The 144,179-nt window shown below is 34.5% G+C and overlaps 1 pseudogene; it reads left to right on the forward strand.

The window, feature by feature from the left end:
* The first annotated feature begins 16,632 nt into the window (after nt 1–16,632).
* On the forward strand, nt 16,633–101,397 carry LOC103677655 (annotated as a pseudogene).
* The last annotated feature ends 42,782 nt before the right edge of the window (nt 101,398–144,179 follow it).

Raw genomic sequence — 144,179 nt, forward strand, 5'->3', positions numbered from 1 at the left:
TTATTTTTAAGATTCTTAACTACGTATTTTTTTCCTCCTTTTTCTACAAAGGCAAAGAAATGGGCACTATAAAAGGAACAATCATATGCTCTGATCTCTTATAATCATTCAAACAAGCTAATCATTAACATGTGCCTTTTCAAGCTTTGAATCTCCAAACTCAGAAACTTTGAGGGAGAAAAATGAAGTAAGTTCTGCTTTCTGTAAATATTGCCATTTATGGAATATATATTATGGGCTACACTGCTAGGTGTTTCGTCTTATTGTCATTCTATGCCATTTAATTCTTGGCTTGAACTAACAATGTTGGGATTACTAATGATGATAAGAAAATAAAGAAAACAAGTATAAGATAAGGAAAACAAGACAAAAATTATAAGAGGAAACTCAGTTTGAGAGATTAGTAAGTTTGTTAAAGGTAGTTATATATGTGTGTGTGATGGTTAATATTTTTGTCAATTTGACCGAGCCGTGATGCCCAGACATTTGGTGAAATACTATGCTCGACATTTCTGGATGTTTTTGTGAGGATGGTTTGGGGCGATATTAGTATTTAAATCCATGGGCTGTCCATAAAGCAGATTGCCCTCTGTAATTCGGATGGGACTCGTCATTTGAGGGTCTCACTAGAACAAATACTGAGCTCCTCTGAGCAAGTGGGAATTCTACGCACAGATGACCCTAGACCAGGACTGTAACATCAGCTCTTCCCTGGGTTTCCAGTCTTTCAGGCTACCCTGTATATTTTGAAGGTGCTAATAACTGTGTGGGTGAGTTCCTTAAAATAAAGCTCTGTATATACAGACATGCTATTGATTCTGTTTCTCTGGAGAACGCTGAACAATACAGAGTGGATCAAGGGTTATAACCCATAACTATCTGATCCCAAAGCCCCTACTCTTACCAAAATACACATTGTACCTTGCAAAATATAAACCTTAAAGAAAGATTTGGTCAGACTTTAGAGTGTAGCTTATTTTAGCTGATAGTTTAGTCAATTGGGAGAAACCAGACTGAAAGATTAAAGTTCTAAATTAATATAAAGGAGGAATAACAGCATAGTACGGTAGTTAAGAACACAGAATTTTGAGAACAGGAAGCTCAGTGTTCCAATTCCTTCTCTACTGTCTGAGAGAACTTGGGCAGGTTATTTAACCTCCTTATATTGAAGTCTGTAGGAACCCACCCAGGACTCCTTGGATCTAGATCCCTTTAGCTGTTTCGTTCATTCCAGCTTCACCTATGTATTACTTGCTTCAAACTCCTACGGTAGGGACTCTATTCAGAGGACTCCCATTTACATCTAAAGATGTTTTGACTGCAGGTAGTGAGGGTGTGCCTGGAAGTTTATAACTGCCTGGGGTATTGTTAGCCAAGGACTAACTGGTGCAGTAGGGTGAAAATTCAGCTCATTTGCCTTCAGGACAATATATAAGGCCTAATTTATATTCTAGAACTTCCCTCTGGGATAAGGCCACACTTAGCAAGAAATTACACCTTACTTAGTTTCTTTACCTTCCCAACCTGCTTCCTCCATTTCCCTCTGGTTTCTCCTGGGAACACTTTCTAGATAAATCATTTGCTTAATAATCCTCATCCCAGTCTCCTTTGGAGGAAATTGAATAAAGATATCAAGTTTCTCATCTCTACAGCTGGAATGCAGTCTTTAAGTCAAAGGCTGTTGTGAGGATTAAGTGAATTAGTACATACAAAATACTTATAACAATAGCACATATAATGTGATAAATATGTATTGGTATGTAAATTATAGAATAGTGAAACAATATATGTCCAATTAATACAACAAATAACTTGTCAAATGCTTATTATATGGTATATGCATTCTATGCTTTAGAAAACAAGTAACCAATTATCCCGTATTTACTCTCACATATGTTCAATTGATATAGACAACTAAGCCAATATTAATAAATGCAATGTAGTCCATATGATGGCAGTAGTACACACTGAGTGCTAATGGTTTTCTAAAAAGTAATATAATAGAAACATCTTGCACACAGAACTCAGCCCAAGTAATCAAGGAAGAGATTTGTCAGAAAGGCTAAGTAGGGATTACACAATTCTAAAAGTGTGAAGGATGATGGAGAGTAAAATAGAGAAAACAAAATATACAACTTTTGAAAGATTTGCAAGAGTTTTACAAATTATTATTATTTGAGTTGAGTGCAGATGTGTGTCTCTTTATGTGTGTCTGTAAGTGTATGTTGAAGTATGTGGTGGTATAGGTGTGTATGTGTGTGTGTCTATTTGGCTGTGTGTTGTGTGTGAGAGAGAGTGAGAGAGAGGGTATATACATGTGTCTCTGTTGAGGTGTATTTGGGGGAGTAGGATTGGCATCGAGACTGAAGAGATAGGCAGGAGCTGTGTAGCATTCTATGCTATACTCAAGAGTGTGTGCTTCATTTTAAAGGCAATGTCAAGTCAACGACGGATTTTAGTAGGGGAATGGAATGTTAGAAAGACAAGTTTGGCAACTATGTTAAGAATGGAATTGAGGGCACGGATGGTAAATAGGTTTCAACTCACATGCCAACTCTGATCAATTGGCAGTGGCTGCCCAGAGTACTTGTTGAGAAGGATTTTGAGGTCTCATCCAGGCTAGATAGGAAAGAACTCCTAGATTGATTATCAATGTCTTCCATTTATTTCTCATGTCCTAACCCTTTCTTTATTGAATCTGGTCCCTACAGGGCATATCTGTTATAGATATCAGATGTAGATCAACTGATATCATCATAAAAACTACAGATGGAAAACTTTTCTCTGACAGCTTCTAACCTTGAAAATGCAGTAACATTTTTACTTGTCTTAAGAAGTGTATAGGTTATGGGGTGCCTGGTTGGCCCAGTAGTTAAGCGTTTGCCTTCAGCTCAGGTCATGATCTCAGGGTCCTGGGATGGAGCCCCGCATCAGGCTCCCTGCTCAGCAGGAAGCCTGCTTTTCCCTCTCCCACTCCCCCTGCTTGTGTTCCCTCTCTCGCTGCCTCTCTCTCTCTGTCAAATAAATAAATAAAATCTTAAAAAAAAAGAAGTATATAGGTTAGCACAGACATTAGCACATAGGTATATTAAAATTATTAATTTAATGATTTTAACTGATTTGTAAACACTATTTGGAAACAGAGCTCTGATAATCTATATCTGTAGTATTGGAATAAAAAGAAAACCAAACATGTAATAAGAGGAAAGTTTTAAGACTAAAGATTATGAGAGATTATTGTGTTTGTAAATATATAGACTTTGCCAAACTTTTCCCCCTTGTACTTCAGTTAGACTAAATACCCTCCTGTTATGTATTTTACATATTACGCTACTGATTTAGATTTAATTAACTAAATGTTAGAAAAGATTTCAGAGCCAGCTTTAAATAATAAATACTCCCTCATAGTGCAAAGAATAAAGCATTTAGAGCCAGACTAGCCTGCTTTGGAATCCTGACTTTGTCATTACCAATATTAGGGTCTCAGGCAAGTTTTCTGTGGTGTGTCTCCTGTCTAAGCATATAGCACTAACTTAATAAAGTTTTAAAAAGGCTCAAATTCAATAATGCACATGCATAAAAAATGCAGTTGATAGAATAATGTAATAACACCTGACGAGCTTTGAAAGCATAGTTCCTATGCCACATTTTATTAATTGTTAAAAAAAAGCATAAATTAATTTTGAAATCAATCACATGTTAGGAAATGTTTAAAAACAGAAAATCCGTAAAATGCTCATTTATTTTTAGTCCATTATATACTAAAATGTTAGATATTGGGGTCCCTAATTTAAAAATTCACGGTTCACCCAATAATAAGCTAATAGTACAAGCAGATAGATGTGTGCCTCACTCTCCATGAAACAAAGTGCAACTTGAGTAAGATTTCCTAAGAACTCCATAAGAGAAAATCACATGTGAACATTAAATATAAATTTAACTGTAAATTGATTTTTATGAAACTATTCTGAATTGCTATTGTAGCACATGGTTATTAATACATGAATTCCGAGTTGAAACATGGCTTCAAATACTATTGCACTTTCCAAAATGCCCACACAGGATATCAGATATGAGAGTAAATAGATCTTTTCACTTTTTAATGGCTAATGATCACCCTTCCAAATGACACCTTCATTGATAGTACCGTTTTAATCACAAATTGTGTGTGATTCTTTTAAATAGGATAATATTGGGAGTGGAACTAATGATTTCACGTACATTAACGATTTTCATCGTGCTTCTTGTAACTTAAGAGAACACCAAGCTGAAGTGTGGTTGATTTGAAGTATGTTCAGTTTCTTTCTACTCCATCAGGTACCGCATTAGCATGACCCCAGGGTCTCGAGTTTTAAAAACGGGGAAATAGAGCAAAACTTGTCAAGAAAATGGCCCCTATAGCAGCCAAAGACTTGGAAAAATATTGCTGTAAAAACTAGTGTTCTTGGTCCAGCAATAAATATACAGTAATTTTAATAGAAACAAGCAAAATATGAAATGACTCTTTTCACATTGACACTCATGTTGTAAAAAACTCAATTATTCAGAGGGTGTTTCTTTTAATTTTAAAGAATTTCACATTCAATGGATCACCATTTAATACACCATTAGTGCATCATTGTTCAATTATATGAATACCAAACTACTAGAGAAACGATCCATTTTATAAATTCTTACTATATTTAGAATTAAAATCTGTTGTTTTGTGATCTCTTGCAACTTTATGTCACACATTATCATCTTCTTTTCATTTAGTAGAAGCATGGGGAAAGAAAATGTTCTATCCAGTCATGGTTGAGTTTCTTTATGTTTCACTTCAGTTTTCTGGGCATTACTAGTAGCTTTTATTTCACAGTTGTTTCTTGTTTAAGTCTCACACAAGATGACAACAGCATGGGGCAAATCATTTTTGGCTTAATTTAAAATGCTGTTTTCAGGGTATTTTAACAGCAGCAATTCTCATATGAGCAAGTAAAGATCATAAATGTTATCTGTATCTCCCCAGATAAACTACGAATAGAAAAACAAACACACACCAGAATTCATAAAGTGATAAAGGAATTTAGTATGTCTTAGCCATGCCAGTGGAGTTTCAACACGGACAAAATCTATACGTATGAAATTTGACACAATCTTAAAAGGAACAAGGTAAAAACAAGGAAATAAAAATGCTTTCAAATCAGACAAACTCTACAATGGAAATTCAATCTAAATTTATGCTATCCAGGTGAAGTATATGTTAAGTGTCAAAAAAGTTAACAGTTACAAACTCATTGCTCTGTGTGTATGTGTGTGTGTGTGTGTGTGTGTGTGTGTGTGTGTGTGTGTGTTGGGGAAGGAGTAGTCTTAAGAAGAAACAAGAACTAAGAATCTATGAAAATCATTTGGTTAACTTACTGAAAAAGGTACTAAATTTATTTTAACAAAAAAGCATTGATGTAAACTGGGGAGCAGGAATTGTGCCTTGTAGATACTTACATCCTCTACCTCAAGCAAATGACCATCCATCTCTTGGCTAACAGCAGGANNNGAATGAGCAAACGGAATGGTCAGTCCACTCTCATTTACACACAGTCTACCACCAAGATTGTCAATCTTAATTCTAATTTGTTTTAAATATTTGAAAAAGTTACAGTGAGCAAGTATCATTTTTTCTAATGTCATTTAGAATGATAATAAACCTCCCATTTGTCATGTTTTAAGTGCAAATCCTTACTAATTCATTCATTTCATCACTGTTTGTAAATTTTTAGAACTTCTTACATCTGGTATAATCTCTGAGACCTGTCTATATTTGCAGCTATCTGATTTAGAGTGAGTACTTGAAGGTCACAAGCAAAAGCATTTTTATGTCTTCACCATCTCAAATTAACATCAGTAGTGAACTCCTTGCATGTAGAATTATAATGAGTCTGCATGTGGGTTTTTTAAATATAATCTTGATAAATTCTGACCATCAAACTATATAATGAGGCTATCTCCTCCCTAGATCTCTATTCTATTCTTGTATAACTTAAGCCTAAGATTACATCTGCTTTTTTAAAAAGCCATCAAATTACATTGACAATTCATGCTGTTTGTTTTATTTTTATTTTTTTAAGATTTTATTTATTTATTTGTCAGAGAGAGAGAAGACAGAGAGACAGAGCACAAGCAGGGGGAGTGGCAGGCAGAGGGAGAAGCAGACTCCCCGCTGAGCAAGGAGCCCAATAGGGGACTAGAGCCCCAGATCCTGGGATCATGACCTGAGCTGAAGTCAGACACTTAACCAACTGAGCTACCCAGCCGTCCCCATATTGTTTGTTTTAAATAAAAACCCCAACCTTTTTCACATGAAGAAATTAGGTTACATTTTCTTTTCTGTATATATGAAGTTGATGTTTCTGAAACTCATTGTAAAAAAATTGTGTTTAAGTCAAATGCAAATTAAAATTTTGGTTGACCCAAGTAACGGAAGTATTTAAAATTCATTTATTTACCACTACGAGGGACACTATTTTCATACTTTGTGTATTAATTAATTATTCTGCTTAGACTGAATGAATTTGGAAAAGAGACAATACTTTCAGAGATAGTGTCTGAGAATCAAACCCACATAAAAAGTGATGGCGAAAAAACACTTGAAGTATGTCAGCTGCTATTAAATCTTATTAAATTTAATTTTGTTTTTTGTTGATAGAATTTATAAACACTTCTCTTACCCATCACCTGCCCTAATGTGCACTACTTCACTCATATATATTCTATACATTTTCTCCAAACAGAAGTGGGACTGGCTATTGCCTGGGTCAGTTTGGTAATTAAGTGAACAAATATAAGCTTACATAAATTAGATTTGATTTCCACGCGTTTGCCGTCATAATGATACAGTGGATATTTGTAGTCAAAGCCAGTTATTTCTAAAAACTAAATGGAGTATAAATACCCTAGTAAAAGGAAGTTTTAAGAACAGTAGTCTTTCGTGAGGAAATAGAGAAGAAGAAAGAGTGCTAAATTACTCATGCAAAAAAAAAAAATGTAGTCTGAAAAGTTTGGTTGTGATAGGGTGGTATTAAGATTGAAATGCTTAGAATGGAGATTTGTTTTGTTGTGTTTTGATTTTTTTTTTCCTTATGAAAATAGTTCTTAACTTGTATTTGAAATATAAATGTAATTGTTGAAACATATTGTAAAGAGATGATTTTTGAAGAAGGATTTGTATCCTGTCCTTTCCTACTTTTTCCAGGACCAGTAATGCCTCTTAGCTTAAGACAGATCTAATCAGCAATATTATTGTACCTCCTCTGACTTCTCATTTGAACTTAACATTTTTCTCTCTCCAGGATTCACAGATATTAGTTTTTGTTTTTCTGTGTATCTCATGTGGCTTTTCTAGTATTTATCTTCCTATTTTTGTAAAGAGTTCTCAGCTTATTTTGCCAACCCCCTTAAATCTATTAATAAATTGTTTCCATATTAATTCTTTATCTAATAACCATGTTTCCAGAAACAATGCATATTTCGGAAATATATCTTACTCATTAATAAATGCCTTGTTGTGCTTGAATCGATATTAAAATAAAGATACATATGTCTAGGAGACTAAAAGAAGCCTGCTTAGGGCAGCATTCCAAATTCAAATTCTAAGTTCACTTCTTTTACTTATTAAGAGTAAAAACAATAAACTCTTTAAAAGAGAGAATTAAATGATATAACGAAATACAAATGCAAATTACAGCTTTGCTTATACACCATATCTTATCTATACGATTGGCAAACATTCAAAAGTTTGCAAAAATACTTTGTTGCCAAGCTACAGAGAAGCAAGCAAGAACTCATACATTTTTGTTGGGAAAGCAAAATGGTACAACCTTATGGAAGGGAATTTGGCAAATTACATATGCATTTCCACTTTTACACTGAGATCTCATTTCAAGAAATCTATTCTAAAATACTCTGGCAAAAATCCAGAAATACACATACACAAGTATATCTTGTTGCAGTAGTGTTTGCAATTTTAAACAGTGCATTGTGGATACAATTTATTATCCATCAATAGGCTGAAAAAATCATGGTACCATGCAACAGTGGGGTCCCACATGGGGACTTTGTCGCCGTAGAGTAGTAATTTGTATGTCTGTATGCTTTTATGATGTAATATCTGGGATTAATTATTTTAGAATTAAAAAGTAGCATATGTAAAGTATGTATAGAATGTGGGTAAGGTTATCAATTTATTGTCTCTGAGCTCCTATCAACACTTCTTTGTCTAGAGCAATATCCTTTTCCTAAAAATCTCTTCTTTATAGCTAGCAAAAATATTCAGCTTTGTCAAGAGAAAGCACTAGGGTGACATTGTAAGGAGACAGAGATAGGATGCCACTTCCTTTCCCAGTTCTGGTCCTGCTTCCAGTTTTCCTTTTATTGAGCATGGTTGTGAGGTCCGTTGATGCTCATACTGTAAGAACAAACACATATTAAAAATGGAGGCTTAATTCTTCTTGTTAAAAATAAAGGAAGAGACTCCCCCCTTCCTCCCCTTTTTAAAAAGCGTTTTACTTTAGAAAACTTGGACGTTCTTTCTTTGCCTCTTTGAATTATGTGTGAATCTATTCAGTGGGTGAAAGAGTATCCCAGGAACCTGGGAACCTGTCAAGGCCTGGGAGCCATCTGTTGAAATGCAAGATGTCAGACCTATCTCCCAGTTTCCTGGCTCCAAGTTCCAAACCTAACCTTTCTCCTGTCATAAAGATACAAGAAATATTTTTTTTCTTCTAAAAGCATTTAGCAAAACAAGTGGCTACTCCAATTACCAGGTGATTTAGGATGAGCTATATGTAACAAATGGTGCTGTAGAGTCTTCTTAATCAAGGATTAGTTATTGTTTATCTGGAAAAAAATGTATAAAATGTATCACTTGGCTAGGTACAAGGGTAAGATTTCATAGTGGTTCTTGTTTTTGTTTTTTTGCAGTCTGTTTAGGAAATGCCTGTGATGCACATCACATCATGGTTTAATACTCTTTCAATAATAAAACTGGTTTTACTTCTCTTCTTTTGTAGAGAGGTTTTCTCAGGTAGCAGGAGATTCAGTTTTCAGTTATGTGTCCCCAACAATATTAGTGGAGCTCACAGGCTCTCCCAACACGAGGATGCTTTTATGGCAGGTTTTATTTAGTCAAGCTCATGGGACATTTGTCTACCTACCCCTAGGACCCAAAGTAAAGAGCCTCCCTGCTACCACCTCAGGCCACACTCTCCCAGTCAGGGGGCTATTTCTATGAGCAAGTTTCCGGGGTAATTATGGACCGCTGTCTGACTGGTGTTAGATGCAATCCTTTGAATGCACTACTTGTAGAAAGAAAAGCTCAAGTCTTTAACTCTCAGTCTGAATTCAGTCTGAAAACTAAAGAACTTCCATGACAGCCATAAAATGATGTGTTATTTCTTGAATCATCAGACCCAATATTGCTAAAAAGAAACACAAAATTTAATTGTGGGGGCACCTGGCTGGCTCAGTCAGTTATCGGCTCCGGTCATGATCCCAGGATCCTGGGACTGAGTCCCATATTGGGCTCCTTGCTCAGCAGGCTCATGCTCTCTCTCTCTCTGTCTTGCTCTCTCTCTCAAATAAATTAATAAAATCTTTTAAAAAAATTGTGTGCAGCAGAAATACAACATCAGCTGGATTCACAGCCTCAACAAGCTTCTCAGGTGACAAACAGGGTATAGATTAGGGAAACTAAGGGACCCCGAAACTTGGAATGGAGACTTTGGACCCAGATGAAACTGAGGATTTGGGGCCCTGGGTTACACAGCCTTCCTTGCTAGTGGGAGTGTCATGCCCTGGTGTTTCTTCTCAGCAATTTGCCTTTCCATACTGGAAAACCTGTAATACTTTTTTTTTTTTTTTTTCTGGGGCACATGCCTTGCAAGGGCATGTTCATTCTCCTCAAGAATGTCACAGTCATCTTCTATTATAATGAGACTCCTCCTAATGTCCCCCTCCCCAAGATAACTACACAGAAGCACTGTCATGTCCTTAGCGAAACTGCAGGTGTTAATGCCACGATAAATGTATTAAAAAAATCATTGGTAGTAGCATTTAGTAAATTCAATGTATGTCACCTGTTTAGTCTGCACACCAGTCAGAGGGTACTTGAATAATAACTGTATTATTTCCAGCTTAATCTGGTTTTAACTCGAGTTGCAACTGCTGTTTTGATATAATATCTTATTGGGCAAATCCTCACCCCTGGCACTTGGTATCCAGCTATTGGTTTGGCTAATACTGGCTTCCCTGTATCAATATATAAAAATGATGAGAAGCAATTTTCCCTTACCTAGTAGGACCAACAGTGTGGCTTGCCAATTGTGTCAGGGAGATGTCAGTTCTGTTCTGTCATACTATTGTCTGTAACTATTTTTATTTTTTTCCTTTTATTTTTTTTTTCACATTGCACTGCTCATTACTGATTGCATCATTTGGATGGGATCTAATGAATAGGAAGTACTGCAATATGACATATTCCAACTGGAGAACAGATTGACAAACTCAGTCTTATAAATAAAGTTTTATTAGAACAAAGCTATGATCATTTGTTTACATATTGTCTGGTTATTTCTATACTAGAGCCGTAGAGTAGACATCATATCCACCACAGATTTTAAAATATTTATTATATTGTCCTTTACAGAAAAAGTTTTCCAACCCTTGAAATAGAGGGTAAGAGATAAACACAATAAAACCTAAGGGGTTTGCTACCTAAATGAAGTTTCTGGGGGTTCAGTGGTCTGCAGCATGCCAAGACAATCCCTCTAAGGTGAAGAAAAGTTGCTGTACCTTGCAGCATAATGCAGAGTAAGCTTTTTTGGATTGAAGGCAATCTATACCACATTTAATGTGAGCAAAGATGAGGGTAAAAAAAAAAAAAGATATGGGGATGAATCTCTCAGAATAGGCACAGACTTTAAAGATATTTGAATGACCACCAAAGGGCATCCACTGAATCAGGGGATTTTAGTAATCATATAGGCAAATCATATGCTCTGTGGATGTGAGTCATCCTCTTTCCCCATATATCTTAAGTGTTTGTTCAACTGGCTCATAAATAAAGTGGTCATGTTGGCAGAAAGGAGTGTGGTAATGGGTTTAACAACATAGACTTACCTCTTACTGCTACTGTTCAGCTACCGATTTACCAAGAGCAGAGTCCGACACTGAGCCCATAGTATAGAGCCATTACCCAGAGAACTAGCCAGCAACCTAGTGGAGGCCGGTTACATTGGATCTCTTCCATTATTAAGAGGCATAGATTTATCTTCACTAGAATAGACACATATTCTGGATTCAGTTTTGCCTTCTTTGCCTGTAATGGTTCTGCTGGCACCACCATCCATGCACATCCAGAACACTTATCTATCATTATATACTATACAGAACATAGCTTCTGGTTAAGAAATTACTTTTATAGAAAAGGAAGAAAAGCAATGAAGTCACACCCATGAAATTAACTGATCTTAATACAAATCTCATTACTCAGAAACTTCTGGATGAATGTCTTAATTCAGATTCAGTTATGGCACCTATCAGGACACAACACTCTGAATAGATGGGGCTTTGACTCACAAATGAGGATATGCTTCCAATGAAGGACCATAATGTGGTGTGGTCTCCCTTATAGTCTGAATACATGGGTCTGGGAATCAAAGAAAGGAAATACATGTAGGTCTTCCATTATTCCTAATAACTCACCCAGGAAGGTTTTGCTTCCTATACCAATGACTTTTACCTGTCACAGTTTGGAGATCTTACCTCTCACTTGGGCAGTGCTTCCACTAAAGAACATAACAATGGTTCCATTGAATTGGAAGATGAGATCTGTACCTCGTTATTTTGGGGTACTTATGCCATTCAAAAAAACATGTTAAAAAAGGGGTGGATCTACTGGGCAAAATGATTAATTTTGATTACCCAGGAGAAATTGGATTATTGTTGTATGATGAATACAAGAAATAATATGTCTGGAGACCAGGGGATTCTCTTAGGGCACCTCTTAGTACTTCCATTCCCACAGGAAAAATCAACAGGAAGCTATGAAATCCAAAATAAGGCAGAAATTTTGAAAGCCAGACCATTCAAAAATGAAGATTTATGTAACTCTACAAAGTAAGGAACTCAGACCATTTGAAGATTTTACCAAAGTCAAGGTAAATATGGAATGGGTGGTAAAAGAATGAAGTCATAGCTATCAACTAATGCCTCACAATGATGACCTTAGTAGCTTTGCGTATTTTCTCCTTGTTTGTTACGTTTTTATGTATGTGTGTGCACATATAAAATTTTAGTCTTTGTGCTTCTTCCTATTTTTTATTTTTTAAAGATTTTATTTGTTTATTTGAGAACAAGAAAGAGAGAGCATGAGCGGGGTGGGGGGCAGAGGGAGAAGCAGGCTCTCTACTGAACAGGGAGCCTGACGTGGGGCTCGATCCCAAGACTCCAGGATCATGACCTGAGCTGAAGGCAGATGTTTAACTGACTGAGCCACCCAAGTGCCTCCAATTTTTATTTTATATATAATTTTTGTTAACTTCCACAATTAAGTCTTCTCAATTTCTCCTAAATTTCTGTCAAAGTACTACTGAACACCGTGTTCAGAAATTGGTTCAGTAGTACTTTGACAGAAATTGAGTAATTGATGTAGCTGGAGATGAATACAATTACTACTGTGACTTTCTGCATCCATATTTGGGGAAGACAGTAAAACTGTCTATACTTGAAAGAGAAGTAGCTGCATCTTATTAGGTTTCAAGAACAGTATATATGGGAAGTGAGTAGCCAAAAGAGTGAACCATGCCAGTTATTGATTTAGTTTCTATTTGTTTCAAATCCATCATTTTCCCATGCTTTATGATACTGACACTGGACTTATAAACAAATTTTCTTTGTTAGTCTTTGCTATTAGAGTGTTGGAATGCCACTGTAACTCAAAAGCCTTGATAACCAGAGAAGAGTATGGAACCACTTTCCCNACCACTTTCTCTGGCCTCTTCCTCTCTCTACCCCGATCTAATATCTAACATGCTTTAGGATGATTATAGGTAGGCCAAAGACACATTGTCCACAATGAGAACTGAAAACCATATACATTGCTCTGGTACTCTGAGTAACTTTGGGGAGAAGAAGAAATAAAACTTTCATGTCTCTCTTAGATGCAGGCACCAAAGTTACAATCCTGCTTAGTACTATGGGGCAGTAGGGATGCCAAATTCAGTGGATGGGGTTTGGCAAATTTCACAGTGGAGAAGGGACACTAATGTGACCTTGTATGGGAGATCCTTTAGGCCAAATTAATATACTGTTGTTGCTTCTATTTCTGAGGGCATAATAGAAATTAATGAGTTACATGTTTGAACTTCACTCTACCATCATGATAATGAAGAGTTTCATGTAGAGAAATGTTAGCGAGACAAATTCTTTATGGAATTTTTCCCTCAATGGGTCTGTCAGAATTTAGCACGAGTGCCTCTATGTCTGAGTTCCTAGGAGCTCACTCTACAGATGATGTCCTATTGGCTGGCAAGTCAGAAGCCTCAGCTGCCTCAGTCCTGACTGCATTGTTATCAAACCTCTACCAGCAGAGGTTGATGATAATTCTTGACACAATTCAGAGGACTGTACACTAAATAAAGTTCCTTGGGATTATCTGGGCATATTTAAAATGCGCAATTTTTCTGGCAGTCAAAAAAACCCCTGTCATAATCTGATCACTCTTTTCCTTAAATTTTGAAGTGTCTATCAGAAACAAAAGGGATGGTCTTGGATCCTCTATGTCCCCCAAAATGCCTGTCAATACCTCAGGATGTTTTTCTCACTCCCCATCTCTTGGCTGTTTCTCTGTCTTTCCATGGGCTGAGTGAATACTATTTGGTTATTGATTTGGACAAGTCAGGCAGGTTGGAATAACTATCCCTCCAAAAACAAGAACTAGATTCAATCATTCAATTGAACTGGAAACCCCAAGACCTACCAGTCATTTGTGAGCTTATGTTGGAGGTTCTAGCAACTCGTGCCTCTTAGCAGATATAAGTACAACTTTCAAGGCCCCAATAGTTGTAACCAACACTTTCTTTCTATGGACCTCTAGAATTACACTTCTTCTCTGGATTCAACTGTAGGAATTAATTTATTTCCCTCCTAAAATTGTGACATACGCCTTGCAAGTGGTCATGAAGGACTTGAAAATATTTAAAGAACCATTACTAGTAGATCATGTAGCCCTCACAAGACTAGGATGATTTCTCTGAAATGAGCCTAAACATGGTTCCTTGGTGAACTTTTCTCTGAGAAATACTGCTGCTTGGAGTGCAGCCTTAATTAAGTTCTCCGGGAGACATACAGAACAGATTTGATCTCAGCCACTGTTGGTCACATTATTCAGAATGCCCAACAGCAGTTTACACAGGAGGAAATTCAACTGAAGCCAAAATGTTGTAAAAGCAATAGGTGACTGTTATGGGGAGACACTCATGTCTCTTCCATTTCTGCATGTTATTGTGAACAAACACACAAAATGTTTTGTTTTGACTATCTTTTTGGTATGTTTGTATGATGAACAATCTTGGAAAATATAGTGTCTCCTTCAGAACAAATGACGGGTACTCTTTTTCTTTATTATAAAAGATTCATGTTCTTTATGCTCTGGGTTCCTCTTCTGTAATGTAACAAACTGTGGATACAGGTATCTTTCTTGGCTGATCAGTGTTGCCCCTGTGGAACTCAGGATCAAGCAGAATTGAGGCAAATAGGCTAATGTCCATGATTTTTGCTATGCCATCAGTGATAATGTCATTTACCTCTGACCCAGGAGTCTCATCTCCTTAATCAACATCCATAAGATTGTGGTGAGCTAATGTGCTGGTTTGCAAGCAGGGTAAACATTTGGACCCATTACAGTTCTTAATATTCCTATTCCTTTTCTCTATTCTGCTGGGGGTTTTTTTTCTCTTAGATTTTATCATACAATGTATTTTCCTTCTTTATCTTGCTTTCCCCTCCCAAATTTCTTCCTAGAATATGCAATCCATTAAATTAGGGGTTTGTATCTGTTTGATTCACTGATGTAGTCTTGTTCTTAGAAAAGTATCTTGTACATAGTGTGTGATATGTAAATATTTATTGAATGAGTGAATAAACTCTGTAACCACAAATGTAATAATAAATATTCATCTCAATAATGAATAAAAAAATTAAAACTAACTACCAGGACATACTAACCTGATCTACACACAAATAAAGTAAAAAAAAGAAATAGTCTTTTTTGAACAGAAAAATAGAAAAAATATGTAGTATACAATAGAAATCAGAGTACTTTTGAAACAGAATTCGTATAATAAAATCTACTAGATAAAGCAAATGTATATTACAAATAAACTAGAGATTTCCATTCTCATAAAGATACAGTTATATATTTAAATATGTAAATACATAAATAAATGTGACAATAGTAGACATATAAAGGCAAATTAGAAATCTAATTAAAGAAAAAAAGAAAACAGGGAGAATCAAAAAATTACCTACCACAGCAGAATCTTAATGGAAAGACTTGGGATTCTCCAGCAGTGTGTATGATCCCAAGAGGAAATCTACCTAATTTTGAACAGAAGAATTAGCAAGTCTAAATGGGTAAGAAAAATAAGCCACAGTATCCTATTATAGTCTTTTTTGGTAATATAAATAATAATTTGATCTCCTTCGAACTTCCTTCTTAATCGATCAACCAAAATTATTTTTTCCAATTGTTTAGACAAAGGAAAAAGGTGTTATTATCAGCTTTCTAAGAATCTACCCATACCACATTCGGCAATATTTTTCCTAAGAAGGTAAGGATTGATAAACATGAGATCATTTATTAATAAATACCACATTAATTGAATAAATATAAACACATAAAGGTAAAAATCAAGGTAAAAAATAACTAAAGCTTAAGTGTATAAATGATTTTAAATACATACATTTTATTATTATTATTTTTTAGAGATTTTATTTATTTATTTGCGAATGAGAGAGAGAGCACACAGGAGCTGAAGGGAGAGGAAAAGGAAGAGAGAATCTGAAGCTGACTCAGCATTGAGCACAGAGCCCCACTAGGAGCTCAGCCTCATGACTGCAAGACCATGACCTGAACCAAAACCAAGAGGGAATGCTTAACTGAGCCCCCCAACACGACAAAACACATACATCCTTAAAAACCACGAGTAGAAGTCATCTTCTTTAGCATAGTAAAGGAGATCCTAAAAATGTAGAGCTAAGGTCATCCACAGTGATCAAACTTTAGAAACATCTGAATTCAGCTTAGTGGGAACAAAACCTGCTGTACTGCAGTCATTTCACATTACACTGGAAGTTAGCTAACTCTGTAAGTCAAGAAGAGGGAAATGAGAATCATGATTATTGGCAAGAAAGAAATGAAAATATCATTTGCAGAAAATATAACTGCCTTAATAGTGTATCAAAAAGGATTTTAAAATCATTTTGTGGTTAGAGAATAAGCATATGCAAATGATTATCGGGTTTATAAAATTGCAATAACTAATTAAAAAATACAATAGAATCCCTTTCTGAACTACCATCTGTGGTGGAACCACCACCAAGATGCGGATTTTTGTGAAAACCCTTATAGGGAAGACCATCACTCTGGAGGTTGAACCCCCAGATCCAATAGAAAACACACAGGCCAAGATCCAGGATAAGGAAGGAATTCCTCTTGATCAGCAGAGACTGATTTTTGCAAGCAACAAGAAGATGCGTGTACTTTGTCTGACTGCAGTGTTCCAAAGGAGTCCACTCTTCATCCGTGTTGAGACTCTGGTTGTGCTAAGAAAAGGAAGAGTAAGTCTTACACCACGAGAAGAGAAGAGAAGAAAGAAGAGAAGAAAGAAGAGAAGAGAAGAGAAGAGAAGAGAAAGAAGAGAAGAGAAGAGAAGAGAAGAGAAGAGAAGAGAAGAGAAGAGAAGAGAAGAGAAGAAGGTTAAAATAAAAATATTTTAAGTGTATGAGAATAGCACCATCAATCACCTTTGTGGGGAGTGCCCTACAGATGAATGTGGTGCTGGAGTTTTCATGGCTAGCCACTTTGACAGACATTATTGTGGTTAATATCCGACCTATTGCTTCAACAAACCAGGAGAGAAGGAATTGTATAGGGGTTAGTAAAAGACATTCACTAAGAAAAAAAGTAAGCAATAGAATAAATTTTCCATCAACAATAACCCAAGCTTTTTAGAAAATATCAGATTTTAGGAGACATTGATGGAGAAATTACAAATATCACTTTAAAAAGAATCTGATTAAAGGGAGATATTGTCCATGCTAATGGATGACAATATTTAAAATTATGAACAGATCAATATACCCAAACTTTTAAAAACAATGCAATAAAAACTTCAACTCTACTTTTTCACAATACTTAGAGAAAAATGTATCTTGAAATGAGTAAAGGGAATGCAAGCATAAGAGAAACAGGATAATTTTTTTTAATTTTTAAATTTATTTATTTTTTTAAAGTTCCATGATTTATTACTAGCATATAACACCCAGTGCACCATGCAATACGTGCCCTCCTTAATACCCATCACCAGCCTATCTCATTTCCCCCCACTCCCGAAACAGGATAATTTTTAAATTAAAAAGAATGATGTGGAAAGTTTCCACATCTAATAACAAGACATCATAATGCTATGATACTTTGACTTCAAAAATATAATAAGCTACATGTTTGGAAACCCTCCTATGATAAAAAAAAAAAACCTACTAATACTGGCATAAGTCAAATACTGGACAAGACAAATATCCTTTAAAGTGCATATCTAAACAAATTAGAAGAGCCATCTACAGAAACTAAAGCTTTACTGAACCCAGAGAGTTAAGGAACACTGGGGACATGATTTGTATTGTTGAAAGTGATGGGGGAGAAAGTGGAGCCTCTGGCCCCCATCAGGTAAAAAGTGAAGACTTAGAATTCTAGGATGTTTGGAAGGTTACATTTTGAAAGAAAAGATAAACTTGGAGGGAAAAAAGAAATCACAGTTTCAAAGGAAAATTTTGAAACAAACTAGTACATACCACTCTGTATGTGTGTATATATATATATATATATATATACACACACACACACACATATATATACACATATATATGTGTGTGTGTATGTTTGTGTGTGTATTTAATATATAGTGTATAGATTTATTTAATTTATTATATATTTAATTATATACTTAATGTATTATATATTTAGTACACAATATATTAGATATACTGTCTATTTTCCATACACTCCAAGAATTCAGAGTCATAGTACTGCCTTCAGGAAGCTTTTGTTTTTCCACTTGCATTTCTGTTGGGATCCAAGAAAAAACCTGAAGTTGTTGTCAAGGTTGGTAGAACACTAGGTACTTAGCAGAAGGAATACGTATTTTTTTCTCAATAGAATTGTCAATTGAGTCTATCTTATACTGTGACATAAGACTTCATGAGATGCTGAGAAATTATTGTAAGGACAAGAGATAGTAGAATTTGTCAGTTATGGCTGAATGTTTACTATACTGAGGACAATATAAATTTTGTTTTGCAAATAATTAAATGAAAATTACATACACATAAAATATTTGTATTCAGAGTGGTGTTCAGACTAATTTTTAATTCCTCAGTACTAACTAGCCAAGTATGTGTAAGATAAGATGTTCAATTCTTTGTTTTTGTAATTGATCTGTTTTGTTCAGTTTATGAATGGATATTGTCATACTCTGTGAGTACCCAAGCTGAAAAGAACTTCTCCCTTTGGATAGAAACACAGGCATCCTGAGAGGTAATTCTCTTCAGTGTCATGCCTTTACCCATCGTCTCTCTTTGCTAAAATGCTTATGGATGTGCTTACTAAAAACATAAAAAACTCACCATAAAATGCATTATTTAAGGCAGTAGCATTTTAATTTGTAAAATATTATGGAAAATAAAAAATAAAAGCAAATAAAAGTAAAAAATATTATGGAAAATAAAAACAAAGCCCATTTTTCATTTCTCAAAATTTTTCTAATCAAACTAAAGCATCATGTACTCATAATTATTTTTCACTATTTATGTAACTAATTTACTCTCTGAGGCAGAAGGCAAGACACAGGCAACGTCTTCACTATGTTAAGGTCAGGTAATCAATTTCCTATCCCAAAAGACAATACTAATAGTACAGAGGATTATCACTAAATACAAGCAGCTGCTTTTGTAAGACTGGAGCTTTTCTAGGGAATCCTGCAATAATGGAGTGGGTAGGAAACAGAATCCTATGTATGCCTATCTTTGAATTCTGTGAAAACTGCATAGGTGTTTTTTTAACTACAGATGAAACAAGGATTAATTTTGCTTTGATTCAAATAATTGCTATTAAACATCAATGCATTTGAAGTAAAACATGGAATGGTAATGGAGAAAAGAATATTTCCCTTTGTTCTGAATATCATGCAAGATTTTATTCTTAATAAATATAAGTCTAATTCTTACACATTTAAGAATTTCAGTTTACCTCATATAAACCATTTAGTGCAAGTATTAACTCTCATACTTGCTGTCTCTAAATATTATTATCAAAAGCTAACAGCATTTTTACACCATATTTGGTAGAATTGATAACAACCCCCTGTATTATTTTCTTTTCATAAGTTCATACAATTTTGTAACATTCTGTAAAGACTGATTAAATATAAGCAATTCCTAAATTTAATTAATGCTATAGATCAATTTCATTTCGCAAGAAAATACATACACGATTTTATTCTTCTCTAAGGGTTTTATCTAAAAATCTATTGATGCAGTGTTACTCATTAATATTTCAAATCCCCCTTAGTTTTAATTCTAGGCATGATACATGGAGGCAAATTGTATAAGTCTTTGTCTCGAATATAAACAAAGTAATCAGTAATCTTAATATTGAAATTATTTCTTTGCATATTTAGCAAATTAGTTTGACATCTTAGCAACATTCAGCACAACTGAATGAACATTTCTTTTGAAATATTCTCTTTCCTTAATCTCCATCAGATTACATGTTGTTTTTTTTTTTTCTCAGTTTTCTTTCATAGCTATCGCTTTTCAATCTGATGTGTCAATACTGGAATTCCTCAACACTTAAACTCTCTGGTTTTATCATGTCCACTCTATTTCTAGGTGAATTGATTTATTTATGCATTTTTCAAACCATCTGGTATCATCTCTTAATTTATATTTTTCATCTATGAAATTCCAGACCCATATATTCAACTGTATTCTTGGTCATTCCAGTGGTACATGTATTTCTTAGCCACTTTAAAATTAATGTCTTCAGAACTGAATGCCTGATTTACTTCTCACCCTACCACTTTCCCATCCCCACTCTGCACTTGGCCCTCCACTGATTTAGTAAAGTAATTTAGTCTACCTGTGGTCTCCATTTCAATAAGATTCATTTTATCTAACAGGTTGATTCTTTCTAAAAGCTAGGGATTATCTTTGATATAATGTTACATATTCATTTCCTTCCTACTTTGGTCTTTAAAATATCACCAATCTGTAGACATCTAACATCTAAAATACATATCCATACCTTCACTGTTCTCCATGGCACCTGCCATCATTCTAGTATAACCAGCATCATCCTGCATCACTTCAAGGCCCTAACATGTTTCTGTCATTCTACTCTTAGATCCAAGGCCATCTCCAATTCATTCTCCATAAAGCCGAGAGATTTTTCAATAAGCATAATACTCCAACCTGTCTGTGATTCAAACAATTCAATTATTTCCCATGGTAATGAGGCTATTCACAAAGCCTACATGTTTACTCCCTACTTCTGTGCCATTTTCTATTTATGCTTAATTTACCAATCTTGTCTCTCTTGCAGTTGCTTTCCCCTTCATGTGCCAGTTCCACTTACTGTGGACTTTCTTTTTTTTTTTTCTTCCGATTCCTTGAACACAATGAAGTATGCATCACACCAAAGCAAACATTCTTCTCTTTCCATAAACTGCCTTTCCCTGTTCATCATTTGGCTACCTCTTATGAGTGTTTCATTTTCAAATACACCTTATTTGACTCTCAAGTTCTAAGGAGGTATTCCTGTTATACTCACTTAAATTTATCTTCAGTGTTTATTCACATTGATTAATCTATCTAACTACGCATCTATGCCTGCCTATCCATCTATCTATCCATCTTTCTGTCTGTTCATCCATCCATGTAGGTAGCTATGATCTATCTGTAGTCATTAGTTTAGGTTCTTGATTAATTTTAAGCATCATGACAGGGTGTTTGTATTTGTTTTGTTTATCATTGTTTTTCCAGAGTCTTCCAATGCTGTTGAATTGTCAATATATAATAAGTATTTGTTGAACGAGTGAAAAATTGACAAATAAACTAATGGGCAAATTCATTATATATACATATATATAAATCGCCAAATTTTCTAATTTCAGCACATTTACACTTACTAATATTATTCTTAAGTCTTCAAAAATTGATTCAATGCACACATTTATTTTTTAAAACATTTTAAAAGATTTTATTTATTTATTTGAAAGAGAGAGTGAGCTAGAGAGAGAGAGAGATAAAGAGAGAGTGAGAGTGTGCACAAGTGGGGAAAGAAGCAGAGGGAGGGAGAAGCAGACTCCTCACTGAGCAGGGAACCCGATGTGGGGCTTGATCCCAGCCTGAGCGGCAGGCAGACCCTTAACCGACTGAGCCACCAGGAGTCCCCAGTGCAAAAATTTAATATACTCAACATCAAATCCATTTTTGATGTCAAAATATGACCACAAAGAACATTATTCAAGCTCAAAATACAATAAAAATTACACGTAAAAGAATAATATAATCTTAAATCACAAGCTTTTGTTTTACCTTAGATTTGTGAACATCATGGTCTCAGGTATTGCTAGTAAAAATTATAATATCCAGCCAATTTTGCATTGTTCCTTGACAAACTATTATTATCTAGTGGAAATAACTGGGAATGTTTTGAACTGTTTTTGGTGCTGAAATTGTCAGCATTCATCTTCACATAACTATTGGGTGAACAGTTTGGAATATAAGAGAACTAGATAAAATATACACAAATTAACATTTTTGTACAGTCATCTCAATTTTAAAAGTATTTTTAACACTCATCATGCTTTTGTAATTAGCAAAATCTATTGTAGAGCTAAACGATTACACCTACTTTAGTCACCAAAAGTAGTAACCATCCTACATACTTACAGTAAAATGCTTTTATCCTATTAAAGTATTGGTTTATTCAATATCTTAATAAATGTTTACTTATTTAATCATCATTGGTAACAAATAAGTCCTAAGTACCCACTAACCTATTTGAAAGTATTTTCAGTGTTCACTAAGTCAGCAGGAGACTTTGAAGATGTTTTGCCTCTCCGCTTGGAGCAGCCACTTCTGTAAAAGTCGATAGCAGAGAAGCATCAAATATGCCTCACAAAACATCAGGAAGACAAATAGGACAAGTTAAGCATTCTTTATGACATTGATCCCTCAAAAAAAAAGATGAAAAACAAATTGTAACATTCAATAAAAAAGTATGGCTGATTTATTATCATTATGATTTTATCATAATACTCTTCCTAATATAAAACTTTATACAAAATTCAAATTCAATAAAAAACTGATGAAAACCTATTTAGCTTGGTACCGTGGTTCACAAAATTATGTAATATAATCTCTGGCTTCAAGGAGCTTAAAATCAGAAATGAGCCACAGAGTCACACAGGGTTATAGTCAATGTATATTAACTGCTCTCAGATATTTCAACAGACAAGCACAAGGCACAGAGGGGAAAATATATAAATATAGTGCCCTCAGGTCCTAGCAAATTTAGAAGAGCTAGTTTTTTTTGATTCTTAGACGTAGGTAGTTGGCACTTTGCTTATGCTTAGACATACATGTCAAAACCCTTCTATCTTCATTAAACAAGATGTTAGTTGAAGAAAAAAAGAAGAGCTAGTTTTTTGAGCTGAATTTTAATAACAAATGTTGGATACTAGAAATGGTGAATTAGGATATTTTTAGAAATGCAGAATGGTAGAGAAAAGTCTGAAGGTGTAAAAAAGTGAATAGCAAGTGGCTTAATCTAGTTTTAATTTGAGAATCCAGAAACTGTTAGTAGGTAATAAAACCAAAGGACAAATTAAAACTTGGTCTTAAGCTTATATTTTATAATAAAATTTTGGAGTTTTATTTTAGGGGAAATGAGAAGTTATTGAATGCTCTCAAAACGAAATCATTTAATCACTTCTGTGTTTTACAGGAGTAACTTTATCCAAACATGACCATCCTGCAAAAGAAAAGAGGCTCATTCCCACACAATTTATTTTTTTATTTTTTTATTTTTAAAGATTTTATTTATTTATGTGAAAGAGAGACAGCCAGCGAGAGAGGGAACACAAGCAGGGGGAGTGGAAGAGGAAGAAGCAGGCTCCCAGCAGAGGAGCCCGATGTGGGACTCGATCCCGGAACGCCGGGATCACGCCCTGAGCCGAAGGCAGACGCTTAACGACTGAGCCACCCAGGCGCCCCACATTCCCACGCCATTTAAGTGGCCTTACTATGCTCCATCATTCAGAGGCAGATGGCACTGGTGAAATGGCCAAACAATATTAATTTAAGAAACTATGTAACTGAGATGCTGTCCCACATGACAGAGTGTATTTTTTATATATTTTATTTTTTTTAAGTTTTTATTGAAATTCCAGTTAGTTAACATACAGTGTAATATTAGTTTCAGGTGTAGAGTTTAGTGATTCAACACTTACATACAACACCAGGTTCTCATCGCAAGTGCCCTACTTAATACTCATCACCATTTTACCCATCCCCCGCACCCCCTTTTACTCCCTCTCACCGCCCCCTCCCCGCCCAGGCAAGGTAACCATTAGTTTGTTCTCTATACTTAAGAGTCTGTTTCTTAGTTTTTCTCCCTTTTTTTACCACTGGGTTCATTTGCTTTATTTCTTAAATTGCACATATGATTGAAATCATACAGTATTTTTCCCTCTGACTGACTTATTTGCTGAGCATGATACTCTCTAGCTCCATCCATGTCATTGCAAATGGCAAGATTTCATTCATTTTTTTGTGGCTGAGTATTATTCTATTGTATATATGTGTGTGTGTGTGTGTGTGTGTGTGTGTGTGTGTGTGTATATATATATATATATGCCACCTCTTTATGCGTTCATCAATCCGTGGACATTTGGGCTCTTTCTATAATTTGGCTATTGTGATAATGCTGCTATACACATCAGGGTGCATGTGTCCCTTTGAGTATTTTTGTATCTTTTGGGTAAATACCTAGTAGAACAATTGCTGTGAATGGTAGAGTGGTTCTATTTTTAACTTTTTAAGGAACCTCCATACTGTTTTCCAGAGTGGCTGCTCCAGTTTGTATTCCCACCAACAGTATGTTTTTTAAACCAAAGGTCTCTTAATGGTGCTATCTATCCCACAGGCAGAATGTATAGAGACCAAGGAGGAAAAATGGATTGGCTCATTACACTATCAAAACTATCATCTGACTAAAGGAAATATTTTTTTTCTCCCTACAGTCTTGATGGGGATAGGCTCTAGTGCCAGAAGGATGAATTAAGTCACATTTCTGACAAAATAGAAGCTAAGGCTGTCATTGGGCATTTGGTGGTCCTTGTCCACTGAGCCTACAGCATAGGGGAAGGTTGTATACCAACTGTACTTGGAAAAAAATTGCTTCATAATAGGGACAATGACAAAATTTTTTTTTCTAACCAATATAACTCACTGTGGTGCTTTTTAGTTCTTTTCACCCAACAGTCCTAATAGAATGCAACTCAATAAAGATAAAGTCCCCAAGGACTCAGATGATGTGGGAGTGGAGATCTGGTAGGCGGAAGACCCTGTCCAGTTGAAGTTAAAGGGAACATAGAGGAGGGAGATGGTGAAATGATCACAATATTAAGCCTTATGACTAAATATAAAAGAGACGACTATGGCAATATGCTTTATAAAATAATAAATGATTTCATTTTATCAACCCCCTCCCACTACCTCATATGAAGAACCCTGGAAAGCTAATATTTTAGGTTTCTGGAAGGAGTATATTCAAATTAATGTCATCACTTATGATTGTACAGTAGAGGATGAAAGACTATACTGGGAACACAGTATTTCACCTGAGCAAAAAAAAAAAGGGGGGGGGTATCTTTTTACCCACAGGTAAAAAGGGTAAAAAGAATGGAAAGAATGGAAGATATGGGATAGCATTCATTTGCCAATTTGGATTCATTCTCCAACCTGTTATATCTTGCTTGGTGCCCCAGGATGTTGGCCGTTTAGTGTATTTAATTTGGCTCCAACACCTGTTTACTTCCAATTGATTTAAGCCAATAAATAAGAGCAGAAGTCAAGCAGGTGATTAGAGTGTGGGAGGAGTGGGAGATTGTGTTATTATCTTCTCCAATTTCCTGTCTTTGGATTCATCTTATACAAGCAGAGCCCCCTCTCCCCCCACCAAAGGCCATAGTCACTGCCTGAAGACCTTTCCAGCTTTCTCTTCCTAGATTTCATCAGCCACACCTTCTCCTTGCCCTTTTTGACCTCATAATGGTAAGGGTTCTTCCTCCATTCAACATTTCCCCTCACTGCTACTGTCCCTGTGGCTTCCCTATACTTGTCTGTCCCTGTGTGTTCTGCTTCTCCAAGGCACTAATCTTGCTGGATTTTGGTTTGTCTCTTTGTAAAATGATAAAGTCAATTATTGTGATCTCTAAATTGACAAAGTTAGGGTCTTTAGGTATTATTTTTGTCTTGGCAGCAGTTAGTTAGAAGACTGATAATCTGTAAGACCTCAATATATATCAAATGGATTTTTTAAAACTCACACAGTCTATTGCATCCTTCTTTAAAAATTCCAAGTATGACAAACGTATCTGTGAGTTTTATCTTATAATACACTAATCAGTATTGGAAAACACGTATTTAGGTGAATATTTTTGTATTTATTATGCTGTGGAATCAAAGCTGATAGTTTATCATAAGGTGTATGGAGGAACTTTATGTGATTTGTCAGTATTTCTTCTTTTAAAGATTTATTTATTTATTATTTGAGAGACAGAAAATGAGAGAGAGAGAGTGCATGTGCGAGAATGCAGGGCCAGGAGGGGCAAGGGGAGAAGGAGAGACAGAATCTCAAGCAGACTCCCTGTGTAGCATGAGCCCAACAAGATGACACGGGGCTCGATTGCATCACCGTGAGATCATGATCTGAGCTGAGATTAAGAGTTGGATGGTCAACCCACTGAGCCACCCAGGCACCCTGATTTGTCAGTATTTCAAATGTGGAAACCCCTGTTACTGCCTTGCTAAAGATCCTCAAAGAATTATTCAATGAATTTGAGCTTTCATTTTTTGCTTTCAACCTGACGTTATGCTAGTATACCGGAACTTATTTCATGTGTTATTTTATCAAAGACTATTAAAAGGAATCCTCAAAAGAAATAAAAATAAAATAGAAGTAGATGTAATAATTTGTAGGATCAACAAACATTATTTTAAAATAAAGCCCATCCCTTCTGAAACCAATATTACACTATATGTTAACTAACTAGAATTTAAACAAAAACTTGAAACGAAACAAAAAACTAAACTAAAATAAAATAAAGCTATCCAATACCAGATTTTTAAAGTTATAGGTATTATCTATATTTGGGCTCTCTTTATCTCAATTTAATAATTACTTAATTATTGTATTGATTTAATTGAATATATTTATGAAGAGAAACAAAGAGACAAAAAAATGCGGATATATGCCGAAAGAATATTTTAAAGTATAGATTTGTTTTTGACTTTAGTCGAAGCACACCTCTTTTTGTTGAAAAGTTAACCCTCATCATAAATTATCTCTTTTAATTTTAAATTTATTTCAATGTTATCCCTTACAAGTTCAATGTTTAAGTAAAACAATTACTAGTGTGTACTCATTATAGTAATTTGTATATATTTGTAAATATTTTGAATTTATATACATATATTCACTTTTAGCATGCTATCTATAATTTCTCATAAGTGAGTGTTACTACTTATATTTATGTATACATATTCTCACAAGTTTTTTTATCTGTGCCAAATTTCATGGCATTCTTCAGTATCTATGATATATTCAATCATATATTTGTTAAACTAGGAATAAATACATAGTCCAAAAATCTACCTGTTCCCTCTGAGAGGTACATGAGAGAAACAATCTAGTAATGTCCTATTAGTTGGAACAATCACAAGCTTGTAAATTCTTAGTTTTCACTTTTCTCTATTATTTCCCCAATGTGTAGTATATAAAATGTGCTGATCTCACATGAGAAATAGAAAAATCTGGACTGATAAAATAAAGACATCTGGTGAAAATATAAATTATTTTATTATTAAGTAAGGATATAAAATATACATGGAAAAACATTTTATTATTTGATTTGAAAATAACTTTTTGATGGTGTATATTGTGTATTTCTTTATAGTCTCTAAGGCATTTACTTAAAAACAGATTCCAGGAGTGCCATTCTGGCATATGCAACTCAGAAAACTAATTTCCAGAACAACAGTCTAGCAAAATCCCCCTCAGAAATATCTCTGAATAAAAGCAAATTGATGGATGTATAGTTTCCATGCAATTCAAAATCAAATGAATCTGTCACCGAGAATTGGAGGAACTTGGCTGTAGTCGTTTTTTCTGTTTATATTATTCTACATTGATAAGTTCTTTCCTCTTTCCAGAATGTCAGTTTCTTAGCAAATTAAAGAATCAGTTCTCTTGTAACCCTATTATCTACATTCTGTGAAAGTGAGATTAGGTGGCTTTTGATTCTTCAAATTTTTAGGTATTTCACGCAACTTTTACTTTGTGCCAAATGGGCCATATTTTTTAAATTTCTCACTTGTATGCTTGTTGGCTTAACAATGTACCCTTGCAATTTCAACAGTATCTGGCACCTAGTAGACCACCAATACATTTAATGGGTGAATAAATGACATAATTATGTATAAAGCTAGTTGTCAAATCACTTACATTATGAACTGACTTTACAATCGGCCCAAAATCTTAACGTCCCAATCTCAACACTCTGATATTCCAGAAACAAAAAATCTGTTATACACCGGAAGATCAATTCTAACAATTTAGTTTCCCCAATGTAGTTATTTTGAATTCTTTAAAAATTTACGATCTGTTGGTTTTAATCTATTCTCTTCTGGATGAGGGAGATACTTTAAAAAATCAAAATGATTATATCATGCTTTATACATAAAGTATCAATCTGCAACTTACTCTGTGATTCAGCTTAATTTTTAAAAATTTTTTTAAAAATTGTATTTATTTAATTTTCAGAGAGAACACAAGCAGGGGGAGTGGTAGGCAGAGGGAGAAGCAGGCTCCCCACTGAGCAAGGAGCCCCACGTGAGACTTGATCCCAGGACCCTGGGATCGTGACCTGAGCCAAAGGCAGATGCTTAACTGACTGAGCCACCCAGGTGTCCCAAGGGACTCAACTTTATTTTAAAAGAACACTGGCAAGATATTACCAAATCAAGAAAAAATGTCTTAAGTGTGATTGTTATTAATATATTTTTTGCAGTTATGGAATGAAACATTAAGTTATTCATTTCAGCCCCCCCTTTCTTCGTCCCATATGACTCATCCAGGTCTGGATTTAATTTTGAAATCAATAGAAAATATATAGATGGAGTTTTAGAGGCATGAGCAAAAACATTGTAGATGCACAGTACACGTGACCTTTGATCTTTAAGGCTAAAAAGATGAGAAGACAGACAATAGACAACGTGATAATGGCTTTCTATGAGAATTCAACTTCAAAGTGACCTAAATTCATAGGCTTAGAAAGAGAAATCTCCTCAAAACAAAAGACTGCATTATGAACAAAATATGCAAAGTTTTGTAGCGTTTCTTTCTTTAAAAGAATGTTGCACATTTATAGAAAAACAACGAAGACCTAAAATAGATCTCTAACAGAAGTACAAATGAGCAGAATAGCATCTCAGTTGTTAGGCTAACTGCAAAGCGCGACAGCATTACCACTGAGTCCGAAGAGCAGAGTGGCAAAGTCTCCATCTCCTAAGTGCCTTGTGCAGTTGCTTGTTCGGAAAGTATCCCTTACCCTCTCACATTCACAGTACATCTTCACAACCATAGCTCTGCCTCGGGCACTTCGTGGGGTCAGAGGCTACCATCTGGAAGCTGCTTGTGTATAGTAAATGAGTCTTAACAGAACCAATTGTGTTGGTTTCCTCCAGAGAGAAGAACCCCTAACTGCAAAAATTCTTAGCACAGCATTGAATTTTGCAGAAGGAGAGTCTGCCCTACCTATTTGCTGTATACATACTCGCCACCAGCTGTTTTATGCACTCTTGGCTCCCCAGCTGAGACAATTAAGGGAACAGGAGTTGGCATTCTGTATAAATATGAGATAAGACTGGAGCTGTTTCCAGGTTGGCAGAGCATGGGGTAAAAAACAAGGCTTTGCTCCAGAATAAAGACTTTTTAATCTTATAGGCAGTGATCGAGGAATGAAAAAGGCAGATGCTAAGAGGATAATGTGGGAAAATATGGAAGCCTGGCCATCAGCAAAATATTGTAAATTAAATTAAGTACAGAAGAGTAACTGCATCCTATGAAACAGAAGAGAAAGGAGAGAAAATGCTAAATGTTTGGGTAGGGGGAACAGATTGGGATATTTTACTCTGTGTGATGCTTTTCCTGAACATTGCATCTGGCTAAACATTATCCATAGTAGCTACATTTCACTTCTGCTTCTATCATGTATTGGGCTATTGAGTCTGAAGTCCTATAAAGAAAATAGTATGGGGGACGGGATTTTGGAAATGATGAGTGAGGGTAAGTATGTTCTTGAATAAAACTAGTGTTGGAGTTATAGAAAAAATTACTTCCTAATTAAATTAAAGTCGTTTGGTGATATTTTAGTTGCAACGATGTTACCAAGTGAACATTCTTGCTTTTATAATTTGTTATAGAAAATCTATAAATAAATACAACAAATTACTAATTGTTATGTTCATTTGTGTTGAGACTGTTATTTTCCTTACTTTGCTTTAAAATTTCCTATAATCAATACTCTATATTTAAGTGGGAAAAAAAAAACAAAGTAAAAAATAGGATTTTTCTTTCTCATCTCGTATAAAACCAGTTATTGAACCTATTTTAAGTAGGCTTGTAGGTTTGTTTCTTGGGAGAAAAAAGTACATGCATGTGAAGATGATTCCAAAAGGTATATTTCCTGCCCGGACTTCTAGTCCAAATTCTAGATACATATCGATAATTACTCAATACCTCAACAAGACAAACATCTCAAAACTGAAAAAGCCAAAACAGAAATCTGGATTCTGCTGTCACTTAAATCACACGCTTACCAGTCTCTCAATTTTGTAAAAGGCAACATTAGCATCCACTTGTTAGGGAAACACTAGCACCCAATTGTCAAGCCTAAAGTAATTGTATTCCCCTTGATACTTTTCTTTTCCCAACTACACACTCTGAAATTTTTTTCATCAAAAATATCCCATTTATACTATCTGCAAACATATATAGACTCTGCCCCGTCTTTACATATGTTTTACAAAGATGCCAATAAAAGCCACTGTCGACTCCCACTGGGATTACTGTAGTAAGGTAAGAAGGAGGGAAGAAAGGAAAGGAGGGGGGGAGGGAGGGAAGGAGGAAGGAAGATTGAAACTCTTTCCCCTAGTTTAGAAAGCCTTATGAGGTCTGGCCCCAGTCGTGTACGTCATCACTTTTCATCTTACCTACTAAGTTAAACTCACACTGTAGTTGTAGTTTTTTAAATATGATAAACTTTGAGCCACTTAAGAGTCTTTTAAATAGGTGTTCTGATTTCCTGGAATAGTCTTTCTTCTCTTTCTCTGGTTGATTCCTTGACCTTCAAATTTCTTCTTAAATGTCCCTCCCTTGCCCATCCAATCCAAGAAAAAAAAGAAGTCACTATCACATCACTCAAATTTCCTGTACATCACTTAACACTATTTCACATATCACACACACACATGTGCACACACGCGCACGCACCAGTTTGTACCCTCCTGTTAGCATAAGCTCTTTAAGATCAGAGACTTTAATTGCATTGAGTACCACCCAATTCTGCTCATTTAGAACAGTAACTGGCAAATAATGTTTATTCGATAAATATTTATTGGGTAAGCCAATAAGACTGGAGATTAATTATTCTAATACCTTTAAATTTTATATAATTTTGATAACCAAACTAACACCATTATATGTAATTCTAAGTTTAAATTCAAGCCAGGCATATCAGGAATAATTTTTTTAACGAGGAAATTGTAAAAATGTACCCATTTTTAACAACTATTATGCAACTTCTATATTGATGGAATATTTTAGGCCTATTTTATTTCATTCACCTAACATAAGGTAACCAAATTATATGGGTATAAATATAGTACATTAAAACATTTTGATACTTGCTTGAGTATCCATTTTACTAACTTTTTAAAACCTCAGTTTCAAAATTCCAGTTGCTTTAATGTTTTTCCTAACATGGATCAAATGTTTTTATACAATAAATTACACTACTGTATATCTTGCATTTCTCAGAGTTCTGTGCTTTCTCCTAAATAGATTTGCTGGGCTGGAAACAGGCATAAATTAGATGGTAACTTGCAGCTATTGTAAAAGAAATTGAAGATTGGCAACCTCAAGCAGAATAGATAAATTTAAATAGTGGCACAGAAATGCAAACTACGAGGAAATATCAAAATAGCCTAGTGTATCAGAATCAGAAGATGATTAAAATATTTTCTTCTAGAAGGTATTTAGTAAACAATAGATGTTAATTTCCCATGATTAACTGTGTTTATCAGCTACATATAGGTCAACATATTAAATTTTGTTTCTCTACTCTGTATATGACTTAGCTCTTTCTCTCAAGGCAATGTCAATAACTTGTATTTCATGACATAAAGTAAGAATTAACAAATTATTTTTATAAAGTGCTCTCAATCTCCATTGATAAAAAAAATACATTAGTTCTAAAGATTATCAACAACTGAAGAGCAATTAAGTCAAATGTTCCCACTTAAATGAAGCACTTCTGGCAATTAGCACGAAGAAAATGATTTCTTAAGACATAGTGACAGTACAAAAAGACAAATCCCTTAATGCTATGAGAAAGCAAGAGTGTGCATAAGGTAATTTTTTTTAAATGACATTGATGTTTGTAGTCACTTTGACCTATCTCCATAGACCTTCACAGCTATACTTCCTAAAATTGTCATTACCGGTGTTATAAAAGATAAATTTCATTGTGTGAATTGCTCAAAAAGTAAGCTAGATGGTGCTAAAGAACACGTTCTATTTATTATGTGATCATATTTACAACATAATTTTTGGTAAGAATGAGTAAAAAGGGTGAGACCCATTGCATTGACCTGCAATTTGGTATTGCACGGTGAACTCAACACAAAAGTTTACAAAGAAGACAGATTCAAAAATGGGGTGAGATTAAGAGGTAGTCCACATCCATAAGCTTGTATTAAACACACCACAACCCACGATCACAAAATATTAATCGTCACTGTATAACAAGTCTATGCCAAATTCCCACTGCAGAAAGGTTAACTATTCTTCTGATAAATCTGTGGTACATGAATATTATCATTCTTTTGGAATAACTTTTTCTTGCATATAATTTAAAAATAGAGCAGTGGGGTTTACAGTGATAAACTACAACCAGGATATGCCAAATGTTTAGGTATTATCCATAGCTTACCTTGGTATGGCTTTTGACCCCATTTATATTTATGTCTGAAGGAAAACTGATGTTCCATTCAAAGTAACTCATCATTTTCTCAAATTAAAGAGTCCCTTTTGGAGTAAATCAGCTTCTCTGATGCTTGCTAGGTTGAATGAATGCTATCATCTGAGAAGGGTTCCAAAGAGTAGTTGGCTGCTTGGGCTTTGCCTATAGCTTTCTGGGGTTCAGAGTCTTTAAGGCCAGAAGAAAATTTTGTGATAGCACATTTTTTTTTCATTTTAGCCATTTTTATAGGTATATAGCGATATCTCGTCGTGGCTTTAATTTTCATTTCCATCAACAGCTATTGAACCCAAACATAGTTTTACTGAATGTTGTGTTTTAAGAGCAGACACTGACATCGTGCTATATACACTGTGCCTGTGGCAAACGTATCTGTTGACGTGAATAATAAATCTTCCAATCCATGGACAAAGTGTATGATCTTATGCTCATGAGACCATCCATGGGTGTTATACCTATGTCCGAAAATGGCCTTGGTTCAGAAGAAACTGAAAACCTTTATAATGGTTGCTGAAAAACTAACTGCTCATCATCAGCATCAGGAATTATAAGCTTGTGCTGTTTTTCAAGTTAGTAGGAAGTTATTATGTACTTTTTGTAAGGATCTTGGCTGCTGGCATATGCCATATTCTCAAACAGACTAGCAACTGGCTTTGGGAGAAGGGGACAGGAAATTGAGGAAATAAAAGGCTTCCCTAAGACTAGCCTATGTTCTACTGTTGGAAACATGGACTCTATCCTCTTGTGAGTTTTGCGGTGAAGAATATTACAATTTAAATTAAAACTCTGGTTACTTAGGATTATTCTGGCTGAAAAATTGCATAGAATATTTTGGCAACAGGTACACAGCTCCTGCGCAGTACTCGAAAAGGAAGAGATAAGGAATAAATGTGAGGACAAGCAGATTTTTGAGTTGTGTTGAAATTTTCACCTAATGAAACATACTCTTATGTAGTATGGTCATTAAATCCGCCTCCCCACCCACCCACTGTAAACACCACACTGGAGGCTATTTTGTTCCTTATTTTGATTTTGTTTCATTCAATGCAGTTGTAGGAAGTTTTCAGAAATAGAAATTTGTAATTACTTTCTCCAGTCTCTTTCTTGGTCCTCTACATGGAGGAACAGATGAATAAACTGACGGCATCCCCTACTGAGTTTGAAAGGTAACCAAAGCGTTTTGCAGAAGCCAGAATGTGAATGAACCACACACATACACATGTACAAGTGAATTGTGAAGTGCAAGAAATTGAGAGCAGATGGATCAGTTATGCTAGTAAGACCATAACAGAATCATCTTCTCAGAGTCGAGGCTGTTGTTTTTTCATTCAAAACATGCATCACAGACCATCCCAGAAGTTTAAAATCAAATATACAGATTAAGCTGGGTGAAACGGTAATCATGTAAAGCAAAACCGAAGGATTTAGGTTTCACACAGCAGTATGCACCATATGCATGTTAAATATCGGAAGACAAAATTCCATCCAGCTAATTGAAAAATAGATATTGAATAAACTTAACGTTAAGGAACATATAATTATAGTGATGCCCCCAAAGGCTTGATTTACTTAATGAGAAGCTGTTTAGCAAGATGAACTCTTACAATGGAGTGAATATTATTACAGATCATTTCTGTATCATAATTTTCCTTTTATGACTTGCACCTACCAAGACATCTTTAAAAAATAAAATGATGGCAGAATTGAGCTGTATTAATCCTTCTAAAATTTTAAAAACGTTTAAAGTTAATGTATCTTCAGTCCTCATATAAATAGTTTAAATAATATAAGCCCTTCTAAGACACTGAAATATAAAAAAAAAAAAAAAAAGAAGAAGCCTAACCAAGTTCTAAAGTGCCAAACGGATCCAAGTACACTGTTAAGCAATGAAACTTAATTTGGTAATGGCCGTGAGAAATCAGAAAACTATAGACTATATTAGTTACTTGATATTTAGTCTTGGACTGAGTATTGAAAAACAAATGATAGAGCTCCCTATATATTGTTTAAATTGGGTGAGTCTAGTAAGTGTACTTCAGGTAACGGAAGAGTTAATTCAGGATTCTTCTTCCACCTTCAGGGCATTTCCTCACTAGACAATGGAAGAGAATTTGGTAACATTATAAAGCACAGCTTATCTTAATGCATTTAATTCCAACTGCATTCAATAAATACCTTCCTTCTCATGTAGAAGCTTTAAAAATGCTTAGCAAATTGTTAGATTGAAGCATATATGAGGAAGCAGTGTTTTGACTTATTTTTGTTCCCCCCTACCTACACCAGCAATTTATGTTATCTATTGAAGGAACTGCATGTCATTTCACATGAAAAATATTAAATGTTTAATTGACCACCATATTCTAAAAACAACAGTGTATCATTTATATGGCAAACACTTTGTTTGATTTGCACACTTTCCTGAAACAATAATCTTAATTGTATCATTTAAAAAAATTTTTTTAGACTTACATGGTAGGCAGAATTCTAAAATGACAGCAGGATTCCTGCCCCCTGGCGTACATGCCCTGTATAATTCCCTTCTGTTGAGTACAGGCTGGACCTGTGAATATAATGTCATAGCCCTCCTTTGCTTAAATTACATTACATGGCAAAGGCAGATGGATTTTGCAAATGTAATTAAGATCTCTTATCAGTTGACTCTGAGTCAATCAACAGAGAGATTATCTCTGGTTGTGGTTGTAACACAATCAGGTGAGACCTGTAAAAGTGACTCTAGAGGTAAAAGATAGGAAACAGCAGTCACTCATCTTGACCTTGAAAGAACAAGCTGTCATGTTGTGGAGAAGGCCATGTGGCAGGAAATTACAGGTGATATCCAGAAGCCTGAGAGCCTCAGTCCTACAACTTCAAGAAACTTGTAATAACCAGTAAACTTGGGAGAGGACCCTGAGCCTCAGACAAGATTGCAGCCCTGGCTACCACCTTTGACTGAAGATTGGTGAAGACACTGGATAGAGGATCTAGCCAAGTAATGTCCAAGCTTCTGTCCCACAGAATTTAAATTTTGTTTTAAGCCACAAAATTGGTGGTATCTTATTACATAGCAAAGATAACTAATACCACTTTTCATTAAAAACAAAATATTAATAGACTAATATCATTCATATGTCAGGGACTTCGAAACGCCATTCCAGCAATAGATCAGTATTGATGAAAATATAAACACTCTGGGAAATTTTGAGAACTCTGAATGAAATAGAAATTTACAACTATTTTTTTCCTGGAATTTAAACTGTATTTTCATTGATACTCATATGAAATAAGGGTCAGAAATCCAGAACATAAGTAAATATGATTTTTCAGTTTGGTGGTCTGTCTAGCTTTACTCTAAATTTCTTCTGGTGTGTATGAAAATCCCCAAATATAAACCAAAAACTTATCTTCTGAGTATATACGCAAAGCATGAAATAAACAGAAGTAAATTCTACTCTCAGAATGAGGAGAAGGGGAAGCACTCAGCTATTCATGCATTTGTTAATCACCTTTAACTAAATACTTACATATTTGACTGAATAAGAGTAATAAGGAATTTCAAAAACTAGTAGAAAGAAGCTTACAATAGAAAAACAGTGAATGGCTGCTTGGCAAAGAAGTGCTTTACTAATCAGTTGAAGAGTTATTCGTATTTTAGTTTTTACCTTCCATTTCCTATTCTTTCTGCTTACTTAAGAAATTAATGTATTCATTCGCATTGAAGAAATATTACCAGATTTTGTGTGTGTGTGTGTGAGAGAAAGAAAGAGTTGGGGGAGGGGCGCAAGGAGAGGGAGAGAGAAGATCTTAAGCAGGCTCTGTGCCCAGCGCGAACCCTGACTCAGGGCTCGGTTTCACAATCCTGAAATTATGACCTGAGCCGAAATAAAAATCAGACACTTAGCTGACTGAGCCACCCAGGCACCCCTAATATTTATCTTTTAAAAAAAGTTTTTATTTAAATAATCTCTACACCCAATGTGGGGCTCAAACTCACAACCCCAAGACCAAGAGTCACATGCTCTTCCTACTGAGCCAGCCCAAATATTACTAGATATTTTATTTCAGATGATTCGAATATAATGAGGACATTCTAATTTATATTTAAAAAACAAAACAAAATTTTGTATATTGGTGGTTACTATGTATCCTCATATCTGAATTTGAGCTTTGTTAATTATAGGGTCTAGAAGAGAAATCCTAAAAAAAGAGCAAAGAGGGAAAATTTTATGATGGATTGAGAGATAGATAGACAGATAGATCTGTTCTTTTATTGCACTTACTTTCCTGCCAGTAAAAAATGATAAAATCTGAGGGGAACAATTTTAAAAACAAACTGAAAGCAGAGGAGTGTCAGCAAAAGCAGGTAGAAGTTGGAGGAATTTCCACCTTTGAATGAAGAGAAGCATCATGGATGATATCCAAATGTAGCTGGCTTCGCCCAAGCTGGCACTGCAACTAGAGCGTCGGCACAAGAGGGCAGCCTTGTTGGGCTGAAGAGGCAGAGGTCAACACAATTGCATCAGAACACAATGAAGCATACCCTTCCCCATTTTGAACAGGTGAAAAGTTCCTTCTTTTATTAGGTGTCCAAGAACAATTTGGTGAAACAAAGCCATCTCATCCTGGACTAACACTACCAGGCTCATGAAACTTGATGAAACTTCTTCTTTTCTAGTTACCATCCCGCTGGCCTCCTTACACTGTTTGCTTATGGGCCCTTCTTACATTCCAGAGCTCGCTTGCATGCTGACCCCTTCACTTAGTTATTCTTTATTTTCAGATCTCAGCTAGCCATTCATTTCTTTGGGGGAATTTCCCTTGACAACTCCAACAAGGACAGACTGCTTTCATAGTATCAAGTACTTCTTATTGAAAAACTTTTCATAGTGTGTCATTTCAATTCATTGAAGTGATAGTTTTGATGAATGCCTGTGTTCCCTACTGTCCTATAATTCCTATGACATGATCTTGCATTTCGTATAAGTGCTAAATTATAAGGTCTAAATCACTATTTCTTATATGTTTCCATGCCGTTTTAATCCTTTCCAACAAACATGTACTATATCTGCACTTGTAAGAAAAATTAAGAACATTTAAAATCATCATTAGTGATAAAAACATGTATGCATTTTTTCTGGATGATAATAAGGAAGACTCTGAAGTAGGGGATTATAAATTTAGAATAGGGCCCATTTGCTCTGTTATGGAGTTTTCTCTATTAGAGCTTAGCTGCTTTGGGATAACAATGGGAAAGGGCAGACAGGTAATTTTATGGGAAATAAAGTTTCTCCAACAGGTGCACCTAAAGATAGAAAGCCCTAGAGTTTATATTGTTTTCTCTCTCTTAAGGTTTTCTTAAAATAATCAGACTGCAACATGATCTCAATTTTTACACTTTTCCATTTATATAAAACCATACTCATAAACAATATATGCAGTTTTACAATAACTACTCTGTAAAGCAACATACACATAAAATGTTTGCCATCTTTGTCCTATAGGCATCATTAAAGAGACGTGATTTGCCATGCATATGTACTTCTTGGTGCTCAGAGGTGCAAATTTTGAGTCATAGGTTTTCCAAAAATATAATTTGAGAACACTATCCAATGCAAGTTTTATGTAGTTCTACACAATTGGCATTGAAGAATAGAAGAATAGCTCACATAAGCAAAAAGCATGGTTCATCATAAATACTAACTCTCCATAAAACCAGAAGACCTCTTCAACCATCACAATCCCTGTTCATTTACACCGAACCCCCTCCTAATTGCCCTAAGAACCCTCCACAGATGTCGGGGTATGGTTTTCAAACTAGCACTCATTGGAACATTTAAGTGTTTCAGGAGGCTTCCAACGGTCCTGAAATTTTTTCATCAGCTGTAGGGAACTCAAGAGCATCCACTTTATTCATTAACTCCACAAATCAGTGGAGAATCCTTGGGGTCTGCTTCATGGTAAATGTAAGCTTACAACCACCAGAGAAGTGGACATATCACACCGTCAGAAAGAGCACACTCTAATGCCTGGCAGTTTGAATGACCTGTGTGAAATCTCAAATTGCTGTAATGCTAAATCTCGGTGATAGATGTTGTCTGACATGATCTTTATTCTGATTGCTGAATGTTCATAATGAAAGTCTGTATTTTAAACCGAGGCGTTTTTTAGCATCCCTTCGCATAGGTTAGAAAATGTTAAGGAATCCAAAGTTTATGAGCATTCTTCATTTTCTTTAATATGGGCTATAAATTACAGATTTCAGGTATCCCTAACCAAGATCTTCAAAGCAAAACAACAACACGTTCCATTTAGTTTTAGTCTATTGCATGGCCTCCACCTACTTAAAAAAGCAGCAATTCAAAATATTTTCACTTATTGAAAAAATACTTAACCTGATCACCATAACTAGCAGATGCTGAAGATGAGAACATATGGTTCATTCATAGTACCTAAAATTAAACCTTAAAACTCGACTGTTTGTCTCAATTTTTTTCTATGGAGAATCCCTTTCTAGCTCTTATATCTCAACATTACATTGTTATGTTTCATTGTCTACTTAAAGAAAGGATCTTTTCAATGACTTCATCAGTCATACTTTGAACAATCACAGAGAAAAATGATATACTTGAAGTTAATAGGAAACAGTTAGAAATTATCCTTTTTAATCCTGGCTGCTTATTTAACTTTAATGCCATTACATTGAATTAATGAAATAAAAATCAATCATTCGATATTATGGCTGTGTTGCAGAAGATAATAGAAACTTAAGAAAATCAATTTAGCTTTTGTGCCATTTGATATGATACATGTGGTTTGTGATAGCTAAGGAAGTAAAGAAAGGTCTTCGGTAACTACTAAGAGTGATAATTCAAATCCACATTATGCTAAACAAACTGTGTTATAATCTGATCTTTTGTCAGTTGAAAAGAAAAATCCCTTTGTATTGTGTAAATGACTTAATTTCACATACTGCAGATGCCTTTTTAAAAACTATCATTTAATAATCATATTCAGGCATATTGTTTTAATTTGTATTTAAAACAATCAAAGATATTGGCTTTACTGGCAGTTACGGTGCCTAGGGACAGATAAACTAACTGAAGTTTCTGATAATGGCCTGACTTTTAATTTAGTTTATTGAGTGATATTTAAATAGAATCATAGATTAGGAAGTGATTTAAAGAATCCATTTTGCCTATTATCTTTTCTTCAGATAGGAAAATATTTAAGTGTACTTCCAGCATAACTATGATTCTGAATTATAGGCAATAAATAATGTTTAACAAATTACTTTATATGTAATATTGTCCATTTTAAATATGTAAGTAACATAAGTTTTATGGTTACATGTATTTACAAATATTTTATATTTACAGATAATGCTGTTGGTAAAGTGTGTTATTCTCAATTTTCTCCACTTGGAGTATACAGATAATAATTAGTGGTAGAGAATCCCAGGTACTTGCTTTGAGAGATCATGGTGTAGGAATTCAAAAAAGAGGAAGGAAGGATGGAAGGGAGGGAGGAAGAGGAGAGGGAGAGAGAAAATGTTTTTAATTAAAAAATATTTTCTATCAATGTTGCTAAGCAAGAATTTATTGTCATATTTGCTTAACTTAATATTTTTACATTAATTTGTAATACTTACTATAAGCCACTGCTCCTCTCCTAATGATAGGCTTGTATATGTTTTCTATCCATTAACAAATTTATTTTAATTACTTTCTTTATTATTGAAAGAATGCCTTCTAATTTCCTAATCCAAATCTTCATTTGTGAACATTTCCTATTAAATTCTATGTCTCAATCTATAATAAACATCATTTAAAATTAGCAATAACATTTATTTAACACATTTTCTGGTGGTACTATTCTTACTGCTATTGATCTTCAGCTCTATCTGTCATGAATTGACTACTGAAATGTCTAGATGTAACTGAGGCAATGATTCCACAGGAGACCTAAGACATTAATTTTTATGGCACAGTGTACCATCCATATGTATCATTTTTCTCATCAAAAAACACCCATAAAACACCAAATCAGGAAATGAAATATTTATTGAATATATTGTACACAAATTGGTAGGTAAATATCATAGACATAGAGAGTTAAAAAACACAGATAATAAAAGAAAAATACGATGAAATATTTTGGATAATAGTTCTTTATCAGATATATATTATGCAAATATTTTCTTCCAGTGTGGCTTGCTTTTTATTCTCTTAACAGTATTTTTCATGGAGCTCAACATTTTAATTTTAGTGAAGTCAGGCTTATCCATTCTTTCTTTTATGGATCATGCTTTGAGTGTTATATCCAAAAAAATCATCATCAAACTCCAGATCATCTAGATTTTCTCTTATGTTTTCTTAAGGAGTTTTAGGTTTTGAGATTTTGCATTTAATTCTGTGATACATTTTGAGTTAATTTTTATGAAAGATACAAGAACTCTGTATAGATTTACTTTTTTTCCCCTGTGGATATCAGTTGTTCTAGCACCATTTGTTGGAAAGATTATCCTTCCTCCATTGTATTGCCGTTTCTCCTTTGCTAAAGATCAGTTGACTATATTTATGTGGACTCATTTCTTGGCTCTCTGTTGCATTAGGCATTTGTTTATTCTTTTAGCAATACCACATTTTCTTCATTATTGTAGCTTTATAATTAGTCCTGAAGTTGTATTGTATCACTGTTCCACCTTTATTCTTCTTTTCATAGTGTGGCCTATTCTGAGTTTTGCCTTTTCATATAAATGTTACAACCAGTTTGTCAATATTCACAAAATAACGTGCTAGGATTTTGAATGGAGTTGCATTGAATCTATAGGTCGAGTAGGGAAAACTTTCATCTTGACCATGTTGAGCCTTCCTATCCATATCACGAAATATCTCTCCTTTTATTAAGTTCTTTGACTCTCATCAAAGTTTCATAGTTTTCCTCATACAGATCCTGTGATTTTTTTAGCTATATACTTAAGTAGTTCATTTTTTTGGAGTGCCACTGTAAATAACATTGTGTTTTCAATTTCAAATTCCACTTGTTCATTGCTAGTATATAGGAAAGTGATTTGACTTTTGTATATGAATCTTTTATCCTGCAGCTGTACTGTAATCATTTGTTAGTATGAGGAGTTTTTGAATTGATTCACTTGGGTTTTCTATATAGAGAATCATTTTATCTATAAACAAAGACAGTTATATTTCTTCTTTCCATTTTATTTCTTTTTCTTGCCTTATTGCATTAGCCAAGACTTCCAGTATGATGTTGAAAAAAAAATGGTGAGATGCAATGTCTTGCCTTATTCCAGATGTTAGTGGGAAAACTTTGATGTTCTTACCACTAATTATGATATTATCTGTAGATTTTTGTAGGCATTCTTTGTCACGTTAAGGAAGTTCCTCTGGTTTACCAACAATTTTATCATTAATGATTGTTAGATTTTGCCAAATATTTTTTCTGTATCTACTGATATGACATGATTTTTATTTTATTACCTGTTGATGTGATAGATTACATTAATTGATTTTCAAATGTTGAACCAGAATTGCATACCTGGGATAAGTTCAAATTGATGGGGGTGAATAATTATTTTTCTTCAATGTTTGATTCAGTTGCTAATATTTTATTGAGGATATTGGTCTGTAGTTTCCTCTACTTGTGAGATATTTGCCTGGTTTTGATACTTAAGTAATAATGGCCTTATAGGCAGTATTACCTCTGCTTCTATCTTCTGAAAAAAATTGTAGAAAATTGGTATAATTTATTTCTTTAATGTTTGGTAGAATTCAACAGTGAACACATTTAGACCTAGTGCTTTCTGTTTTGAAAAGTTGTTATCGATTCAATTTCTTTAACAGATATAGGTATATTTGGATTGTCTAATTTTTCTTGTGTGATTTTAGGAAGATTGTCTTTTTTGGAATTGGTCCATTTCAGCTGTGTTATCAAATTTGTGGGCATAAAGTTGTTCACTGTATTCTTTTATTATTCTTTTAATGGCCATCCATGAGATCTGTAGTTATATCCCCTCTTTCATCTCTGATATGAGTAATTTGTGTCTTTTTTTTTTTCTTACCTAGTCTGGCTAGAGACATTGATTTTATTGATCTTTTCATTGATTTTATTGATCTTTTCATTGATTTTCTGTATTAATTTCCTTTTTTCATATTTATTGATTTCCAGTCTAATTTTAATTCTTTTCTGAATACATTGAACACAATTTGTTCTTCTACTTACATAGGTGGAGGCTTAGCTTATTGATTTTAAATCCTTCTTTTCTAGTATATGTATTTAATGCTATAAATTTCCCTCTAAGTGCTGCTTTCCCTGAATCCCACAAATTTTGACAAGTTGTGTTTTTATTTTCATTTAGTTCAAAACATTTGTAATTTGTCTTGAGATTTATTCCTTTATGCCTCTGTTATTTAGAGGTGTGTGGTTTAATCTTCAAAAATTTGAGAGTGTTCCAGTTATCTTTGGATTCTCGATTTCTAGTTTAATTGTATCGTGGTCTGAGAGAAGATTGTATTATTTCTATTCCTTTAAACTTATTAAGATGTGTTTTATGGCCAGAATGCGGTGTATCTTGATGAATACTCCTTATGAGCTTGAGATGAATGTGTAATCTGCTGTTGTTGGATGAATAGTTTATGTATGTCATTTCTATCCAGTTGATTGATTAATTAAAACATCAACTGTATTTTTTCCCACTAATGAGCCTAGATTTTAATCAATTAATCTTTTCCAAAAAATATAACAAATATAAATTACATTTCAGAACTGATCATTAATTTCAGCTTTAATTGTATGTTATACAAGTCAGTATTCTATTCTAGAATAACATGTTAACAATCTATTTCTACAGTTTTTCCCCCAAAATTGAAATTGCTCGAAATTCCAAGAGAAACATCTATAATTTCTAATTACAATTTCCCATTTTACTTCTAGTTTTATCAAAGTTGAGGTAGAAATATGGTTTGAGGAGTTGGCAGATATCTCAAATATTTACACATTACATTCTGTCATGTATTATACACTATCAAAAATCACATTTATTAATATCACTATTGATCATATCAGAAAGCATAAATATTGAGAAGCTTGAATACTCCCACTTTATCATTGGCAACAAATACTGTGGTGGTTTTTCATGAAGTGACAGTTTCCCCTATTTCATTTTTAGGAAAATGTTTGCCAAAGACCCACAAGTGAATAATCATAGTTTTTTTGTCAAGTAGTTTTTTGAATAAAAACAGCCGGCCATGGGTTGGGGGGAGGGAGATGTGTTTGGGCTTGCAACTCAAACACTTTCTTAGGTATTTTCCCTGGAGAGAACTACTATAATTTGGTATGCAACAGAAGCATATTTCCTCACAGAATATTTTAAAGTAAAAAGATATTAAAAGTTGGATATTTAAAACAACAAAACAAAGCAAAAAAGTTTGATATTTAAAGAAATTAATAAAAAATATGTATTCAATAGAGATTTTAAAATATTTGTTTCTGCTTCAAAAGAATATTACTAAGTGAATGTATATTATATATGCTATATATATAAAAATATAGACTATACATTGTATACGTACATATATATATATGAAGGTACCCACTACTATTTTTGCATCTCCAACAAAAATATCAACAGAATGAAAAAGGCAAGTAATTCTTTGCATTATTGTTTTAAAAGTTGTGACTTTGTGACCACCTAGTAGAGACTCAGGATCCCACAGTTACAAATTTTGAGATCCATAGTAAGAGTACAGTTTTGTGATTTTTTTTAAAGCTTTACAGAAGTTATTTGTATCTCTTCTGGACAAAAATAATTTATAACATATTTATGTTTTAAACATTAATATAAAGTATGGATTTGTAGTCCTAAGAAATAGTAAATTTTAAGGTTAGCAAGCACATCTCTATGCAAAAGATAATCAGAGACTATTATGAACAACATATGATTACATTTACAAATATAGTTAAACAAATTCCTAAGAAAATATAAATAGTCAAGTTCGAAGTAAAAAATGGAAAACTAGAATGTTGCTATAAACCTTAAAAAATTGAATCAATAATTTAAAATGCATTTTCAAAGATAATGCCGCCACACTGTTTTAATGACATGTTCTTTTAAATATATAGTGAAGAATCAATTCCAATTTTACAAACTCAGAAAGAAAACAATTGGAAAGTATATATAAAAAAGACAAGTAAAAAACAGACTTTAAATGTGAATGTTTAATAAACAGAAAATCATTACTAAAACTTACCTGTCGTCTTCCCAAGATGATTATATCTAAAATGACTTACTGAAGAGTACTTTTGTAGAAAAATCTTTGACACACACTCACCACACACATTCTCACACATATATACCTATCGACCATACAGTAGGAGCATCCAAATGCCAATGCCAGCTTTTCTGTTAGGCGCTTTGCAACACTCTGTGTAGAGAAGATGTGTGACATTGGTCCCCATTCTGGGGAAGACTTATCCTAATTGCTGAGAGTACTGTCAGCAGACATTTTATAGCTATCAGCTCCTCAGGAATTGTCTCCACTGCAGAGGCCACCATGCCCTACATCACATCACATCCTTTTAAGGACTTCCCCTGTCCAATAACTGAGGGGCCATTTTACCTCCTCAAGTTTATGTCAGGTCAGCAGAAATTGTTGCACGTGCCCTGCACTCATTTTCTCTCTGCCCAATCCTGTTTCCTCAAGTCCCTTCCACGGGTGTTGATCTTAATGAATATTTGCACATTTAACTAGACCCAGAAGTGTTTCCCAAGGATCCAGATATCAGCACTTATGCCTGACTAAATGGGCAAAAGACATACATAAATATATACCTCTATAAAAATCACAGTGAGGGGCACCTGGGTGGCTCAGTCAGTTGAGTGTCTGCCTTTGGCTCAGGTCATGATCCCATGGTCCTGGGATCGAGCCCCATGTTGTTAGGCACCCTGCTCAGCTGGGAGCCTGCTTCTTCTCCCTTTGCCTCTCCACCCATGCTTGTGCTCTCTCTCTCGCTCTGCTCTCTCTTTCTTCTCAAATAAATAAATAAATAAAATCTTTTTTAAAAAATCACAGTGAAAATGTGAATAGATTTTTTGCACTTCCCCTCCCCTCAGAATTAAAAAAAAAGCCATCCAAGAAAAAAATATATATTTGAGACAGATATCAAATATGTAGTACTTTCTCTTATGAATAAAGGCTTTGATAGGGGAATGTTCTTGTTAGAAGCTGTGGTACAGAGTTGATGATAGCATGGGAAAGAGACTTCTCAATTTCAAGATACATGATTTATAAGATTCCATCTGGAAAAAGAAAACTCATTTTCTTATAGAAGGAGTAAAAAATTAAGTAGTAAGCATGCTTTCAAAGACCGTCCTATTCATTATATACAAGAAACCCCCAACTAGTACTAGGTAAATGTAAACACTAAAAATAGATTCTAATTTTTTTAAGCTGTTGGGACTATAGGTACAGCTGTCACACACTTTTATTCCACACTATTATTTTCAATGCATGCCTCAATCTTAAAGTAAATATACATTGAACATACTACCTATATTTTACTAATATACATATAACTTATATAATTTACATTTTAGTTTAAAATATATTTTGAAATGTGTAACATTGCCTCTTACAAAAAGAAATACAGGTTTGTAAGAGCGCTTAATTAAAAATTAAACTAGCGGGTACCTTCTAAATTTGATGTCTTAGAATAAATACACTGAGAAAAAATGAGCAGCTCTCAGGAGAGGAAAGCAACTTTTTAGCAAATACACTGAGTTTGTATAGTGTAATATGCTGCCTGTGCTTCTATACTACCTAAATTCCTAAGCCAAAATATTAAACTAGTTTTACACAAAATTGTGGAGGCCAGGTGATTTATGGAAAACTTACAACTTAGGCAAAAATAAGTTCCTATTCCAATATTTGAAATTAGATTTTCTTATTCCAAATATAGTACCTTTAACTTCATCCAGTGATTGAATGAATAAAAAGCTTCTGGGAGTATGGTGAAAAGTTGAGAAAGCTGGGGGTCTTCATCATATATTAACATATATATAATTAAAAATAAAATAAAGATATTGCCCATGAAGACTGGCCTTTTAAATAAAAATATTTCCCTTATTTTTCTTGTACATAAAATCAGTATCTATTGTATTCTCAATAGATATTTTTGCCTATTTACTATAATTAAAAATATCCATTAGGCTATCTAAATTAATTATGTGATCAACTTAAACATGTTCTTAGATATTACAGAAGCCAACAATATGCAAACGTAAGAAATGTCAGTTGCATAAATATTACCCACTTAATCCTTTAGGTTACGGTACCCTTTTTAAATATGTGCACCATTGTTTAGGGTTTGCTCCTTCTGGTTTACTTAACTGATTTTTTATAGGTTGCCACAACTGGCAATAAATCATGAGTCTTTTTTATTCTTTCTGGTGTCAAGAAAATAATGCAGCTATTTATATCAATATAAAATATGCAGATATGTAATTAGAAAGTGATTCTAATTAGTATCTTTCTTGCTAATAACAATAAACGTAGTCAGTTGATGACATAATGTATCCCAACACAATTCTTCTAATAATTACTAATAGTATACAGCTACAATTAATCATTATAAATATGACTTTACAGGTAAATCCCACTTCCCATACGCAAAATGATTTTTGTTATGTATGTCTTTTATAAGACAAAAATATGGAATAAATGCAACATTTAGGGTACAAAAGTAGAAAATTCACTTCTTGGTAATCATTATTTTAATTGGTAAAATACCATTTTTAGTTGTAATATTTACCATCAAGGGAAAAATAAGGGGCAGATGAAATTTAGCATACATAAAATTTCTTTACTTGCCAACAGATGTACTTTAACTCAAACATCTGTTTGCTCTATTTTTTTTTTTTTTTGGTGTCTATTCATGTGTGTGAGTATATAATTTATATTAATTTATAAAATTATCTTAAGAAAACACTAAATGATTTAAAGGAATTGCAGCTTTGGAGAAATTGTGTGATACTCTGAATGAATGCTATACAGTGGGGAAGCAGATCTCAGAAAAATTTTCAAGATGTTTGTACATCTTTGAGATGCTAAGAATGTATTAAATATGTGTACAGTTCATTCATGGGTAGAAAGTATTAGTAGTATTTGTGCAGAGTTATGATTTCAGTTTAATAAGAAATTTTAAAGTTTTTAGTATTTTCTTTTTTTTTTTAAGATTTTATTTATTTATTCTAGAGAGAGAGAGAGTGCCATGAGAATGCTCACGCATTGAAGGAGGGAGGGGGCAGAGAGAGAGGGAGAGGAACAAAAAGACTCCACACAGAGCACGAAGCCCAACTAGGGGCTCAATCCCAGGACACTGAGATCACAACCTGAGTGAAAACCAAGAGCTGAACGCTCAACTGACTGAGCCACTCAGATGCCCCTTTAGTATTGTCTATAAAATCTTCCTGAAGAGGGTGAATCATAATAAATTTATGCTTCATTTGAAGCCTAAGTGATAAGAAGAGTTTTTTTTATCATTATGTTAAAATGGAGACAATTTATTTTTAAAATTTAGCTATTTTTAAAAAGAAAATACTCCTATTATATCCTGTAGTTAATGAACTTTTTCAAAATTTTCTGTAAATTCAACATTAACAAGGCAGCGGTCAATGAAAGAGAATACTTCAAATGATATGTCTTTAAAATTTCATGACTGTGAAGCATCCAAAAATAATTCTCAAACTCACAAAAAACATTATTGCGATTTGACATTATTGGAGATTCCTCATTTATTGTCTGCAACCTGTCTTCTCCATCTACAACAGACATATTCAAAATATGATCTCCTAGATAGTTGCCAGGTATGGGTGACAAATGAGAAAATTTTGATTCATCTGGAACTTATTTCAGGACCAACATTGCCTTGTTCATTATTTTGAAACTTGTAACCATTTGCCCTGGCTTTTTAGTGAATAATTAATTTTCTTCTTAAGTAGTAAGTGCCTTTAACCAGTTCTCCACTCCTTCCCCAGCACACAGGAAAATTACTCTTGCATTTATGTGGAACACGTGATTTAGCTTTGTATTTTCCTCCAACTTAAGGTCTCCTTAAGATACACTTCAAGAGTGGCAATTTGTCTTACAATATTCTTCTTCCCTTGTCTCCCCACCACCACTCCTAACTCACTCACTAACATTCTCAGCCATTCCATTCCATTTCCAGATCTTGGAAGGATTTTGGAAGGAGACAGCTGGCATGACAGTGTGTGGGGGCCATGGCACTGCTAGTGTCCAGCTGGAGAGAAAACTTCACCGGAGTCTCTGGAGTATTTCATTTCCCCAGCCTTCATATTCCTTCAGAGTACTTTGCCTTATATATTTTCTCATTTAACTTCCTTTCTGCTAAATTCCTGTTTACTGAAGGAGATAATTAACTCTGGGTGATGATGATAATTTTGCTTCACTCTCTAGTTATCTGCCCAATGGGATACACACACACACATAAGTTTTTCATGCCTTGTGGAGAAAAGGAAACTTATGAGTAGCTTCTGTCATTAGGATGTTTGGGATTTGTGTATCTGCCCCCCGAATTTCTGCCTAACTTAACCATCTACTTCACTCCAAATTAGAAGTAAAAAAAATTTCAGGATTTCTGTCTGATTCACTTCCTTTTTCTTTCTTGTCATTCTCACAAAACTTTTTGTGAGGTCTGTGGGAGGGGAGAATGGGCTGGATCAAAAGGTCAGAAATTAATCTTTGCCTTTCCTTGCTTACCAGATCAACTTGGGAAAGGAGGCAATAGATGCATTTTCCTTTGTTTGCTGTTTGGATTCCTGTGATCTATTAATATAGATGTAGATGTAGATATATAGATAAAGAGATACAGATATACAGATTTAAAATTTCACTTTTCACCTTTCCTCCCAATTTTTAACAGTGTCAAGTAGGGTTTATTTTATATGGCTTACTTTGCCTACATAAACCATAATTTAGCAATAACTTTGGGTTTACAGAACTTTCATTTAATTGGACTCAAATCTCTTTTTTTTTTTTTTTAAAGATTTTATTTATTTATTTGACAGAGACAGAGACAGCCAGCGAGAGAGGGAACACAAGCAGGGGGAGTGGGAGAGGAAGAAGCAGGCTCATAGAGGAGGAGCCTGACGTGGGGCTCGATCCCAGAATGCCAGGATCACGCCCTGAGCCGAAGGCAGACGCTTAACTGCTGTGCCACCCAGGCGCCCCATGGACTCAAATCTCTTAATTTTGTACTATGTGAATTTACTTTTTATTTACATGTATCAGTACAGTTTATACATGCCTTTAGGCGTATATACCACCCAAACATGTCTGTGAAACAATACTGTTCTTATTGTTACTTTGACAGAGTCCTCACACCACCCCAAAGCAGGGGGGGCAAAGTCATGATAATTTTGAAGTTTTGAGTCAAAACTTGTTTAAATTCAGTCTTCGAACACAGGGACTTGATTAAATTTGGGTAAGAATCATGATAAAATAGTTGAGTATTACAATAAAACAAAGATTTTGACCTGAGTGTTTCAAAAAGTCTTGGGGAATAAACAGTCACTTGATAGGCTATCTTTAAAAATGGAAAACTTTAAAGGGGCACCTGGGTGGCATAGTTGGTTAAGCATCAGACTCTTGGTTTTGGCTCAGGTCATGATCTCAGAGTCCTGAGATCGAGTCCTACATCAGGCTCCATGCTCAGTGCAAGAGTCTGCTTAAGACTTTTTCTCCCTCTGCCCCTCCCTCACTCCCTCAAATAAATAAACAGATCTTTAAAAAAAAGGAAAGCTTTAATGTTTATATACATGGGTTTTTCAGAACAATGAAGTTATCTACAATTTGTATCTCCCTTATCAAGAGTTCCCTGAAGTAGAAGTATAATTTCCTATTGATGAAGATAGTATATAATAATCAATTCATGTTGGAAGAAACTGAGAGCTCAGTGGTTGTAGATAGCTTTGATTATCATAATGCATCGATTTAAAAAATATTATGTTCAATCCTCTCATTTTTAGTAACTGAGTTAATGTATTACCCTAGTATATCTGTTTTAATTTAGTCCTTAATGAAAACAATTGAATCATAAAATAAAATGTACAACTAAAAGGGAATTTAGTAATCTTCTTCCCAGAGCAGAAATCTGCTCCACCAAATTCTTGATATGCAACTGTCCGGTGCTGGCAAAATAAAGCAATCCTGCCAAAAAAGTTCCCTTCACATCGTTACAGAAGAAAGTTGGAAAACAATTTAACATTAAATAAACCTTCTCAGATGTGCATATGCATGTTAAATTAGCATAAAAGTAACTAAAGTCTGGATGGAATTGTACACGAATTTAAACAATAAAATGGAAGAAAGAAAAATTAAAAATTCTCTATCTCCTTGAGAAACAAATAGATGTACCTAGTGATTGTCTCCTGTATACATTATGAGAAGGTTAATATCAGAGTTAGGTATAAGCGGTCCCAAGAGTCAGAGAGCCTGCAATCTTGCATTGTAAAATCAGACCTTTGGATTTCTTATCCAGCCTATTTTGCTTTCAAGGAGACACCCTACAGAGGAATGAGCAGGGATGCAGCTACTGTCTCATCCCTCAAAGAAAATGTTGCCCCTTTACCCCCATATGATCCTTGTTTGGATACTTCCCTTCCTTCATGTATTCAGATTTGACATTCTCTCACTTATTTGCTAAAAGATTCTGTATACATATTTATTCATAATTTTTAATCTTGCATTGTGATTTATTCACTTTTGTCTGCCTCCTTTAACTACACTTTGTGTTCATAAAAGAGGAACTATGTTTTATTCTTGATTTCCTACCCAACCTCTAGGATGCCACATACTAGGTACTTGAAAGAAAACTGAGTTATTTGTTTGATATAATTATAATTTTATCAATATTTCTATTAAAAATCAATGTCTAGAACAGAAAGTGGGGGCCCAGTGTAAAGCATGGACTATACTTTTTGAACTTCACACACTTTGCTAAAATTCCCAAGCCTTTGGAAACATTGATTTTTCTACTGCTCGGAGCATCATGAATGATTACGCTCTCGCAGCTGATCGTGCTTACCCCGATCTTTTTAACTTCTATTTGCTTGCATTAGCATGGACTAATACATTTTTCATTAGAAACTGCATCTAATGCTCATTTCATACTTATTTTTGCTCTATTAATGGTTTTTATGTTTCGAGACCCAAGCAATCTAAGAACTGGGTAATTGTATAAATGGAGGATTATCAGTGTGATGCACAAATCATTTTTGATCCAATGTTATAAATGTTTAATTTCTATGATTTCTGATGTGACCTCTCCACTAACACAGCTTAATTGCTCTTCTCAGGGCAGCAACATATATCAGCTGGAATAGAGGTACTGCCTTCTAAATTAGAAGCTGCCTCCACATAATAAGAACGATTTAGAAGCTGCAAATGTCTTCAAACTGTCTTTAGTTCAAAACTATAGAGACTTTTTACTTAAGCTTTGATTGAAATGAGTATTTATAGCATGGTGTGGACAGCTATTCTGCTGGGTTTTTCTAACAGAAAAAGACGAAAATGTACGGAGACACGGCTCCATTGGAACAACTGAACAGTGTGAGAACAAATGGAGAGAAAATGGGAGATAGAGCCAGGATTTAAAATGTCTTAATGCCGTAGAGAAGATACAGGTTTGGGAAAATTTTCACTTAAAAACTAAGCATAGGGGCATCTGGGTGGCTCAGTCAGTTAAGCAGCTGACTCTTGGTTTTGGCTCAAGTCATGATCTCGCGGGTCATGAGAGCCCCATGTTGGGCTCAGCACTCAGCTCTCAAGGGAGAGTCTGATTGAAGATTCTCTTCCTCTGCCCCTCCCCCCACTTGTGTGTGCTCTCTCTCACTCCCTCTAAAATAAATAAATCTTAAAAAAAAATCAAAAACCTATAATGGCATTCTACTGTCTTCACATGTAAATATTGAAATGTCGCAGTATGAACTATTAATGAAAGCTAATATATTTTCTAGCATTCCCAACTAAAATTTCAATAAATATATAGAAGGAACCTGCAAAAAGTAGAATGTCATTATTGAAAACAACGTTATACACAATACCAAATTAGGGAAGTTCAGACTCTATGTAAATAGATTTAATGCATGAAACAATATATAAGGATTAAAATTTTTATCCTGTTTTTTCTAGGAACTATCCAAAATTATTTCAATGTAAAATATGAAGGCAGGTTAATTTTTATTAAAACATGTTATAAAATGGAGTAGATGTTTAATAGATGTTTTTAGAATGATATTTTAGAGGGAGTGGTTGATCTCTTTGTGTTATTAAAGTTTTAGCAGTACCTTTTACAGAAAGTGTACCATTAATCTATCTGACTGTAATTTTCGATTTTGAAATTTTTATCTTTAGCTGTTTTAAGAATATAAGATTAGAAGTGGCATTTAAGGAAAGATTTGGTGAGTAAAATGTGAAGAGCTAGAAATGCTTATAAGGAGTAGTTTTAGCAAAGTCAAAACGTCCCCCAGATTTGGCTGTTATGAGTTTAGAGTAAATTAAGACAGCCACATTGACATGTATGTAAGTAGCTAGAAAAATGGAATTAGACCTTTAGTGAATTATACGGTGAAAATATCCCAAACAATGAAATCGAGTTCTCCTTATTCAATTTGTTGACTAACCCTGAGTCAAACAAAGTTGACAGGGTGTGAGAACTGGATGTTTCTGTGACTAGGTTAAAATATAATTATGGTAGCCTAGCAATGTCAGTTTATATTAGGGACTCATCTAATCATCTCCAGGTACACGTCTCAACAGAAAAAGATGGATTTCAAAGGAACTTTTGAGGAGATATTAGATTTTATTTTATTTCTTTGCTAATACTACCATCTCTTTTAGTCTCTTGCACTTCTTTGCTAAATAAACCAGGCACCTATACACAAGCATAATTTTCTTCTACCCTTTACAAAGCACCGGCTTACCATGGGTAAAGATTTATGCTTGAAAAAGGATCAAACAACAATGCCCAATGCTGTAGAACTTGACTAAAAGCGTACCGATTGGTTTAGAAAATTCAAAAAAGTAAAATCAAATAAAGATTACATTATCATTCATATGACTTAATGTAATTTCACAGATAAACAAAAGAATTTTTGATTCAGACTTTGTTTCAATACTTGTTATGTCATTTGTTAGTGTCCACTTAGGAGATATGTCTCGAGCCAATTATTAAAACTTTCATCCAGTTTTCACATTTATTAAATAATAATAACTAATGTTATTGGATGGATAGCAATACAGTCATTATGATTTTAATGAAATACCAATACTTGACATTTTAAGTATCATTTAAATATTAATTATTCCCAATAAAATTTTAAAATGAGTTATATAAAGAATGAAACCAAACTGTAACATGAACACATGAAATAAGTTAGATGTTCATACAGTAAACCCTTGTTCTGTTTCTCCAAAAGACATCAAGAGGCATAATGTCATCTGTCATTAAACATTAGTCAGAAATGAGAGAAAAAGAAGCATTTAGATATATTAAAAGCTTTTTATAAAAACTGATGGACAGGTAGGGTCAAAACAAAATGGAAAAACTACTCAAGAAGGACATCCAAGGTGAAAAAAATTTTCATCTCTCAGTGGACTGAGTAGAACACAGAGAAAATTGTAGAAGAATTGGCTTTATAAATAACACAAATAATTGAAATCATAGGATGGATTGAAATTAATGCAAATAGAAGAGACAATAATTTAACTAATAAATTTCAGAGAATACTTTCCCACAAAGGAAACTCCAGACCCGAATGGCTTCATAAGTGAACTCATTCAAGCATTTAAGAAAAAAATGTAATACTCATATTACTTAAAACACTTCAAAGAATAGAAGAAGGAGCATTTCCCCAGCAATTCTATGAGACCTGTATAACCCTCCTCTTGATACCCTCATATAAAAGCATCAATTATGAGAAAACAAAATAATAGGTAAATATTTTTTGACTATAAATACAAAAATCTGAAGAAATGCATATTATTTCAGAAAAGCAAGACTGGATTAATTTTTGAAAAATTAATCTCATCATTTACCACAGATAATGTAAGGTTTTTTGTTTTATTTTGTTTGTTTTGAAATGTTGTCTCAACTCAGTTTTGAAGCCTTGTACTGTGTAGTCATTTCCCTTTCTTATAGCAGCTGATTAAGTTCACACCATTTCCCTTGTCAGGATCTCACAAGTCTGTCATACACCCTCCCAGTAACCTGTGGGGCCAAGGATCAGACATCTAGGGACAGTCCTCTGTTCTGGAACATGCAAATTAGCCAACTAACAGTGAGCCTGCAAAACTTGGCTAACCCACCTCCCCTGCCATATGTAAGCTGTCCCCACAGTTCCAGCATGCTGTTACCCTGTTCCCAGGTACAGCTCCCTGTGTGGTCCTACCTGATGGCCTCCTCTCATTTGGAGCTGTAAATAACAAATAGTGCTGCCTTTTATCCATACAAATGTTAATGTAGTCCTTCATGCTATCTAAAGAGTCTTTAAATTTTATAAAACACCACATTAGCAATATTTGGAATTTTTAAGTGTGGACATATGGCATATTGTTAAAAATTCCCAGATAGTTTATTATTTTATATTTTTATATTTCACACCAAATTAGTATTACTTTTACTTTCAAATTTTGATGGTTTATTGCTAATATGTAGGAATAATACTGGTTTATATATATATTTAACTTTAACTAGCAATATACCCAGTTCATTTATTAACTCGATTCATCTCGTCATAAGTTCATAGTTTCTATTCTATTTTTCTCTGTATATATATATAAATACAATCATGAAATTTGCAAATCATGATAGCTTTACTTCTTTTTCTTCAAGTACCATATTTTTTTTTTCTTTCTTTTCTTATAATACTTCCTAGGATTGTCAGTTCTATGTTTAGTAGAAAGTCTCATAAATACACATCCTTGGTTTGATTCTAAACTTAGGACAGAGACAGTTAATTTAACATTTAAATAATATATTCATTGAAGGTTTATATAGATATCCTGTCTGTGTTTAAGTGCCATATCTGCTATTTACCAATGCTGAAAGTTTTTATCATAAGTGGATGTTGGATTTTTTCCAAAGTCTTCCACGCTGAATGCAATGGTCATGTTTTTATCCCTTTTATTTTGTTATATGGTTAATTTACATGGAAATGTAAAGGAATTAGAATACTAAAATACTGTATTAGTAAAGAAGGAAGAAATAGTTAAAAGAAAAAGGACCAAAAAACATACAGAAAACACCCACTGTCCATAAGAAAATGTGTGAAAAGAATGCTATTCAAATCCTGAAATTCTGGTCATCAGAAAACACCAAAATTGTGAGTCAGTAATTCACAAATTGGTAAAATATAGTTATAGTACTCCATTGGAAAAATGACTCTTATCCAAATATATTAAAAAATTCCCAATAAGAGAAGGCAAGTATCCCAATAGAAATGTCAGCAAAAGGCTTGAATTGATAGATATTGAATTGATAGAAGATATTTACATAGCCATTAGATACATAAGACAAGGTGATCAACTTTTTTTAATTAGGAAAATGAATATTATGGCGAGTGTGAAATATCACTACTGTACTGATTGGCCCCGGTGGGACACAGATGTCGGGAGGAGGGTTGATATAATACTGGGGATAACACCTATAAAAGATCAAGGTTAGAGGAAGCAAGTAAAATACTTAAGGTTGCAATGTAGATCTGTAAAAGAAGAGGGAGGAGGATGGAGGATTGGGAAGGAAGAACCTCAGTCTTCAGGGAAGTCCTGAGAATGTTTTAGCCAGCCCAAAAAGGAGAGCCAGCACAAATGTTGGCCAGAAAGAAATTCTGCACTTTGGAGAAATTGCAAGACCTTACAGCAAGGCTCTACTCACTCAGTGTCTTGACAGTACCAGAACGGCACATGGTCCCAGCTCAAAATCCAAGGCAGATAATATGATTAACTGCTGGTAGCTATTAGCCAACTATATTCTTTATGTCAGGTTTTCTTTTGAAGGATATCTGAGAGATGTAATTCCAAGTCTGCTATAGCCATAAACCCATCACAATGGCTAAAACTAAAATCACTTACAAAGCAATTATTGAACTCTCACATCTTTCTTGGTGGCAGTATAAACTGGCATAACTATTTTGAAAAACTGTTTGACAGGATGTACTAAAACTAATCACATGCCTATCCTTTATCCCGGAATATATATCCCTGGGCATAAAGTCCCAAAATAATTGAGAGCATTTGCCACCAAAGAGATTCGTACAAAATTTTTATAGCAGCTTCATTCACAAAATGCCAGATATGGTAAACAGTCCAAATTTCTATTAGTGATACATAAATTTTGGTATATTCGTTCATATAATGGAATATTGCACAGCAAGAATAAATAAAATACTTAACGTTTTACACAGTAAAGGAATCTTAACAATCAATAGGTTGAGTCAAAACGCCAGGTGCCAAGTGTTACATAATATATAAGATACATAATTCTAGTTAAATGAAATACAGGAACAGGCAAGCAGTCCAGCTTTTAGATCTAGTCCCTCAGTTACCATGCTACTGTGCTATACGTATGTCCTTCCCTCAAATAATACAGGTTCTTCAGCCATGCACCCTTTCTCTATGAACATTTCCTGAACACATCAATCCTATATTTCAGGCGTGTTGAACTCTTGTCCAGAAAAAATTCCCAGCTTCATCATGCCTGCATGCTTTGATGGGTTAAATTATTTTAATTCTGAAAAGCTTGATTTTAAAGTTACTTCATTTGGCAAAATTCATAAACCCTGAGAATAACAATATGCTCCCCCTACATGCCCTCCTGGAAAAGATTGTGAGATTCTGTTCTAAGCACTTTACATATGTTTTCTCAGTCAGTCGTCATACAAACACACAACTATCAGATAGCTTATATTGTCATTGCCATTTTGAATTAGGAAAATTAAAACATAGAAAAATTAATAACTCACAAAACGCATACATTTACTTATTTTTGAAGTAGGCTCCATGCCCTATATGGGGCTTGAACTCACGATCCTGAGATTAAGGGTCACATGCTCTATTGATTGAGCCATCCAGGTGCCTCACATACATTTTTTTAAAATGGTGAATCCTTTGTGTTATTATTTCCTTTAACATTTACCGGTAATTCTCTAATTCTCGCTCACTCACATTCCTCTCTCACTCTCCCTTTACAAACTGTTCCCTAAGATGTTAGGTACTAGAGACTTTTCTAATGTTTCATTATACTGACACTGGCTATCCTTAAGTGCCTCCTATGTATTAAGTCTGTATTAGCTATTTAAATTTCACTGAGTGTATTCAGTGAATAAAAGTCATTTCTTTATCTTAATAGATAGTAATATGTGAAATTGTTTACCTGCCTACAAGAATTCACACTAAATGCATGAATATTTGGTTTTATATGTCTTTGTTACGACCTTACTTGATGTTAATCAATTTAGTTTCTATAGCATTTTCTTTAGTCATAGATTACCAATATATTTCTGTCAGAAAGACTTGGTAAAAGAGGAGAGCACTTATGAAACGATACCCAGGGACCAAAGATACAATGGTTAATGTGAAAGATCATTATAATTACATTCTATTATAGCATTGATTGGAGTGCTTCTGTGAATTAAATGTATCATCATTCATTGGGACTTACCATTATGGAAATAGATGACTCTCTAACATGATGTCTTACTGTACTGATTTTTAAACAAAAGGTCAAATTTACTGGTAGCTAAAATTACATGTATCTAAAGGGAATTATTAAGATTTTATATACACATCCACATATGCATTTAACCAATTATTTGCTTTGCATATCCATTTAAATATGGTCTTCAAAGTATTAGTTAAGACCTAATTAATCATATGTTAACTAACTTATATTTCTAAAACGCTCTACAAAATTCCCTTGATATGGTATTGACGAAATTACTCAGGAACTTTCCTTTAGAGACTTGATGTTATAATTCCAAATCAAAGTAAGCTCAAGGTCATCCTGCTTATAGGTAACTCAACATTTACTTGTATTTTGTTTACAAGTACTAGCATCATTTTCTTTCCAAGCTATTGCTATTTTCCATGAAAGGCTCACCTGCAATCCAAATAGGAAGAGAGAATTCTGATTTTTTATTCTGATGTTTGGTGAAAATTTTTAAGATAAATTTCATTTTGTAATTCTATAAAATTTCAACAATATGAAAATGCTGAAAATAGATGCAAAAATCTCCTATTATTAAATTGACATCTCTGAGTGTGCATGTATATATGTTTAATTAATAAATGACATGTTAAGCACTAGAGAAAACAACAACATCCTTAATTAAATGACTTTGCAGATGGATGCTGATAGCCTAAGCCATTGAAACAAAAAAAGTTACTTCACATCTTCTAAGCATTCCACAAACTGACATGCGTTGCATTTTGTCAAATTTATCCTATATATTTGCAATTTTATCATGCTGTTGTGAATAACAAAGCCTATCTTAGTGAAGAGTGTGAGTTTGACACTTGAATAATCTATGCTTTCCTCTGGTTATTACCTTTAAGTACTATGTCAGCTTGTTGGGGAAATTATTTCTCCCATATATGTTAATTCCAAGTTTATTTGTTTCGATGAATATAGGTTATTTTTTGTTGGGAGAATTGAATGCACTTATTTTTTTAAAAGATTTTATTTATGTATTTATTTATTTGACAGAGAGAGAAAGCACAAGCAGGGGGAGTGGCAGAGGGAGAGGGAGAAGCAGGCTCCCTGCTGGGCAGGGAACCTGGTGCTGGGCTCAGTGCAGGGCTCATCAATCTGGGAACTCCAGAATCATGACCTGGGCTGAAGGCAGATGCTTAACCAACTGAGCCATCCAGGTGCCCCAGATTGAATGCACTTAATTATTGGTACATCTGATTCTAATTTTATGTGGCAAGTGATAATAGGAATGAACTAAGAAAAAAGAATGTTGTACACTGCAATTAATAATATTAATTTTTACCAGTATAAAGAGGAACAACCATGAGAGCTAAGTATAAATTGTAAGATTTCCATTACTATACTTCAGGGACTGATATTTAAGTTAATCTTACTTCCTTTTTGAAAAGTAGCTAATAGGTTCCTGACACCAAATTGTATGTATAGAGTTGGCTCATTTTGTATATATCAGAAAACGAATTAAGATTGTTATGCTGCTGCTTTATTCTTTTCATTACAACAGGTGTATCACCACATTTAATCAAGTCAAATTATCAAATCAACATTACTGCCTTGCAACTTATGCATCAGCTCAATTCAATATAATTGAACTGCATTGATACTCATTAAGAACTTATGTGTAATTATTTATAAAGCATATAAAGATACACAAAAATAACTCATGTTTTGTGTTTATTATTCAAATCCTGTGTTGGTATCATTTTAGTAATGAAAATTAATTAGGTGTCTTTGATGTAAGTATGTACTAGGCTGAGTTATTAAATTTTAGTTAATCACTATGAACACAAGCTCCCAGAAAGTCTTTTGAACAAAGAACGGTATATGAAATGGTCTTATTCTCAATTACAAAATAAAGATATAGGCATCTTATAGCAGGTAAATTTCAAAGAAGAATAAAGACATCTCAAAGAGTCTGTGCTCTCTACCTGGGGCTTACACATTCACAGGCAACATAAGGAAGGGCTGGAAGATCTTGGGTTCTCTTGAATAAGAAAGATATTTCAAAAATAAATTATTGCAGGGTTTCTAATAAAGATTGACAAAGAAATTGACTAATAGCCTTTATTCTCTAACAAAATAGTTTGAACAAGGCAAATGTTTCTACATCTTTGATATCAAAATTCAAGTTCAGCAGCAAAAATTCTCCAGGTAGCATATGTTGAATGTACTAAACTAATAATCTCTCAAGTATCTGAGAAATAGGAGGGAGGCTGCCTTGATTGGTTCTTGATAATGGATCTGCTCAGAACCTAGCATTCACAATCACATTTACTTTTTGTTTATTTGTTATCTTTGGGAGATGCCAAATGGATAATCCTTGATTGAACAAATTGGGGAGTGGGAAACTCAGCTAAAAATAGGGATGGCCAGGAGAACCAGAGATGTGGGGGGACATTTATGAAGAAGAAAAATAATCTAACAATACATTGTTATAGGGTTCATAATAAAGAACAGCAATGAGGCTGGCCAGTGGCTACAGTTAAAAGTTTCTGGAGCCAAAAACTAATGAAATAGAAGGTAATTTTATTAACCTCAAAAAAGTTATTTACCAAAAAGTACCACAATGCCATACAAAATGAAACAATTTTAAAAGTACTGCTCAATGTTTGCAACAAAATAAGGATATTCATTATCACTAGTATATTCAGAAATGTAAAATGTATACTGAGAAATATAATAAACATACTTATCTTGTCACAAAAATAACAAAACAATGTAAGTAGTGTAATGTTTGGAAGTGAAAAGTCAAAAGGTTTGTTATTTGGAGACATTATAATGCTTTAAATGGAAAACTTAAGAGAATTAATTGGCCCGAATAGTAGACCAATAAGAGTTCAGCAACTTGGACCGATAAAGCATCAATACTAAAAGGCCAAAAGTGCTTATACCAAAAATACCCAATAAGAAAATAAAGAGGAAAGAAACACAATGTTTGCAACAGTAACATTAAAATGTATATAAATATTAAAATTGGGCCTTTATAAAATACTTTAAGGCTCCATTGTAGCATACAAAGAATATTTTAATACTAGAAGAGACATATTGTTCTCAGATGACTACATACTATAAATGTGTCAAATTTTCCTAATCCAGTCAATAAAAGGAATTTAATATCAGAATTCCAGCAAAATTTTTGATAAGCTAAACAAGCTGATTCTAAGATTTATATCAAGTTAAAAAGGCCAATAAAAAGTTGATACAATTTTGAAAAAAAAAATAGCAAATGACAAAAGACACCACTTATACATGGAGACATATTAGCCATCATTTAGTATGGCTCAGGGTTAGTTGAATAAATAAAATACAAAGTCAGAGTTATAATTTATAATCAATGTATGGGCTTCATTTGTAATCAATGTCACATTACAAAATCATAAATGTTCATAGAAATTTGAATTTTAATAGCATCAAGGTACTGCTTTACAACAATTAGATTAGCAAAAAATTAGAATGTGGGAAAATTAAGAGTTAGTAAGAGTATATAGAAATTATTTCAGTAGTATGGATAGGTAACATAATTTTTGAGGAGTAATACAACCCCAGTTAGTAAAATCGTGGATCAAAATGCCCAGGAATCCCATTCTCAGGGACTTACTAGAGAGAAACTACCAGAGAGTTTTAAGATGACTCATCACAGGATTGTTTATGAAAGCAAAGAGTTGGATATAGTGTAACTTTTCATCCATAAATGATAAGTACACTATGTATCTGTGTTTAATGGGCATTATGCAGCAGATAGAAGGACTGAGTTAGGTTTATATAGAGTATAATTACCTGATTTCAAAATGAAATATTGAGAGTACAACGTAACACAATTTAACTTTGGTAAGTTAAAAAACACATACAAAACAAACAAACAAACAAACATAATTTTTAAGAATATACCTCCAGGTAGCTACATATATTTTAGTTATATGCATACATGTATATCTTAACTTCTGTGAGTGTATATATATATATATATATACAGATTTTGTATACATAAATAAATACTTTATATATGCATATACATAGATTTTATTAGAATACAATTATTCATATACTCTCTGTGTATAGAGTAAAAAATGAAATTGATTGTAGTCTTTTTTACAGTGACATATATCACTCCAACTCAGGATGGAATAAGCACACTCCCAAATTAAGCATCGCTTCTGCCCTTCAAATATAGTGACTGGTTTAGTATTTATTCATGAACTCCCACATGTAGAAAGAACAAATGTTCCCAAACATTTGCATTCCATTTGAATCAGAAAAATTACGATATTTAAATTTTATTACTTATTCCAGGCTCCTAGTTCAGACCTATTGAATTTGAATCTCTAAATGGGGCCCAGAAACCAGTATAATCTTAATACATCCTTATAATCATTAATACACCTTAATACATTGGTGACTCTGGCAAGTAACCAATCATGGACAACAGGTATTACAAATGCTTTCATTAAAGACTTCAAACTATAACGATAGAGTAATATTCTTTCCCTTATGAAACTATTATGGTAATTTTTCAGTGTTGTTTTCTTAATTTGTATTATAATTTAAAATATCTTGAATTTAAATTATTAGAAAAATTAAACATCAATCTATTAACATGCTTTTAATTTCACTCATATCTAGGATATCTATTATATTCCAATCTGAATTATATAGCCAATTTTTATTATCTAAACATGAAATATCCTTTTTTGAGGAGGCATATGTTTAAGGGAAAGATACATTGGTAATTTTACTAAGTGAAGTTGAAATAGCCTCAGGAGAAAAAAAAAAGATTTCTCTTGAAGCCAGGTACTTTTGCTTTTTGTGTCAAATTTTTAGGAATAAATAATTGCCGATTATTTATCTTCTAGTCTTCACACCAACTTCATGTTTAAAACACACAGATATGCACACACACAAACACACACACAAATATTTTCTGTTTTAAAAAGAAGAAAAGCTCAAGGTTGAGTGATAATTTTGTCCATAAAAAATGTGTACCTGTGTATGAAAAACTAATCAAAAGTGGTTGTTAATGGGGAAAAATATTGGCCAGAAATAGAACATTATACAACAAAGAGAAAGCCCTTATAAAATCTTCCTTGGAAGAAAGCTAGAAAAACTGGAATATAATTTGATCATTCATTCATTCTACTAATATTTACTGAGTATTTATTAGGTTCAACCACCATATGATACTTAAGAACTACAATCTAGAAGAAAAGATAAAGGAATCCTGCCATCTACAACCTTGCAGACCAAGATGGAAGCCTTACTAATAAAAAAACATATAGGGGCGCCTGGGTGGCTCAGTTGGTTAAGCAGCTGACTCTTGATTTCTCTCAGGTCATGTTCTGAGGGTCCTCCAATCGAGCCCCGAGTCAGGCTCTGCAGGCAGTGGGAGTCTGCTGGAGGATTCTCTGTCCCCTCTCCCTCCACCCTTCCCCCCAACTCACACACTCTCTCTCTCTCTTAAATAAGTAAATAAATAAATAAATAAATAAACCTTTAAAAAATATATGATCATGACAATTAATTAATACTTGTAATGAAAACAAGTACTTTCACATTATGCGATGTGTGATTACAGAAATATAAACGCAATGGGAAATATATATTTATTTCTAATATAAACATCCTGGAGATACATATCCAACGTCACTTGACTCTGAGGGTGTGAAGGTTGTGGATAATGTTAGGGAAGGGTTTTAGACAAGGTAATACTTGATACATGTCATGAAAACTAAAGAGAATTTTGTCACAAGATCAGAAATGTGAGCCTATTTCAGATAAGGAAGAGCATATACAGATGAAAAGAGGTGAGAAACATCATGGGAAATGTGAGGAATTACATTAACTCCATTACAGATATAAGCAAATTATTCACGTCCATGAAACATGTCTCATTCTTCTATTTGCGACACTTAGTAGGTGCTGCCGAAACGTATCATTGGTAATAGGAAAATAAGTGAAAGCGTACCCAGGAGGAAGAATATACAGATGCCTGAAGCAGTAGAAGCTATGAAGAAGACTAACAGTTTGCAAAACTAGGAAGCAGTCCTGTAAAAAGAATGGAAAATCAGTCATCACTGCCCCCCACCCTTGAAAGAAATAAAAAGCCAGTAAGCCCCATGGACTGAAAGCGTGGGATGTGGCCCTGAATAAGCTCGAGTTCTAAAACCACAGCCTGTCTTCCCTTGAGTCCTGTATGTGCTGCTCTGCTTTGCAGTCACTCCTTTGTGTTTATGTGCATTTTTAACACTGACGCCTGTTTCTGAGAAAACCTGAGTACACCTGTTTCTTACTGTCATGAACACCTAGGGCATGGTTGGAGAATAAGAGTGAGGCCTTCAAACCAGACAGACAGGAACTCATATCTCACTGCTTGCAAATACTAGGTATTTGGCTTCGGTCATATAATCTTCCAGAGCCTTAATTTTCTGCTCTGTAGAATGGGGATAATAATTGGCATTTCATAAAATTTCATCATCAATGACTATATTTTAAGCTGATGTCTGGCATACAAAAAGCTGGTAATAAATGTTATTCATAAATTAACAGACTTAACAGAACTTATTAAAAGGAAAAGTAAACTGGGGTAGAGAGGATATTTATATTCAGGCCCCAGAGCAAAATCATTAACCCTCTCTTTTTTATTTCACGTATTTGTCATGGTCTTACTTGAGATTTAAATGGCATGCATATCAAATTTGTCCATCACACAAAGCTAGTCACATCAGTTGATGCTGGGTAGTAATTAAGTTTTCAGAGAGATCTTGAAGCAGCCTAACAATGAAAAATTAAAGTCATGTCTTGAGAATTTTTTTTAAAGTAAAGGAAAGTTTTTAGTGCTGAAAAAATTTTAGATGTGACTACTCTTTAAACCAACTGTTTACCAGAAAACTTTCTTACGAAAATAATCATAGGGGCATGATGCTTATTGCATCTTACAATAGTGAAACACTGAAGACAACCTAAAGCTCCATCCACTAGGAGAGTCTTAACTTCATTGTGATGTGTCTCTATTGTGTAATGACAAACAGCTCTTAAAAGGATGAGGGCGACCTCTTTGTAGAAAGGAAGTATGGTGCAATATTTAAGAGCCAGTTCTTTGGAGCCAGATGACCTGGGATAGAATCTCAGCTAGTGACCATGGGCTAGTTATTTAATCTCTCTGTGCTTCTGTTTCCTCATCTATACGATTCTTATCTTATAATAGGCCTTCCTATTAAGGTTGCTGTGACATTTATATGGGTTAATATATAGAAACCTTCAGCACAGTACCTGAAATACACAGTAAGTGATATATGCCTGTCCTCATTTATGAATGGTGTTAGTGTGGAAAATGATCACAATATAGGGAGTGAAAAAAGAAGTGTTGAACAATCTATAGTTTGACTCCTTTTCTGTTTAAAAATAGAAAAAGTGCGGGGCACCTGGGTAGCACAGTCGTTAGGGTCTGCCTTCGGCTCAGGGCGTAATCCCGGCGTTCTGGGATCGAGTCCCACATCGGGCTCCTCCGCTGGGAGCCTGCTTCTCCCTCTCCCACTCCCCCTGCTTGTGTTCCCTCTCTCGCTGGCTGTCTACCTCTGTGAAATATATAAATTAAAAAAAAAAAAATAGAAGAAGTGTGATTGTGCCTGTGTATAGAAATAAGTATAAATATAGAATCAGGTAAGATTAGAGGTGGAGAATTACATGTAAATAAAATACAAGTACAGGTATGAAATTAAAATGAGAGAGTAAGATTAATGACATTAAAGAAGATATTGTAACTTCCATAATAGATATTATTTTTTAACTCTTTCTGCGTCCCAGAGTGCCCTGGAGGGACTATTTACATTGTTTGGTGGGAGGATAAAAGGGAAAAGATTTGGTGAGAAGCAAAAGAAGTAAATACAAGGAAAGAAGAAGCATTTCATAAGTGGTATAGTTTTCATAAGGAAATTAATACAAGCAGGCAGAGATTATCACTTTTTTTTACAGAAAGTATCTTTTATAAAATTTTTGCCAAGAGCAGGGTAGCTGGGAACATGCAATGACATTATTCATAAATATAACTTTACTTTAAAGGAATCTTTACAGGGAATCTAGTTTTTCCTTTTTCTTTCCTTCCTATTAGCAGCAATTTCTAGCATTAAAACAAGCTTGGCAAGACATGAGTTTTCACACAGAACCACTGAAGTTGTCTATTGTACAAGAAAGTGACACACGTTTAGTGTGTTCTGGTTCTTTCCACAAATATGTTCATTTGTGCAGTGGATCCTCAGCCTTCATAGGAAAGGTGACTATGTCAAAATGCTGAAGAAAAACAGCTAAATGATTATTACAGGTCACTTAGGGTATAATTAGCGTGAATGCCATTCACAAATCAGAGACCTCTGGCAGCTACCTGTGCCCGATCAAAATCTATTTCGTCTCCTTGACACTGGAGCAATAAAAAATCTGCTGAAAGTTTGGCCCACAGAGAGGAAACACATTTATCCTTGGTCAATACATATTACTGGACTCAGTGGGGCTTGAGTAATCGCAGCGACACCCTCTGTAATCAGCTATTTGTGTACTTACCCAGACGCCTAGTGTGCAACTGATGGCATGCCTTTTGGCTTTTCTGTGAGAAGAACTATTTATTCTGCTGTGTAAATCAGGTAAGTCAAATATGACATGACATAAGGGCAAATTGTCGCTCATGTTCTCCCTCCACAGGAATTATTGAAAAGGAAAAGGCTTTTTTTTTTTTTTTTTTTTTTGTAAAAAGTAAATGTGATTGCGTTATAACCTCAAAAGCATGGAGTGTATTAAATGATTATGTTGCAATACAAACGAAGCAAGAGGGGGCCAGTGAAAGACGTTCATGTTGTCGAGGGGGTTACACACTAAAACTCACAGATGACAACATTAAATTGGTAAACATTTGTTAAAGCAGTCACAATTTCTAATTGTAATTATGTCATCACCTAGGTGGAATGTGCTGAATTAATAAAAATATAAGTTCTATGGTCAGTCTTCCATTACATGATAAGAAATTAGCAACATAAAGTAGTAAATATAAAAAATTAACAACATAAAGGGGTAAAACATTGGAAACTAAAAAATATAAAAATATTCTACAGCATATTTTATTTAAAAAATTAATTGCAGGTCACTGGTTAAATCATTTAATATTCTGAGACTTTAAGGGCCTTTAATTGATTCATGTGAAGTATTGCCCATACTCAATGTTAAAGTCACTCTTCCATAAAATAGTGCACCAAATGCAGAAATGACTGTATATTGTATTGTCACCTCTTTTTAAAGTCATACTGGGTAGTAGTTTTCATCTATCTTTCCAGTCTTTGCTATAGATGTTTTTCCATGTATAAGTCATCTTTAAAATTTCTAATATACATGCTTAATAAAAATGAAGCCAATTCTTTGGTGTAAATATTTCCACCATATCACTACAGGTAAGGTAAACTTTTCTCTTAATTTTCTATTCCTTTGCTTGAAATATAGGTAAATGCTCGATACCTTATAAGGAATAGCTAATCTTACGGGGGTTAAAACCTCATTAACACAATCAAGAACATTTGCTGATACTTTTTTTCTGAGTAGAAGACAGAATTTAAATCCATAAAAACCTCATTACTAGAATTTCAGAGGGGGCAAATCCATATATTGACCGGGAAACTAGATAATTTTTTATGCTTGTATTTTTCATTCCATTTGTAAGTTTCACATAATCCATGTGGTTTCAGATAGAGCAAAGGAAAATGTCACTTCGAGTGCTGTAATGAAATAGACTCAACGTCGTGCAGAGCTTCCAATTTATTTAGTTATCATATTTTTAAAAAAGATTTTATTTATTTATTTGAGAGAGAGAGATACAGCCAGGGAGAGAGGGAACACAAGCAGGGGGAGTGGGAGAGGAGGAAGCAGGCTCTCAGCGGAGGAGCCTGACGCGGGGCTTTATCCCAAAGCGCTGGGATCATGCCCTGAGCCAAAGGCAGACGCTTAACAACTGCGCCACCCAGGTGCCCCTAGTTATCATACTTTTGTAATTTAAAAAATTTCATTTAATGTTTCTTTTAGCAAACACTTTGAAGTCCTTACTATAAGCCAAAAGATAGGTTTGGTTCTGGGCACATCAAGATGACCAGCAAGGACTCTGTCTTATAGCAATTTGCAGTCTTAGCCCACAGTCCCTAAGCATAAGAAATGGACATTTGACCTACACATTTTCATTCATTCATTCATTCATTCATTCATTCATTCATTCATTCATGTGTTATAACTTCATATAAGTCCATGTGTTAGTCTTTATTAACTTATGTGTAGCTCACTATGTATCAGGTCCTGTGCTAACTAAACATTTGGCAAATATGAAATATTTTAATTTTCCAACTGAATGAAGTAGAAACAATTTTTGCCCTAATTATACGAAAAAAATGAGACTTAGAAAATTTAAATTATTTACGCAGATTATGTAGTTAGTGGGTAGCAAGGAACGCTGTACATCTTTTACTTAACACATTTTATAAAGAGAACAGTACAATAGAATTTGCCAAGTCTAGTCACAAGAAATCTAGATCCTGGTTCCTAGACATGTTCCATAGAGGAAAAAAATGCACGCATGGTCAAATACCTTCTGGAAATAAACATTTTTCCCTCTCCATATACAATTTATGTTAGTATTCATAACGCTATGGGAATATTGCACTGAAAACACCCACTTGACTTTTTTTTCAAATCCTCCATAAACCCATTTTTTTAAAAAAAGATTTTTATTTATTTATTTGACAGAGAGAGAGACAGCCAGCGAGAGAGGGAACACCAGCAGGGGGAGTGGAAGAGGAAGAAGCCGGTTTCCAGCGGAGGAGCCTGATGTGGGGCTTGATCCCAGGACTCTGGGATCATGCCCTGAGCCAAAGGCAGATGCTTAATGACTGAGCCACCCAGGTGCCCCCATAAACCCATTTTTTACATCAAGTACACATTAATATTCCCTGCCACTTGTAATACTCACACACTCACTGATCTATAGGAACAGTTAAGATTGCCAACTCTCCTTATGAAAAACGAAAACAGAAGAATAAAGAAAACCAGCTGGATTCTCCAGCCTAAGTCCAAAAATCAGTAACCCATAAATTCAATGGGCAAACAATAAATATGTATCCTGATCTTTCCAGTCTTGGGAAATTTTAAAAACAAGCAAACAAACTTTGGTCATCACTGTTTGCTGTGGTCCATTTAACTGTGCTCTGTTACATAACCTTGGACTCTCCTCTGATATCAAGGATGTTTCCTTGTGAAGGTGAGCTTTTCATTACTAGAAGTAATAGGGGAAAGTGTGCAGCTGGCTAATTAGCAAGCTAGCACCATCACCAAAAACAAAGTTAAATTACTCGTACCTCTGATAGAGACCAATAGATCTATATCTTTGCATAAACAAGACTGAACCTTTTTGTTAGTTTACTTTTATGATTGTACCCGAGATTAGTAGACCGCGCTCAGTGCTTTCTGTATGGCCATCTGTTACTTTAACATTGCACTACGTGGTAAGCAAGGATCGAGTGTGGGGTGACGCTGAAACAGTCTTCTGAAATAATGGCAAAGAAAGTGAACTTATTATCCCCATTTGAAAAGATAAGATTTAATCATTTATCAAGTCCAAAATGATAATGCCTCACTAAAAAAAATCCATCCTAAGTAACTCACCATCTTTATGCTCAGTCATTCCCAGAGTTTAGTAGGATTGGTGTCATTCTTTACTCCTTGAAGGGCGAGTTTACCAAGTTTATTTCCCATTACTCCTTTTCTGAAAGGACCTAATAGCAGCACTTTTCTTTCTAAATTTTTGTAGATTGCCCTGTGTTTCTCTTTCTCCCTCACTCTCTCTTTCTCTCATAGGCTAAAATGTATGGTTTTTCAATTTCCTGCTCCTGGGCCGTCATTTGCCTTTCTTTAATCTACACTAAAACAAATGGGAGGCAACGCCTAAGAAATTATTCTGCGGTGTCCTAAGCATCCTTGCTTTAAAATTTAAGAGAGGGTTATAATGAGGTTCCTACTGTCATGCAAGATAGGTAAATCTGTAATTTCATGACACATTCAAGAATTATTTTCCATTTCGGTGGACTAAAAGAAGTGTTTCTCATTCCTGGAAACCAAGGGACTATTTGCTGGCTTCTTACAAAATGTGTTATGAGTAAATTTAGCTCAATGAGCTGAAGGAAAAATGTGGAAGTCATGCTGATAGACAAAATGCAATAGAGCCCTTTGTAGTGCATTAGGAAGTCCTCTCCTTTTTACTCATCACCTCTATTTTCTCTCACTGCATTCAGAAAAACCTAAGTAATGAATGTGTTGGAGGCTTTTAGTCAAGAAATCATTTCCGAAAGGTGAAAAGAATTCAAAAGGAAAAGCGGCGGAGTTTTGTATTAGTTCAGGGAGTGGAGGAAGTTGTACTAACCAGTGAATTAACCAGATTCATTAATACTCCCACATGCTTGGGAACTTTATCTAATATCTTGTGAAAGTAGTTTTGCATGTCTGCCTGAGTCTGTCTGGGCTGCTATAATGAACTACCACAGACTCAGTGGTTCATAAACGACAAGAATATATTTTTCCCAAATCGGGAGGCCGAAAGTTCAAGCTCAGTGTGTCAGTTTGGTAGGTTTGTGATGACTGCCCACTTCCAGCCCAGTCCTCACGTGGTGGAAGGGCAAAAGCGGATGTCTGGGGTCTCTTTATAAGGGCACTAATCCCACTCATGAGTGTTCCACCCTCACGACCTAATTACCTGTCAAAGGCACCTCCAAATACTATCACATTGGAGATTAGGTTTCAACCTATGAATTTTGCAGTGTGTGGGGGGTAGGACACAAATAGTCAGTGGATAGCAATGCTTTCCACAGATAAACTCCTCATGGAAAGAAAAACAAATGCATCTAAAAGATGACTTCCTGCACTGATAATTAACATTGCTTTTTATTTATATTAAGGAAAACTTTTTCACATCTAATGTCATTCATGAGATATATCAGTATATCATCAAAATTTCATATTCTAAGTGATAAAAACATCTAGGTAGAGTTTCCTCAAGCTATTAACATGCAATACTTTCAAACAATAGAATATTTTTAGTTTCAAATACATGAAACTGAGAGTTGGGAGTAAAAGGTAAAATAAAGTCATTAAATAGAAGTATTTTAATGTATAGGTAATTCATAAGATGAAAAAGTTCCTATATTTTAGACTTTGTTAATCTCTCTAATAGGTCTGAATGAAAGCAAAGAGTTTCCATGAAATATACAGAATAAAATATAAAAGTATATTTTCTATATTTCAAGGCAGTCTTTCCCCCTCTGGTTGTGATAATTAATATTTATGAAAAGCACCAAAATGTGTTCAACTTTTCTAAATTTTACAGCCTACATCTCTCTTTTGCCGGGTTATCCATAGCAAAGATTTCCTCTATACACTAAGAGAGAATTTGGATAGGAAATTCATTGTGTATCACAAAAAAACCCTATTTGATTTCTCATAGCATTCAATGACAACTTTATTCTATTATTCTATTGCATTCTACAATTGTCTTTTCATTTCCCTTTCCTCTCTGAATTCTGAAAATGGCAAAACAACATTCTATGTATCCACAGAATGGTTCTGGACTTGAAAATGGTGCCTTAAATTTCCAGCATTAAAAAGAATTAAAATGAGGTAAAATCCCCAAGGACTTAAAGCCAACACATATTTTGATCTAAGACTTATTTTTTTCAGCTTCATAGGGAGAAGTGTCTAAGAGATTAATGCTTTACTGGTTTAAAAGGCCATTTTTCTCCACTTCCATTGCCAACAAAGATTGAATAGCAAAAGAATTGTTTGTATTGTCTTTAAGATTGGAAGCTCCTATGGGAAAATATTTCCTTCACACATTATTTTGGGCATGAAGGAAATAATATTTGCACCAATGGCTTAGAAAGGGCTCTGGACTAACATCTTGATTACAGAAGGGAAACGACTTTGATGTTGAAGAGAGTTTAATGTGTTTTTTTCTTTACAAAGTACCTGATGATGTCGTAACCTTCTACTTTATTTCATTAAGTAGTATTCCAAAATGTATAAACCAGAATAGTACCTTATACTAATTCTACTCACATTCCCTGTGTGACCTTGAAAAAATAAATAGATCATTCTGGTGTTTGAGTTTCATTTGTAAAATGACTGGTTTTAACTTAATGATTTCCCCCCATTTCATATACATAATGATTCTAGGGGGCTATGCGCATATGAGTTTATGTAAATAAAAGTTAGGGTAGACGGTGAACTGAAAGACAGATGTGTTAAGATAGAATCAAACTTTTGGGTATTTATGTTCCCCCAGAAGTGCAAATTACGGTAATACATACTGTTTTTTCTCGTGCCAGTTGGGAAGAGGATCAGGAGTTAGAAACCCATGATTCAGGTATTCAAAATATAGACACTTTCATTCCTGCCCACTTTTAGGAAACCCTTCGTGGATAGCTTTGAGGATTGTTGTTAAAGATATTTAAAAAATGGTCAAGGGGGGAGTTTGGTAGGGGGATGGGCAAAACGGATGAAGGGGAGTGACGCTTCCAGTCATGAAATGAATAGGTTATGAAGATATAAGGTACAACATAGGGAATACAGTCAATGATCTTGTAATAGTATTGTACGTGAGAGATGATGGCTACACTTGTGGTAAGGATAGTATAATGTATCGAGATAACAAGTCACTATGTTGTACACCTGAAAGTGTTGTAACATTGTGTGTCAACTATACTTCAATATAAACATAAAAATAATAAAAATTAAAATGGTCAACATGGGATGCCTGGGTGGCTCAGTCAGTGAAGTATTTGCCTTTGGCTTGTCATGATCCTAGGGTCCTGGGATCGAGTCCTGCATCAGGCTCATTGCTCAGAGGGAGCCTGCTTCTTCCTTTACCCACCACTCCCCATGCTTGTGATCTCTCCCTCTCTCTCTGACAAATAAGTAAATAAAATCTTAAAAAAAAAATGGTCAACACTCTAAAGCCTCCAAGGTGAGTCCAATCAAATAAATCTAGGAATTGCTAAACTGTGGGCTTTGCAGTTTGAATTAATTTCAAGGAAAGCATTCCTTATCATCTTTAAGGTCCTTGGAATAGGGTTACTTTATCTCTTTCTTTTCCTTGGCTCTCTTCTTAAAATTGTACATGAACAAATATGGAACACATGGATCTCATTAACCAAATAAAGTTATTTAGCAGAGAACTTGTGGAGGAAAATGTTTACACATTCATATTCTGTAAACCAAATCCAAGTAAGAGAATTAGTTGAGAGTGACTTTAGTATTACTAGGTACATAATTAGTTACTGAAGATATCACTAGGTACATAATCAGTTCCAGAAGGTGTCCCTGTAATCTTAATATGATTTAAAAAAAAATAGGGATATCTTTGGACAGAAATAAAAATAATTCTGTTTCTGTCCAGGTGATCCTGATGCTGTAAGCCATTTAATGATTTTAAAAAGTAAACTGAATACAAAAATGAGGAGTGCATAGGTGGCAGCATTGTAATTTGTACATAAAACAATGACCTAAAAATTATGAGATGGTTTAAGATTTTTGACTTTACCAAGGCAGAGCAAGAATACAAAGACTTCAAGGAGAAAGTTGCATTAATAGTTTTTATGTAGCAGTTATCTTTCTCATGAAGTATTACTCTTTTGTCTCTTTTATTTTGGTTTTTTGTTTTACTGGAAAACAGAGCCAACTTTTCAGGTTGTTTACCTTTTCAATTTCAGGTAAAAACAACAGGAAATGAAGGACAAAAGAATGAAGCAAGGGGAAAAGAATCCCTTCAGGCAAATCTTGAACTCACCTTGTTATGTTATTAATGCATTAACCTCAAAGGAATCAATACTCCTTTGAGGCTAACACATTAGCAAATCTAATCCTTTTTTTTATTTGAAGCTGTTATAGAAATACTAGTTATGTGAACTATGGTTTTGGAATTTTAATTCTCCTGTATTTGCATAGGCAATTTAAAGTTGATAAAATACTTTTAATATGCATGATTTAATTTTTATTTTTATCTGTATAAGCACTGTGAGAGGAAGGCAGCGTAGGCATTATTATCAGATTTTTTATAGAACAGAAGGGTGAAACGGATAGACTGGATATTTCTTGCTCAAGTTAGTGAAGCAAGGAAGTGAACCCAGATTCCATGGATCTGAGCCCATCACCTCTCATGGCTTCCTCTCATAGTGCACTGATCAAAGGCACTTTTTAAACATACCCCCTGCTCAAAGTCCATTTCCCATACATGCATTCAGTTTTTTTCTATGAAAACATTCCATAGAAGAAAAGATGTATTTCATAGCTTGAAAGATAAGAAACAGAAGTTAATTGGATGTCTTGCTAAAAAATGTTTTCTTCCAATACTTCATAATAAGTTTTTAAAATTTTCCACAGTTGTTTCTATGCTATCCCACTTTAGCGGGAAATTCCTCTATCCTCCTAAAATCTACAAATGTCTGTTGCAGTTTAATGACAAAAACAACATGTAAACTTGGGAAAGTAAAGCACTTTCAGTAATTGTACTTGGTTAATTTCAAGCTGCTTTTCCCTTGGCTTCATTAATATATTAATACACAGACTAAACAAGAGATAATTAAAATTCAGAAAGGTAATGTGCGTGTTTTTAATATTAAATAAAATTAAATAGTAATCCACAATACTGTTGCCTTTCTTTAATGATAGCTTAGAAGTAGAAAAAATGAAAGAAGAATTATCTTTTATTCAATCTCATTCCCAGTATGTGAAGCTCGTGAATGTTGGTAAACTGACCTTTGTAATTGTATTTCAATAGGTTAATAAATCTAATTCCCATCTTCTAAATTGAACTACACCTAAAAAAGTATCATATTTAATACCATTAATTGATATCAAGTCTGAAAATGATTTATATTGAACAATATTTGTATAAGAGATTGAATAAAATTATAAAATTTATAAATTTAATGTTAATATTGTGCCTGAAAATGTTCAATTTTTGTAAATTTGATGTAAATTTGTTATTTTACGTTTACAATTTGGATGGAGTATTGTCCTAGTTACAACACATAAATACAGTAATGGTTTCTTGAAGTTATCAAAACTTGGGACAGAGACTGAGTGTGCCAAAAGTATTGAAATAATGCACACTGAAGATTTATGTGACAAAGAACAATCCAAAAGCCACAAGTCCATATGGTACAGACATTCTACACAGAGAGTCTCCGGGTTTGGAAGATGTGAAGCCCTAAGGTGATATATGTCTTATCAAGCAGCCGAACAGCAGTGGTCTCTGAAGTGGTTCTTTCTAGTACGTCTGAAACCCTATACTCTTCTTAAACAGTTTGCCAATGTGCAAGGTAGAAAATGAAACTTTGCATAAAACACATTTATAAAACTTCAGTGGGACTAAGAATTCTGAATGGATAGAAGATAATTTCTCTCTCCGATCATACACATGTATGTGTGTGTGTCCTTCTGTATAAATCTATCAAAATAAAGACTGGCCAATGTCAGCAAAATCAATCCAAATTTAACATTGTCTCAGTGAAAAACATTGCCCTCGACCTGGACTAAACAGAATCTCATTGTTTATTGTAGCATAATTTGTTAATATGAGATACTTAATGAAAAGTCACCTACATTAATATGTATTTACATATTTACTTCATGCTAATATATACACTCATCTACGCATTTTAATTGGTGACTAATATCTGGATAAAATACAATTATAATATATCACTAAATTATTGGGTAAAATTACTGAAAGTAAAAGTTTGGCATATCATTTAGAAATTTGAGCATTTATGTCACTAGGCTTTACAGGCTATTAAATTTTGGTAGAATTAATAGCTAGAATTCTAATAATGTGGCTTTTCATTAATCTTTTTTATTCCTCTGATTTTTATACAAATTAATTTTTAAATAGTATACTTTTACCATCACTGAACTTATCAGTCTCTTCGTGGTAACTGCACACTTGTATAGATGTATATTTGTAAGTTTATAAAATATTGTGACAAAACAGCTCATAAAAGCAAAATACAAATGTTCCTTTCTATTTTTTTTCCCGGCAACGAAAACTTACCAAAGCAAAGAGTTGGAACAAAGAGTAATTGGGTAGGTAGCTAACGCTTAGAAAATTAATACACAAAAACCCCTTATTTATGTTATGGCTTCAAATTCACATTTTGCTTAATAAACAAGCATAACCAAGCATTAGCATGATCAATCAACCAAGAAATAATTATTAAACACCTGCCACATGTCAGACAATATTTTAGAAGTTTCGTTTTGGGAATGAATAAAATAGACAAAAATCTCTGCTATCATAGAGTTTATATTCTAGTAGGAGAAGACAGACAAAACCCAAAATATGCATTTTTGAATGGTGATGAGTACCGGGGAGGAATGAAGTGAAGGGCCTAGGATATTCCAGATGTTTGTTTGCTTGTGGCGGTCTGGGGCTCGTCTGCTGTATTCAAAAATGAGTAGAGGTGTAGGTAGGAGGTGAATAGTTGAAATCACATCACACAGAGCCTCCGGGACATTGTAAGTCCTTGCATTTTACTCAGAGCGACATCAATGTGGTGGAGCAGAGGGGTGCCTTGATCTAACTTAATTTCATAAACAGACCAGGGTAGAGCTGTGGAAACATGGCAGAATTCTGAACACATTTTGATTTTGGATTTGAACTCATTTGATTAAGCATAATGCCAACAATCAATTTTGAACCCGTGTAGCTCCTTGCCAAAGCCATCGTATAGAGTGAAAACATGTAGTAGGAATGTGTTCTCTTAAGCTTGTTTCATTGTAATGTATGCAAGAGACTATTAATTCTGTAAGTTTTGAATTGATTTGTGTAGTATTACATCACAGATATATTTGTGCCCAACTACATTGTCAATAAATTAAACAAACCTATTTCCGTTTAGGACTTCTTACTTTTAAACTTTGCTATTTGCATTTTTCTTGTGTGCTAATCGTTGATTAAAGTTAATAGAACTTGTGAAAATACTGGCACTAGTCCTATTCAACATGAATACACAATATTTCCTACTGGGCTTACACCTATCAAAATGGAGAATGTTCAATGAGTTATTTATACAATATGTGAATACTATATATTTTTCTAAAGATGTTAAAAGGTATCATATCATGAAAAGTGGGAAGAAAATGATTCAGAATACCCTTTCATATCACCAGAGCTCTACACTGAATTGTCCTCAGGTATTCTGAAGTCTGTCCATTGTGCCCAACAGCAAGCCTCATGAGAGTGCTTGTGAGCTTTGATTAGGAGCCAGGATATGGCCGTTTTCATCTAATGCCTCCCTATAGCGGAGAACCTAAAATGAGCGCACACTGTTATCTGCTCTGAAAACAACATCCTATAATAACCAGAGGTCATCTTCCAGACAAGTCTATCAGCAGGAACGTTGGGGTCCAATGAGAATCCAACAGAGAAGCAGTCACGGCATGTAAGTTGCAAGCTGAGCACTTCTTCCATTACGTGTACTACAGTCGAGCTGACCTTGCCTCTGGGTACCAACAAAATCATACTTTACGTCAGCTATTTTATGTTAACCACAGACTCCGCGATTCTCACTGTTTGGTTTTTTAAGTCTTAATGCTTTTTGCAGCATTATTTCCTGGACAAGACATGCTTATACAGTAGTAGGAAGCATTTAAAATATACACAAGAATGGATAGCTGAGATGCAGTTTTCTTTTTACAGTGATAGTTGCCCTTAACTTTCAAGTTTCATGTGAATTTAAGCTTCCTTCTTGCCCTACTACTGTGCAATTGAAAAGAAATGATGAATTCTTCATCAGTTACTTTTTTTTTTGTAGCACAGGTGATGGGTCACTGGAGTAGAAATCAAAATAAATAATTACTTATGTTGGTCTTGTGAATTATGACCCATGTGACCTTGGGAAATCTCTTTGACCTACAATTTCTCATGTTATAGAAAGGGGACAATATCTGTCCTATTTATCTCACAGAGATATGGTAAAATATTTTTCAGTTGTAAAATGTTAACATGTGTAAGGTGTTTTAAGTACAGATATTTTTGGTTTGTTTTTCACCATGTGTGTCATGTGTAAAGCTAATCCTTAACTGAGTGATAAAATGTGACATTTTTAAAACATACAATGTATTTCACTTGTTTCAGATATTACCCAGTGTAACTTTGTTGAACGTCTTCCACAGACACTAGTCTTTGGATTTCTGCCTCAACTTCAACATTAAATATCTGATATTATTACTAGTTACCCTATTACTATGTGTTTTAAAAATTAATTTCTTGAATAAATTCATAAATGTGTAAGAAATTAATCAACCATTCATTTATTTCTTCAGTACTAATATATTTACCTATCCATACAAAACTGTGGAGAAACCCTATTGAATTCATATATTGATAAAGCAATTTTCTAAAAAGATTTTATTTATTTATTTGAGTGAGAGAGAGCGAGAACAAAGCAGGGGGTAGGGGGAGGGAGAAGCAGGCTTCCCACTGAGTAGGGAGCCTAACATGAGGCTTGACCCCAGGACCCTGGGATCATGACCTGAGTTGAAGGCAGAAGATTAACTGACTGGAACACCCAGGCATCCCTTGATAAAGCAATTTAAAAATGCCTAATTCTACATAAAAGTTTGAGGTCTATATATCTATTTTTTTTTTTAGACTAGGATCTAAATCTTGATTCTATTTATTTCCTGCAAACTGCTAGGCAGGTTTTTATTTTATTGGACACGTATCTTACTCTCTGATTTCCTGTCCCAAAAGAGTTTAGATGTTCACTTCTTAAATCTGTACTTTCTCAAATTTACTTGTGACAGTATTAGTCCAAATAACTTATAGTCACTAAAAGAACCACTTAAACCATTTTTAAAAAGTGATAAGTTTTCTGAGATAAATAAATTAAGAAATATAGAATGAGGGTTGTGATTTCCATAGAAAGTTGAGTGATTCCTTAAGATGATAAATGATTTTATTTGGTATCTTTATGGTTAGTTGATATAATGGTGCATGACTACAAAACTATCCACCAATTGATGACTAATCGAAATTTGCTGATCAAGAAACATCACTGTGAATAAATACATCTCAACAAGAAATATGGGGAAAGTGTACCAATACCTATCCTGCAGGATTATGTGAATATGTGTTAAAATAGAGCACAGACAATATTTGTCAGAGATGACATTCTCTGCTTGACACAGAACAAAACCTGCTAAGCACAAAAAGGGGTCAATTTTAGCCCAGGACCCCCTGTCCAGATTGAATGCATAATTTCATTTTAATATACATAAAATGTAATATTTAAGTATAATAGTAAAATTGTTTTATATTTTATAATGCCTTTCAGTATTTCCAAGCTTTCCCAACTCAGATGAGTAAATTCACCTCTAGTTTTAACTAAATATAAGTCATAACCACTAGCAAAGTCCAAAGAAAATATGATTAAATATCTAATTGAGACCAATAGATTTCTGGTAAAATGTGTGCCATTTCCATATTTACATAGGTCTTAATGTGACCATTTAGAAACCCTCAAATTGAGAATTGTGTGAGTATATATATGTGTGTGTGTGTGTATACGTGTGTGTGTACATATATATTTATGTATGTATGTACACATATATATACATACACACATGCATACACACATACATATGACTTTTCTAGAAACAACTGTTTGTTCCTATAATTATAACACATGCCCCATGTTACCTTCAGAGATTGTGTCCCAGCAGTATTGAAAATCAGGAGAACTGGAAGATACCCATACATTAACAGAAAGAAAGGAAGAGAGATTCGAGCAGTAATAAATAATTTGTCTAATCCTATTCAGTTATGAGGACAGCTGGTTCAGAAACTAAGCTGATCTCTGAATTAGTTTTGGTGTGCTTAGATAAATTAGCTTGAAAAGAGCAGAAAGAGCTGCCAAATTGAAATCATTTAAGTCCCTTTATAACGTATTTGATCCTCCTTACTATTTGCTCCTCTCTGCAGTTATTGATACCAATACCTGAAAAGAAATCTTCCCAATTTCATGTCTTTTACCATTGATGATATATATTTTTAGAAATTTATACCACAATATAAACCTATCATAAAAATAATGAGAGTGGCTAGTTATTTGATAAATAAAACTATTTTTTCAAACTTTAAAATTAAAAAAAATTCATCCAGGCTTCTAAAGAATTTGATTCTGTGTATAATTGTTGACCTCTGCTACTAGAATATATAAGTTCCAACAGTCTTTCCCTAGTTATGTTGATAAAAAAAGTTTGGTGGAAGAATAGGCACTTTCTTTTCATCTGATGTAGTTCCAAAAGCTTCTAATATATGATCTGAAACTGCAACTTCCTCTTTAGAAATTGTCTTAATGTTTAATTTACCTATTACATTTATCAGGGAGATTAGATTTTTATGGCTTTTGGAAAGAAACTTTTAAAGAGTGATCAATGAGAACAACCTCAAAATAGTCATACTCCATATTATTTTTTAAGATTTTATTTATCTATTTGACAGAGAGAGAGAGAGAGCAGCAGAGGGAGAGGGAGGAGGAGAAGAGGACTCACTGCCAAGCAGGGATCCCTATGCGAGACTCAATCCCAGGATCCCAGGATCATGACCTGAGCCGAAGGCAGACGCTTCACTGACTGAGCCACCCAGGTGCCGTCCCTATTATTTTCAAAACTAAATGCCATTGTTAATATTCATTGTAAAATGTAATTCTTATATGTAGAAAAATTGTCTCTCAGTGAGTACATTTCTAAGTTCAGGACACAATTCTTTTAGGTTTTCAGAGATTCATTTCTTAATTTTTATGTGTTTAGAAGAGTTAGAAGTTTTGCTTATCTCGATAAGATGATATAATTGATTTGATAATTATTGGGACTATTGTGCTAAACGTGAATGGAAGTCATTATGTAGAAAGTTTTTTTTTTGATAAGTAAAACTAACACCTCTATAACACCATATGGATGATTTTAATTAAATTTAACTAAACATAAACTAACCTGTTTTCCTTAATACACACGTATTTTTCTTCTAAATTATTTTGCAATATTCTAAATTATTTTTGAAATTTGCCCATAAATTTGATTAAAAATATTAAATTTACAAAATAATTTGTAGAAAGGAAATACGCCTCGAGGCAAAGATGTAACTCTAATAGATTTGGAGGGTTGGGGGTTTTTTTTGCGTAATTTTTCCTAAAATACTTATGGCATTGGCTGTCATTTTTCATTCTGAGTTTGTAGTGTGAGAACTCAATACTTATTTTCCCTCATAGATCCTCTCCAGCAATGTGGTTAGTTGTTAGCAATTTAAATAGGTTTTTTGTCATTGCCCCCAAATTTTGCAAGAGTCATCGAAGAATGAATACTTTTCAAATAAAGATGAAAGCTTGGTTAAAAATGACTAAATGTGACCATAATGAAAACTTTCCATACTCTTCAGACACATTTTTTGTCATTTTATTTATTTTTGTTGTTGTAGTTTGATTTAATCCTTATTCCTTACTGATTTATTTCTTGCAAGGTTAGAGTAAAACCTCTTTTAATGTTAAAAAATTATGAGGATTGGTACACATCTCTGGAATTTCAGCTCCTTTTGGCTACTACATGTGGGCAATCTATCTTCGGAGACATTTCTGGGGTTGTCATTATTCATGTTACTCCACAGAAATAATTGCCACAGATTTTTGACTCAAAACACAGGCCCTAGAGAAAATGGTTTCAAATGAGACTAACTCTGACTCTAATTACACATAATTTAATTTTTCTTAATTTCATAAATCTTAAATGTAAAACGAAAGTGATAATTCTTACCTTACATTAAGAATAATGTTTCTAAAGCGCATGACATACAATTGCACATAGTTTTCCTTCACTTTCTTCCTCGGGTAAAACCAAATCTTGTTAATTTATTTTTTTAAGTACATATAGATTTTTTCCTTAATACATAAATTATATTTATTAAATTATAAAATAGGATAAGCACCACATTAGCCCATAAGAAGACCATGCAGTGTTTCTGGTTTGTAAAATTCAGGGGACATTAGCCTGATACCACCAGTAAAGATAAAAGAAATGCATACCTGTAGATGGATAAAGCTGAGTTTACTAGGGGGATGCGTACCTCAAGAATTTTTTTTAGGTTAAAAAAGTGACAATCGCAAACAAACTACAGATATGAAACAATTGATTATAGGCTGTAAAAATTGTGCTAATAAAAGAAGTGGTTAAGCCATTAAAAGTCTAAGGATTCATTAAAATGAGTCAAATGTATTAGATTAAGTGCCTTCACTAGGTAGACATTTTATATTGTTCAGTACTTGCCTCTATGTGGTATTTCTTGTTGATTTAGTAATATTGTGGGGATTCTTATACAGTTGGCTATAAATTGCTTATTGGTGGAGGTAGGGGTGTTAAGTATGAGAGCACAGCCAGCAGTCATAAATCCTGGAGAGAATATAAGGAATGGAGCATTGCTATAACAAGACGACAGGGAGAGCAACTTCCAGAATGGTGATGTGAGAAGTTCTGCAGACACTTTCCCAGCAAAACAAACTTAACTGGTGAAAATTACCAAAAACAAAACACAACAAACAACCATTTAAAGCCTTTGGGAATTGTCCTAAGGGCATAGGGCACGTTAAGAAGTATTCATCAGGAAAATCCACTAAATCTCACTAAGAATAGCAAGAGTCTGTGGCATTTGACCTACGGCCCACTTACTCCTCCTATCAGTTCATTGTAATGGAAGCTGTAATATGGGTGGGAACATTCAAGAGCCACAGGGCTGTCTTTTCCCCTATATACCAGGCAAGAGATAATTAATCTCTACAGCAGCGGAAGGCCACCACCTTTTCCCACTCGCATGGCTCCATGTTTTGGAAGTCTATTGCAAACAAGATAATCAGAACAACCTGAGATTCCTTTCTCCACCCAGCCCCACTCCTAGGGCAGAAACTCCAAACTGAGAATACCTCAGTCCCAGTACCTTCACTAATAGTTCATAGGTTCCACACAAGGAGAGTAAACCTGAGAGGAGTAGAGGCTAATGCCCTGGACCAGCAAAGATATAGGCAAATATCCACACACCCTTCTCCAGAGTAGTAGCACTGAAGTTATGACCGGAGGATGAGGCAGGTTATAAGAACAGAGAGTTCGGAAGTTCTTAATAAATATACCCTTATTTGAAGAAGAATGTGGAGATGTCAAAACCAATAGAGACTTTGGTAGTAGCTAATTAGGAGTAAGCACATCAGTCTATGAGAACAAGAACTTTAGACCATCTAGAAATTTAATAAAGAGAACCAAAGAAAGAGCCAGCTAAGAAAGATTGTTCTATAAGGATTGGTATGTCTTCTACAAGAACTGATTTATTTATTTATTTATTTATTTATTTATTTATTAAAGATTTTATTTATTTATTTGACAGAGAGAGACACAGCCAGCGAGAGAGGGAACACAGGCAGGGGGAGTGGGAGAGGAAGAAGCAGGCTCCCAGCAGAGGAGCCTGATGTGGGGCTTGATCCCTGGTCCCTGGGATCAGGCCCTGAGCCGAAGGCAGACGCTTAACGACTGAGCCACCCAGGCGCTCTGAGAACTGATCCCTTTATTACTCTATAAGGCCCCTCTTATCCCTGATAACTTGTTGCTTTTCAGTCTATCTGAAATTACCTACTCTCTCTTTCTTTTGATTAGTGTTAACATTGTGTATATTTTTCCCTTTATTTTCAATTGATATGTGTCTTTATATTTACAGTGGCTTCTTATTAGCAAACTATAGTTGAATCTTTTTTTTTAATCCACTCTGTAAGATTTCTGTCTTTTATTTGGTGCATGTCAATCATTGATGTTTAAAATGATTATTAATATAATTAGGTTAAAATCTACCATATTTGTTACTCTTTTCCTGTTTTTATTTTTGTCTTCTGTTTTTCTGCCTTTTGTTGTTTTAATTAAGAATTTTATATAATTCCACTTTCTCTCCTTTAGCCTATTAATTATACTTCCATTTTTAAAAACTTTTTTTAGTGGCTATACTGGAGTTTGCAATATACTTTTACAGTGAATACAAATCTACTTTTAAATAACACTATAATGCTCTATGGGTAGTACAAGTACCTTAAAAGAAAGTATTTCTAATTCTTCCCACTTGTCCCTTGAATGATTGCTGTCATTCATTTCACTATGCAAAAACAAACCAAAGCATATATATTCATTTTGAACATTTTGAACATTTGAACTGTTTGATGAGTTAAGAGTAAGAAAAGTAAGTTTTTATTTTATATTCACATATTCATTTTAGATGCTTTTCCTTTATGTGGGTATTAGTTTCTGTTTTCTTTTTTACTATAGAACGGTTTTTTTACTTGTTTTTTTTTTCTTTTTCAAATTTCTTTTTAAATTCTAGTTTGTTAACATATAGTGTAATATTAGTTTCAGGAGTCGAACTTAGTGATTCACCACTAATGTATAACACGCAGTGCTCATCACAACAAGTGCCTTCCTTAATGTCCATCACCCATTTAGGCCATCCTCCACTCACCTCCTCTCCAACAACCCTCGGTTTGCTTTCTGTAGTTAAGAGTCTCTTATGACTTGCTTTGCTCCTTTTTTTCCCCTTATGTTCATCTGTTTTGTTTCTTAAATTCCACGTATGAGTGAAATCATATAGTATTTGTCTTTCTCTGACTTTTGAAACATTTATTACAAGGCAATTCTACTGACAAGAAAGTCTTTCAATTTTTGTTTGTCTGAGAGTATTTCATTTTACTTTACCTTTGAAGGATAATTTCACAGGGTATAGAATTCTAGGTTGGTGGTTTTTTTTCTCACAACACTATAAGATTAGTCCACTCTCATCTTGCTTACATGGTGAGGAGGAATTGAATGTAATTATTGTTATGCCTTCATAGGTAAGGTGTTTTATTCTCTCTGGTTTCTTTCAAGACTTTCCCTTAGTCTTTGATTTTCCATAGTTTGAATATGATATGCTTAGTTGTAGTTTGGGGGGCTTTTTGTTTTGTTTTGTTTTTGCTTTTTTCGTATTTATTGAGTTTGGTGTTCTCCGAGTTTCCAGGATCTGTAGTTTCATGTGTGTCTGACATTAATTTGGGGGAAATTCTCAGTTATTATTGCTTCAAAAACTTCTTTCTTTCTCTCTCCCTCTCCCCCTCCCTCCCTTCCTTTCTTTTCTTTCTTTCTTTCTTTCTTTCTTTCTTTCTTTCTTTCTTTCTTTCCCTTCTTTTTCCTCCTTTTAGTAGTCCCACCATGACTATGTTACTCCTTTCGTAGTTGTCCTACAGTTCTTGGAAATTCTTCAGTCTTCTTTCACTTCGCTTTTCAGGTTTGGAAGTTTCTATCATATACTTACTTTTAGAAATTCTTTTCTCAGTCATTTCCAGTCTACTAATAATACCATCAAAGACATTTTTGTTACAATGTATGCTACAAAGCTACAGTAATAAAGACAGTATGTTATTGGGTATAAGAACAGACAAATAAATCAATGGAACAGAATAGGGGACTCAGATATAGTTCTATATAAATATAGTCAATTGATCTTGACAAAAGATTAAAGGCAATACAATGGAGCAAAAATAGTCCTTCAACATACGGTGCTGGAAAGACCGGACATTCACCTGTTAAAAAAAAAAAAAAGTAGACACAGACATTATATCCTTCATGAATATTAACTTAAAATGGACATAAACCTAAATCTATATAACTCTTGGAAGATAACGTAAGATAAAATCTAACTGACTTTGTGTATGATGATGACTTTTTAGATACAACACAGAAGGCACAATCTGTGAAAGAAAAAATTGACAAGCTGGACTTCATTAAAATTAAAAACATTTGCTCTATGAAAGGCAATGTTAAAAATATTAAAAGACATACCAAAAACTGGGAGAAAATATTTGCAAAGACACATCTGATAAAGGATTGTTATCAAAATATGCAAAGAATTCTTAAACTCAACTATGAGAAAAGAAACAACCCTGGTAATAAATGAATAAAACACCATAATAGAAACTTCACCAAAAACATATACAGAAGGCAAGTAAGCCAATGAAAAGATGTTCAATATCACATTATTAGTATATTGCAAATTAAAATAACAATGAGATATCACGATACACCTACTGGAATGTCCAAAATCCAAAACAGTTAAAGCGCCAAATGCTGGGGAAGATGTGGAGTAACAGAAACTCCCTATTCTTGGGGTGCCTGGGTGGCGCAGTTGTTAAGCGTCTGCCTTCGGCTTAGGGCGTGATCCCAGAGTCCTGGGATCAAGCCCCACATCAGGCTCCTCCGCTAGGAGCTTGCTTCTTCCTCTCCCACTCCCCCTGCTTGTGTTCCCTCTCCCGCTGGCTGTCTCTGTCAAATAAATAAATAAAATCTTAAAAAAAAAAAAAGAAAAGAAAAGAAACTCCCTATTCTTGCTGATGTGAATGCAAAAAATAGTATAGCAGCTTTGGAAAACAGTTTAGTGATTTCTTACAAAACTAAATATACTCTTAACATATGACACAGCAATCATGCTCCTTGGTATTTACGCAAATTGAAACTCATGTCCATATAAAATCTGCATGCTGATATGTACAGAAGCTTTACTCATAATTGCTAAAACTAGGAAGCAACCAAAATGTCCATCAGTAGGTGAATGAATAAATAAAGTGGTACATTCAGGCCATGGAATATCATCCAGTACTGAAAGAAATGAGCTCTAGTCATGAAAAGACATGGAGGGACCTCAAGTGCATATTACTAAATGAAAGAAGCCAACAATCTACATACTGTATGACTCCCAACTATACAACATTCTGGAAAAGGCAAAGCTATAGAGGCGAAACAAGCACCAGTGGTTGCCAGGGGTTGTTTGGTGAAGGAGAAAGGGAGGAATGAGTAGGCAGAGCAAGAAGGATTTTTAAGGAAATAAAACTACCCTGTATGATACTATAATGGAAGGCATATGTCCTTATACATTTATCCAGATCAATAGAATGCACAATAACAAGAGTAAACTCTATTATAAATTTTGGACTTTGGATAATATGATGTGTCAATGTAGGTTCATCTATTTTAACAAATGTGCCACTGTGTGGGGAGATGTCAATAATAGGAGAGCTTGTACATTTGTGGGGACATAGAAACTCTCTACCTTCTGCTCAGTTTTGTTGAGTATACCTAAAACTGTTCTTAAAAATGTTTATTAATTTAAAAAACTTCAACATTACTTCATCTAGTTCAATTGACTAAATCACCCTTAACTTCGAGGGCTCCTGATATACAATAGGAAGCAGATCTGAGATATGCATTTAGCCTTTAAGTGTGTTCTCATTGCATTATACCATTGCTTCTCAAAAGCGGGGGACCCAAGTAGCACCATAAAAGTCATCTGGCAACTTGTTAGAAATGCACATTTTGGACCTTTTCCCAGACATACTGAGTCAGCAACTCTGGGAGTGAGGCCCAGCAATCTGTTTATTAAAGAAGACTTCCAGGACTCTTACGTAGGCTGAAGTTTGAGAACTGATTCACTACACTATGTTATAGAATGAGTTCAACTGTTGCATCTCCTTAAAAGGCTGCCGTACCGCATACCGGTGAGTGCTTCTTCTCTACCCTCCATTTATATAACCACACTGGAAGCGAGCTTGACTCAGCCCCAGGCCCGAGCTGTATGGTGAGTTAATATGACAGTATTAGTCCATTAGAAAGGCACCTTACTGGAGATTGACCAATAAAAGCCCCTTACTTGGAAATTTGGCTTTAGGACTCACTTGAATAAAGAGCTTAAGTTAGCATTCCTGGATGATGTCCATGTTCAAATATAGTCTGGAAGGGATAAGATAGTCTGCCAAGGAGGAAGGAAAATGAAGCAGAAATGCAGAGATATTTCGGTGACCAATTGAGACACATGCTTTCTTGCTTTTCCTACTATGCTGTGTCAGTGGTTCTGGTCTCTTCCTGAGGTAAAGCCAAACTCCCAACTTTGAGTTCTTTGTGGAACTTATGCACTATTTTACTTAATAGTTTTACTTAAGCTAGCTTGATTGGTTTTCTGATTTTAAAAAGTTAACAACCATCACAGTAGGTAGAAGATTGCCTCCTCATTATTTGGAAACATCGATTTCACCTACAATACTTCCTAAGATTTACTTAACAAAAGACAGAATATTTTATTTCTAACTTAGAAATAAAAATCCAAAAACTTAAGAGGAAGAGATTATACATGGCTATGTATGTGTTCCAGCGAAAGGGCATGTTGTAAAAAAGGCTGCATCCTCGTATGTGGTTGACCAAGGAGTATTGACTGCTCTTAGTGCAGTCAGTGTGGCAGCACGTGTACGTGTAAGGGTAAGCCTCTCTGCCTGCAGGAGCGTCCACAGACACACACACACACACACACACACTCTCTCTCTCTCCTATCTTTCTGCTACTGTCTTAAATGCCTGTGTACATTATACATCAGACCTGTAAGTGCTGAAATATCTGCCTTTGTCCCAGATATCTACCTCTCTTTCAATCCAGACACAACAGCAGAGCTATGGAAAACCTATATGACACGTGTGTATATAATACAAACAGCTCACATGCATATTTACTTACATGCATAATTTATAATATATATGTAATTTAGTACGTATAATTTAGTACAATGTGGGAAGGTTTCATGGCTTATTGCAATATATTTTCTCAAGTAATATCTAAAGTCCTGGAAATAAAGACGCCAAACTAAAGTAAAACTAAAGTGTAATACATCAGGGAGTTTCAAGAGCTATTTTGCCGAGTACAAGCAAGCCACGCAGAGCCATTTGTTTATTTGGTCTCTCATCAGATCTTTTTTCAGTAAGGCATTCCCAACAAATCCCAAAAGAAGGAAAGCATTATGATCTGATATTTACTGCTGCTTATTGAAATACACAAAATTCCTTCAACTCTTTTATAGGACAGCTGTTATGAATGCTTGTTGCCCATCAGCATGGAGCAGAATAAATATCTGAATGCTGAACTACAAGCAAAGAGTGATGTTGTAGCTGTATTTTTCTTAATTCATAGCCTAGCTACTTGTTTAAAAAAAAAAAAAAAGAAGAAGAAGCTTTTAAAATTTAAATTTTTTTATTGTGGTAAAAAGCCTGTAACATTTTTTTTATAACATTAAATGTATCATTTTAGATATTTTTAGGTGCAGTTTAGTAGTGTTAAGTCTATTCACGTTTTTGTACAACAGATCTCAAAATATTTTCATCGTAAGAAACTGAAAGTCTACACCCATTAAACACTAACTCCTCCTCTCTCATTCTTCCAACCTGTTGCAACCAGATTTCTACTTTTTGTTTCTATGATTTTTGACTACTTTAGATACTTTATACTAGTGGACTCCTACAGGATTTGTCCTGTAGTGACTAACTTATTTCACTTAGCGTATTACGTCTTAGAGTTCAACCACGCTATAGCATGTGACAGGATTTCCATTTTTTTAAAGGCTGAATGATACATCATTGTACTTATATGTCACATTTTTTTTTTTATCCATTCATATCGTTGGATGTTTAGGTCATTTCTTCCTCTTGGCTATTGTAAATAACGCTGCGAGGAACATGATTCTGCAAATAACTCTTCACAATACTGCTTGCAATTTTTTCGAGTATACACTCAGAAGGATTGCTGGGTCATATGATAATGCTGTTTTTAATATTTTGATGAAACTCCTTACTATTTTCCATAACAGCTGCACCATCTTGCATTCCCACCAACAGTATATAAAAGTTCTAATGCCTTTGCATCCTCACTGACACTTGTTATTTTCTGTTCTTTGGTAGTGGCCATCCTAACGGGTGTACGATAATATCTGAATGTGGTTTTGATTTATATTTCTCTTATTATTAGTGATAATGAGCATCTTTTCATATCATAGTTGACCATTTGTCTATCTTCTTTGAACAATTGTCTATTCCAGTCATTTTCACAATTTTTAATTGGATTATTTGAGATTTTTAATTGTTGCTTTAGGAGTTCCTTATATATTCTGAGTATTAATGCCCTGTCAGATATATTATTTGCAAATATTGTCCCGTATTTTGTAGGTTATCTTTTTCATCTTGGTGATATCTTTTGATGCACGAAGTTTGAAAGTTTGCCGTAGTCCTATTTGTCTATTTTTGGCTTTGTTGTTTGTGCATTTGGTGTCATATTCAAGAAATCATTGCCAAATCCAATGTCTTGCAGATTTTCTGCTATGTTTTCTTCTAAGATTTTTATAATTGAAGCTCTTATATTTAGGTTGCTAATACATTTTGAGTTAATTTTTATATATGGAGTAAGGTGAGGGTCCAGCTTCATTCTTTTGTATGTGGATATCCAGTTCTCCCAACACTATTTTTTGAAAAGACTGCCCATTCCCCATTAGGTAGTACTGGCACCCTTGTTGAAGATAATTTGACCGTGTATGGAAGGATCTACTTCTGAACTCCCTTTTCTGTTCCATGGGTCTATGTTTGCCTTTATGCCAGTGCTACACCTTCATGATCACAGTTTCTTTGTAGGATATTCTGGAATCAGGAAGTGTGAGGCTTCCAACTTTGTTCTTATTGCTGTTATTACTGCCACTATTCATGAAAAGCACCAAATTGGATTTGATTACAAAATTACATGACAAGCCACTAGAAAAAGCCTATGTTGAAGGAAGCAATTGAGAATTCTAATTTTGAAGGACAAATACTACCAATTATAACTACAAAAAAGTCGGTTTATTGTGTACTTGGGCATCAAAATTGGTTTTAAGTTAAATTTGAAATGTACAAAATTTTTCTTTGTTGTCTGTTTCTGTCCCTCCAATTTTTTTAGTAGGTACTTCCTTTCTATTTTTGACATTCTTATTTCCCCATTCTGAACCTTCTTCTGACAATCCCAAGTCCCTCGTCTTAGAATGTTTCCATGAATCCCTTCCTATTTCTTCATCCATACGTAATCAAAACTTGTCACCACTTATTATACTAGATTTCTCATCTCTGCCAGGTGCCCATGGAAATAAATAGACCTGTACAACTATGTATCACCCATTCTCATTAAGAACCCCTTAATAGGGGCGCCTGGGTGGCACAGTGGTTAAGCGTCTGCCTTCCGCTCAGGGCGTGATCCCAGCGTTATGGGATCGAGCCCCACATCAGGCTCCTCCGCTATGAGCCTGCTTCTTCCTCTCCCACTCCCCCTGCTTGTGTTCCCTCTCTCACTGGCTGTCTCTGTCCTGTCGAATAAATAAATAAAATCTTAAAAAAAAAAAAAAAAACCCTTAATAGGGTTCACATATACACTCATTCACACGTACGTATGATTGTACATATATATGTGCATGTGTATAAATGTGTATATCTATCTATCTAGTAGATTAACATTTTTACCTACTAAGTGAATGCTTTATAAAAAAATATTAAACCGTACACTTTCGGTGCCTGGGCTCTGGTAAACAGATGAAAATATGTTTTGGTTTAGTTGGGTTTTTAGTGTCCAAATTATGACCACAAGTTAATTTTCAAATTCTCCACACATTTATTATACATTGCTCACATCATAGTTGAGACCATCTCCATTCAAGGAAATTGGAGGGTCCAGCTTATTAGCAAATATGCTCCATGTTTTCCATGTTGTGAAGTGTGAATTGACTCCAGCCATCCTTACAGCTTTTTGAAAATACTATATCTGAATTTTTTCTAATATTTTGTTTAACCATTCAGTCTAGGGTGGGAACTGTACATCCTTTTTATAGAAAAAGAAAACTGACAAGTTAATTTTGTTGGACAAATAGGGTTAAGTGACTGATCTAGGAATTAAATATAGAGGATAATTCTTGTTCACATTCAGAGTTCCCCACCTTAACACTGGAATTCAGATAAATGCAGTGTCTTTCTTTTTTTTCTTTTTTGTTTTTTTTTTTAAAGATTTTATTTCTTTATTTAAGAGAGAACATGACTGGGGAAGGGAGGCAGAGGAAGAGGGAGAAGCAGACTCCTTGCCGAGCAGGAAATCGGAGGTGGGGCTCCATCTCAGGACTCTGAGATCAGGACTTGAGCCTAAGGCAGACTTTAACTGACTGAGCCACCCAGGCGCCCCAAATGCAGTGTCTCTGAGGCACTAAAGGATAAGCAACCAGAGTGCCAAAACTATGTCAGGGAGAAAATATGGATTATAATCAGTCTTTTTCTCTTAGATTTCTTTACAGCAGTGCTTTGCAGATATTAATATGCCTAGGAATCACCGGGAAACTTATAAAACTGCAGATTCTGATTCACCAGGTTTGGGGTGAAATGTGATTCTGCACTTCTTACCAGCTTTCATGGGAGCTGCGGCCGGACACCAGGCCACATCCTGAGCTTTTCAAGGAGAAATAATCTAAACTCAAGTAAATTTTATAATGTCATTGTAAAGGTATTCAGCAAAAAAAGGGGAAGAAAGCTCAAATCTCTGTTTTAAATAATAAGACAACTGAATATTCATTAATATAGTATGTGGCTTTAAGATGTCAAAAACATATCCTTACTGGACATATGTGTGAAATCTGTTAGGTAAACATATTAACAAAGAAACGTCTTCTATTTTTTGAGTTTAGGTGTCTTTTGCATGATATATCATGATATAGTGTGCTTTACATTATGTTAGAATGTTAACAATGTGAGTTGATCATTTGCCAGAAATATCTCCAAATATTTTCAGTGACTGTGTTATCAAAAGAGATCTTCATTAGGAAAATCAGATTGCCTTATTTCATGAAATTTATTTTGAACTGTTTCAAGCTAATGTGATCACCATAATTTGCATTACATAACCAAACACTTTTTCATTTATTTATATTAAAATTAAGTTAAATTAAATAAAATCTTTGGATTTACAAGGTGGTGATCTGTGTAAAAGTAAGGTATGGCAAATGCTTGAAATAAATTATTTTTTAAAAGTCATTCGTTTCTTTAAAAGATGCACGAGGAAAAAAAATGTAATGTCTTAGATACATGGGAAACTTTACGCCTAGTATTTTTTATACTTCTCTATTATCTACATTTTAAACCACTGACAAGCACAGTACGATGATCTTTTAAATCACTCATTATACATGATATTCTATTATCTTACATCCATTATAACTTGTTAGAAACTTTTAATAATGCACGGCTCCAGAAGGCAATTCCCCATAATAGATACAGATACTTAAATATTACTCCATCCATATTTTATTATTTTATGAAGCATACTGGCAACTGAGCTAGTAATTTTGTCAGATATGAAGGGTTACTAAGCAGTTTCAAAATTATCCAAAATATTAAATATGACACCATAAAGTAGCAAATCAATTTCATTTTCTTTTTTTAAATTTTATTTTCCCAGTAAAGAAAGAGTTACTGAAGCACTCTTATGAAATTGAAAACTCAATACAAAGGTAAGATAATAACTTAGATGTGATAAATATCCAATATATATCATATTATCTCAACTAGGATGCTAAAATTTAAGGATTTTTTTTTTTTATTTGAAACATTCGTTTTTGGCAGAATTTCTTTTTTTATCTTCTCTGATCAGCATAAAGACCATGCCGAATTAGAGCATATACTACCTAAATAAAACTTCGACTATTTAAATTTGTTTTCAGGTGGAGAAGAGAAAGAACTTCGACTTTATGTTAGTCCGCTGATATAAAATCATTCCATTTTGGAAGTATTTGTAGAACCATTTCCCAAAAGGAAGTAATATAAACAGTATAGAGAGGGCACCTGGGTGGCTCAGTTGTTAAATGTCTGCCATCTGCTTAGGTCATAGTCCCAGGGTCTTGGGATCCAGCCCCACATGGGTGGGCAGTCCCTGCTGAGCAGGGAGCTTGCTTCTCCCTCCCCCTGTGCCCCTCCACCCCACTCGTGCTCTCTCTCTCTCTCTCTCTCACATAAGTAAAATCTTTAAAAAGATTAACTGTATAGAGAAAAATATGTTCCAGGGTATGACTAAACACCCTTTGTAAGAAATATTAAAATTCACATTGCTAGTTCTGAATAATGTAAAATTATTTTTAGTATAGCTAAGTGAAGAGTTTACTTGCTACTTATAAAATAGTGATTTTACATTATATATTTAATAAAGAAGGGTTACATGGAGTGCAAAAAGTTGCCTGTAATAATTGGTAATGTTTATGAAACTGACAAAAGAGTAAATAGAGAAATCAATATTACCGAGCTATTGTTAATACCTTTTCCAGAAACACTAACAAAGTGAGTCGACTCCAGATTAAGAATTTCTGTGGTTGTATAGAAGATGCTGCATCTTCCTTGATAACCCATTCTTACATTTAATTTTCTAGTCAATAAATTTACTGTGTATTTTAAATATGCTTTGGTACCTTTTTAGTCCTGGATATAATTCATAAACTAACTCCACCCCCCATAGAGTTACCATTTACATCTTCAGATCAAATAAACACCAAGGCAGTTTCTAACAACCACATACCATACAGCTGCAATTTATGGAAATCAGTATTTTTACATTTCAGGCTCAAACTTGAAATTATTTTTATCAGTTAGAATTTTTGTCTTAATGGCAAGTTAATGGTTTATGCATGCATCTTGAAAAACCTGCCTTCTAAAAAAACATTGTATATACATATATGGACAAAGTACCTTTGTGTTCATTATGGTGGCAGCAGCATTCTCTAATGCTAGAGTCACGAAGGGGATTTCTAAAAGGGTATAATAGGTATTATATGATGTTATTCTAACAAATTATTTTAAAGTATAATTTTGCTAGGGAAGCCATTTTTGTAGCTCTTTTGTAGACTTTCTCCAAATGATTTTAATCCATTTTAAAGTATTGCTACTCCCTCCAGCACACTGTCTTGCCTGAATCTTTCAAACATTTTTTTCTTTTAAATATTAAGTTTTCATAGGTTATGTTATACAGACTTCTGATTACCTTGACCACATGGCATTCCGGATGAAAAAACTGAAGTTTTGTTCAATGGAAACATAAAGAAGTTTCACACAAATCAAAATACATTCTTAACTGAAAGTATAGATAGTAAAATCCATTTTGATACACTGTCTGGTTACAATGATACTTGAGTTATACAAATTGTATATTTAGTGTAAAACAGATGCATGATGTTGATCCAGGGATTGTAATTTAATATGTAACATAACTAAATATGATACCTGGTGAGGCAATTTATCATAAGGTTTTACTCTATGTTTACATGAAATTCAAATTATTGTAATCTAATGTCCATCTCTGGTACAGAATGTAATCATTGATCTTAGGTGGTGATTAGTTTAGTCCAGAGACTTTAATTTGATTCTATACATGCAACTGAATATTTCTGTCATGTTCACTTTTCCGAGAATTAGATTAAAATATTTTAAGAATTTCTCCCGTGAAAAATGAGGTACACAGTTTCACAGAACAATGAAACAGTCAATATAACATTTTTCATATGTTTATATGGCTTTCTTTGTATTTTAACTTAATTAAATAATTAAATTGTCAAGAAAACTATTAGGAGAAAAAGTATGCAATCCATTTAAATATTTACATCTCAAGCCAGTACAAAGTTTGCCTAGTCTTAGAAAGATATATTGTGGAAGACTTGGTTCAATGTAGGTTTTCAGAGCTGTTTCACTTTTTTATTAGAAAAAGAGAACTAATCCAACTTATAAATATTAATAAAGTCATACACTAAAAGTGGAGCTAAAAAAAGTCAGTTGGTGTTTTCTGCAATTCTTTAAAGCACATAGTCTAAATATATGAGAATAGAATTCTTGGCTCTCTTTCCTCTCTTTGCCCTACCCTGAGATTAAATTTGCAGATTTTCCACATCTAAGCATTACTAGAAAAATGTGTGTAATGTTCAATAAAATTGTACTACATTAGTGACTGTGAACAGCATTCAATAAATGGTTTTAATATTAAGCATGTTTAGCAAATATGCATAAAATTATATTAAAACTGAATTATTCACAGAGGACTAGTTTTCTAAATTTGAATAAGATACATTAAGACACCAATTTTGGCACATACCTTCATTTTCCCTTTCCCTTGCCCCACAATTGACTAATTCAGCAGCAAGTAGTGAGACTGTATGCATTGCTTTATGAATTCAGGGAGAGTAAACAATAAAAAAAACCCATTAAGAATATAAATTGGAAAACATAAATATGTATGCACACATCTAACATATATTTGCATATGTTGGACAGATGTATGCAAATATATCATTACATGTATTAGTGGTAGCCTTGTGTAGTGTCATGATATAAATACCCTCTTAATTAGCAATGGGATATTATCTACTGAAAATTGTTAAAAGAGAAACTCAAGCTATTTTTCAATATTATTAAACTTATTTACCCTATAGATTATTGAAATAATAAAAAATCAGTAAGAACTGAAAGTACTTGTTACATATCCAGTATGATGTTAAGCTATGCTTGGAACATATGGTTTCTTATTTATTTACTTTGAATTTATCCACCAAATTTAATAAAAGTGTTTGCAAGAGTATCTGTATGCAAAAAATATGTTTGCATAATCTTCACTGGGTTATGAGTAAATAATATAAATAAAATGCTGTGCTGTAGCATGGACAGATATATGTGGGCTTCAAAGGAATTATTAACTCAGTGTGTTCCAGTTCTCTCTAATCACATTGCACCTCATGCCAAAAGGTTGATTTTTATTTAATTATGCTTAGCTGATAGTCTACCAACCAATATTTAAAACAGTAGTTTAAAAGTTCTTTCAAAGATATACTATATTGAGGAGAATTTTTTATATTACAATTTTCTTATTAAAAGGTTTCCAGTAGAATTTTTTCTTTTTTTCTTTTTTTTTTCATAAATAGTTACATTTCTGAAAAGTGCATTTACTTTTGTCTTAAGGTCATGGTGAACTCAAAACTAAGCATGTTTAGTCTTTTCTATTGACTTCTAGGAAAGAATGTTAAATTTTTATCAAAAGTGTTCTCTGATTTCCTCAAATGATTAAATAATCTAATTTTCTTTTATTTCTTTGTCTTAGAAGTTTTTAAGGTGTCATATTAGGCTTTAAAAATTAGAACAGGTAATATATATCACAACAGGAAGGAAAAAAAGAAATAAAGGTAGTTAGTGCTATTAAAATGAAGTTAAATATGTAGTTATGATGGCAAACAATTCTCCAGAGATGGTATTAGCTTTCTAGAAACCAGTCCTCAAAGTTACACAACTCACTATAGGCACAATTTAAATCCAGATGATTTCTTAGTCATAGTGTTGCCATTCTTGGTCCATAATCAACTAAATATATGTTCTAAAATATTTAAAAAGAAAATAGTCTATACTGCAATCATCATTGTCTTTATTGAAAATACAACAATGGGGGTGCCTGGGTGGCTCAGTCAGTTAAGCGTCTGACTTTAGCTCAGGTCATGATCTCAGGGTCCTGGGATTGAGCCCCACACTGGGCTCCCTGCCCATTCCTCACTCTTTGCCCCTTCCACCGCTCATCCCCCCCCACCAAGAAATAAGTAAAATCTTTTTTTAAAAAAAGAAACTATAGCAACAGAATTCTTAGGACTAATTTTTTAGAGAGTTTCTCAACATGGGTTGATGATACCTAATGAAAGCATGATTCAATCAAAGGACATTTACTATAAGAACAATATGATACACCAACCTGAAGGGCTGGTAAAACCTAGAGGTAAATTTCATGGAAATCAGAAGAACACATGAATTTTTACATCCTTCAGGCAATCCTCCACAGATATTGTTTCTTTGAACTAAGCTTTTGATAAACATTGAATGGTTTTAAGCTTGAAATTATCCCCCCTGGCTAATGCCTGGAGTGCAGCTCTTCTCTACTGTTTGTGGGTTGAAATCTGTTTCATGTGCCTGACCAGATATCCTTATTCTGAAAAGGTAAGCACCTTTTATGAAAGCTGAGGAGGCTAGCAAGGGATTAGGATAAAAGAATGTGTATACTATCGCAACACAATCTCCATTCTGAATTGAGTTAGGGAGTGTCTGATAAATGTAGGACTTTATTTTTATAATATTCAAGATTTATTTACTCATTTGAGAGAGAGAAAGAGAGCATGAGCTGGGGCATGAGGAGAGAGAATCTCCAGCAGACTCCCCCCCTGAGCAAGGAGCCTGATGTGGTGTTTGATCTCATGACCCTGAGACCATGACCTGAGCCAAAATCAGGATCCCATGCTTTTAGCCAACTGAGCCACCCTGTGCCCCTATAGGATTTTATTTTATTTTTTTAATGTTAATCCTTACCCATGGACACACTGATTAAATTATTAAGGTTCCATATTGCTTTACCATATGCAATATGAACTTAATTATTTTTATATAACTTTATTTTAGGCAGTAGTAATAAGAAGTCCCAATTCTCTAGAAAGTCAAATCTCAATAAAATATTAACATAACTAGCTTGGAAGGGAAATATGATAATGGATAAGTAGGTGTAGAAATATCAGTCATGAAAAGGAGATTCAGGAGAGAACTGCAGTGGGAAATGGATGATGTTATGTCTTAGTGGTAAAAAGTATGGTTTTGGGGTCCACACTGCCTATGCTCAAATACAAATTTATGTGATAGTCATGGGAAATTTACTAAATCTTATTAAGCCTCAGTTCCTTCATCCAAATATCAAAATGATAATTAACTTCAGGCTTAGATAAGATAGTATCTGAAAAGTATCTAACATGGTCTCTGAAAGGGATATGTATGAAGTTTTTGAGTTTAGGAGTCAGTTTAGGTACTAAAAATGGGCTTAAAAAAACATACAATTATATGGGGTGCCTGGGTGGCTCAGTTGTTAAACATCTGCCTTCAGCGTGGGGCGTGATCCCGGTGTTCTGGGATGGAGCCCCACATCAGGCTCCTCCGCTGGAAGCCTGCTTCTTCTTCTCCCACTCCCCCTGCTTGTGTTCCCTCTCTTGCTGGCTGTCTCTCTCTGTGTCAAATTAATAAATAAAATCTTTAAACAAAACAAAACAAAACAAAAATCATACAATTATAAAACATCGAAGGTTAACATTCATTCTACATCAAGTTAAAATAATGATCACTAAATAAATCAAATGGATATCCTGGAACAGGTAGGGGTGGACAAATACTAGTGGAAAGGTAGCTCCCTCGGGGCACCTGAGTGACTCAGTTGGTTAAGCATCAGGCTCTTGATTTTGGCTCAGGTTATGATCTCAGGGTAGTGAGATCCAGCCCTGTATCAGTCTCCCCACTCAGTGGGGAGTTGGCTGGAGACTCTCTCTTTCTCTCCCTTTGCCCCTCCCCCTGCTCTCTCTCTCTCTCTCAAATAAATAAATCTTAAAAGAAAAAGAAAGAAAGAAAAAAAGAAGGTTGGCCCCCTAAACAAAAACCTTCCTGATTCTAACATTTTGAAGGCCTTTCAACTCACCTTATAGGAAAAGCCTCTTTAATCACTCTAAATTAGAAGAAGCCCATCGGGTAATCGATATGCTCTAGGCATATACAGGTCTCAGTCATCTTTCTCATTCTGTTAAATGATTACTGAAGAAAGATCATTCACTTACACAACAAAGAAATCAAAGCAAACTTCATCAAATATAAGAATGTGCCACCGAAGATTGATATGTGCATGAAGAAAACTCTGGGATAAAAAATAAACTTAAAAAGTTGAAATAAATAACAAAATGAATCCCAGGGGACAAAAATATAGGATAATTTAGAAAATCAAGAGCAGATTGCTAGCTATCAAATTGACAGGAACTAACAGAATAAGAAAAAGCTCTTGAGATTTAAAAGAAATGTTTAGAAATAACAAAAATTCAGTTGTGTTAAAGATTAAATTTGACAATATTTCACAGAGCACAGAACAAAAACACAGAGTTGGAAAGTATGAGATAAGATGAAAAATATAGAAACTATTCAGGATGTATAACGGCCAATTGATATGAGTGCAGTACATAAATGCAGGAGGAAAATTATTAAGGCAGGAATAAAAAATCCAAAGATGAATTTCCCGCATCTTATGGATAAAAGAATTCACTGAAAATAAAGAAGGATAAATAAAAAGGAGCTAGAATTACTGTTGAAAAATGTGGGTGGGAGTGAGTGATTAACAATACAAAAATGAAAAGACAAATAAGTGATAAACAGGCCTCCAATCTCTAGATAATTGATATAAAAAAAAAAGCCTCGCATTCAAAGTTCTGAGGGAAAATATTTTTATATCTCTACAGGTCAAATCATTCAACTAAATGTAAGGCAAAATAAATACATGTAAACACATGTTAAAACACAAGTTAACATATATATGGATCTTTCTGCATTACAAAATTAAAACACAAGTTTATATTTAACATATGTAACATATATAGTTAACATTATAACATCTATAACATTCCGGCCTGAATCTAGATAGATCATCACCGTACGCACTGGCCCCGGTGGTACAGGGTCTTTACCATGGAAGATCCAACCTTTCTCCAGTCGTTGCGTTCTTCGAAGGCGAACTGGCTCAGGTCCACAAGTCCGCTCGAGCAGCTCTTCCCCACCGATCACTCGTTCACGGGTTCACTTACCGGTTTGCCATAGCGACGTTGGGTGGCCATCCATACCGCCCATGATGTCGTGGGAAGCACTTACACAGCACGCTGCTGGTTAAGCCTCTCTGCCTCCAATTTTAACACCGTCCTTCACCCCTGTAATTCCTCCCACCTTGCTTCTGACGGTTAAACTTTGATGCTTGGGCCTCTGTTATCTCACGATTCTCTGTCTCTTGTTAGCAGCGAGCCTCTGTAGTAGCATTATCCGCCATCCCCGGAATCGTCCGCGTAGAGAGCAGTCACCCCTGCGTGTCCCGGCGGTGCTCCGCCCTCTCGAGTCCATGTCTCATCCCTCCAGTCTGTAGTGAAGGCGTTGACTCGAAGGTCCTCCAGCAGACGCAGACATCTGGTCAGTTTCCCGCTCTACTAACCCGGCAGGCCCGAGTCCCTGAGCATTTCAATCTGTTCTACGTCCGCCTGCCCTGACAATTATGGCATTTCTACTTCCTCTAGCGTGCGGCACTGCTTTCTTCAAGCTTCCAAGAGCTATTTTTACAGTGTGTTAGCATTGACTCCACAGGTGTTTGCCAAGGAATCAATCCTATGTCCTAGGAAACCTCTGTCATACTGGTAAAATTTCACTTAGCACCCTTATGCTTGGCCCAGTTGACTCAGTGGCTTCAGAGCCAGTGCCACCTATTTTCCCAGCTTCCTGCTGTTACGTGTTGAGTAGGTTCTGAACCTCCTCCAGGCCGTGGTTACTTTTCTCTTTCACTAGATGTAGACTTAGATTATGTCATGTGACCTGGCCTGAGTAGCTAGGTGAGTTTACAATAATTATTGGTTTGGTGACCAGGAAGAGAAGCGTCTCTTACCTTGTCTTTTGCACGTCGTGTGCAGAGCAGAAAGCTTGGCGTCATGTGCAAGCTACGGTGGAGTGCAAGTCTTCGGAGAGGGGGCAGGCCCCCTCCAGAGACACCACATGAATTCTGAGGATTCCGTATTTTTATGTTCACAAACCCAATTGCCCACAATACCCAAGCTCAGAGTCTCAGTCTTTCCTAATTAGACCTCAGGGTTGGGTGTAGGGAACTTGCCAAGATAGAGAACTCAAACTTGTTTGGATCTCTATAAATTATATACACCCTGGGCTTGAACATCAGCTTTATTTACATTCCCAAGCTCCAGGAAATGATAATCTCTTTTTGCTACCAAGAAAACCTTCTCAGTTTTACTCTTAGCCTTTAACTGATAATCAATCAACCCTCATCTTTTATGGTCTTTCTTTAGTGGAACCATTTTTTTCCTGGTAAATACCATCAAATCCCATAATTTTTACAATTAGAGTTTTTTGCTCTAAGTCCTTTTCTCATATGAGATTCCTTATACCAACAAGTGTATTCCTTCCCACTAGTATTCCATTCTGTAGATGAAATGAATGTCCATTCCATTCACTGTAGATGAAAATTTCAAGAATTGGATAACTGCCACAAGCCAAGGGTTATCATTTCTCCACTTACTGCCGGGACTTTGTCCTTACTACTAACCAATAGATGATCTAGCTCCAATTCCCATTGTATCATTGCTTCGACAGTCCATTTTGGGTTTGGATTCTCTTTTGATTTTGCTCCTTAGGAAACAAACACAGATACATTCTTCTATAAGTTTTAGGGAGGCATGTTGTCAGGGTCAAGATATATGAGTGAATGAATGCAACAGGATCAGGCAGAGGAAGAAATCGAACAGTGTGACAGAGTTCAAATGAAGGCCTCAGCCAATTCCAAGGCATTTCAGAAAGGCCTTTCAAAGATACTCGGAATGAGACAAGAGGATGGATCTTTATACCTTTCCATCAAATAGGCATTATCTGTGAGCTGCCTTCAGGCAGGGCACATAACTTTGGATGAGGTGACTTTTCAACAGAAGGTAATTACGGGAGAGAGATTCCATTGAGAGCTCTTAGCCAACCCAGCATATGAAGGCTTTCGTCTTACAAGGAGGGTCTGGGTGGCACAACATCACATGGACTAGACTGGTATGTGTATACATATACATTAGGAATGTACATAAATACCTAGCAACATAAAGGCCTTAATGATGCAAGTGTTTACTTCTAGGGAGAAAATCAGAAATTGTGGCAATCAGAGATTACAGATAGGTTTGCCATATCTGTGTAGGCAAATTTTTTCATAGTGAGAATGTATTGGTATACCCATCTATTATTTTAAAAATATCATTTTATTTGCAACTGGTACAGATTTCAAAGGAAATGTTCTCTGAATGAAGTGAGATATGGCTATGACTCAATAAAATAATGAATAAAAACCTAAAAGATCTTACAGATATTGTTAAAATAATCTTCCCCCCAATCAAATAAATCATGCAATAACAAAGAAAAAACAAAACCATAACAACACCAGTTTTTGTAAAAAAAAAAAAAAAAAAGTTGTCATGCAGTAAGGTACAAATGCTTTTTAACAACTGATAATATTTAGAAAAAAATACCTTCCTTTAAGAGATTTCCTCTTTAATTAACACAGGAAATTTTTCATTGGATTTATAGAGAAATATATGTATGATCTTTGCATCTTCATTTTCTTTGCCCTAAATTGTATTCAACTAGCATACCTGTTAGACGTTGGCTTTTAATTAGACATTCACAGTGCTGTAAAGGCAAGTCAGAAGACTTACATGAGGTTAATAAGCAGTGTTATATTATTATAATACTACTTCATTATTGTTGTTGCTATTCATTTTTATAACACCTAGTCCATTGTTAATATTATTATTGCTATTTTATTATAATTTGTTACATTAGTTATATATATATATATATTTTTTTTTTCCATGGGAAAGTAAGCATAATGCTAATAAATTGATTTGATTTCAACTTTTATTGTGTGGAGACAAAATGTATTCTAGAAAATCAGCCGGAGTAAGAAACAGTTTTAAGTATGTTATTTAAATTCAAACCAGGGAGAAATTTAAAATTATTTTTAAAAGACAGTAAAAGTTGAGGGAAATTAGAGCAGCGTGATTGGGTTAAATACTCATCTTACATGGTATGTACGTAACAAAGATTACACAGGTTGATGGATCAAAACATACTTAATCATGTTATTTAAAATGATAAGAAATCACAAGAAGATCCCCTCCCCACCAAAAAAAAAAAAAAAATTTAGCATTGAGTATGGATAATTTGGTTGAAGGTAGAAAAAGTTAGGTGAACGACCCTCGATTCTTAGAGAAAGTCCTTTTATCTGATATTATCTATGCTGTTTATATATTACTTCTAGTAAAACAAAACATTGGCAAAGTGGAGAGTTATCTTACAAATAACTCATTTTATCCCTGTGGTGGGGGTGAAATTCAGCTGCTCTCATCCCGTATCTCTAAGTCTTTTGCAAGCATTGCAACATTTTAGGGCATTCACCGAATAGGGTCATTTCATTCCTGGCTTCATTAAAAATCTCCATGCATCCTTGGTTTCCTGTGCCTTTATGGTTTTAGTTCTTTTTTAAGTTATCTCTCCATGTTTTATGAATATCTGCAACTACTAACTACATTCTGGATCTGGGCAGTATAAACCAAATATTTTAAATTTGTTTACCTGAATTACTCCTTTGATATCACAGTGTGGTTTGCAGCATTGCCACTCTGTCCGTGCAATATGATGGGTAATCCTCTCTCTCTACGTTAAAAATCCTTCAAGCAGGTAGGAAGGTCACAATTTCTTGAATAAATTGGAAAACATACTCATTCCTAATATTCTACATGCAGTAGAAATGCCTATTATTATTTATCATTCCACATTTACATACTATATTAAGAGTATTTTTTAATTGACAATTTTCTTTGAGAAAGGATTTAAGTTTTGCTTATAATTGAAAGCATGCCTTAAAACAGCATTTTATGAATGAAGAGTGTCACTAATTAGTACTTTTCCTTTAAACCACCACAATCATCTCTGAGACTCAATTCTTTGTCGAAGGAAGAAAAGTAATCAAGCTTTCGTACGCCTGTTCTGGAACACTCGGTACTTCTGATTTTTGCAACATTCAAGCCATCCTGGGAGGCAGAGTGAGGGGTGTCACAGAAGAGCATCTGGTAGTAAGGAATTACTGGAAAGAGTATAATGATGTAGTTTCAATAGGTTGCCTGAGATTATATTTGTTCTGAAAATATTTTGATTATAAATTTATGGATTTTTAAGCCTTTTCCTTTCTACGGAAACATACATAGTCTTTGCATCTCTTAGGTGAGTTGTTTCACTAGCATTTTTACACAAAGGCTTGGATTAATGCGCTAATCCACTAAGGTAAATAGCCAATCTAAATCCTCTTCAGGGCACAGACGTCTTATAAAGCCAGTATTGTTTCTTTAATATTGTTTTGCTAATCACATAAATCTGCCTGTCTGAAGAAATGCTGTTGGAACATTTCAGACACTGGTTTCACTACACTTGATTCTCCTCTAATTGTGCTTTAATGATAGTTTTCCATTTTGTGGATAACTGTGTTTAAATATTCAGAGAACAGATTATTAAAATTTTTGCTGAATGACTCATACAGGAACACTAATTAGAACAAGAAAAACAGAGTTGCAATTTTCCAAAATAGTAACTGTGCCAGGTGAACTCAAGAAATGCTTCTGTTAACTAAAACTTTTATATAGAAACTGGCAAATAATACATGTAATAATGATTAATGGTTTCTTCTGGATATTTAAAGTGGATTGCTTACTACAAGTCAGAACTGCTGGTTCTTATTCTAAGTGCTGTCACTCACGATTTTACTGATTGACCTTTAGTTGGTATTCTGACTTATTTTTGCCCTACTTCTTTTCTCAAAGTATAATCTGGGGATTATAATTAAAAATAAACAAATAAATACACTCGGTAAAGTGACAAAGTGAAAAATATTTTCTGGCTAAGAGGTTCTGACTTAAATTTTGTTTGTTTTTCACATGTAATATTAATTAGACCCAACAGCACCAACCCTATAAATACAATGTCACACCATCAAGGTACTTACACGAAACAGGAAATAATCTTCGGTTATTCTTTCTTTAGACATTTCCCTCTTCTAAGAGAATAACTAATTAAATTACATCACGAGTTCTAAAATTCCAAATTAAAGTCTGAATTTTTAATCATATAAGCATAAAGACCTTTGTAAAGGGGAAAATATATTTTTCACAACACCTGGAACAGGAAATAAAGTCACTAATACACTTCTCTGGTTATTTCAAATTAAATATCTTAAAATTAATATCTGAAATAGCTACAGCCTCTTATAAAGGGTTTATTTTCATGTTCTCTTTCCCACCACCAAGTGCCAATATTTTTTTCTGTTACGACATCATGTGTCATAACAGACAACATTTTGGTTCAAATTACTGAATATTCCTAATGTGAGCCCATCAGGTTTCTGTTACCAATTAAGCGGCCCTCTTGCCACCTTGTCTTCTCCATTCGCTCAGTTGCTTTTTTTTTTTTTTTTTTGGTGTCTTTTCCAACGGGCAGTGCCGTCAGGCTCAGTAACTGTGCTCATGACATTTCCAGGCAAACACTTCAAAGATCATTTCTCCCAACACAAACATCTTTAGAGAGATGGGAGGTTTACTTAAGATCACACTGCCCCTTGTTCAATCTTTGCTAATGCTGCAGCATTTGGAAGTCTTCCGGAAAATAAATTGTCTGATGTTTTTCTATAGTATGCAGAAAGTACCGTACCTGAAAGATTGTACTAGTCAACTCAGCACATAAAATTCCTTTTCTGGCACCAAACTAAGCTCCAAGGAAATAAAATGATCTGCCCTCTTTACAGTGCCTTGCACATAGAGGTGCTCATTAACTATTTGGAGCTGGAGAAACTTTTATTCCCTATCCATATCGCAGTAGCAATGCCCCTGCCATTGACTATTTGGTTCATCTAATTTTTCACTAGAACTCTCGGGGCCATTAAAAATACCACCAGCCAAGTTATAATTTATCTGTAGATTTACAATAAATTCAGCATCCTGACTTCATTTGTTAGCAGATGCTGAACTAGACTGGAATGAACGGATTCTGTTGTAGTATCTTGTAGCAATTAAATCTGTGGTAGTTTTTTTGAAGTGTTGAAAGATCTAATTTTTCATTTACATAATTATTTGCTCTAGTTAGAGAGTTGTTCAAAATCCGATATTACACAAATAAATGTAAGGAAACAAAAAAACATTAAGTAAATCAGCAGCTCTGTGGTCGAAGGTTACCTACTACATTTATAGTCGATCCTAAACTTTTATTACATTTGCGCAGAATCGAACAAGAATTTTCAGAGTTTGAACTTACTAACAGCTTAGATTGTCACATATCATTTATTATAAGTGAGGAAAAACAAGGACCGGTGGAAAGAAAGCTGCGTCTGACTCACAGAAATGATTCAGAGATAGAAAAAATCACAGAAACAAAATGCCTTTTTTTATGTCAAAACAGATTGTTCTCTTCTGGCTTCTGGCTTTGTTCTCTTTCCTGTTTGTTAGTTCCCCACTCCCTGCCCCTTTCTTTTTCACTTAGGATTACACTGTAACACTCCAGGTCTGGGGTTTTGCATGTTAATAGGCAGGAACACAACTTACCCAAACCAGTAGCCAGAGGATTTCCTCATCCTCATGAGAGAGTGAAGTATAAAAAACTCACCCTAACCTTTATCAAATGTAGTTCCTTAACATGGATATATCCATTCATTGCCTTAGCGTGGACATACCCACTTAGTGCCTTCCCGTGGGCATAACCGCTTGATGCTGTAGCAGAGACGTACACACTCAACCTCTTAGTAAAGATTCGTAAACTTCATTCCTTAGGGTGGGCATACCACTCAATGCCTTAGTGTGGACCTGACCACTAAATGCTGTGACCTAGACATACACACTCAGTGTCTTTGTACGGATGTGCAAACCCCATTCCTTAGTGTGGTCATACACACTCAGTTCTTTGGCATGGACGTAATCCAATCAGTCCTTCAGCATGGATGTGCAAACTCCGCTCCTACTGCGGGTATACCCACTCGGTGCCTTAGAACACACACACTATTTCAAGGAGAATATGTACACATTTCTAGGAATGTTAGTTGAAAAGTGTCAGAACATCTTCAATCTCACCAAATACCTCCCCTTCTTCTATGAATACCGATGTTGCCTGAAATTTCCAAAATTCATTTATTCAAGGTAATTTTTTCTTCTGGGTTTAAATAAAAATACAGAGCAGTTGTATCACAGTCTTCTTGGTTAAGATTATCATCTTCAATTGGGATTAGTTCACAATTTTTTCAAACTGCCACTTGACTAAAATCAGAGTAATTTAACAAAAAAATCTGTAGAGTTTGGTCTGTAGGACAACAAAATTGTTCAGGTGAGGTTGCCTGGATGGGAAGAAGAAGGGGAAAAAAATGAACAACTTGTAGGAGTTGAATAGGTGGGGGATAGGGGAGAGAAGAGAAAAATACAGCACCAGAAAAACTGTCAACTTTGTTATTTCGCCAAGTCAACCCCAACATATTCCTACACAATTCTAGTCAAAAGCGATTCTTGATATATTCATGTAACTAACTTAGTGGCACCCTTTTTATGTGTTGCCATATGCATCTCTAAATTAATTTTTTAAAATTTTATTAGGGAAAAATTGAAATATATACGAAGTAGAATAGTACAATACGACGACACACATGTGTCTGTCACCTAGCTCCAACAGTTGTCAGTTCTTGGCCCATCTTGTTTCATCTGTACCAAGAACTACCTCTCACACTCATTTCCCCTATCCCAGATTATTTTGAATAAAATAACAGACATCACGTTATTTAATCTAAAATTATTTTAATCTATATCATCAAAATACTAGAAATCATATAAATGTTTATCTTAGCTAGAATACCATTATGACACTTAAAAATAATTACCAGAATTTTTGTTTGCTTTATGTTTTTAGTTTCTTTATTCAGACTTAGAGTCAAATATAAGTCCCTACATTTAGATTAGTCCGTAAGTCTTGTTACTGTCTTTTAATATATACATTATTTCTTCTCCTCTTTATTTTTTTCTTTCTTGCAGTATGTTTCGGGAAAAAAAATGTTTGTCCTGTAGTATCTACTGGAGTCTGGATTTTGCTGATTTTCTCCTTACTGTGTTTTAAACATGTTTTTCTGTCCCTTGCATTTTCTGAAGTTGCTAGTTAAATAAAAAGTAGAAGGTGGCAAACTATAGCCTGTGACCAAATTCAGCCTGCAGCTTATTTTTTGGCAAATAAAGATTTATTGGAGCACAGCCACAACCATTCACTTACGTATTGCCTGCGTTGTGTTCACCTGAAAAGGCAAGAGTTGAGTAGTCGTGGTAGAAACCGCATGGCCCACAAAACCCAAAATTTACTTGCGAGCTCTTTACGGAAAACGTTTGCTATTTCCTAATTTTGAGGATTGAGGGTTTTTGTTGTTGTTGTTGTTTTGTTTGTTTTTGAATACTTTATATTTGGAGCTGTGTACTTCCTAGGAAGTAAATAATGTCCACTTCTCTCCCTTTTTGTGATGTTAAAAAACCCTGATGATCATTACCTGGCTCTAAGTTATCCAGGGCTGGAAACGTTTAAGGATATACAAGCTAATTCTTTTCTTTCTTTTTTAGATTTATCTATTTATTTTAGAGACAGGGAGAGAAAGAGAGCACAAGCAGGAAAGGCAGAAGAGGGAGTGAGAATCTCAAGGAGACTGCACGCCGAGCACAGAGCCCAGTGCAGGGCTGGGTCCTGAGATCAGGACCTGAGCTGAAACCAAGAGTCGAATGCTTAACCAACTGCACCCCCCAGACGCCCCCAAGCTGATTCTTTTAATACTATGACCTAAAACTGTTCCCTTGAGATCTGATTTTTATAAAGAGCCCTGCAAATATTGTACTAAAATAACTCATTGCTTTATTTTATAAGGAGAGGATTCACAAAACTTTTTGAAAAAATGTTTATCAAAGACTATCACATTGAATTGATAGTAAATCCTAGCTTCAGAAATGCAAGTTCTCAATGTTACTTGGCATCTATTTCCTAATATGTGAAATAGAAATATCAGAACCTAGAGGATAGAAGCATGGTGACTATTAAAAATTATATTCATAATTATTCTGTTATGTTAATATTGTTATATTAAAATTATATTTAAATTACATATAATTATATGATACATAATAGACATTCATTAAATGTTAGCTCATTTGTAGTACCATAATCCATGAAAATTCACTTTTTTTCATATTTCAACGTCTCTGAAATTGGACTTCATTGTATAATTGACGGATCTTAGATTTGAGGAAATAAGACAGTAGCAGTGTTACTATGATAACTATTTCTTGTCTAAGTGTATTAACTCTGGGTCATTGATGTTGCTACTGGGAAATCAAATAATTACCATTTGGGATAGAATTTTCTCAAATGACCAAATTCTGTTAAGAATTTCTATTGGTCAGTGAACTTTCTAAAATTTGATGGAAGCTCTGTATTGTGGTATTTCACCTGAAATACAATTTCATGTATCTGGTTCATATTAGCAAAGGAGAATTTTCAGAAATATTTGAAATTCTAATATCATCAGGCATCTAAGAGACAAAAGAAAATTAGAGTTTAAAGAGTGAATTTCTACTTTCCCATTTTATATTTTGATTTTTTATTATTTTACATATTGTAAATTTTTATGAAATGTTATGTGGAGGAAAAACTGGAATTCTCGTACTTCATCTAAATCATAATTAGCATAAAACATTTTATCACCATCTATGCATACTCTAAAATGAACACCAGAAACTCTTGAGTTTTCCTGAGGATTCTCTGTTAGCCTAATTCAATTATATTATTTTTTATTTCCCGCTTCTCTGTAGTCTAATATAAAAAATTATAGCATTTAGCATCTCACACATTTTTATTATAAATGTTATTTACATTTAAAATTTTAAAAAAGAACAAAATTCTTCATAGTGCTGTTAGCGAAACTAAATTCTGTTACCTTATTACAGTTTCTTCCAACTTACTTTTCTTATGTAGAAATAATCTTAATAAATATATCATTCTATCCAGCATTTAACATGTTCCACACCATAATATCTTTCTAGTTTCCATATTATTTTAATTATTAAATGTTAAAGTTAACATTAAAATATTATTCACTTGGACATAAGTCAGCTTATCAGTATTCTATGCTAATACTTTTCCCATGTTTTCTGCTAAAACACCTTGCATTGAAAATAGTTAAGCCCTAAATTTTCTCTTCTTTTGGGCCAACCGTTCTTGTCTTCAACTCCAATACCTGGATCATCATTGTATCTCTTTCCTTTAACAGATTTTTAAAATTTTGTGTGTATTGGATCTTTACACGTCTTGCCAAGTTTTATTCTTGTGTGTAAAGAACAATGGAGGTGAAGTGGATTATGTGTGTGTGTGTATTTGTGTCTAAGTATGTATCTTCCCCACCCTCACTCCTTAGAGAATACTCTTCTGTAACAGTGATTAAAGTTGATCAGTTTGACACAATCAGGAGTGAACTGCTTAGGGATGTGACTGTAATTTGATCCTTTTAGGACATTCTTGAAATTCAAACACTGCAGGTTTAAGATCTCTCTTTGCTGTCTATATACCTCCATCTTATGCCTCCGTGGGCATACAATCCATTTTTCTAATCACCCTGAGACAAAACTGTAAAATACCCCTACTAGTACTAATAACACAAAACATTTATATAAGCTTACTGTTTTCTGAGGACTATGACAAACATTTTACATATATTAACTTATTTAATCCTTACAAAAATTCTGTAAGGTTCTGAGATACTATTGTCCCCATGTTACAGATGAGAAAGGTTAACTAATTATGCTGAAAATCATGTAGATATAAGTAGTAGAGGAAAATATTATATATGTTAAATATTTGTTTGAGGTAATAGCAGGGTGAGTTTTTTACTGTTGTTGTTTTGATTTTTTAAAAAATAAAACAGATTTGGTTTTAAACCCCAAAGCTATGTGGTAACAGGCAGTAACTCTTGGTTATCTATATTCCCTAGGCCTGCAAGTCTGCAAGGAAAACAGGTTTTCAACCTGCAGACTCAGTGAGAAAACTAAATTAAAAGAAAACCAAATTAACCTTAGCTGAATCCTGGTGGATTTGTGCCAGTTCACCTCCCTTCTGAGCACATAGGAAAATCGTACTACTTTACTCCCTAAATTTAATCATGATCATATGATTTACATTGGCCAAGAAAAAGTAAACAAAAATGACGTGTGTCCCTTGCAGTCAAACTATTCATGATCCAGAATAAATTCTCCATTTACTCACTCTTGCCACAGCGTCTTGTATGCATTCCTCTGTCAGGCTCACGAATGAAGACGCAAGAAACAGACATGGCTTCTGATCTGAAATGGATGTATTTAATGAGTAAGAGTAAATCTTTAATCTTTAAGATCGCTGTGGCTTGAAGGTTGTCACCATGGGCGAACTTAACTTATCCTCATTAGTATAGTTGGAATTACTTTTTGTCAATACACATTAAACTTGAATAAACCTTTATGATTTGGCCCAACACTAAAGACCCCAAAGAAATTTCTACTTCTATGTCATTTCTTTTCATTATACTTATTATGAAATATATAGAAATTTCAGACATTTTTTCAAAAATGAGGAAAAACAGAAATAAGACAATTACCATTATACAAAATCCCCCTAAATCTGTTACTATGTTGATGTGTTGGCTTACTTTTTATCCCAGTAATGCAAATATGAAATTTGAATGTGTGTAAACATGAAAATATTTAAAGATCAGCCATTTTTACAAAATTTCTTTAAAAGCATCTTCCTCTGCTTCATCTTCCATTACTATGCACCAGAAACAGCCACGGTCACATAATTGAGGAATTATTTTAGGAGTGGTTTAAGTCCCTAAACAAGATAATGTTGCTAAGCTTATTTTTGTTAAATACATCTATTCTCTACCCTCAGTGAATTAGAATTTAACTTACTTTTGTTGTTCTGTAACTACAATACACACTCACCACTGTGCCCACCATCCCCTCCTTTCATTATCATTCATCATAATTTGGGTGAGGTCAATATTTGTATGTATTTCATGATTACTATTTGCATACTATTCAAATCTAAGTAATCAACTTTAATTTTTTGAGCCTTTGCATATCTATAAATATGCTACATTGACAATTGAGTGATAGTTTGATTGATTATGGATCTAGATTTCACTTTTCTTCAGAATTTTTAAGGCATTTCCCATTTTTTTTAGCTTCTATTGTTTTTCATAAAAACCTGAAGCCATACCAATGACTGAGGCTCAGTAGGTAAACTGTTTTGTTTTGTTTTGTTTTAATCTGAAATAATGTAGGATCTTTTCACTGAATCCCATATTTTAAATTTCAAAATGATGTGCCTTGGCATTGGTCTGATTTTCTTTACTCTTATAGACACTTAATGGATCCTTAAAATATGAAAATGCCTGTTCTTAATATGTGTGAAAACTTCTCAAAAATTGTATTTAATAGTTTTTAAAAATACTATCTTATGTAGTTTCTTCCTTAAACTCCTATTATTGGGATAATTGAATTAATGGAGTATGTCACTTCTCTTCTTAAACTTTTCTATCCTCTTCTCCATGTGTGTCTTCTGTTGTTTTTCTCTTCTTTCTGTGAGATTTTCTCAACTATATCTTTCAACCGTACTATTGAGCTTTTAATTTCTAATTCCAAATCAGTGTCCTTTTATTCATTTATGAATACACAAACCCACACCTTATATATAGTCATCTTATTTGCTTTAGGAAGGCAATATCTTTTCTTATTTCTCAAGAATTTGTCTTTTTCTTTCTATAATTTTATTCTACTACTCCTTTTTTGTAGACTTTACTTTAAGGTTAAGAATTTTTTAAAAAATATTTTTTCTAGAGCTCAAGATATTGTTTACTAATCATGATCTTTACTCAGAATTAGGAATTACCTAGTGATATATTTTAAATATAAACCAAGGATAAAACTTCTGAAGAAAAATCTCTATTCAATGTTGTAAAGACCAAAAAAAAAAAAAAAAAAAAAAGAGGGTGGTGGGGGGAGAAGTATGCTTGAAGGAAACAAAGAAATCAGAAACTTTAAAAAGAAATGCAAAAAGTGACATCATCTTTTGCTCTCTTCAGAGAACAATTTTTAGAAAGAGAGAGTGTGGGAGGTGGAGGCAGAGGGAAGATGGAGAGGGAGAGAGAGAGAATCTTAGGGCTCGAATTCACAACCCTGAGATCATGACCTGAGCGGAAATCAAGAGTCAGACACTTAACGGACTGAGCTGCCCAGGCACTCCTCTATTTTTAATTTTTTGAAGACCCTTCATACTGTTTTCCACAGTGACTGATCAGTTTCCATTCCCACCAACAAAGCACCAGGGTTCCTTTTCTCTATATCCTCGAAAACACTCGTTTCTTGTGTTTTTGATTTTAGGCATTCTGACGGGTGTGAGGTGGTATCTCATCGTAGTTTTGATTGGCATTTCCCTGATGATTAATGATGTTGAGCATCTTTTCATGCGTCTGTTGGCCATCTGGATGCCTTCTTTGGAGAAACGTCTGTTCATGTCTTCTGCCCATTTTTGATTGAATTTTTTGTATTGAGTTTTATAAGTCCTTTATACATTTTAGATACTAACCCTTTATCAGATATGTCATTTGCAAATAACTTCTCCCATTCACCAGGTTGTCTTTTAGTTTTGTTGATTGTTTCCTTTGCTGTACAGAAGCTTCTTGTTTTGATGAAGTCCCAATAGTTTATTTTTGCTTTTGTTTCCCTTGCCTCAGGAGACATATCTAGAAAAATGTTGCTATGGCTGTCAGAGAAATTACTGCTTGTGCTCTCTTCAAAGCTTTTTATGGTTTCAGGTCTCATATTGAGGTCTTTAATCCATTTTGAGCTTATTTTTGTGTATGGTGTAAGAAAGTGGTCCAGCTTCGTTCTTTTGCATGCAGCTGTCCAGCTTCCCAGCACCACTTGTTGAAGAGACTGTTGTTTTTCTTTCCCCATTTCATATTCTTGCCTCCTGTGTTGAAGATTAATGGAACTTAAAATTGAGGGTTTATTTCTGGCTCTCTATTCTGTTCTATTGATTTATGTGCCTATTATTGGCATTTTGGAAGAATTTTAAGGTATAAGCTCAGTCATTTCTTAGCTTTCCTCACTGCTAGCCAAAGATGCATTTCAGATAGGTTTTCTAAGTGGTTTTACAGCAGATTCCTTTGATTTCCAACATTAATAGTTTACTGATGATGTGTCATTTAACATTTTCCTTCTTCGTGTGTGTTTACTATAAAAACAGAAAAACAAGGGAGCCCGGGTTGCTCAGTTGGTTAAACGTCTGGCTCTAGATTTTGGCTTAGGTCATGATCTCAGGGTCATGAGATCAAGCCTCATGTCAGGCTCTGTGCTCCACAGGTGTCTGCTTGGGGTTCTCTCTACCCCTCTGCCCCTCCCCTCCACTCATGCACGCACACACACTCTCTCTCAAATAAATAAATAAAATCTTTAAAAAAACCAAAGATTTTTATAAATAAAATTTGTTTGTTTTTGCTATAACTATAAAACTGTATTACTATATAGTTGGTTTTCAGCATATAGCAAGAGTAGATGTATCCAAATTTCTTTTTAATAGTTTTTCTGATTTCTTTTTTACATTGCGTTGTAAAAGTTTGTCCAAAACTTTAATTCTTTTAGGAAAACCTAATTTTAATACTGTCCTAGTACTCCATCATGCCAAAATCACTTAGAATTTGTTTTACCGTTTCTACTTATTGAATAAATATCTTGTTTCCCAACTCTCATTATAGGTATTGCAAAGTATAGTAATGTATTTTGAAAAATATGAATCCTTTAACATTTATCCAGTCACAAATTTGTCCATTCATAATTATTCATGTTATCATGAACTTTTCCCTCCTTATACCTAACCTCAATCTTAAAGATAATCAGATCTATTCTAGGAGCTTAAGGATAAATGATAATTTATTTCTAGAAAAATACCAATCGAGGACATCAGCAAAATGGCAGAGTAGGCAGCTCCAAGCTCTTGTCCTTCCACAGAAACATTGAAAAATAAGCAGAAACGACCAGAGCCAACTTTGTCAGAATTCTGTAAAGGGTCAAAGGTATACAACAGCCAAGTGAATGCTGAGTCAAGAAAAAGGCAACTTGATAACAGCAGGAAAGTTTTGTGGTGTTTTTATTTGTCTTTGCTCCACCACCTTCCCAGTGCAGTAGTCTTGTCCAGGGTTGCAGAGGGAGCAGAGAAGAACTTATTTGCAAATTGTTGTGCATGTCTGTTATCCGTCTGGGGACTACCTGAGGGACCTGGTGCTTGTCTCTGTTTTGTCTAACTTGAAGCTCAGGCTGGAAAGGAGGAACTGCTCAAAAATACTGCAAGTAAAACAGATGACTTGTAGTCACCTACTGTACGAAGAAATTACGATGAAAACAAGATAGACCACTTAATGCCTAAAAGAAAACAAAATTGGTGAAAATTTCCTTGCAAAATTAAGGCATTCAAATGTACCCATGTACATGGGAGAACTTCGAAGGTCATATACATGCCTAGGAAAGACCAAAGAAAACCCTAAACTTCCCCTTAGGCTGAGACCTAGGCTCAGTGGAAGCCTAAGAATTAAATGAGTGCCTCAGCACAGAGCTTACCTGTGAACATTGGGAGAGGTGTTTGCTTAATTTTCTCCACAAAGAATTCAAAAGAAAGCCACTAGATCTAGTAAACAAATACATCAAAATTCTAGGGTACAAGATCGACACATTGAAATCAGTTGCGTTTTTACATACCAACAATAAACAATCTGAGAAGGAAGAAACAATAGTTTCTAAAATTATAAAATAGCTAGTAATACATTTATTAAAAGAAATGAAAGACTTGTAAATAATTTATGTCATGATATGTAATGATTCTGTATTCATGAATAATTGATATTGTTCTACCCAAAGCTATCCACAGATTCAATCTAATCAAATTAAAATTTCAACATTTTTTTGGTGAAATCGAAAAGCCAATCATCAAATTTACATGGAGCTGCAAGGGGCTCAGAAAATCAAAATAATCAGAACAATGTCAGAATATTCACATTTCCAGATTTCAAAACATTTTTTGGAAGATTTTATTTATTTGGGAGAGAGAGAAAGAAAAAGAGTGCATATGAACAGGGGAGAAGCAGAGGGAGAGGAGAGAGAATCCCAAGGTGACTCCGCACTGAGTGCAGAGCCTGATCAGGGACTCGATCCCGTGACCCATGAGATCAGTATCTGAGCTGAAACCAAGAACTGGAGACTCAACCAACTGAGCCACCCAGGTGCCCCCAGATTTCAAAACTTGATACAAAACTACTGTAATAAAAACAGTGTTTCACTGATGTAAGAACAGACATATACACCATGGAATATAATTGAGATTCCAGAAATATCCATATTGTACACCTTAAACTTACACAATGTTATATGTAAATTACACCTTAATAAAAAAATAAATAAACCAATGACCTAGAGACAAGAACTAAAACTATAAAACTCTTAGAAGAAAACACAGAGGTAAATCCTCATGACGTTGGATTTTGCAGTGGATTCTTCAATATGTTATGAAAAGCAGGAGTAATAAAACAAAAAAAAATGCGAATAGAACTTCATCAAAATTAAAAAGTTGTGTGTACCTAAGGACCTCATCAAAAAAGTGAAAAGGCACACAACAGAATGGTAGAAAATATTTGCAAGTAATTTCCCTGTTAAGAGTTTAATATCCAGATTATATAAAGAAAACTACAACTCAACAACAAAAGGGCCAACTATTCAAATGCCACTGAATTGCACACTTCAAATTGTTGAAATGGAAGATATTATGGTATATGTATTTTACCACAGTAAACATCTTTTTTCAAAAATTGTTTAAATTCCTTTAAAGGGATATTATAGAATCAGATTTTAAATTGCTATGAAATGGATGTTTGTGTGGGCTCATATGATATTTTCTACAAGGTACAAAAGAGGGCAAAGAACGGATTTTCATTTAAATTTGTAAATTCAAGGATCAGACTGCTAATGCCATATTAAAATCTTGGGACTACCCCTTACTAAGTGGACATAGTTTAGTTACTTATATTGTTGCTTTTTTCTGTTTCTTCATCTGCAAAATGCAGTTTTAAAAATGTCCATACAAGATTGTTTCGAGAATATAATAGCAAAACATATGCATAACCTTCAGGAGAGTACATAGCAAGCTCAAAAATGTTAGCAATTTTGATATTTCCTGCATTTACACTAGAGGGTATTCTTAAGCTCTTGACAAAATATTCAGGATAACAAACCTACATTGGCTTTCAGGTAAAGAAATTTCTATTAATATGCCTATACATAAAAAGTTAAAAAATAGAAAATTTAGTTATCTGATGGATTTCAGCCCCCTTATTTAACTGATAATGTAAAATCATATTAGGGCAAAAAAATTATCCCCCCCCAATGAAATTATCTCAAAATCCTCATAAACCTTCAGTCAATTTCACAAGTGTAAATAATTTCACCAGTGTAAATAATTTCAACTATATGAAGAATATGGAGCAAAACTAATAAGTATAAATATAAACATAAAACAGATTTATAAACCAATGAATTTATAATATACTTTGATTCACACCTAGCAAATTTTAATGTTAACACTTTATATTTTGAAATACATACCTACTAAAAATTATTACATCTTCAAGACAGCAGAAGTTTGAAAAACAAATATTGGTAGGCTCTTTTTTTAATATAGATTCATATAGTTTCTAGCAAGTTACCTCATCTGAACAAATGGCAGATGCGATCTCTGATACCTGAGCAATTTAACGACCTGCTGTGTCACAGATGCACGAATCCTAATACATGCAGAATATAATGTTGCCAAACACAGAGACTCACTGTTAAATGCTTTTTTCCTCTGTAAGTTATATTTACATTTTTTTGCAGTTTCTTAAATGGCTGAAGGTTTACCCCCTGGGTATTACATCAATTTATTTTTCATCTATGTGTGCTACCAACTTTAGAATTCTTTTTTTGGAAAGTTTATTATTTCAGTTTTTAAAAACATAATATTTTCATAGAAAAGCAGTGTTTTCTGGGTAATGTACAATGTGGGTAATGTATTGGAGTTGTTTTTGCAGTTTCCAAAAAAGAGACAGATTCTGTGTAACTATGACCATAATATTGTAATTCTGATGTATTGCTGATGAAGAGATTTTTAACAAAATTAGTAGTATATCAGTTTAATATTTACCAATCAGTTTTCATACTCACAAATTATAATAACATTCACTCTCAGACATCTTGCTAAAGAACATATAAAATATACTCCCTAATTTCAGACTATACTACAAACCTATAGTCATCAAAACAGTGTGCTGTTGTCATAAAAATAGACATATAGGTCAATGGAACAGAATAGAGGGCCGAAATAAATCCACACATATATGGTCAACTGGAGCTGAGAATATACAATGGGGAAAAGACAGTCTCTTCAATAAATGGTGTTGGGAAAACTGGACATCTGCATGCAAAAGAATGCATCTTACACCACATATAAAAATTATCTCAAAATGTATTAAAGACTTGAAAGGAAGACCTGAAACCATAAAATTCTTAGAAGAAAAGAAAGGCAGCAAGCCTCCTTGACATTGGTTGTGGCATTGAATTTTTGCATCTGACTCCAAAAGCAAATACAACAAAAGCAAAAAAAAAAAAAAAAAAAAAAAAAAAAAAAAAAAAAAAAAAAAAAAAAAAAATTAGGACAGTATCAACCTAAAAAATCTTCTGCACAGTAAAGAAAACCATCAACAAAATGAAAGGCAATTTACTAAATGGAAAAGAAATACTTGCAAATCATATATTGAATAAGGAGTTAATAACCAACATATATGAAAAATTCATACAACTCAATAGCAAAAAATGAAACAAATAAACAAACAAAATAAAATAACGAAATTTAAAAATGAGCAGAGGATCTCATAGACTGTTCCCCAAAAAGATACCTAAATGACCCGTAGGCACAAGAAAAGATGCTCGGCATCACTAAATCATCAGGGAAATGCAAATCGAAATCACAATGAGATACCACCTCACACCTGTCAGAATGGCTAAAATTAACAACGTAGGAAACAACAAGTGCTGGGGAGGATGTGGAGAAAAGGACACCCTTGTCCACTGTTGGTGGAAATGTGAATTGGTGCAGCCACTACGGAAAACAGTCTGGAGGTTCCTCAAAAAAAATTAAAAATGCACCTATCATATGATCCAGCAATTCTACTACTGAGTAGAAATTTATCTAAAGAAAATGAAAGTACTAATCTGAGAAGGTGTATGCACCCTTATGTTTATTGCAGCATTATTTACAATAGCCGAGATAGGAAGACAACCTCAGTGTCCATCAATGGAAGAATAAAGAGGAGGTGGTATGTATATACAATGGAACACTACTCAGCCATAAAAAAGAATACAATCTTTCCATTTGCAACAACATGGATGGATTTTTAAGGGTATTATTCTATGTGAAATAAGTCAGACGGAGAAAGACAAATACAATATAATTTCACTTGAATGTGGAATTAAAAAAAACAAAACAAATAAACAAACCAAATAAAACCAAACAAAATCAAACTCATAGGTACAGAGAACAGATTGGTGGTTATCAGAAGGGAAAAGGGGTTGCAGGGTGAGTGAAAGGGGCAGGGGGGTCAACTGCATGATGATGAATGGCCACTAGACTTATTGTGGTGATCACTTTGTAGTGTTTATGAATATCAAATTATTATGTTGTGCACCTGAAATTACTGTAATGTTATAAATCAATTTTACCTGAATAATAGAAAAGAACATATGGAAATTCAGCATTATGTAAATAGAATTAGTTCTGAAAAAAAAAAAGCCACTGTAAAATAGTTAAAACATTCACCTTAATTCCATAGTAGAATGGTTAAAAAAATATGCTTACAATTTTATCTAGAAGATGCATCTAAAATAATATAAATATTGAAAATTGCTTTATTTACCTTACTTAAAACAGAATTAGGTTATTTTAATGATGCATTAATTCTTTGAATACTTCAAGAATACGTTAAGCTAACTTTTGTTTGTGTATCTGTATGAGTTGTAATTTTTGCCAAAACTTAATAGCACATTATACTGTGAGAAGCCATTTTTGCCAAAATATTTTAGGGTTTCATCAATTTTCCCAAGGACTTCTCTCAGTTCTTTGATATTCAAATCATTCTTTTTTTGAAGCACATATTCTATCATCATCCTTGCCAATATTTTTCTTCAATTTTTAACCAGTCTAACTCTGCTACAACCTCATTTGTCAAAGCCTTTCTTTGCTTGTGAGTCAAGTAATTCTAACTTTACTTTATTGGCTTTATGAAATCATGCAGTTTTTCAAGATTGCAATTTCACTTTGCATTATATTCTATGGCTTTGTCAGATACATACCACATCCTAAAACTAAAAGGAAAATGACTGAAAAAGATGTTGCTCAGTGTATTGGGAGAAATATTATTGGGAAGCAGAAGGGAATTTGAGGTGGAAACCAATTTAATCAGTGGTATTAGTAAATAATGTCATGTTATGACAACTTTTGTTCTCTAACAAAATTGTAGATAATGACTACACGGGTACTAAAGAATTCCTATATACTTGGAAATTTAAGAGTTTTCACATCAGAGGGACGCCTGGGTGGCTCAGTCATTAATCATCTGCCTTCGGCTCAGGGCGTGATCCCGGCGTTCTGGGATCGAGCCCCACATCAGGCTTCTCCTCTGGGAGCCTGCTTCTTCCTCTCCCACTCTCCCTGCTTGTGTTCCCTCTCTCGCTGGCTGTCTCTCTCTCTGTCAAATAAATAAATAAAATCTTTAAAAAAAAAGAATTTTCACATCAGAGTTTGAGTTTTCATATTTTTTTGGATGATAAAATCACCAACTATATTTAAAAGACCTTCGACTGTGTCTTACAATGGCTAGTGTGTAAGGCACCTTTGCTTGTCATGGAAATTTTGAAGATGTCTGTGAAGTCTAGCAGTTGAAACCCTAGTCTAAAACATTTATACATTTATGTTTAATATTTCTGAAGAATGCTCAACCATCCTTTATTCAAATACCAATCCTCAAGTTCTATTTATTACCCAAAGTATTAGGCCATTTTATTTTTAATTTTTCACTGCAGAAAATACACCCTCACATTTTTTTCCCGTATTTGAAAAGCAGAGTGCCCTAAACACATTCGTTTGTTGATTCTAGTTAAGAATTCTGCACCGATGCAGACTAATCAAATTTTCATTTTATAAGACAATATTTTAGATTCTTCTATATGGTATAAAAAGCCTACAATCTGATGTACTTTAGGTGATGTCTCTTCCAGGCTCAAGTTTTCCAGCTCCTGGTATCATTCCTCATGACATCTTTATGCCCTATTGTTACAAGGTCTGGATTCAATTTGGTTGTAGATGTCCATCTTAAAATGAGGTATCCAGAACTAATCAAGTCCGTTAAGAGACATCCCTCAAGGGTATAAAAGGCTTGGACTATTTTGTGATGGCTCTCTCAAAGAATGAAACATTCTTATTTTCTAAAGTTCCTGCTTGTGCTGCAACTGACAAGGGGTGATCTATTACAACCCTCTCTTAAGGTGACTTATGCCTCATGTCATTTCTCTTACCTCAAATCCTGCTTGAGGAAAGGAGAGTGTCTTTTTTTAAATGACTACATCTTATCTCTACTGCCACGCTGTGTCTCTTTTTAATCGGTTTGTGTCTGTAAAGCACTGAGGTACGTTACACACATGTATTATGCAAGTGCACTTATAAAAAATTTTCCTGACAACATCTAATCATGAAGTAATGCTCGTGCTCCCTCCAATTTCATTATATGAATTTGAATTTGTAAGATTTTATATGACTTATATACCCTAAAAAGTTCTCTATTCCTAAGAGTAGATCACAATTTTCTCATATTTCCTAATTAAAATCTGATTTAAATATTCTCTGGAAAAGAACAAGAGTAATAACACACATTCTCTTAATTTACAAATTATTTGATTTGCTGGATTTTTATTTGAGAATTTACATAGACCACATGCTTCCAAACAATAAGAAGAGTATAGAAGGCAGGCAGTTATAACTGCAAAAAAATTCTGATTACTGCAGTGAGCCCAGGAAACCCAATATCAATAAGCAAACAAAGGACCTGAACTCACAGAATTTACATTGTAAAGGGGGAAGGAACAAAAAATTGTTTTAATTTGTAATAAATATTATAAAAATATAAAATATTAACAGAAATGGAAAATAATCAACTAGCAGCCACTTTAATAGGATACTCAAACATTTTTTCACTAGGAAACAATTCAACTGAAATCTGAACAATGACAAACACCTAGACCAAGAAAGAGGCAGGATACATATTCTAGAAATAAAAGAGAACATTTATAAAACTATCTAATCTTACCTTATGAGAAGTGTACCATTAGAAGACATTGAGATAGCTTCAAATTTCTGTGGAGAAGAAATCTAACAAAATGGAACTCTAGACTTAGAAAAATTGTGATTCAAGATTGAGACAAACTAAAAATATGTTTATGTGAACTAAATGGGAAGGTTTACCACTCAAGGATACTGGAAAAATAATTATACCTGTTCTCAGGAACAAGGTGAAATACTGAGTATACAAGTAGACAATGGCCAGACCATTTATGAGAATGGAACTCTGACCCACAAATTCTGCAGCAACCATTTCAGGAAACCAAATGACAACTTCTGGAGCGATTTTTCCAGAATGGTCAAGACCTGGTCACCAGCTACTAACTTGCTGGTATTTTACTTCTACTTCTAACAAAGCACAAAAGAGATAAACTCACTTCTACCTAGTCTTCTTCCATCTTCCCCCTGCCTACAATTTCCAAAGAGAGCACACTTGAAGTCTTCCTCTTTTTTTTTTCATTATAAAGTTTGTCCACTTTCCTGCTTGAGTCTCTGCCAAAGAAAATTGTTGTAGTTGACTCACTTCCTATAGTAACCTCCGACTAAATAGTGTCTGAAAATAGTTTATTTTCAGCAAAGAAATAGGAAATTTAACACAGACTGATGTTAAAGGATGAAAGAAGGAAGAGTCAACAGAGACTGGTACCGACCTAGACAAAGTAAAATAGATGTTTCTAATAGAAAACAATCCAAATAATTATATCAACTAAGAGGATTTAGAAAAAAAGGCAGAATTAGAATTCAAGATGGTAATAATATCAATGGCTTAATGAGGTAAACCACCCAAATGTCTTCATATTATTCTGGTAGAAGGGTAATATTTACACCGTATTAAATCAAGTGTATGTTTGAACAATTTAAAAATTGATATTCACAGCTTATGAGACATTTGAGAAAAAAAGGAGTAGAAAGTAAGAAAATTTAAACAATCCAATCAAGAGCAGAAAAGGGTATAGGTACAGATAGAGATTTATCAGAATCCTAGAAATATGTGAGAAGGCAAAGAGCTGAGGTTGTGAGTCTTTTTTTTTTTCCTTCTCCTCTAAAGAATTTGATATTTCTGTTTGCACATCTGTCACGATTGCCATGGAAGTTAGTACTCTTCCTTCTCACCACTGATGACCATGTCAGTTTATTTTTTGCAACCCGCATCCTTCATTTACAAGTAGATTTCATTTGAGCTTGACATGCACGTGTGAGAGAGAACAGTTACTACAATGTCCATTAATACATGGATGAGAGTCCTAAGCTGTATCTAATATAAGGAAATCCTGTAAATATTTAAGTAACACAAATGCTTATTAGTAGACTACCTCCTCCTAGTTCTCCGGTGGATCTTAATACACTATCTAGCATTCTTTTCAGCATTACAGTTGCCCCCAGGTTGAGTGTCAATGAATCATGTGCTTTATTCTTCAAACAAAGAAGACTAAGAGCAAGAAATCTTCAGTATACTAAAAACTTAAAGAACAGTCTCTGTATTGAACAGAAAGTGGCATTTTAACATTATGATTCAATTAGAAAAACTTCATATTAGCATTATGAAAGTCAGTAGAGACAGTGTTGCCAGTGACACCCACCAGCATGTTAATCAGACATGATCTGATTGTCCCAAGCACTTCTTGCCCCTGTTGAACTTGATCCTTTGCCCAGATGGGATTTAAAGAAAAGAATGCTGGAATAAGCACTACAAACCTTGCAAACTGCAAAGTGGATAATTCAATCTTGAGACAAACTCTCAAAGTAATATTCTTTCGTAGACAGGTGATGGGAATATTTCCATAGTTTACGCATATTTTAAAGTGTAATTTTATTCTCTGAACTTATCAATGTTCTTCTTACCTCAAATATGTATTTTGCTTTGTTTTTATCCAAAAAACATGTATTTTGTTGTGTATGACCTGTTTTTATCTGTACCTATTTCATTGAGAGGTTTATGATACTTAAAATACTGTATTTGAAATAAGTTAATTCCAAATTAATTTTTTAAAAAATTATTTACCTCTTTGCCCTCAAAATTATTGTGCAGTTTAAACTTTCAAATTCAGTAGTCTGGCTACCAATTTTATTATTCTTTTCTGGGGTATTTTTTGACATGCAATATTATGTAGTTTCAGGTGTACAGCGAGTGATTTGGCATTTGTGTACATTGTGATATGGTCACGGCAATAAGTATAGTTGCAATCTGTCACCTTGTAGTTAATACAATGTTATTGACTATATTTTCCATCCTATACCTTATACATCATGACTTATTTGTTTTATAAGTGGGAGTTTGGAATTCTTAATCCCCTTCACTGATATTGCCACCCCCCACAACCCATTCCCCTTTGGCAACCATATCTGTTTTCTGTATCTATGAATGTACGTTTTGTTTCATCTGTTTTGTTTTTTAGGTTTCACATATTGGTGAAATCATATGGTGTTTGTCTTTCTCTGTCTGACTAATTTCACTTAGCCTAATGTCCTCAAGATCCATCCATGTCGTTGCAAGTGGCAAGATTCACTCCTTTTTATGGTTAAGTAGTATTCCATCTTCTTGTGTATATGTCACATCTTCTTTATCCATTTATCCATCGCTGGACACTTAGGCTGTTTCCCTACCTTGGTTATTGTAAATAATCTACAATGAACAAAGGGGTGCATATAGCTTTTCAAATAAGCGTTTTTGTTTTCTTTGGATAAATACTCAGTAGTGGAATTGCTGGCTTATATGGTACCTCCATCTTTAATCTTTTGAAGAACCTCCAGACTGTTTTCCATAGTGGCTGCACCAATTTACATTTCCTCTAATGGTGTACCTGGGCTCCCTTATCACCACATCTTCTCCAACACTTGTTTCTTGCCTTTTTCTAGTAGCCATTCTGACCCGTGTAAGGTGATATCGCACTGTGGTTTTGATTTGCATTTTCCTAATGATTAGTGATACCGAGCATCTTTTCATGTGCCTGTTGGCCATTTGTGTGTCTTCTTTGGAAAAATATCTATTAGATCTTCTGGCATTTTTTACATTGCACTTTTTTGTTGTTGTTGAGTTGTATAAATTCTTCACATATTTTAGACAGAACTCAGTTAAGGCCTCTATATAAATGCTTAAGATTCTGGTGGTTGGTGCGGCCTTGTAAGTCAGCTCCCCTTGGTAATTAAACCTGCTACCTTCCACCTGGAGAGAGGTCTGCCTCTGGACTCTTCCTGCCCCTCCTTCCCGTACAGGGCTTGGTTTCAGCTTATACTAGGAAGCTCCTGAAGAGGTTGTAAATCAATAGCTGGGGCATATTAAACAGTAATGAAGAAGAGAAATTTAGGCTCTACCTTTATGGATGTATGCTATGATTTCAAAAAAATCTAAAGCGTCATTGTTTTTATCTACTTTAATAAGATTGTACTATTAAATAAATTCCATCCATCTCACTCAGTGACCATGAGAGATAAATACATACCCACTTTTGAGCACTCAGTTATTATATATCATATATGAATGTAATATCTTTCTAAAGTGAATAAATATAAACCCATATTTGCCTCCTGCTTTTGGAAATTTTATACTGTATCAGATTCATACACAGCCATCTGGATACATAATTCATTTCTTTACATAAATTTCCAATTTTTTTTTCTCAAAGTATGAGGAAAGATTCGCAATTTTATTAGCTAGACAATACTCTTCATTTACTCTATTGCAAAATGATTTTATCCTTGGGATTCCAAAGTTTATTGGTCCACAGTTAAATGATCAGAAATATGTATATGTATATATGAGTAGCTGCCTTGTTTTTTTATGGACAATATGACATGTAATATTGAATAATATTAACAATAAACATTTATATGAAAGTTTTATACATGATAGTTTTCCATTGGCTATTAATCCTTCACAATTCTCCAGTTTTATTATAGGTTTTACAAGAAATACTTTTAAAGCACAGAAATATGTAATTAAAAATTTCCACAAAAATTATGAATTATTTTTTTTCTAAGCCTTCCACCAAATGGGAGTTGGTTAAAAGGAGCAAAAGGCAAAGAAATGATCCCTATTGTAGTATAGGGATGATAAATATGAAGCTTAAGAATTATTTTAAACTTATAATTGTGCCACATATACTTCTAAGCCTCATATCAAATTCTGTGCTCTATGGAGATATATGTATGGGTTTGGTTTTAACAGAGACAATTATTTAGATGCAGTCACTGTTACCACCCATATTGCAAGTAAATAAAGCAAAGAAACTTTCACTCTACCTCTTAACTTTATATTTTAAGAAGGAATAAAATAGGGGCACCTGGGTGGCTCAGTCTGTTAAGCACCTGCCTTCAGCTGAGGTCATGATCTCAGGGTCCTGGGATCGAGCCCCATGTTGGGGTCCCTGCTCAGCAAGGAGTCTGCTTCTCCCTGCCTCTGCTCTTGTGCTCTTTCTCTTTCTCCTTCTCAAATAAATAAAATCTTTTTAAAAATTTTTAAAAAGAAGGAATAAAATAGCTATATTCACAACTATATTCACAATGATAAATATTTTTGACTTCACAATAAGCAGAACTTTGGGAATATGTCATGAGCTGATCAGTTATAACTTGTCTTTTATAAAACTTGACAATTAGGATATTAATATCTTGATAAGGGTAATGTAAATGACTTAATTTCTTCCAGAGAGTCACTTGCTTTTTGTTAAAATACCTGTTTAGATAGAACAGTGGTCATTTTTTTATTTTGTATATATTTTTTTAAGATTTTATTTTTAAGTAATCTCTACACCCGACAGGGGGCTCGTACTTAACAACTTCTAGGCTGAGAGTCACATATTCTACTAACTGTGCCAGTTAGGCACCACTGTGGTCATTTTTTTTTTTTAATTAAAAGAAATTTGGAAGCTAAGGGTTCATCGTTTGTTGATAAAGCTTTCCCTTTTCCTTTTCAAATTTTTAGTTGGTTACAACAGCACCTCTTAAATTTATTTATTTATTTATTTTTTTAAAAGATTTTATTTATTTATGTGACAGAGACAGCCAGCGAGAGAGGGAGCACAGCAGGGGGAGTGGGAGAGGAAGAAGCAGGCTCCTAGTGGAGGAGCCTGATGTGGGGCTCAATCCCAGAACGCCGGGATCACACCCTGAGCCGAAGGCAGACGCTTAACGACTGCGCTACCCGTGCGCCCCAGCACCTCTTAAATTTATTAACCAATGTCTTTAATTTTTTTAAATAACATCTTTGCCCTTTGCCTACTGTTTTTCTAATTGTCTACTTTTGATTTTTTCCACAATTAAGAAAAATATACTTACACTGTTAAGAAAAGTGGGGGAGTATCCCTAATAGAACATAACAATGAAAGCTCAGCTCTTTTCATTTAATACCTATTGCCCCCATGTAGATAAACCCACAAAATAGTTTGTGCTAAAGAACAAAGACCAGTATTCCTGCAACAATCTGAGTTCTTCTAATGTTTACTAGATATGGACAGATGTGACATTATTTCCTTGCGTACAGGTCTTTCCCTCTTCCTGGGTCAATCTTCAGCATTCCTTGGCTAGTAGCTACCTAACCTCACCTTTGACTTCCTCGTCCCACGGTATTCCCCTTGTGAGTCTGTCTTCACATAGTCTTCTTGTAATGAGATACCAGTCATATTGTAGTAAGGGTCCACCTTACTCAAAGATAAAGTTACCTTAAGGAATTACATCTATCCTTTTCCAAATAAGGTCACATTCTGATGTACTACAGGTTAGGACTTTGACATACATTTTTTTGAGATAAAATTCAACCTATCAAAGACAGACAGAGCTCACTTAATGCAAGTGAAGAATGGATCATGTCAGGTAGAAAGGAAATATTAATAATAAGTAAAAGAATTATAATTATAAGCCTACTTATCAGTCCAGGTCATAATATATGGATGAGCTAGGCAGCAAAACTGCCTTAATGTGGAGCCTTAATACAGGATTCCTCCTAAAGGGAAACAGAATCTGCAAAGGCCTGAGAGTCTTCGAAGGTAGGAGGCAGACAGTGCAGACAGTAAAGAGAGGAAACATGCAGATCCTGTTCCACACGATTTATGGTGGTGAAGGTTGAAAAGGGCACAGGAAAAAAATTGCAGCTGATGGTAATAATCACAAAATGTGGTAAGTGTCCCCAGGAATGACTATAAAGATTGAAAAGGCAGGATAGCAAGGATAGCATACTCTTTCACTTTGCCTCATTACTCAAGAAATTGAGCATGCTCCGTGGAGCCCCGCTTTTCAAACTGTTTGGTCACAAGCTACATTGGCATTTCCTAGAAGTTTGCTTGAACCCTGCTCAGCTTTGTAAGATCTCCCTGGGGTCCATATGTAACGTTCAACTTTGAGAAGTATGACTTTACGGTTTTGAGGTAGAGAAATAAGAATTCCAGTTTCTATACTGCTACAAATTTGTTGTTTTAACTGAAATGTATGTTTCTGCATCTGTGAAAGGGTCATGGGAACTGGTTAGCTTTGGGATATTCAAATTTTGTAACTCCTCACATAACAAGCTCTCCTCCAAGTTTTCAACTTCATGCCGAAAAATAGTTGTCCAAAGCATATAATAAGATGTACTTGTTGGCTAACCAGCACAAGATGTTTTCCTTGGAAAAAAAGTTGGGCTTTTTAATTTGGTTTATTGTATTAGGGAAATACAAACGTTTAGATAGCATTTTCACTGAACAGAATAGGTGAACCTCTGAAAAGGTATTACTTATTTGAATTATTGATGATTTGTACTTTTTACCAATAGCTATGCCACTGTCTGTTGTTCCCTAAAATAAGAGAGTTTCTAGATATATAGCTCAAGTGTAATCAGGCATTCAGTCACAGAGATAAGAAGATTATATTTTAAGTGGTATTATGAATATTCCAGAAGTTAGTAAGAAAGCCAAAGTTCAGACCTGAATTTAAGCCCAAACTGTCAGTTATCAAAAAAAAAAAAAAAAAAAAAAAAAAAAAAAAGTGGATCATTTTGGACAGAATCCAAATGTTTATTGCTAATACAATATAACAGACAAAAACACACAGGAAAGTATCTATCTGTCTGTCTATCTTTGTCTGATTTTTATTCATCAAATTGCAAATAAAAATAGTCTTCCTTAGCACCGTCTGAAAGATTTCATGTGCTGTGACATTGATTCTATTAGGAAAGTAAGCCCCCAGTCAATTACATAAGCAGACACAATGCGTTCTATGTCTACAGTCTAGTGGTCCATTTTGTACCATGTCTTTGTGAGAAGCCTGATCAGTTATAACTTTATAAGGTTTACCAATGATTGGACCTGCATAATCGGGACTTAGAGACTAGGAGTAACGCTTAGGATGATAAAGTTCCTGGTACTTATCTTCAGCAATGATGGAAAATTACCAGTTGGTGTGTTTATAAGCACAAGAGGGCTATCTCAAAATGATTTTACATCAATTATGAAATAAATTCCATTTAGGTTAATAAATTAAACGTTGATATTATACACGGAACTGGTCACTTCCTTGTATTAGAGTCAAGAAACAGACTAGAGAGAATCCTTAGTTCCATATGTATTTACTGAAATTATAATCTTTAAACTACTGAAGCAACCTGAATTACACTGCACAGAGTTCATAAACAGAATACCTTTAAATTTTTGTTTCCTAGTCTCTTTCTCACAACTCAGAAACATCTTTAGACACAGGATTTCCCACATCACTCATGTACTTGGCTGATACCTACAGCAAAAATACTGCTAAAAATGAGTGGGTGGAAGAAGTATTATAAATATTATAGAACTTCAGCAATGTGACGTGAGGGGAAAATCATATGTATATATCTTTTCACTTCAGTGCTACCTGAAAGATTTTTCCTATCTTACTCAAAAGATCTTTTTCCCATAGCTCCTTTTGTTTCCCTCAAAAACAGCATTTCTCAAATTTCAAGCTGCTTACGTATCACCTGGGACCTTGCTGAAATGGAGACCTGGATTTGGTGGATCTGGGGTGAGCCTGCTGTTCTGCATTTCTAACAAGCTCCTAGGTGACGCTAAGGCTGCCGAACCATGGGCCACACTTGGAGCCGCAAAGCTCTAAGGGAGCGTCTCTCCCAAACTTGCCATTAAGACAACCAACTAAAAGCTTTCGTCTGGAGATCTCATTGGGGAATCGAGTCAAAAATTTGTTACATGGTCTTTCCACATGGGATAAACAGACAGATGTGAAGGATAAAGTGTAACAGAGTAAGAAAAGAACTTTTTCTAATCAGACAACTCAAATTTGGTTGTAGTTTCCAACACTGAACTCATGTGACATTGAAAAAAAATAGTTTAGCATTTTTAGGTTTCCTTTCAAGTAAAATTGGGATTATCATCCCATCTAGAGGTTCCTCAAAACATTAAAGATAGAGCTACCATGTGACCTAACAAACTCACTTCTGGGTATATATCCAAAAAAAAATGAAACCAGAATCTATAATAGACATCTGCACCCCCATGTCCATTGCGTTATTCTCAACAGCCAAGATATGGAAACAATCTGTATGTCTAACAGTGCATAAAATGGATGAGGAAGATGTAGTGTGTGTGTGTGTGTGTGTGTGTGTGTGTGTGTGTGTGTAATAGAATTTTAGAATGTTCTATATATACATATACACTGACATTATGCTATGGAATATTATTTATCCAAGAGAATGAAGGAAATCCTGTCATTTGTGACAACATGGACGGACAACTGGGGGCATTTTTTGAAGTGAGGTAAATCAGACAAAGACAGATACTGCATTGCCAGGAATGGCCAGCAATCGCTGTACCCATGGGTGAAAGATGACTCCAAACTTGGCTGTGAAAGAGGAGAAGGGCAAGGGGGTCAACCCTAAGTGACAAAGACCCTTTGCTCTTCTTTGCTCCTGCTTCTATTTGTCCTTCAAGATCATCACAAATCCTTTATCACAGTTCCTCAAGCATGTGATGTGTGGCACGGGGTCTCACTAAACTGGGAGGATCTGTTTACGGGGAAGATACGATATGCTAATTTGGGCGTGGCTACGAGTTCTACTAAACATCGCCTACTGGACAATGCCTACATCTCTTAGATCACAGGGTGGCTGTTTGGGCGAGGAAAGTTTCGGGGAAGGCAACTCCCCACGGCTTTCCAACGGCAGAGTGGTCACGCAGGCCTCAGGATTCCGAAAGCCAACGCCCTTGTCCGAAACCTTCCCTGCCCTCTGCGGCCTCTGTGTTATATTTTAGCAAGCCAGGTACTATGGCTGATTTCATGCTCTCCATTAAGCCCAACACTGCATGATCTCACTTACCTTTTTGGAATCCCAAAAAGCTGAACTGGTAGAAACCGACAGTAGAATGGTGGTGACCAGGGCCTGGAGAGCAAGGGAACTTGGGAGATGTTGGTCAAAGAGAAGAAAATTGAAGTTAGAAGAAGTAGTTCTGGGAATAAACAGTACTTGATTATATACGGTGAAGTTGTGATGATGGTAGATCTGAAATGTTCTCACCACAGAGAAGAATGATAGTTGTGCGACGTGTGGTGTCGGCGAATGCGAGGGGGTAATCCTATCCCAGGATATAACTGTATCAAATCAACACGTCGTACACCTTAAACTCACATAATGTTATCTATCAATTATATCTCAATAAAAAAATAAAGTTCTAAGATTTGAATAGAATGATCTACGTGAAAGTGCTTCTTCACTGATAAAGCGCTCTATAAGCAGATTAGAATCCTGTCCGCACCTGCCGCTCTTCAGCCCTCCCCCGCCCCGCATCAGTGCCACGGGCCGTGTCCTTCCTTTTTTGAGCTGTGAAAACTGCTTAGGGAACTGTCACTCAGCAGCTGCAAAGACTGCCAGCACTAAACCAATTTGATAGAAGGATCCAAGAAGGGAGAGGACAGAAGATTTTCTTTCCTCTGCAGTTCTAGTTATAAAGCCTGGATATAAAAGGAGAGAATCATTGTGGTATGGCATATGAATTTTAAGATGCTTTCACTGGGTTCATTCATATTCTAGAGTGGTGTCCTCAAGAGTTTTTACCACCTTAGAAAGTAAAAAACATATATATTGTCTTCCTTTTTAAAAAAATATTAAAAGGAATATGTCATCTTTACAAAGATGGGTTATTAGAGTCATTGATCATGTAACTACATAGATAAGATTCTGGACCTATTCGCAGGTAGCTACAAACCAACCAGCAACTTCGCGTTTGATATATAGATGAAGTGAAATTGCTTTAAAACTAATGCAGAATTTATTTGTAGGGCACAATTTATTAGTATGCATGAAGATGAATTAGAACCTGCAAGCTATATTAAATTTAATGCATGAGAAAAGGAAGTAATGAATTACTTGAAAATCATTTTAAAGCATCATTGCTAACGCAGCTGCTAAACCGTAGTAGTCCTAACTGCAGAGACAAATATTATTAAACCTGCCAGAGTCCCCAAACTGTGTTTTACACAATTCCTGAAAGAATATAAGCAAAGGCATTTGACTCTCAGCTTCATGTATAAATACAGCATGAAAGTATATGCACCGTATCTGCAAAAAATAAATAAATAAATAAAATAAAGGCTTTTAGTAATTCAAGATTCCCATAACAGAATTCTTATGCTAATGGTTAAAACAAAAGTTGCTTTTAATTTTCAGAGGGATGGAACATGGAATTGATTAACTTCATATTTCTGATGGATGAAAGAAAATGTAATAAATGACAAGATGAGCCTGAAACTGCGCTCACCCGGCTTTATTTAGCGTTGGTGCTCAGTTAGCTGACTTCACTGGAGCTCGAATATTGCACTGGCTAAGCCTTTTAGTGGGCACTAAATCTAGCGGCATAAAAGTGAAGCTAAAGAGTATTTACAGGTCTTTTTCATACAAAGTGCAAACCAGCATTCCATTTATAATCCTATAATAACACTTTGTAATCTGCATACCAATGCAGTGCAAATAACACATTTACTTTAGAAATGAGCATAATTAGATTATATAGATCATAGTGGAATTAGACGGAGTGACCTTTTGTTAGCATTCTCTGATAACTCAAGAAAATTTTACTACTTGGCTGCCTTTTCTCTTTTAATCTAAATGATCAGTTTTTGGCATGAGCCTCTAAAATCTTCAGAATCTTTCAGTTTGGTTTCTAGGAAGATTTCCTTTCCCCAGCAGGAGGGAGTTGTAGCGTTGGACACGGAGAGCTGGAGTGGATGCTCTCTTACATACACTTGAGATGAGGAGGAGAAACATATAAAGTACAAAATGAAGGGTGATATAAAATGATTCATAATTGCGTTTAGTATGGTTTTTGTAATTACATTTTAATTCATATTTTTGAGGATGTGCTTTACTTTTTATGCATAATTTAAATCAAATTGATATATTACAGAGTTCAAGCCTAGTTTTCCCTTTAATAATACATCAGAAATTTTGCATCAGACGATTAAATGTCTTCTAGTCATTTATTCACTAAAATAGCTTTGTGTACCTACTATGGGTCTCAGACGTGAGGATAAGTTACCTTGACCACATGTTTGTTTCAAAGAATTTTCCTCCTGGAATGCGAATGGCAATCAAAGATAAGGGAGGTACAGTGATGATAACAGCAACATAGGCCAATCAGTTATTCACAAAGTAAATCTCAGCTCCTTCTGATTAAAGAAATACAAGTGTATTAAAAACCGCTTATAACTTTAACGTATTTCTGCTCTCACTTTTAGGTGCTCCCGATAAGCACAGATCTACATAAAGGAGGCATGCATTTCTGCATGTATGTCACCGACGGGGACTCTTGTCCCCTCCAGGTCATGGAGGGTTAAATTCACAGCATGCATCTAACCCTCCCTCCATTCTTCCGCCTGGGAAATTAAAAAACTTCCCTGGTTTTTGAATAAAAACCAGGTAAAACAACCCAAAGGTAAAACCACACAAAGACAGATTGGGAGACTACCCTCAAGAAAATTGAGTTTTTCAGCTCTACTTCCACAGGGAAAAATTTGTTTCAAGGTCTTTGCTCAGAAATCAATCTCATGAGAGCAAAAGAAACTCATTTGGTTAGACCATCTTTATAGGACTGTAAGAAAGATCACAAGTCTCTAATAAATACGAACATTTACCTAATTAAAAAAAAACAGCTGGAATATGGGCTTCTTTAGAGTTCTAAATCACAAAACACATAAAAGATGTGTACGAATGTGTGTGTCTCTATGTGCCGATAAATACATGAAACAAAACACAACATTCTCATAGTTTGTCTTCTGTCCTTTTCCTCACCCCCGCCGTTTGATCCCTGCTGTCCGTTCAAACTTAAAGATACATTGTGAATTTCCCTTGACACTGTCCTAGCCAGAGCAACCCTAAAAGGTCTTAGAAGACTCTTTTAAGGGAACTCCCCCTTCCATTCTTGTAATGTTCATTAATTCTTTGCACTTCAGCCAGAGCAATGTTTTTTAAAAAATAATGTCCTCTTTTTACTTTAACTCTCCAATGTATTTCCATTGCCCTGATAGGAAAATGCCATGTTTAATCATAGCCATATAGTCATATGTAACAACTGTTTCCCAACTCTGCAAACAAACGATTTCATCTCCTACACACTACTCTTGTCTAGACACACCGGTCTCTTTTCTGTTCTCTGAGCACAAACTTTTCTCTTCCTCTAGGTGTTTGCATTATTTACACCCACTAACTGAAAAGTCACTTCTTCTACAGCCGGCTTTTTGGGTTCTTCAGATCTCAGCAGAACTGTCACCTCACGGAGACTGTTTTGTACCTCCTTCCTAAAAGCGGCTTTTCCCAGTTCAGTGTTTATCCTATCATTCGGATTTTTGTTATTCCTTCGTAACACTTGTCCCAGTCTCTAATAATCATATCTATTGTCTTGCTTATAGTCTGTTTCTTGCCATGGTATAAGCAGATGAGAAGGCTCCTTGACTTCCTAGTTGCACCTTTTTATGTTTGTACCTGCCGAGTACCTGCTACCCGGTAGCCAGGCCGCTGAGTGCGGAGTAAGTGCGCTGCCCATGCTGGTGGCAAAGGGGCGGGGGTAGGATCTAGGCTGGGGTGCTTATGGATCCATTTGGCTTCTGCTTAGGAGTACAATGCGATATACACGGAAGACACTTTCTGCCGAATGTGCTTATTTTATATCTTGTGGCTGTAATAAAATTGCAGAAAAGATTTGTGTGGCTCATGAGTTTTTTTAATATTTGAAATTTTAAAAGATTGTATGGATTATTTTGTCCCTAGTATCTGCATCCCTCCACCCTTCTAATTCTTTGAGTCCTATTCTGGAACTTTCCCTCTTTTTCAATTGTATCTATTGATTCTAACTTATCTCTAGCCCTATATTCTTCATCCTTATCTTTCTGCATTGCTAACCTTGATGAATTTACCTGTGCTTATGATTCCATCTATTATATTTATATTGAAAACCACTTGTCCAATTTTGATCTTTTACATGCAAGACCATAACCTAACACTTGAATGTGGCATGATTTAGATAATGGACTTTTATCTCAGTCTTGCAAGATTTAAAAAAAAAAAAAAGATCAACTTTCTTCTTTAAATTTCTTTTTTTTTTTTAAATATTTTATTTATTTATTTGACAGAGATAGAGACAGCCAGCGAGAGAGGGAACACAAGCAGGGGGAGTGGGAGAGGAAGAAGCAGCCTCCCAGCAGAGGAGCCTCATGTGGGGCTCGATCCCAGAACGCCGGGATCACGTCCTGAGCCGAAGGCAGATGCTTAACCGCTGTGCCACCCAGGCACGCCAAAATTTCTTTTTCTTTACAGATTTCCTCTTTCTTTTATTGATATGTCTGAGGCTAGATATCTTGAACTCATCTTCAAATCGATATTCTTTATTTTTATCCCTTTTTGCTTTGTTTGCCCTTAGTATTTCCTTCACAATCTTTCTTGGACTTATCCTTTGTATTTCTTTTCCCATGGCCCTCACTTTAATCCCTTAAATAACTATAAATATTTTCTATCCAGCTCACTGGTTCCAGATTCCTTTCACTATCCACCACTGCCAGATTATAGTTTTAAAAGACATTTTTCATCATGTTTACTCCCACACAAGAACCCAGAGTGGTTTACAGTAATCTATGTTAAAATAATGTGTGCACGCACACACACACACACACACACACCTCTCTCTCTCCCAATCAAACTTCTAAAACCTTTTGATAAATTTGATTTTTCTTTTTAACTTACTATTTTATTTTCTTAGCAATGTGAAACATATTCTCCTTACTATTATTCAGCATGTTAGCACCTCAACTTCAAATTCTAGAGCTGAACTCCAATATTGCCATTCATTCTCCTTCTACTCCATGATTAGCTTTTTCTCTTTGATTTCAAACTCCCTTATAGCTTGTATCATGAATATTATTACTTGAATATATATATCTTTATATGTATTTACTTTTTATATTCCTGACCATGCTTATCGAAGAAAAACATTTTAAATGTCCTCGGAGATTAAAGTTGAAATGTGGTTTATACTTCTACATGCAGGTAGCAAAATAAAACTTAGTTAAATTTAATAGGAATACTAATATGCAAATAAGCATGTGGACATACTACATCTAACAATTCTTACATAGGCACACTGACGTTAGCATCCCTCCAAGTCAAGAGTGATAGAGAGACTTGTAAAAGCACCTTGAGACACTTACTCATCTTTTTACATAAGGAGATGCTTAACATTTTTCCATGAATTAAAAACAGGATATAATGAAAATGTTTTAAAATGTCTTTACATTTTAGAATTCATCACCTTTATATATATATTTAAAGCTCTAAAATAAATGTTTTCTAATTTTTCTTAGGAATATAGTATAGCAATTTTAATAACTTTATACTGGTGGGAAAATGAAGACTATCAATAAATCCTATAATTCTACATTGAATTCATTTTATACCTAAGACTGTTAAAATGTCTTTGATTCTGCAATACAATTTTGAAATATTTCATTTTCATAAACCTGCTCAAGACAGCAGAGCCAAATAGTTTATAAAATGTTCATAGTTAGGAATGCTGCTTTCTCTGCATTTTGACACATCTAGGACATGCAATTATTCATAAAGGTCACTTTCTAAAGAAGAAAAAGAACAATGACCAAAGGCAGCATTTAGGTTTCAAATAGACTATGACAATTTAATCAATGACAAACTCCCAATGTCAAGAACCATCTTATTTCTAGGTAGACAGAGAATGACATTTCATCAGAACTAAGTACAATTGCCCACACTAAAAACTAGCCAAAAAAAAAAAAAGAATTACTAGGAACACTGAGAGCAAGATTTAGAGAAAAAAAAAAGAGGGGAGAGATACCAAGTTACTTTAAGTTTTAAATGTGAATACAACTTTCCTTACTGGTATTTTCAAAAACATCTTCTTATGAATTAAATTATGCATATAATCTTAAAGACACGTAAAATTCGAACCTTGAGAAAATATAACTTATCACCTTGCCCTCCACAGAACTCAAACCTTTCAAATTTGTACTGCAATTATTTGAGAAATTAAATATGGTAAGAATGTCCTTTCACCTGATTTTTCCCCCAAAGTCAAAAAGATGTCCTAAACCATGTATGAAATACATTTCAAATTGTTTTGAAATTTAGTTTAAGAATACCTTTCTAGAAATATTCTGAGATGCCAACTTTTATATTTGTTTTTAAAATAATATTACTCAACATTATCAATCAATAGTCATAACCACTTCAACTATGAACATCTAGTCTATAATTGGTATTAGTGTTTACCTAGGAGACTGCCATATTTGAAAAGATTTCAACTCTCTAAACTTGATTTCTTTTCCTTAAAATAAATATAGCAATAATTTAATACACATGGGGCTATGAGATGATATTGCCCTGGCAATATTTTAGACATATATTTTGCAATAAATATTTTTAATGAGTTACTTATTATTCTGTGCTTATTTCCCATTCTGCAAAATTTTTGTATCCTCATTTCTATGAGATACCCGTGGCTCCTTCAGTGAAATACTAAAACAGGGAGGCATTGTGATAAAATATTCACATAACTTCTGCTCACACACTTGCAAAATAATATTTTAGGAGAGAAGGAGAATAATACAACGAACCTGATTTCCACTGGAAATAGTCAATTCAACCATCACGTGATAGCAGATGCAAACCGGTGGTATGGATTGTCTTTCTGAAACAGGTAGTATAGTATTAGAAAGTGGAAAGTTATAGAATAAAAAGAGTTCTATTTTATATGTTTCTGTGAGCTGAAATGCCTGGATCAATTTGGCTAAATCATAAAATTTTCATTTAATATTTAAAAAGAAAAGAGTATGTTCTAGGTAATCGTGATCGGATGAAGAGCATACTCTCTCCGGACTACTGCTATTAGATATGCATACATATCAAAGTCTACAGAATTAAGAGGGGAGGTTAAATTAACTGTGAAACTTATGGTTTATATAGCTGAGCTAGGTTCCACTGCAAATAGCTGCAAGAATATCAGAAAAAAAAAATAACCGTTAAGAAGGGAAGTTCTATATTTTTTTTTACAAAAAGAAAGATTACTCTTTGTTCATTGGAGATGAAAAAAAGAGAATCAAAACAGTTGAAAAAATAGATTAAGCACAATAATACTCAAGCTTCAAGAGTCTGTTATATGTCAGTTTTGAACTTTACTAATCTTCATCATGTTCTTCCACATTTAAATGTCCAAGATCTTTTCTTTTCCACCCACTCACCTGACCGTTCTAAATCTCTTCCTGTTGATCTCCTCTTCCTGCACTCTACCATCCCTCCCTTGAAAGCATCCTGAGATTGCTGAATATGAAATTGGGAGTGACGACTTCGCATTTCACAAAAGGCTCTCGGTAAGCTAATTTCCTCCAAATAAACTTCAAACTCTACATACCTACAAAGTTTATTTCGTGTGCATATGTACGGAAAGGAAGATACCTGTTTAATATGATCACCATAGAAAGTAAATCTAAATAATTAAGGAAGTAGAGTAAATAGGTATTTTTTTTGTAATTTGTGGAATATGTAGATAAGGGGCATATATTTCAGAAAAAATTCTACTTGTTAGTTATATTCGCTAATACACCTTAACAAATAATTACTATAGTTCACCTTACTGTGGCTTTGGTGTGGGTACTAGGAGGTAAAATCCATGAATTCTGTCTAAAGTCCCTTACAAGTGGAGGTAGCTTTATTTCTAAATTCCTGATTAGAAAGTAACTAGGACTAAATAATTCTTCAATTTCTCTTTTTTTTCAATTCCATAATAAGACCTGCAAGATACTGTATAACATTGTAAAATCTAAGTCATTTGAATCTTAAGTAAATGTTCCAATCTACTTAAACTGTAACCAACATTTACAGCATATGGTTTTTCACCTGCCTCAGTCATCGTATACACATAACATCAGGCTATATTTAGATCATATAAAAAGGACTGAAAAAGTCTATTTGCACATGTATTGGTTGTAGTATCCCCACAATAAATCTGGAGTTTCTCCACGATGCAAACATAAAGCACAAAATCTTCCATTGTATACAACCACTCTATATCATTAAAATACTAGATTGCTGCAGGTTTTTTTTTTCTTAATAGTAATACAACAAACTAAAGAATATCATTAAAGTGCAATATCTTGGGTCAGCTTTATGCACGTGCAGAATAGATAAACAATTAGTGTTAATTCAGAAAAGTCCAAAGGAGGTTTCATTTTTGAGGTTAATCCTTTTATCTCTAGGCTTTGATCTCTATTAAAATTCAAAGACCCCTGGGAGAAGGGACACTTTATCAACTGTAAGTCATTAAGTGTGAATAAAATGTCTGAAATCTAAAAGGCAATGGAGGCATGGGAATAAGGTATTGGTAGAAAGAATTTAAAAAATAGAAAAGCATGAGAAAAAAGCACATTTATTTTTTTTCCTCAGGTCTTGAGAAGAAATAAAAAAATATGAGCATACTGACCTTTGAAACAGAAATAAATATGCTGGCCTCCAGAATTTTTGCCATTGTGCTGAACTATGTACAATTGACTCATTTCAATATTTCCCTGTATATGACTAGTGAACCCTATAATGTCTCTTGGTCTTTCTTTCATGATATCCTGAGGTTCCTCTTTTCACCTTTGCCAATATTAGAACAGAAATGAAAGATAATGATAATGGATAAGCAAGGAGTAAGATTCCTATATATGCATGTGTAGAATACATAATATGGCTTAGAAGATTCACCTAAGAATTTTTTTTTTAAAGATTTTATTATTTATTTATTTATTTGACAGAGAGACAGACAGCGAGAGAGGGAACACAAGCAGGGGATGTGGGAGAGGAAGAAGCAGGCTTCCCCGCGGAGGAGCCTGATGTGGGGCTGGATCCCAGACCCGGGATCATGACCTGAGCCAAAGGCAGACACTTAACGACTGAGCCACCCAGGTGCCCCTCACCTAAGAGTGTTAATTTGAGCACCAATTATAGGATAAATTTACTGCTAGATTCTGGGGATACAAAATTGATTAATCCTTGGTAACTGGATTCCAATTACAGTTTTGAGGATTTTTTTTTTTTTTAAAGATTTTATTTATTTATTCGACAGAGATAGAGACAGCCAGCGAGAGAGGGAACACAAGTAGGGGGAGTGGGAGAGGAAGAAGCAGGCTCATAGCAGAGGAGCCTGATGTGGGGCTCGATCCCACAACGCTGGGATCACGCCCTGAGCTGAAGGCAAACACCTAACCGTTGTGCCACCCAGGCGCCCCAGTTTTGAGGATTTTTCTTAAGATTTTTTAAATTTATTTATTTATTTATTTATTTGAGAGAGAAAGACAGCATGAGCAAGGGTGGGGTGGCAGGTGGGGGAGGGGGAGGGCAGAGGGAGACGGAGGAGCAGAGAAGCAGGGAGCCTGACATGTGGCTAGATCCCAGGACCTAGAGATCATGATCTGAGCCTAAGGCAAACCCTCAACCAACTGAGCCACCCACGTGCCCCAGTTCTGAGGACTGTAATGCTAATATAAACACAGGAGACTCTAGTCTGCTCATTTTAGCCTACAAGGAGTCCTTCATTTGCCCTGTAAATCATGTTATTTCCATTAGTAGATAAAAATACATGTTGTTATTGGATAATTATTGAGTTATATATTTCAAATCCATATGTGTGAATTTCAATTGTGTAATAAAATATTGATTGTCATTGAGGTAAATGATTCACTAAAGATAAAGAAAAATTCAACCATTTCAGAATCTCTAATAAGTCTGCTTTTAGCTTTTCTTTGTTTTCCCTTAGTTCATTTGTTTTGTTTCTTAAATTCCACATATGGGTGAAATCATATGGTATTTGTCTTTCTCAAATAACCAACTTTTTCTTAACAAAAGTAAAAAAAAAAAGATTTATTTTTCTTTTTAAAATTCCATTTATTTACACTCATTTAAAATATTTCCTTATTCCACTTACTTTGGTATTAATATTCTCTTCCTTGAGCTTCTGAAAGAGGTATACCTGATTGTTAACTTTTATAACTATATTCTTTACTAAAATAGGCATTTAAAGCTATAAAATTTCTCTTAATCATTGTCTTATTTACATCTCACAAATTTTGCTACCTTTCCACTGTCATTTAGTTTAAATATTTAAAAAATTTCTTTGAATCATGAATTGTTTATAAATAATATATTTAAAAATTTAAATTAAATTTAAAAATATTTGGGATTTTTTCAAATATGTGATTTTTAAAAAGATTTTATTTATTTATTTATTTGAAAGAGAGAGAGAGAGAAAGCACAAATGGGAGGAGGGACAGAGGGAGAGAGACGAGCACACTCCCTGTTGAGCACGGAGCCCAATGTGGGGCTCCATCCCAAGACCTTGAGATCATGACTTGGGCCGAAGTCTGGTGCTTAACCTACTGAGCCACCCAGGCACCCTAGATATATAATTTTTTCTAATTTAATTGTACTTGGACCAAAGTGCATATGCTGTATTATTTCAAACTTTTGAAATTTATTGATACTTATTTTATGGCTCAGATTTCAGTGAATTTTTCATATGCATGTGAAAAGAAATATGCATTCAGCAGTTGTCACAGTGTTCTGTAATTGTCATTTGGGTCAAACTGATTAATAGTATTGTTCTAGTCTTTTATCTTCATGCTTTTTTTATTGGCCTAATTGTTCTACCAATCATTGAGGAAAGGCTCTCAAAATTGTAAAATAGTCTTGTGAATTTTTCCAGTGGTTCTGTCTGTTGTATTGTTCCAAAGTAGTTCTGTTATTAAGCGTGTACACATTTAATATTAT

Source organism: Ursus maritimus, unplaced genomic scaffold (genome assembly GCF_017311325.1).
Source record: "Ursus maritimus isolate PB19 unplaced genomic scaffold, ASM1731132v1 scaffold_10, whole genome shotgun sequence".
Classification (NCBI taxonomy): Eukaryota; Metazoa; Chordata; class Mammalia; order Carnivora; family Ursidae; genus Ursus; species Ursus maritimus.